The sequence below is a fragment of the Psammomys obesus genome, unplaced genomic scaffold (genome assembly GCF_907164565.1).
Source record: "Psammomys obesus unplaced genomic scaffold, mPsaObe1.curated_primary_1811, whole genome shotgun sequence".
In the NCBI taxonomy this organism is placed as follows: Eukaryota; Metazoa; Chordata; class Mammalia; order Rodentia; family Muridae; genus Psammomys; species Psammomys obesus.
Window position 1 is genome coordinate 224,549 of NW_026596109.1, and position 144,179 is coordinate 368,727.

Consider the following 144,179-nt stretch of genomic DNA (forward strand, 5'->3'; position numbering starts at 1 on the left):
GAGCCTAAACTATTCTTACTTTCAATTTATCTCAAGAATTTTATACAATTAAAAACAATTAGCTCGGGCTCCTACTTTTCACTTGGGGTACTGACATGTCTCTTGATGGTTTTTCAGTTCTATTTTTTGACTTGTTCCAAGTAGTTGTAAGTTAGGCTGGGATTTCCAAACCTAACCTCTTGGGGCCACAGTGAGGCATCTCCTTCTCCTGCCACAATGACTTCAATGGAATTGGTGCACACACAACACAGATTTATTGATGTGCCCGTGCGACAATACTCATAAGCCATGTACGGTCCGGAATGCGCAAACAGCACCTACAAATCCTATGTTAACTCTATATTTAGACCTTATATTTTCCCACTTTCAATGAGAGGAAGGTTGCTGTGTGTAATTTTGAAATTTGTAGGTCAACACTCTTCTACTTTCAGCCTGCTTGTGTACCTCACTTTAACAATTATTGTGACATTATTATTACGATTACTACTGTTGTTATGGTTAGTGTATATTATGTATACTATCGCGTGTACTTAGAAGTGTGGGTGGGTTTGTGGAAGCCACTCTATCACTTTCCACTTAACTTTTTGAAATAGGTTCTGCCACTGACTCTGATTGATTTGGCCCATCAATCAGGCCAGTAAGCTCCAGGGATTCTCCTATCTCCATTTCCTCCACACCAGGAACACAGATGCATGCCGCTGCATCTGCTTTTTCTAGAAATGCTAGAGGTTCAAACTCATGTCTTCGTGTTTATTTAGTATACACCTTACCAACCGAGCCACGCTCCCTGTCTTGCAATTATTATCCAAAGCTTTTCAACATCCCAGCAGACAGTCTTGGTACACTATTGGCGTAAATGCAAATCTACCTAGGAATCTAATGATTAAAGGAACAGAAACAAAGCTCTCCAAGCTTCAAAGGTTGACCCATTCTTCCCTTCCACCCTGCCTCTGAGTATTGTGTCCCTGTTTTGACACAGTTGGTCTCAGGCTTCTGGGATGAATTGTGGATCCATGGAGGTACACTCAGTTTTCTATTTCTGTGCCCTTGCATTCGCCTGGGATGTTCTTGAACAACTTTTCCTGAGTTGTACTCACAAATGAGTTCCCGACTGACTGCATTTTTATTTTTAAAAAAGTAAATTATTGTTTTCTCTCTGCACCCTGCATGCATTACCATATCGTGTGTGTAGAGGTCAAAGGACAAATATTATTAGAAGGTTTTTCTTTCCTCTATGGATTCAGTAGATAAAACTCAATGCAAGCTCTTTTACCCTCTGAATCATCTTAGTGGGTGGACTCCAAAATATTTCTGGGAAACCCATGTTGACCCCATTCTTTGGACTGGAGCAAATTCAGTTATCATGGGAAATATCCAAAGTATCGGCCTTGCCTTACTAGTCACCATAGCACCACCCCCTGAGTGGTCCTTAGTGTGACCACATTGGTTAACTTCTGTTCATTAACTTAGTATGATAGCTTGGCTCTCCATCATTTTGGATTGTGTCTCTTCCTCTGCTTCTTTTCACTGCCTTCCAAACCATGAAAGTGACCACTCCATTATGCTCCCAGTCTAAAGATAAGCCATGTCTGTTTTTTTTTTTTTTTTCTTTTTCACCAGTGATTATGCAAGACAAGGCCTGGGAACTACCGTGCAGCTTAACCTAACTAATACTATTTTCCAGGATTGCCCTGGAAGCTGACACGTGTCTGACAGATTGACAGAGAACTATTGCTGAGGACCAAGAGCCCCAGGCATCTAGTTCTGGTAACTGGAAAATTACTGACGCCTGGGTATATAATCAACTTCAACCACCTGGAGGGGACTTCCGAGAAGTTGCTAAACCACACCCGCCCTGACTGATTTTATTGATCCCAGGAAGAGCCAAGGAATGTGCCACTTATGCAAGAGATAATTTGCCCCCTTTTCATGCTTGGGAGGGTAGTCGCTTCCTTATTTCAAAAATATAAAAGTATAGCTCCAGCGAGCAATAAACAGACCTCCACAACTCATTGCCTGGTCTCGTTTCTTGTCTCTTTTCTTTCAGGCTTCGTTCTTCTCGGACCCCACGAATTACTAAGTCCCGCGGGTCGGGGCAAACTATAATGAACTTCTGTAGGGGCTCTCTTTGTGCCTGTGAGGAGCACAAAGACAGACTGTTTCAGAGGGTCTTCTCCTGAGCCAATCAACAGAGTAATCCCAAGGGAAGCCTGCCTCACATCACCATAATGAACCCCGAGTCACCAGGGCCAACTGGTTGCCAATTCTCTATGCATATGGTGCTCTTTCTTGATAAACTTCCCTAGAGCTCCTCAGCTTATTTAACTTTCCCTAATCACCAGCAGATGGCTTCTGTCTGGGCAGTCATCAGCTGGTGCTTAGCAATGGCAGATTCAAGAGGAGGCATGGGGCTTGTTAGGGGTGGGGATCCAGATGCTGACATGTAGAATGCCAGGTGAAGTTATCATGCAACGTCTAATTGGTGATGGAGGCAGTGAGGACCACTGAGAGTGGAGGACTCCTTCCTGGAAGCGGGCGACTACTGCTCTGCAAACCAGCAAAGATAAAGATCATGGGACACGGGAAAGGCTGTAGAAGAGGGTCTGGTTATTTTCTGAGTCCTCAGCATTACACATGATGTCTTAGGAATATGGGGATTTCATTAATGTGGAGCGAATATAAACTGGGAACTGTCATTTATTCATTTACAAATACCCAAAACATTTGTTTGGCCTTTGCACTACATAGGTTAAATCTAGTATACTCAGTACTTGGGATCTAGTGGTAGACAATAAATGGGATTCTCTTTTTTAAAATGATGCTTAATCATTAATTTTCATTACATTTTAAAATTTGTATCATTATTATGTTTGACTGGCAAGTTATAATTGTATATTGTACATATTACACGTTATTGTACACACAACACATGAGTTAGTGTATCCAAAAAGTAGAACCAGCAGATAAATAGCCTATGTAGCTTTAGTGGGAGTGGCTGAGTGGCTTAAGGATGATCATGAATGAAGTAGATACTGAGCATAAAGAAGACAGTGAAACTCAGGCTGATGCAACTGAGGGTTGAGGAGAATAAACAAGGGTAGAGTCAGAGCAAATCTGAGACCATCCATGAACACTATCCTCTTGCCTGCCAATGGGCTTTCCATATAAAGACTTCAAGATGTGATAGACAAAGGAGTATGCATGAGTTCTTCACATGATTGCTAAGTTATCCCCTCTCTAAAGGAGTTCCATTGTCTAGTATTGACTGCGGAAAGTACCAAGGCTGCATCTAACAGGTCTTTCTTGAGCTCTTTCCTCATGCTAGAGGTTGTTCTACAGGCTGAGTCTCTCTGACAAATTGCAGATCATGAAAGAACACTGTCTTAATAAATGATGCAGAGAGGAGGGTTGTCCACAGTCTTTAACATTTCTGATGCTTTGAAAGTAAAAGAAATACTGGGAACATATTTTAGTTTAAGGAAAATTAAAAAGATATCACATGGAAATTGCTATTAAGCACATAAAAGCTAAAGACTTTTCTGAAAAAAAAGTCATATGGTAACCTACTACTGATAAATATTTTTAGAGTACATTTAGATACATATATAAAAGGAATAAAAATAGATTTACCCCATAATGGGGCCACAGTGTCCTTACTAGACTGTACAGGCTACAAAAAAAAAAGTCTATTGCCATCAATGGATTACTTCTTTTGGAATTGTTGGTCAGTGACGTTCCACAGACACCTAAATATCACAGTTTGTTGCCAGTGCTCATGGTTGCCTTCTAGAACTTGATGGTAAACTTTTATTGCCAGAATCCACATTCTTGAAGCTGGTACTGACTTGGAAGCTTCATTCATACTGGCTGGCTTTCAACACTCTTGGAAGGTGACATGCAATCTACTGGAGGAGAAAAACAATCAGCAATCATACCCAGCAACCTGCAATAACTTTCTGGAAGACAGTCAGTAGTGGACTGAATATCAAGAAAAATCACCCATTTTTAATTGGATTAAAGGCAGACTTCAGAAGATGAATTACCTACACTATTATCAGGCAGAGAACCCATGTCTAGACAGAAAATAGGGGGAGGATCCAAGATGGTGGCTCCGGGAGGACACTGTGTCTGATTTTTGACAAAGATGCCAAAACCATACAATGGAAAAAAGATAGTATCTTCAACAAATGGGGCTGGTCTAACTGGATGTCTACATGTAGAAAAATGCAAATAGACCCATATTTATCACCCTGCACAAAACTAAAATCGTGTGGATCAAAGACCTCAATATAAAAACGGTAAACCTAAACGGCACACTAAACCTGTTAAAAGAAAAAGCATGGAAGAACCTTGAACTCATTGGCACAGGAGACAACTTCCTGAACAGAACATCAACAGCATAGTCTCTAAGACAAAAAAAAAATCAATGAATGGTGCCTCATGAAACTGAAAACTTCTGTAAAGCAAAGGACACTGTCATCAGAACAAAATGACAGCCTACAGATTTGGAAAAGATCTTCACCAACCTTATATCTGACAGAGGGCTAAATATCCAGAATATATAAAGAACTTAAGTTAAACAACAACAAATCAAGCAATCCAATTAAAAAAATGGGGTACAGAGCTAAACAGAATTCTCAGTAGAGAAACATCGAATGGCAGAAAACACTTAAAGAAATGCTCAACATCTTTAGCCATCACCCCCTTGGATTTCACCTTACACCCATCAAAATGGGTAAGATCAAAAGCTTAAGTGACAACACATGCCGGAGAGGAAGTGGAGAAAGAGGAACCCTACTCCATCGCTGGTGGGAATGTAAACATGAACAACCACTTTGGAAATTTATCTTGTGCTTTCTCAGAATAGTACTACCTCAAGATCCAACTATACTACTCCTAGGCATATATCCAAAAGATGCTCAAGTATACAACAAGGACATTTGCTCAGCCATGTTCATAGCAGCTTTATTTGTAATAGCCAGAAGCTGAAAACAACCCAGATGTCCCTCAGTTGAGGAATGGATACAGAAATTGTGATACATTTACACAATGGAATACTACTCAACAATTAAAAACAAGGAAATCATGAAATGTGTAGGCAAATAGTGGGATCTAGAAATGTTTATCCTGAGTGAGGTATCCCAGAGGCAGAAAGCACACATGGTATATACTCACTTATAGGTGGATATTAGACATAAAATATAGGATAATAATACTAAAACCTGTACACCTAAGGAAGCTAATCAAGGAGGACCCTGGTAAGAAGCCCAATCTTCATTCAAAAAGACAAAGGAGATGGACATCAGAAGAGGGAGAAAACAGGAAACAGGACAGGAGCCTATCACAGAAGGCCTCTGAAAGACTCTACCCAGCAGGGTATCAAAATATAGGCTGTGATTCATAGTCAAACTTCTTGCACAGTGCAGGGAATCTTATGAAAGAAGAGGGAGATAGAAAGACCTGGAGGGAACTGAAGCTCCACAAGGAGAGCAACAGAACCCAAAAATCTGGGCACAGGAGTCTTTTTGAGACTGATACTCCAAACATGGACCATGCATGGAGATAACTTAGAACCCCTGTCCAGAAGTAGCCCATGGCAGCTCAGTGTCCATTAGGGCTCCAAATAATAGGAACAGGGACTGTCTGTGACATGAACTCATGGGCTGGCTCTTTAATCATCTCCCCCCGAGGGGCAAGCAGCCTTACCAGTCCACAGAGGAAGACAAAGAAGCCAGTCCTGATGAGACCTGATAGACAAGGGTCAGATGGAAGGGGAGGAGGACCTACCCAGTGGGAGAGGGGCATAGAAGAAGAGGGAGGGAGGGTGGGATTGGGAGTGGGTGGAGGAGGGGGCTACAGCTGGGATACAAAGTGAATAAATTGTAATTAATAAAAGTAAAAATAAAAAATAATTTCCTACAAAACAAAACAAAAAACAAAAAAACAACAAACAAAAAGAAAATAGGCCTAAGGGAGAAAACATCACTACTATTTTACTAAATGGACATACTATTAAATCAATAGCTAATAGCATATTATAATACCCACAGACCAGTGTACCTCTCATCTGAGAAATTTGTTTGTCATAGATGATAACCCATATAGAGGCTTACAGATGGCCACGGTGTAGATAACAAAAGAATCACTGATATTCACCCTTAAAGGGAACATATATACTTAACCACGTCTTCCAAAGCTCAGGGCTCATTGAAGAAGCATGTAGGAGCCAGAGGTGGTGGATGACTTTAAAGATAGCGTCTTCTGGATACAGCAGGTCAATTGCACATATGAACTCATAGCAATTGTAAAAGCATGCACAAGACATGGCTAGCTTCAGGCAGACCAAATCTCAGCATGAAGGAGAGAATGGGCCATGAAGTTTCACCCCTAGCTGAAGAGCTATTGGCATTTGTTAGCTGCTGAGAAAGGATGGGTCAATTTTCTCTAAGAGTACAACTCCTAGTAAGTCAACCTTGCACCAAGTGCAAGCCTATCTGGACAGTATAGATTAACCTTGATGGAGGAAAAAAAACAAAAATCAAAAAACAGAGGTGGGTGGGAATAAAATTGAAAAGAACATTGATTTGGGAAGGGTTTCATACAGTAGGATAAATATGACCAAAATTCATTATACAAAATTCTTAATGACTTGAAATAAAATGTGTTTTCTGAAGCATTTGGTGGTAAAGAGGTACTCACAGTGGTTTTGTACAACTTTATTCTCACATGATTTAGAAAAATATGCATTTTCACAGGTGTATGAATTCATCGAGTTATGACATATACATATTATCTCTGTATACACATGAAGGGAGGGGGAAATAAAGTACTCAGGGGAAGAGACAAATGGCAAATTGATTAAAATGTTGCTAGCCAAGAAAACAAGAAGTGGTCTATGTAATTTGTCAAGTTAAACAATACCAGGCAGAGTAGAATTCGAGGAAAAGTCACTATGCTAAAGCTAGGAGTGGAGAAGTGTAAAGTCCTCTGTTGTATCCTGCTTATGCACACACATTACAGTAAATTTTCAGTGTAAACATAATGGATAAAGAAAAAAGCTTTATTAGAAACACACACACACACACACACACGAAGGATGATAAAATTAGAACCAGTTCATCAGTTTCTTCTACCAGACCACCAGAATCATTTCTATGCTGAAAAGGTGCCAGAGTTCCAGATTTAATATCTTTACACAATATTTACATCTGTTTTTGAACACTTTTGTGTATTCATTGATTTGACAAAACTAACTCCACCTTAGAACACAATCTTTCTTAATTTGTTGTCAACAGTCATCATGTCCCTAGCCTCTTGTTTGAATGTTTATTCCACTTTCTTGTTCTGGAGAATCTGGAATCAGATTCTCCCAGGAGCCACCACATCCTCCGCAGTCATTTCACACAGTGTGTATGCGTGCATGCGTGTGTGTGTGTGTGTGTGTGTGTGTTTGTATTCTTTATTTCCATTCACACCGTGACTCACAGAATCACAATAGCATCTAGCCCATGCCTCTTTGCACACCGGATCTCTCTGATTTACAGTGTCAAAGTAGTTGTGAAGCATGCTCTTCTTAACCTCACTGTCCAGCCAGTTAATGCCTGTCAGCCTTGTTCATTGGCACCCTGCTTCCTTTCTTCATTCCCACACCATCTACTCCTTCATTTTTCTCAACGCTACAAATATTGTGACTTCCCCATACAACACTTAGTACCATGGTCTCCTTCCCTTCAGCAACTTCCTCTTCACCGTGGCCATACTTTTCCATACAATTACTTTTATGTGAGCTACTGGCAAAGACTGCGATTTTTATCCAGGATTCCTAATGTTTTCTTTGAACTTATTGTTAGTAAAAATTATTTTTCAGGGGATTTGTTATGCCCTCTCCCTTGCTCTTAAATAACTATTTGGGTTTTCTACCTCACTTCAGATCGTTTAATTGTTGAATAAAAGACACAGAGACATTTTAGGTTTATGATAAGCTTTAAAGAACTAAGTCTGTGTAGATACCAATCCTCTAAGCTATTTTGCTATTTCCCAGCTACACACCCCAAGTTACCTGACATAATTGTTCCTGCTTGGACAGTTTTGTTCTATCAGGCCTGCCCTCATGGCCACATGCTCATGGTCCATACAGTCGCATGCCAACTTCTTTCTTCTCCAGCTTCTTCTCCTCTGTCTCTCTCACAACTCATTGTCCTCATCTGACCTCAATCCTAGGAACCTAAGCTCCACCTACTACTCTTCTGCCTAGCTACAGGGTTCTAGTTATTTTATTAACCAACCAACTTTAAATCTGGGAAAAAGGTAGGCACATCATTTGGTGTGTGTGAGAATGTGCTCATCTGGACTGAAAACGAAACTTGCTGACCAGTATTTAGCATCTGAATACATAGCACTAGACCAACCCTACTACTCACTATCCATTCAAAGTTTCACTGCCTTAGAGGATCACCTTTTACCAGTGTTGATTTTTATGAACCTTATTCTGATAGGTGTCTTTCCTCCTATCTACTGGGTACTGTTTCTAAAGCCATTGCTCCCTTTTGTGTGTGTCTCTCATGCCTTCTCAAGGATTTCTCTCTGAAGTAAGGCACCTCCTCATTACATCATTAATATCTCTAAAACTGCTGAAATGTTTTCACAAGTTTGTAAGCATGCCTAATATTATCAAGTGTGAAAAACACTCAACTCCACTTTTCTCTGTTATCTTCCCCACTTAGGAAAAATTCTCCAAAGGATTAGATTTTATGGCCCTACCTTCTCCAACAATATACACAAGTTGAAGTCAGAAATGTTTTAGTTCAGATGCTTCCCAAAACAAACCTGGAGACAAGGAGCCTCCAGATAAGGATTTGTGGGAAATAGTTCATTTAGAAATTGTAGAAAACAATACCATAAAGATGTAAAGGTGATAGAAAGGAAAAAGGCCAATAAATTGTAGCGTTGGCAGAGCTACCATTACTGTGGATAACTAGAGGTAATTTTCACAACTCTGAGAAACAATCTAAAGCAAATGCTCTGCTATTAGCTGACCCAAGAGGAGAACAATGAGGGGAATAGTTTTATGAGTCAACTGCTCTTAGTTGTTTCTTTTTGTTTGTTTTGTTTTGGTCTGGTTTTGGCGTGGTGTATTATAGGATGGTCATAATTTCAAGGTACATTCAGACATAAATATGCAGTAAGAAGTATTCTGGGCACACCAAGACGCTGAGGTTGAAAGCTCTGGCTCTCACTGAAATATCATATCATCTTTTCCACCACAGCATGTTCTGACAATTTTTAGGATAAGGTTGTTACTAGTCATACCTGAATTCTCTAGCCTGTCTGGAGAAAAATTCCAGCCATTTTTTTTTCCAGTGGGGATGAGCTAGTATAGTCTTCTCTGTCCCAAGGAGAGGCCAGGAAAATAATGGGACTTTTACACTCCCCCATGGCTTAGTTCCTGACTGTCCTGATTTCCTCCCCTCAGTTCCTGTCTTAGATTCCTTTTGAAGAAAGGATGGACACCTATGTAACTGACATCAATCAAGGTTGATAAGTAATGTAGGCATTGGAGAAAGGTGATCTTTATTGCAGGTACACTTTGCTGACAAACTTGTTTGTATTTCCTTTATGGGTTGAAGACCATCAAAAATTTTGCTGCTCTTATATCCATGATACATGTTAACTGCGTTTTAAGTACTTTTAGACTTTCTTTGTGACCTCTAAACACCTATTTCTACCATCCTACACTTTTCTCTAACCAAGACCTATCTGCCCATGACAGCATTTAACTTGCAACTTAGGACTTCCAGATTCTGTGCTCTGAGATACCAAGGCAGATACCAGAAAATGAGCAGCTTAATACATATTTTAACATCAACTCAGGACTTTAAAGAGGTATTGAGATATCAGTCCCTGGACCCACTAATACCAGCCGAGAAAATGGTTATACCTTTGTTTTGGTCCTGCAGGAAAGTGAGCTTGCCCTGGAAAAACACTTCCCAGGTCTGAGCTGCTCATTTTCTTCTCTGTTCTGATGCAAAAGTTTACTTTCAAGACCCCAGCCAATGAGAAGCTGAGCACAAAGTCCAGAATTGACCTCATGCTTCTCCCAATGGGCCATTGGGTCTATGCTGTCCTTAGACTGTGATGTCTAAGGAAGAAAAAGGAAGGAGAACACAAGGGAGAGAACAGGATGAAGGAAACAAAAGATGAAGAGATATCCTCTAAGAAAATTAGATACAGTTTCTAGACAACTATTATCTCCATGCTGTCCCGGGGCAAATCACTCATGTGCTTGGTGACCCATCTTCCCATCTCAAAGGTGCAGAGAATGATGGTTCTTCACATAAACAAAGGACTTACATGAGTCAGAGTCGGGGGGAAGTGGTGGAATAAAAATTATCTAAACCATAAATAACATCATAGAAGCTGTATCTTTGATCTCTTTCTATTATGCTGTACACTTGCTTCTGGCCTGTTAACATGGTTTATCTGGATATGGCAAAAGAGTGAATAAGAGGTAGAACTAGCCCCTGGCAGATCCCTAGTGGCTGATAATAAGGGCTCTCCTAACAGGCAGGTCTGGGGCTGTCTCATTTTGCTGTACCTGAATGATCCTCCTAGAAATAAGCAAAGCAAAGTTGGCCACATCTACAAGTGTGCCACCATTGCCCTAGTATATTTGCAGGCAAAATACATTGTAGGTCAAAGGTCTTGTGGCTGGGTTGGTTTCCACGTTTCTTTTGTGGTAACCTGCAGAGTATGTTCCTTCACCAAAGAGACCAGAATGTAGGGATGAAGGCTACATGGTAGGTACTCCATGTAGGCACAGTAGAACTGCTCCAGATTTATTGAGTTGTGTAGGTGTTATACTGGGCAATGGGCTCCACTGTCAGTTTGTAGAGATCAACCCTTTGTCTTGGCCACAGCCTGGATTGTTTGAGGATTTCCATGGGGTCACCCTTGGCCAATAACTCACTTGCATATAGCCCTGTCCCACCAGTGGAAGTCTCACCTGGTGATAAGAGATAAGCTGGTCAAGTAGGAGAACAGGCAACACAAAACCATCACCCTTTCTGAAGATCCAAAGTGAAAACAGAAAGCCAAGGGAAAATAAAAACACCCACCTGAAAAGATGAATCCAGAAATCAGCACTTAGACTTATAATCATCCTAAACCCAAATGCCTAGACCCCAGCATAAAAACACAGTAACAGCCAGGGCACTATATTCTCACTAGAGCTCAGCTGTTTTACCGCAGCATGTCCTGCATATGTCATCATAGTTAAAACAAGAGGAAAAGACCTTAAACCAACTACAGGAAAATGAAAAAGGTCCTCCCTCAAAGAAGAAATGCATTTTCATTTCTTAACAAAATCCAGGGGAAAACACACACACACACACACACACACACACACACACACACACACACATACACACACGTGCACACATGTGCTCGTGTGCTCCTGGGGTGGGTGGGGAGAAGGAGAGAGAGACATATTGACATACCATCACTACTAGCAGCAGGGCCACAGTCAGCACAAGCAACAAAATAACAGGACTTTACAATCGTTGGCCATTGATATCTCATGATATCAATGCTCTCAATTTTCCAATAAAAAGACAGGGACTAAAAGGATGGGTGTTAAAACGGTATCCATCCTTCTACTGCATTTAAAAACTACACCTCAACATTAAGAATATACATTACTTCAGGGTAACAGGTTGGGAAAAAGGTATTTCAAGGAAATGGACCTAAGAAGCAAGCTGGTGTAGCTACCGTATTATCTAACAAATAGAGTTCAAAGCAAAGCTAATCAAAAGAGATAGGAAAGGACACTACTATTCACCAAAGAAAAAATTCACCAAGATGACATTTCAATTCTTAACATCTATGACCCAAATACAAGGGCACCCAAGTTTGTCATCATTTATTTTTATTGAGTTTAAAACTACATGCCATTTGGCTGCGGTGTGTTTAAACAGACCACTTTCCTCACATAGCTGAGAACAGTGCATTACAGTTCTTTGAAGCCAGTCTGTTTCTCAACATAAGTATCTTTCTCATCAACAGGTAAATAGCTCCAGTGAGTGAGAACTGATAAGAGTCACATCTTATTCTACATTTCATAGTTTTAGCAATCATTCTATTCAGGTAGATGTAACTAAGTTGCTGAAATTCAAGGTCACCCTAAACTACCTACAAAGTTCAAGGCCAGCCAGTTATACATGAAACCTTGTTCAGAAAGAGAGAGACAGAAGAGGCGGGAAAAGAGAGATGAAGGAAGGAAGGAAAGAAAGAAGGAAGGAAAGAAGAAAGAGAGAGAAAGAAAGAAGAAAGAAAGAGAGAGAGAAAGGAAGAAGAAAGAAAGAAAGAAAGAAAGAAAGAAAGAAAGAAAGAAAGAAAGAAAGAAAGAAAGAAAGAAAGAAAGAAAGAAAATTCTCTGTTTATTTCGCTCAACGAACCTGGTCATTCCTTGCTTGTATCCTTTTCTGGAGCTGCATTTGCAAAGCTTGATCTATTCCAGAAAAACTAAATATGTGTGTTGCCCTGTTTAACTGAATTATCACCGCAGTCCTATGCTGTAGATATTTCTTATTTTACTGCTTCTGGTTTGCAGATGTAGAACCTGCAGATCAAGGAGATCTGTAGTTTTTGATCGCAGAACTAGGACCAAATCAGTTTAGCTCTAACACTGATGTTTTTTTTCTGCTCTATTGCACTGCTTCTGTCAAATGCCATATGGAATTTAACACATTAGCTGGAAATGTGACAAAACTGCTAGGTGTGTTTTGGTAGGATTTTCTGGAAATAGTGCAGATGGGACTGATTAAAAGTCTAAATGGGCTGAACATCTTTAGTAGAAACATCTTTACAGAAAGATGAGTGGTAATAAAAGATGAAGGCTCTTCACTGTCTTCACCTATCAATCAATTTGTCTAAGTTCAGATTAGAGAGAAGAATGTAGGAAGCATGCACTTATGTCCCTCTCACCTAGCCAAGCACCTTTGGCTGCTTTCTTACTACTTTTTTAATTGCGCAGGTGGGTGGCACTTACTTATCATGTCATCATAGCCTTTATGCCTCAAGCTATATAGATTTAGAAAATCCTCGGCCTTTGGGTGAAATTCTTCCACACACCTATCAAAATCTTCCCCTTTTTATTCTTCCCTTGACACACGACCTTGACCCCCATCTCTGAATAAGTCAGCCTGTGGGAAGATGCAGTTTAAGGTTCAGGTTGAGAAATCCTGATTCAAAAGTCTACAAGAGCTTTAAGGATAAGCTGAGATAAACATGAAAAAGAGAGCTCCGGCTGAAGACACCACAAAGCCAGGACTGGAGGAGAGAGCAGGCAGTCAATGCGAACGTCCCAAAGGAGGCTTGCACAAATTACATTCAACTTTCTCTTCAAAAAAGGAGCTGTTTCTACCCAGTAAGCTTAGCAAAGTATGAGGCCAAAGGCTGAAAGAAGATGGGCTTTTACAGACCAGACTATTTGTTAAGAAGAAACTAATCCATAAGCTGCCTGCCCTCAAGCAACAGGAAAAGGGATTCTGTGACCCAGTGCGTTTAGGTGGCCTGTGGACACAGGCTTTGCTCACTTGCACCTGCCTTATTATCTGCCTCCCGCAGATGATTCTTGCTTTGTGTCTGAAGTCTCTGAGTGTGTATCCATTGGCAGTTCTGGGTTGTCTAGAATCTAACCTTAAATAGGATGAAAAATATACTCACTAAAGTACCCGCCTTCTGTGTCTAAGTCTTGGAGATAGCTCCTTTCACATTTCCATCACATGAGAACAGAGAGTTTGCAGTGGGTGTAGACATAATGGAATTATAGCATTTTAAGCAACGAATAGTGGGCTTTTGAATAAAACTGAAAAATATTTCTATACATCTACAATTTTGTCATTTTATCATAAGATAATGTACAGAATATTCAATATACAAAAAGTCAACATAATTTTGATATGTAAAAAATTCAATATATACAAAATCAATATTCAAAAAATTAACATACAAAATATTAAATATACAGAAAGTCAAGGTACTTGGCAGGACATCCACCAGGCTAGCTAGGTCAGTCTAGATCTCTGAATAAGTCCTTGAATTGTGTTATCTTAATCTCTTATACAAGATCTTTCTTCTTCTTCTAGTTCTTCTTCTTCTTCTTCTTCTTCTTCTTCTTCTTCTTCTTCTTCTTCTTCTTCTTTTTCATCTTCTTCTTCTTCTTCTTCTTCTTCATCTTCTTCTTCTTTTATTTTTTTTTTTTTACTGGACAAAATGGGATATGATCTGAAAGGCATGCAGGCCATTCCACATTGTATCTTCATCTACTATGATGTGTTAAAGGTAACAGAAATAAAATAGAAATCGTTTATTTGAAGTGGATATTACAACTCTCAATAGAAAGTTTGTGGTTACTAACCATTTTTATTCCTCAAAAAAGTTTTTTCTTCAATGAAGATTCCAAAATTATCAAACTTAAGATGGAATTATCGCCTTTAAAACAAATTAAAATATTTAAAATTATTATGACATTGTGTTTTCTACGTTTCCCTTGACTCTCCTCTTTCTTGTTGCTGGTCTCCATGTCTTGTTCTTCCATTTGTTTGGTGGCCCCTGTTTCACTATCTTACCCCTTCTTGGTCTGCTTTCCTTCACTACTTGCAACTGGAACCTCCGAGGAGAGGCCAGCTACTGGAGAGCTTGTAGGAAGGAGCTGGGGTTCCAGGGAGGAGAGATGGAGAAGGGCTACAGCTTGAACGTGGAAGGCAGTCGTTAGCTTTGATTCTAGGGCATCCCTCCATGGGGAGTCCTCGCAGAGGCACTGGCATCCCAGGTCACTGTCATTATGGTGCAGTGTCCTGTGGGTTGTAGAGCTGTACCAGCAGTGACATCAGGTGGGTATGAAAGACTAGGGGGATACAGCTTGAGGATTACTAAGACACGTGATGGCAGCAGAAGTAACTCCATGGTTTGCTGTATCTTCATATGGTATGTTGAAAACTGGCTGGTTACCACAAAAGAGCCAAGCCGTGGTGTCAATACCATGTGTATGGGGGACAGTAGTTGATGAACAATCTTGCCTGCTTTCCAATTCTGCTGTAAAAGTTTAGCAGTCTCATGAGTCTCTCAAGATTTGGTTTTGGCTGGAATGCTCCTGATGACAATTTAATGTTAGCACTCACGGCGGAGAGACACTCTTATAGTATCTTGCCCTGTGACTCCCAGTGAGTTAAACAACAATAACAACAACCAAACTAAACTAAACCAAACCAAACCAAACCAAACCAAACCAAACCAAACCAAACCAAACCAAACCAAACCAAACCAAACCAAAACAACTCCCAGACAATTTTTGCCTAAGCAGGAGTGCATTTGTGAATTTCTCCAATACTGAAGTGACTCAAGTTGCTTTCTGGCCTCGAGCTATATCTTTCCTTGCTCCCATGTGGTTGCTCATTGATTCAGTTTCAGAACTCTATGTGGCCGAGGTGGTAGGAAACATTACACTCTTTAGAATCTTGAACCTGGGACTTACATCCTTAGGGCAGTTGGGTGAACGCTGGGTCTGGACTGGGCTGTTGGTGAGAATTCCCTAACGGCAGGGCAGGGGTCTTAGGAGCCAAATGCATTGTCTTTGGTTGGCACAAGACATAGAGACGGTAGTCAGGACGTTCCTGCTTGCTTCGGGACCACCTCACACCAAACTGGAAAGAGATGCAAGCAGTAGCTGTGCCTTGGGGAGTTATTTTTCTTTGTTAATGGGGAGTTCTCTCTTTAGTCCTCTTAAATGATTGTCTTTTTCATAGATTTCTCTCCCTGTCCACTTGAGGGCGCTGGAACCCACGTTACTGAGCCTCGTTGGCGATAGTATCCAGGGATGCTCAGAAGCCATCCAAAGGGGCATGCGCCAGATGGTGGCACCAAACCCGCCACCCTCCTATGTGTGAGCCTCTAAATGTGCTGAGTCGCTGAAAGGGAAGCCCCAACTCCCACTCAGCAATCCTACAGAGCAAGTTTGAGTCCATTTTAAAAGCGACATTCACCAAGGTGGAGGGGGGCTTGTGGGAAATAATTAGAGGAGGGGACGCCTGCCCAGGCACTTGGCACCGATTGGTCAGAACAGACTCAGATTCAAGGCAGCGGGAGCTGGCTCTGCCTTTCTGAAGGGCTTTTGTTTGGAAGCAGAAATAGCTTCATTTTATGGCTCCTGCGGCTGACGTGGGGCCTATAAATAGTATTTCCTTCTCAGTAGTGAAGAGCAAGGCAGGAGAGCCAGCGCCACGGTTGAAGCAGCAAGCTCAGCCTGCTAACGCCACCTCCTTAAGGCTCCTACAAGACAGTAAACCTTTAACCATCTCCTAAACTCAGTCTTCATACGAAACAGTTATCAGCCGTGTTTTCCAAGGATGGCTATGGCGATCCAGGCATTTGAATAAGGCGCGCGGCATAGTGCCTAGGAATTTTATCTCTCTGTTTTTGAGAGCACAACTAAAAAGAAAATCGTATAGCTGACCCCAAAGGCTTATTATGCTGGGCTCCCATAAAAACCGGGTTCCCTTTAAGTACCCAAGTGGCTGTAATAGCTGTAACTGATAAATACTCCTACTCCCGTTTTTTTCTAAAGGGGCAAAAGCTGGGCTCAGAGAGCCGAAGAGATTTGTTAGAGTCTCCAGGCTCTGAAGTAGCCATGCTGAAAACCCAAGCCTGGTTTGTGTCTTCCTGTGGCCCTTTGCCAGGACACGCCACTGCCTGACTATGTCAACGCTAGGTCTGCACCCAGAGGCCCCTAGGTCTGGTGAGCTTTTGGCGGGTTTATTCATCATACACAATGGCGCAGGGGCACATATGTTGCGCTGGCAAGGCCGGGCATATTTTCCAATGTCGGGGGAAGCAGTGGATGAATGAATAATATAGGGAGAGGGATCAACAGAAGGGGCCAAAGGAGGCCAGAGCCGTATCAGCTCCCCTGCCCCCAGCAGGGCAGCAGAAGGCACAGCTGGCTAGCTGCAGACTGGTGCTCCAGTCCAATCATCTTGCAGCTGGATTTTTGCACAGCTTTCCTTCCCCATTCTTTCTCGGTTTTGACACTTGTGATTATTACCAATACTGGTGGCGCTGACGCACGGAGTGTAATGGTTACCATGGCATGCTTAATAGCGAGAGCAGATGTTTGGCAGGGGAACACCATGCCTTCTAAATACACAAGGCGAAAGTCGGTGGAGGGCGTAATTGATTTGCTGACTGCAGTGGGAAGCCAGCCCATGCTCGCTCAGGGCCAGGGCACCCTACCACATCCTCGCGTTAACACTGCACAGTCTCATCAGCAGCTGACCTCTGGTGGGCCCCTGGCTTTCCATCCTATCAGTTCCCACCTGCTCGCTTGTCTTCTGCAGTACTTAACACCTGCAACCTCCCAAACAAGCTGGGTCTGGTCTGTCTCCCGTCTGGGCTTGGCACAAGCTGTTCCTACAACTCAGGACTAGATTCCTTTGTCTGGTGAGCAACACCATGCAGCGCCGGGTTCTCAACTCCATCCTCAGTGTGCCTTGGTTATATTTGAGTGGCTGAAGCCCTGCTTACTCTTTTCGTACAACTTATTGCTGCGTTACAGCTTGCTTGACTTCTCTCTAAGGAGAACAGTAGTTTCTTGAGTACAGGAACCCTGATACCTGTAAGAAAAACCCTGATACTAATTGATAGGGGAAATTAAAACCTTCATTCATTACCATCAGGATCACATTTCTTATAAAACACTATATAACCAGTAGCAACACCAAGTGGCCACGCCCTCGCTCTACACAGGACAGCTATCTGCATGCACAGAACCATTTCCTATTCCCCAGCTTTCCTTTAGAAATCTGCAATCTTTCTCTCATCCATCTCTACTTTTCAAATATCATCTGACAGTCAGGATGCCTTTCAAATGCTAGGAGGTTTCTCTGGCATGTCCTCCCAAACGTGTGATTTCTTCGTGCTACTGCTTCCCTAACACCCCACACCAATTGATTTCTCATTGCTACAACAAAATACCCAGGCAGATGCAACTTAAGAGAGAAAGGGCTCATCTTTGCTTGCAGTCCAAGAAGGATACAGTCCATCACAACAGAGAGGCATGGTAGTGGGCAGAAAAAGCTGGATGGCATGAACAAAAGGATGGCTAGTCACATTGCATTCAGGCTTACAAAAGCCAGTGTGAGCAGGAAAGTGGAGCCAGCCTTAAGTCCCACTCCAATGATCCACTTTCTCTGTCAATGCTTTACAATCTTATCAAACATCAGCACCAGATGAGGACCAAATATTTGAAACATGAGCCTAGAGGGGACATTTCACATTCAAATCATAAGTTTCATCCTAGAATCCCGTTCAGTCCAACTTCAAAGGTCCCTATAGTCTTTAACAATCCCAACTCTGTTCATAAGTCCAAATTTTCTTTTAGACTCAAGGCAGTCTCTTAACCATGGCCCTCCTGTGCAGTTAATATAAAAAATACATACCTCCAACATACATTAGCAGAGTATACAGTCTTACTCTAAAAGGAAGGACTGGAACATAGCAAGGAAAGCGAGACCCAAACCCAGCAGTTCTATATCCAGCATTTGGAATCATCTTGGGGGCATGGAGAGATGCCTCTTGTAAGACAAAAAAATAAATAAATAAATAAATAAATAAATAAATAAATAAATAAATAAGTAAATAAATAAATAAATACATTTTTATACCTGGCCCCTCCTGTCAGCAGAAAAGAAACATAATGTTTAGTGGGCCTATTTGAATTTAGGAGCAAACACATTTCTTATATAGGTGTCTTTCTCTGTCTTAAAGACTAAGGGCCTTGGAAAACTCCTTGTTTTTGAGTAGGCCCAGAACACAAGAAGGCTCTTTAATAGACTCAGGAAACTGTATAAGTTGTTCCACCACTGGAGTCCTCTGATCCACAAGACCAGACGGTACAGAAAGGGATGGTGGTAGGTAGGGATGCTTCTCGGAGACTTTCTTGGGCCCCAAAACGAAAATTATAATGGAGGCACTTTAGATTTTTGCAGCAGGGCTCTACTATCACCTGCAGACAATTTTTTTACCTTTGTGAGACAGTTCTTGATTTGGTTTTGGGCCTTCTGTGGAAACTGAGTGTTTGGCATCTGGTCATCAGGCAACCCAAGCTGACATCATGAGGTGGATATTGTTGGACCCACCAAGTGATGATGTTCAAAGGGCACAGAAGAAGTGGAAGATATACACACGCACACACACACATGCCAATGTCCAATGGGACCATAGACAAATAGCCATGGAAGCAGAGATGGATGTTGTGCTTGGTTCAACGCAATGTTCTTCCACTCCCCAAAACTGACCTAGCTTTGGCTGCTGTTGAGTGTGAAATCTGCCAGCAGTAGAGACCCTGATATGGGAATTTGCCCAGGGATAGTCAATCCAGGAACCTGGTGATATGTTGGCCACATTGGACCAGTTGCATCAGGTAACAGGCAATGGTTATCGTTATTAGAATAAGCACTTAAAAAAACCTGGTCATTGATTTTCTTTTCTTTCACATAGTACTTTTTCCCAAAGCCATCTGTGACTTACAGAGTGCCTGATGCACCTTATTATTCCACAGAGTCCCACTTCTAATTGAGGAACTCACTTCATAGCCAAAGAAGTGTGGCAGTGAGCTCACGTTCATAAAATCTACTGGTCTTACCATGTCTCCCATCAACCTGAAGTGGCTGGCTTGATTGAACAGTGGAATGCCCTTTGAAAGACACACAGTACCAATTAGGTGGTGGTATCTTGAAGGGCAAAGATGGGGGCTGTCTAAAAGGCTTTCTGTACTCCCAGTCAGCACCCAATATATAGTACTGTTTGCCCCTGCTCCCTGTGGCCAGGAGACACAAGTCCAGGAATCAGAGAGTAAAACTGGGAATAGTAGCTCTATCCATTAATCCCAAACCCATTTGAACTTTTTTTTTCCTCCTGTTCCCACAACCTTATGTTTTGTTGGCCTGAGGTTTTATTTCCAGAAGAGCAAATGTTTCTGCCAGGAGGTCACAACAGATATTCCAATGGACTGGAAGCTCAGACACCCCCTGGCCATTTTGGACTCCTCATAATCTTGATTTAACAGGCTAAGAAAGGGAAAAAAAGTACACAAATTGTAGTACATTTACACAATGGAATACTACTCAGCAATTAAAAACAAGGAAATTGTGAAAATTGCAGGCAAATGGTGGGACCTAGAAAAAAAATCATCCTGAGTGAGGTATCCCAGAAGCAGAAAGACACACTTGGTATATTCTCACTCATAAGTGGATATTAGACATATAATATAGGCTAAACCTACTAAAATCTGTACACCTAAGAAGCTAATCAAGAAGGAGGACTCTGGGTAAGATGCTCAATCCTCATTTAGAAAAACAAAGAAGATGGACATCAGAAGAGGGGGAAAATAGGGAACAGGATAAGAGCCTAACACAGAGGACTCTGAAAGACTCTACCCTGCAGGGTATCAAAGCTGAAACTTATAGCCAAACTTTGGGCAGAGGACATGGAATCTTATGAAAGAAGGGGGAGGGCTGGATAAAAAGACCTGGAGGAGACAAGAGCTCCACAAGGAGAGCAACAGAACAAAAAAAATCTGGACAAGAGGTGTTTTCTGAGACTCCAACCATGGACCATTCATGGAGATAACCTAGAACCCCTACACAGATGTAGCCCATGGCATCTCAGTGTCTAAAGTGGGTTCTATAGTACTGTCTCTGACATGAACTGATTGGCCTGCTCTTTGATCACCTCACTCTCAGGGGGTTACAGCTTTACCAGGTCACAGAGGAAGACAATGCAGCCAGTCCTGATGATACCTGATAGGTGAGGGTGAGAGGGAACAGGAGGAGGACCTATCAGTGGACTGGGGGAGGGGCATAGGTGGAGAAGAGGGAAGGAGGGTGAGAACAGGAGGGAAAGAGGAAGGGAACTGCAGGTGGGATACAAAGGGTATAAACTGTAATTAATAAAAATAAAATATTATAATATAAAAAGATAAATTAAAAAAGGGAAAACAGTATTAATGGAGGTAATTGATCCAGATTATTTGGGCAAAACTGGACTGCTTCTGAACAAAGGGGGTGAGAAAGAAGAGCGCACCAAGTATGAAGGAGCTCCTTCATGGCATATCATGGTGACAGGATGCCCTGTGAACAAGATCAATGGCAAACTACAACAACCAGATCCAGATGGGGTGATGAATTGACCAAACGCTTCAGCAATGAAGGTCTGAGTGACTCTTCTGAGTAAAGAACTAACATCAGAGGCTTGATGAGAGTAAATACTTGGCTTAGTTAGTAGAGGAAGGCCATTGTCAATACCAGCCAAGACCACATGACTGGTTGCAGAAATAAGGAGTGTAATTGCCATGAGTGTTTTCATTCTATTTTGTTAGGGACATGTTTGTGAATTATGCACATATATTAAGCTGATATTTGTATGTTCTTTCCTTTATTTCTGTCTTGTGTAATACCACACTGGTAATCAGATGATGTCAATAGTGTACTGTAAGTCTATACTATCATATTTAAGTTATGGGACTCTGAAAGACTTAATATTCCTGAAAGGACTTTGCTAGCTGTCCTAGGGGAAAATGCTGGGTTTGCAGTTTTGCATAGGATAGCTATATCATGTTGGGTTGAATTATGAAAGTGTTATTATTTTGATTTGGAATAAAACATGGCATAATGAGGTAAGTGGGTATCCAGATGTTAAGGAGTGGACTTGTGATAGTTAATCTTGGTTGTCAATTTCACTGGATCTGTACTCAACTAAGAGACAGGATTTTGGGCACACCTTTGACCAGGTTATTTGAAGTGAGAAGATCCACTCTAACTGTGGGTGGTACCTTCTGTGGGCAGCCCAGATAAAAGGAAAAATGGTTCTTTTGGTTTTCTTGTTCATTTGCCTTCATGTCTTTCTGGAGAGTTTATCTGTCTGTTTGAAAGCTTATCCTTCCACTCCTTCCCACCACTGTTGCTGATGCCATTGCCACGGCATTCCTTTTCGGATATCAGAACCCGGATTCTTCAGCCTTCCAATGTGGATGGAAGAGCAGTGGTTCTCCAGGAATCCTCTAGGCCTTCATTGTAGGACTAAGGTGACTACAGCCTCCAGAGTGCTGTAATGAGCAACTATTGGGTTCTCAATATATACAGTGTTAAGGCAGCCATTGTCATATTACCTGATCTAATACACCTCCTTTTAAATGTATATCGGTCCTGTTCCTCTAGAGAATCATAGCACGCATCCACACTCTCCCTACACATCACTTCCACGACATCTGAAACATATCTTTTAAAGAACCTTTTTTTACAAGATGTAGAAAAGTCTTCTTTGATGAGCCCAGAGTTTGACTACAAGACTAAGCTCATACCTGAACTCTGCCAGTGACTGGTAATATATCTCTTTGGTCATGTTAAATGACCGTTACCAGCTTTATCTTTTATTTGTTTGTTAAAAAACTTATTTTTAATGAAGTGTATGTGTGTACGCTCTGGGTGGGTATGTGGAGGTGAGAGGAAGTGTTGGATCCCTTGGAGCTGGATTGAAAACTGGCTGTGAGCTGTCGGTTATAGGCACTGGGAACTGAACTTAAATCGTCTGCAAGAGCTCCTTTAACAGCTAAGTCATCTCTCCATCTCTTCATATTTTAATGAAACGGGGAAGATTGCACTCTAAGAAATGACTGTGGGTTAAGTGAGATTGTATTAGTTAATTTTGATTGCCCCATCTGTTAGATAAAGGAACACCTAGAACACCTCTAAAGCACTTCTCTACTTGCCTGTGAGCACATTTCCTGAGGGAATAAGCAAAGGGGTCAATGTAAACCTGATGTGGCACAATTCCCAAAGCCGTGGTACCCAGGGAACAAAAAGGAAAGATGGAAGCATCCTATGACACAACCCCTATTTCTCCCTGCTTCCAGGCTGCCATAATGTGAGTTATTTTGCTCTTTCATTCTCCTCTACCATAATGAATTGAAATGTCTGAGACTTGCAAGACATTTTTCTCAAATAAATTGTTTCTTGTAAATGTTTTCTCAAGTAAATTGTTTCTCTCAGATATTTGTCCCATCAACAAAAATCCAACTAACACAGATGATGAGAATGGACATAGGAAGATCTCATTAAATAGTTGCAATTAACAAATGATTGTTTACATAGTTTCCCGATGCTACCAATCAGACTGATCCTTTTGAGGGATGCTGTAATACCTATGCATACTTTATAGGATGGTCTAAGTTCATGGCTACTGACACATACAGCTGGGTGTGGCAGAAACTTACCTCATTCATTGAGATCTATTACCTTGTCTATAAATTAGATGTATGAGATGGAGCATTAAATATGAATACTCTTAAAATCATAAATAGTAAAACCAATGTTAGTAGACTTAACAGGCGACAATAAAAGAAGAAATGCACAGAGACATGTCTTGAGCAATTTTTGCTTCACTTTTAAGTTGCTGCGTCTAAGACTGGTTTGCAGTTGATTATTGTCATAGAGATAAAAGTGAGTTTAAATCTACTCTATCAAGGCATTCTGAACTCAGAAAAGGGAGAGTAGTTTCTTTCTCTCTGTGTTGTAATCTTTTGGGGCACTGTGTAGAGGTTGTCTCTGTATTATTCAATTTTTGATTCTCTATGGACAGATAGTTGAGTACTGTCCAGACTTTAGTATTGTTATTCTTATGGCTTATTACCTGCTATAGTATTTTTGTAAACATACACCTTTCTCACTTGTTGATTAGTTAAATAAAGATTGGACAGCAAATAGCTGAAGCACGAAGGGAGGGTGGAACTTCTTGATAAAGATAGGGACTCTGGGAGAAGAATTGAGAGATGAGAGGACTCACCAGCAGGACATGGAAGAGATCAGATGTACTGGGATTGAGAGAGAGAGGTAACGGGCCACATGGTGGAATGTGGACTGAAATAATTGGTTTAATTAAGTTAGATAAGCTAGCCAGGAGGTAGCCCAAGCTAAGGCCTAAGCCATAATAAAAATTGATATGTCTCTGTGCCATTATTCACCATTGGCAGGTCAAGGACACCCTGCTTTCTCTCTCTCTCTCTCTCTCTCTCTCTCTCTCTCTCAGTCTGTGTGTGTGTGTGTGTGTGTGTGTGTGTGTGTGTGTGTGTTTAGTGGAAGGTGTCAGATTTTTTAGGAATGGAACTAATGAAAATTTATCTGAAGAGCAAAAAAAGACACTTAGATTTTGGTAATGTTTTCAATAGTCACAACTAAGAGTTAATAAGTTATCACTTTGGTGATTGTGACCAAAGTATCAAATGACTAGTGTGGAATAAGAATAGAAGTATTAAATAGCTGTGTGAGACCTTGTGAGCAGAGGACCTGTGTTGTTGCCTCTCTATACTTAAGAACTTCTGTGGATTTCCATAAGAAGTCTGTGTGTGGCCTTACACACAGTTCTGTGCTCCAAAGAGATGGATTCAATATTAATTATTATTATTATTATTAGTTTATGGCACTGATAATATCAACTCTTTCATATTCTCATTAAATGAACTCCAGCATTAGATTCCACAGTTCATGGAGACTTCTTTTTGGTTAGCTTATTAGCATTGTAATTTTATTGTTTGACTTTTGAGGTTGAACCAGGCTGTACCCCTAGCACAGTCTCACTTGGTTTTATGCATTGCCAGATTTGATTTGGTAACATTTTGCAAAGAGTTTAGAGTGCTAGTCATAAGAGATATTAGCATGCTAATTTCTTTGTAATGTCTTCATTTTGAAAGCCATAAAAATATATGTGGTCTGTGCTACTTACTCCCTCTTCTATATACTAGAAAAATCTGTATAGAATTTTTTTCTTAAATATTGGTTAGAATTTTCCAACATACAGCATCATTTTGAAGATTTTTTTTATATTCTAGGGAGCCCCAGATGACCCAAAGTGCTTCTTGAATGACCAAAGTGTCCTCCTGGGAAGGAAGAGAAAGATGACCCACCCATGGTCCTTGAGAATCTCCATGGCAACAATGCATCTTGGGGCCAGGGAACATTATCCTTGAAGAACCTCTTATCTAACCATTTCTGATATTCTCCCTCCCATTTCAGCCCAGTATTTCCATAAAGAGAGTCTCAGTCTTTGGAGATAGTGTGGTATGAGGCTTGAGTTTTATCTAGCATTCTTGAAAGTCCTTCTGTATCTAGGCATAAGATCCTTAGCTCACTATGTTGGGAGGCTGGAATGAGGGATTACTTACAAAATGTCTGCCAGAGTAGTCACAAATTATATATATATATATATATATATATATATATATATATATATATATACACATATATACATATATATGTATATATATATATGTATATATATGTTCGTGTGTGATGCATTTTTAAAAAATTTATTTACACAATTGTATCACGGCTAAATCACTTGAACATTTATCTTTGTGTGTGTGTATATGTGCATTTGAACGTCTCTCTACTCTCTTCCTTCAAATACAATGCCTATACAACTCAGTGACAGCTGCTGGGGACCCTGAGAACTTACTCTGCCTATTTTACTGCACCCCTGTCCTCTGGCATCATAGGCTTTCAATAACCTCTACTTCCTTTCTCAGGACATGGAGCCATTTTACTTAGTCCATGAGACCCACGAAAGGCTATTTGTCTACCTCTGAATCTGAGAAGAACTTCCCAAAGGCAGTCCAAGACATAAATAAAGCCCCTCTCCAGTCCATTTCCTCTCTGCTCCTTATTTCTCTTTTCCCTTCCTCTCTCTCTTCACTCTCCCAAGACCAATGTTTTAACCTTGAAAACAGCCACATTACACGTTACAACGCGGAAATGATTTATAGATGGAAACAGTCTGTTCTAGCGTTTCATCTCTAGCTTTTTGCCAGATGCAGAGAAGACTCTCTTTGTTCCTGGGCCTCCTGAGCTTTTCTGATGTGAGTGGAGTAAAGGCAGAGATCCCAATTCTAACTCCAGTCTAGAAGGATCGTTGTTTTTGATTGAGAAAACCATGAGTCAGCTGCTTAGGAAAATGCATCACTGATGATATTAGTACATCAGAGCAATTTCATCAGTCTAGGAAGCACATTTTCAGGAGGCAAGACTGGCAGGGCACGAAGGACAGAATATTAATAAAGCTGTCAGAGGGTGCTGTTTCGGTTCTGGGCAGCAGAGGGAGCAGTTAGCTCCTAATCCTTAAATTCAAGTTTGGCAGGAAGGCAACCAACATAGCGTCTAAAATAATAAACTCGGTCCTTTCTTGGCAAAGTGAATTTGGTTCTCTTCACCAGTAAAAACTGGAAGGGAAACACGTGGTTAGTTACAGTGAGAGCAGGTACAATACATAAAACTTGCCTTGAGACAGACACTGACCTTCATGCACTTTATTACTTTTAACATATTAAATTTTCACAATAGCAGCATGAAGAGGTAATACTAAGTGTTGTCTTTCTGGGAATGATGAAACTGAGGCTTGGTGATATTAAATGACTTTTCTAAGGTCCCACAGTACTTGGCAGAGATGGGATATGAACTGAAGTCCCTGGCTCCAAAGCCCGAACTCTTAATTAGGAATGACAGTTTACCTATACATGCTTGGTGTCATTTAATTTTGCAATCAGATGATTTGTGGTACGTATTTTTTCTTACCATTGTTTCACACACACACACACACCCCACACAGTGGCGGGGGATGATGAGGAAGAAGCAGAGGAGAGGACAGGGGAGGAGTGGAAAGGACAGAAAACTTTAGACTGAAAGAATGAATAACTTGTTTTAGATCTTCTGGTGATGCAGTGTCCTAAAGACATTTCACTGCTAGCATGTACCATCTTATAGTTCTATGCTCTTTGTCACGCAGCCAGCAAGCTTGATCCAGGCCCAAGTCTTTATCTCTAAGGGTAGTGCTATTATTTTGTTGCACCCTACAGCCCTTCCTCTATGCTAGATTTTGTTGTGGGTGGTCATGAGATTTAGAGCATGGAGACTATATCACCCTAACCTCAACTTTTCTTGACCTTTGGTTACTGAGTCAGAAACATAAGAAAAACTATTGGTTTCATGCACTACAACCCTATTGTGTCCAGAAGATAACATTTCATTCTACTTCTTTTCTCTCCCTCTTCTGAGATGTTCCCTGAGTTTGTGGCAGGGGATGTTAATACAGATATCTTATTTATGGCTGAGTACTCACAATGTCTTACTACCTGGAAAATGTTCTCTCACCAATATTAAAAAAGCACAGACCTGTGCTTATAAACATAAATACTTAGAAAGTAGTTTAGTGCTATTACTACTTAAAAAAACAACAGTAGTATGTCCTTCCATAATACTTATGACCTCCTGAACAGTAACAGCCATGAGTTCCCTGGTCTCAAATCTAACCTGAAAATTTATTCTTATCCCCATAACTTTCATGCCACTATTACCACAGTGGGTACAACTTGCCAGCCAGAACAGTATTGTGGCAGTCAGCCTTTGCAGATCTTTGGTAGCTTCTTCCAAATATCACACTCCAATAGAAGCAGACCTCAGGCAGTGAAGTAATTTGTCCTGGCTATTGAAATAATACATTGGGAATACAGACATAAGTCCAATTTCTCCAGTTCCTTTTCCTATAAAATTCTCTTTTACCAATATGATCTCACCTAGAAGTGATTCTCTTCCACTGTTTAGCATCAGGGCAGTGTCAGAGGACTATACAAGAAATTATCCTGTGATAATCATCCACCATTTTAAAAGACACAAAAATCACAATTTCTAGATCAGTGACTTCACCATTTGAAGAACACTTGAATAGTTGATGTTCTGAAAAGAGTCGGTGTTTGGCAAATAGTCTTAGCTCTTTCACATATAAACTGTGTGACCTTAGTGAAATCCTCAGTCTTTTCATCTGTCAAGTGGGCATCTCGTACTCATTGGTTTGCTGCAATTGTGCAATAACACACATGCTATGTCAACATGGCTTAGAGGATTATCAAGCTCATGCAAAACCCAAGTCAATGTGACTCTTTCATCCTTCCTTCTGTCTAGCAAATATTTTTCCATCCACTCTCATTACAGAGTAACTAATAACAATGGGCAGTCTTTATCACTGATGTGAAATCCATCTGGGAGAATCCTTCCTTCTCCCTACATCAGGACTAATCAACAGGGCCTCATGACCCAGCTCTGTCCTGCTATGAGCTCATAGGAACAGATGGAAAATGGGCTGGGCAGTTGGAAAAACTCCATTTTCTGACAGGAATTATTTATTTGTGAAGTTGGAAGCACTTGGAGTGACTATTTTGTATTAAGAGGATGAAATATTGTCAGATTTGCAATGGGGCCATGGAATTAACTAATGTACTGCAGCTACTAGTGTCCCTGTGAGTCAAGGAGAAGGAATAATAATGGGGCTCTTAAAAGTCGTCCAAACACATAAATTATTTACTCAGTGTGTGTCAACAATTCCCTTGAAGCTATTTCTGCCAGTGGTATTATCCTTCATGCCCTTCTTATGAAAGACGCTGCTGTCTGTGACTGAGTTTTTGCAAAACATGAGCATCGCAAAACACACATAGCTACCATTAGGAGACTTATTTAACGTTAGCTGCTATGTGTGTTGCTTTCTCTGTCTTATTTCCAACTTTTATGGTAGTTGTGCAAAGCAGGCACTTTAGAGCTGACTTTCTGGATGAAGAATACAAAATACAGTGACATTGATCTCTCCAGGTCACGCAAATAGTATGAAACAAGCTTTTCCTCTCCTTTGGTTTTGCATACCTGACCTGTTACCCCAAGTGGCAATCAAAACCTTAATCTAGCCACATGATACCCCTGTGCCCTTTATGTGGCATCTTAAACAATATTTACAGATTATTGAGGTCTGATCCTGGCTCCTTTGCTTTGTATCTTTGTCTTTCACCTGGATCATCATTTTTGTTTGCAAATAATTTAGTTTCTAGAACAGAGAGTGGAGCCCTGACTTGGAAACTTTACTCATCTTACTTACTCTGCAGAGATTTATTCAGCTCTGCTATCCATGGGCCTCTACTAATCCACTCTGGCCAGTTGCTTTCCTTTGTCTAGGCTTGATGGGTCATTCTCTGAGAGTAGCCATGCTCCTGTTTCTGTGCCCAACACTATAGTTGATCTTCCTGACATTCTTTCACATATTGTGGACATAACATACTGTTGTGTTAAACATGTCACTGTTCAATTTCACCAAAGCCTGTAAGCTCTGTCTTATTCATTACTGTGTGGAAGGATTCCAGCATGACACAAATTGTATTTTCTAAACTGATGAATGGATGGATGGACACATAGATGGACAACAGTGACTAGCCCTTTCTTCTAAAACATTCACAAAAGTATGTCTGTAGTAGTCTTGATGGCCTTAGATTAAAAAATAAAAAACCTAATATATTTTGATAAAAAGGTAGTTACTAATGCCTCACTGAAAGCCTAAAAAAATGTTGAGGGAAACTGTGATCTTGGGTGAGTGGTACTATTAGACTGAGGACGATTATGCTAGGAGAGAGGCAGTAGGAGTGGACACATAAATTTTATTCCCTAAGTACTGGAGGGCAAAGTTAACAACAGGCTAATTTCAGATGAGGGTCAGCACTGGTTAAGTGTCCAAGGTAGTCCAAGGCATTTGGGGAAGACCATTATGAAAGAAGTCTGAATACAACTTTGGAAACTCACTGAAACTTTCACTGATGCCTGGTTCATAGTAGGCAATCATCAAGGAGTTACTAAATTGTAAAATGTGAAATATACAGGCTGAGCTCATCTTTTCCAAACCCTGACAGAAGAGGTAGATGCTTCAAAAGGCATCAGATGCCTTTAGGGCTTTTTGATCACTCCAGAGCAGCCCAGCCTGGGAGTGACCACATGGTTCCATAGCTGAGAATATTTGTATGTCATCCATGGCTAGTGAACTTTTTTATTAGAACCTTACTATGTAATTTATAAAATAGAGATTATACCACCTCCTAGGCCCACAACATGTATCCAATCTCGAGTGTCCTTCTTTTATCCTTAGATTCAGTGAGCCCTGGTGTGAAGTAAATAACAAGAAACAAGTCTCAAAAGCTGAATGTTGTATAGGACCAGCATTCCTTGTATCCTGTCAGGGAGGTTTTGCCTAACCTAGGATGCTGGCTAATAGGCTTTAATAGAAATATCATGTCTAATGAGGATGACAACAACAACAACAAAAAATCATCTAGAAATGGAAAAAAAAAGAATTTATAGAAAAGGAAGCTGAGGATCATCTCTGTGTCTAACTACTCTGATGCCTTTAGCAAAGTCATAAAACTATTCTGATTGTCGTTATCCTCAGTGGCACATGGTCACAATTACTCTTGTGTCTAACCTGCTTTGGGCTATTTTCATGTATTGTTCCAAGGTCAAAGACACATTTACATACATACAGTGGATGGTGCATAGATTACCACACAGTCTGGTTGGAAAGCAATCTTTCTGAGTATATGGGAGGATAACAAGGCTAAATCTCTCTTTTCAGGGTGCAATGTGATGTTTCAGGTTCTAAGAGCTCCCAGTGTGCACAATGTGAAATTTAAATTCTAAGAGCTCCCAGTGTGCACTGGGCTTTGTTGGAATTTAACTGAGAAATAGCAGAGTCCCATTTAGACGAGGTCTTTTGAACTGCAGATCACTCGGGGAAGACTTTGGTGTGTTTCCAAGTGTGACAGTGACTGTAATAGACCGTCATAGTCTAGAGGCAGTGCTGTTCCTCTTCCCCATTCTGCCTTGGTGCTAAGGTGGACAGAACTTGACAACCACACTGAGTCTTCATTACCCAATCGTCTGCCATCCATAATACCTAATATTTAGAAGCAACCACCTCCACTTCTCTACAGACAGTTTTTCAGACATGTGCTTCTGAGGGCAGCAAGCTACTGAATGTATTAGCAGTCAGGTTCGTTCATACAACAGTGTTGATTCTTAGTATATTTTCTTTAAGTTGAATCAAAACTGGTCTCTCCACGACTTCTTCTACCTCCCACCCCACAATATGTCTAGTCCTTAAAGAGCAGAGTCTTTTCCCCACTTGCCTTTTTGTTTTGTTTTTCTTTTTTTAACTTTTATTAGTTACACTTTATTCACTTTGTATCCCCCCACAAACCCCTTCCTCCTCCCCTCCTAATCCCACCTTCCTTCCTTCTTCTTCATGCATGCCCCTCCCCAAGTCCACTGATAGGGGAGGTCCCCCTCTCCTTCCTTCTGATCTTAGTTATCAAATCTCATCAGGAGTGGCTGCATTGTCATCTTCTGTGGCCTGGTAAGGCTCCTCCCCCCTCAGGAGGAGGTGATCAAAGAACAGGCCAATCAGATTATGTCAGAGACAGTCCCTCTTTCCATTACTATGGAACCCACTTGGACACTAAATTGCCATGGGCTACATCTGTACAGGGGTTCTAGGTTATCTCCATGCATGGTCCTTGGTTGGAGTATGAGTCTCTGGAAAGACCACTGTGTTCAAAATTTCTGGTTCTGTTGCTCTTCTTGTGGAGTTACTGTCCTCTCCAAGTCTTACTATTTTCTTATTGTTATTTCATCCTTTCTCCTAGATGCTGAAGTAAGGGGGGGTGGCGCCATGCTGAGTAAAGGGCAGGTGTTGTCAACCAAGCCAGCCCTGATGAGAAATCGAAATGAATGAAAAGCTGGGCTGGTTTATATCAACCTCATACATATAGAGGTTATAAATGGAGGCCAGCATCTGGGTTGGAGAAATTTTTTGTAAAGATAATAAACATGTGATTTAAATGCTGCAAGGTAAATAAAAATCCAGCTCTTTAACCAAAGAGAGAAAAAGATATTGCAAGATATGACAGGAACAAAAGCATCCACAAAAGTATATAATAATCTCTTTAGGAATCAGGTTTGTGTTCATGTGTCTAGACGTGAGCCCAGGTTGACACTCATAGATGAAGCAGGAGTAGAAGAACCCAAGGAAGTGTTGATTTATACAAGATGTTCCCAAGCAGAAGGCACTTACACGTGGTACTGCCTTTAAACAGAGTTTGTGATACTTATTTTCATTTACTCAGTAATGTTTATTTAGTATATATCACCCAGGACACAGACCTATTCTGGACCTGGACATCTTACCACAAATGAATTGGCGTGCATATTAGGGAACTTAGAAGACCAGGAGTCTTCTAATGCTTGAATAGGATTTCCTATAGTGCCTTGCATAATTCCTAGAGATGGTTTAGGTGTTATTTGGAAATAAAATGTACTTTTACTGACTATGTTTACAGTAAAATAAAAGCTGAGAATTTTTCTTTTTTGTTTTCTTGATTGATCTCATTTTAATTGTACTGTGCCTTACACTTTGAGACTTACCTTACTGATGATAGTATGAGGTTGAGTTAAGCAGATGGAGTTGATGTTTCTCTTGCTGAGGAGAAAGACATGGATCATAATCCAAATCTGATATCAATAAGGGAAGAAAGTATTATGCCCCAGGGAAAGGAAATAAAATTTGAATAATAGTTATTTTGAAAATCAGTGTAATATTTTGAAGAGTGACCCAGATTTTTTATCCTGTGGCACTAGGATATCAGAAAGTCCAGAGGGACTGCTCACCAGCTCAGGAAAGGTCATGCCATCAACCATTAGCATAATTTTTCTTATACAAGTTCATAAATGTCTGAGGCCAAATGCCATTCTTCAGGGGTTATGAGCACCCAAGCCTGTGTCAGTTGTCTCTCGAGCATAGTATTCACAATGAAAAACAGATTTCCCAATTCATTCCTGGGGCACAGAGGAAGATGTGCCATGTATAGTGTCTGTGTGTGTTAGGGGAAATAGGCAGAGTGTCTTGACAGACATCAGAAGGGAGAGCATATATACTATTTATTTATTTATTTATTTATTTATTTATTTATTTATTTATTTACTTACTTATTTATTTATTTGTGAGATTAATATAATTACAACATTTCTCCTTTTCCTTTCCTCCTTCCAAATTCTCCCATATTCATTTCCCTGCTCTCCTTCAAGTCCGTGGCTTCTTTTTGTCATTGATTGTTATTACATGCACATATGTAGATACACATATATTTCTAAACATAACCTGGTTATTCCATATGTTACTTGTGTGTGCAGGTTTTTAGGGATGACCATTTGTCCCTGGACAACTGGTTGTGTCCTATTCTCTAGGGATATCCTGCTTCCAGCTTTTCTCAGTTGCCTACTGTTCTTTGAGTGGGGTTAAAGCCTCATGGCCTTCTCTCTATCCATGCCTATTGGTGTCATCTTGTTCAGCTCACCTTTGAGCAGTGAAGTTGGTGAGACTTATGGATGTAGCTGCTGATGTTACTGGGAGATACAATCTCACAGAAACCCCTGATCAACTGCCTTTTCCTATTGTTCTGCCTCTTCTTCCCGAACGTTTCCCGAGCCATGGGTGTGGGAGTGTTTTGTAGACATATCCAGTATGACTGAGTTCAACTGCACTTTGATCAATTGTGGTTGTAGTAGTCACAGTTTGTTACATAGAGAAGTTTCCTTGATGAGAGCTAAAGACTACACTTATCTGTGGATATAAGGACCAGTGTTTATAGAATATTGGAATTATGCTTGTTTAGGAAAGTAGAGGTTATATACTCTCTTCTAATAACTGCTGTTTCATCAGCTTTTGTCTTTTTATACATGCTTTTTACACATGAAGGCCATCTCCACTTGCTTGGCAAAATCCAACTGAATCAGCATTTCAGTTGAGTATAAGTGCCTTTTCTCCTCAGGAAATACCCACTGATCCATTCTATTGGAGAAGTTCCTTCTTTCTATTAGGCCTGCTTTTCCCAGGGTAAGCCTAAGAAAGGGCTTATCTCATCTACACAGTCAGTTATGCTCCTGTCAAAATTTCAGTCATGTACAGCATTAAAGAGCTGCTGGAGTTCAAATATCTAGACATTTATTTAATGTGACAGTGTGCTTAGGAAAGGGGATGCTTGGACAAGGAGATGGCCACACAAACTAGTAAAACACCATGGGAAATTAAAGTCAGAGACCAAGGTCTTGCTCCTAAAATCCAAGGACTGCCAAGGAATCTTAGAACACTAGGCAAAGCTAGGGAAGTGACATAGAACAAACCCCTTCCAGGCTTCAAAAAGAACTAGCCCTGCCAAACCCCAGTTCTAGCATTCTAGGGCTTTTAGCCTCCAAAGCTCAGTTTGGAACTTTTAACCTCCAGTCTGAGTAGTAGTACATTTTTTGCTTAAATTTCCCAGCTTGTAGTATTTAGTTTAAAAAGGCCTAGCAACAAGCTAGGAAGATGGCTTAGTGGTTAAAAGTGTCAGTTGTTCCTCCAAGAACACCCACATTGGACAGTTCATGACCACTTGTAGCTCCAGAGGATCCAAGGCCCTCTTTTCACCTTCACAGACATGTTCACACAGTACATAGTCTCACAGATGAAACAAACACAGACACACATACAAAAACAAAAAATATCAAAGATAAATCTTTTTTTAATTGTTTTTATTTTTATTTTTGAAATTATAATATAATTACATCACTTCTCCCATCTTTTCCTCTTTCCTTCTTCTCACTCCTTTCCTCCCTTCAATATCCCCCCTCTTCCTTACTCTTTTTCAAACTCATGGTCTCATTTTTCATCAATAGTTCACACACACACACACACACACACACACACACAAACACACACATTCCTAAATACAACGTTTTCAGTCTGTTTAATGTTACTTGTTCCTAAATAGATAAACACAAGTTTTTCAGTCTGTGTAAGGAATAATTATCATGTTGTATATATTGTACTACACAATGAACGATGTATAGTTACTTGTTTATATGTTTTCACGGCTGACCCTTTGACACTGGCTAGCCAACTAGTGTACTCTTCCCTAGGGCAGACTATTTATCCCTCTTGCAGGATGCCTTACTTGCCTATAGTTCTTTGTATAACCTTGGAGCCTCCTGGGCTTTTCTCAGGCCACATGACCATGCCTACTGTTCCTGCCCTTGTTAGCTCACGTTTGGGCAGTCATGTTGGTAAAACCTCATGGCTGTAGCTCTGATGTTCCTAGGAGACACAGTGTCACAGCAAACCTGCTGATGCTCTGGCTCTTACAATCGTTCTGCCTGCTCTTCTCCAGTGATCTCTCAGCCATAAGTGTGGCAGTTGTGCTGTACATGCACACACGGGATGGAGCTCCATAACTCTGCATTTTGAGAGTAGTCTTTTTTAATGGTCATTGTCTGTTGCAAAGAGACACTTCTTTGATGAGGTCCAAGGACTAGAGATACTTTTTCTTTGAGTGCAAGGATAAGTATTTAGAGTGTACTTGGAGATTATGCTGTTTTGATGAAGTGGTAGTTATAGGTTCTCTTACAAGTTTCATGACTTCACATGTTTAGGATCCTGGTGCCAGGAACTATTTCTCTCTTGAATGGGTTGAATGGGTCTTAATTTTTCCAATCAAAAGACATACACTGACTAAATGGACCAAGAAGAAATACTTCTATCTGTATTGTATAGAGAAATACATCTTTACTTTATAGACGTACGTGGCCTTAGAAAGAAAGCATGGACAAAAGTATTCCAATCAAATGGAACCAAGGAAGCAAGCAGGGCATCACTATCCTAATATCTGTCAAAACAGACTTCAAACTAAAACTAATCAGAGAAAATAAAGATGGCTATTTCATCCTAGTCAAGGAAATAGTTAACAAAAAAGATGTTATTATCTAAAGGCATATGCACCAAATTCTGGTGCACATAATTTCATAAAAACATACTACTGGATTTAAAATGCAGATTAATATAAACTCATTAATAGTAGATCATTTCAGTACTCCTCTTCGTCATCTAGACAAAAAAATAAGGAGCAAAATATCTTCTATATATGGCAGAGAAGCTGTACACAAAAAAAACCTCACATAAAATGTGATTGTTTTTTTAAGTTTTATTTATTCATTTTACATCTTGGTTGTAACCACCCTCTCTCTCTCCTCCTAGCTCCACCCTCATTTCCTGTTTATCCTGTTTCCTTCCCCTACTCCTCAGAGAAGAGGAGCCCCCCTCCCCCATATCAAGTTGTGTTAGGACTCAACACATTAGATCCTCTTCTCTGCAGCATGGTAAGGTATCCCCACAGGAGAAAGTGATTGAAAAGCAGGCAATAGAGTTAATGTCAGATTCAACACCCATTTTCCTTTCTAGGAAATCTATATAAGGATTGAGCTGCCCATCAACTACATCTGTGTAGGCGTAGGTCCAGTCATGCACGGTCCTTGGTTGGTGCTTCAGTCTCCACACCCACCCCCAACACTAGACCCTGGTTAGTTGGCTCTGTTGGTCTTCTTGTGAAGTTCCTGTTCCTTCTAGGTCCTTCTATCCTTCCCCCCACTCGTCCACAAGGCTCCATGCACTCCACTCAAGATTGGTTGTGGGTCTCTGCATCTGTTTCCATCAGCTGGTGGGTAGAGCATCTCAGAGGATAGTTATGCTAGGCTTCTGTTTGTAAGCAAAGTATCATTAATCGTGTCAGGGGTTGGCTGTCTCCCATGGGGTGAGTCTCAAGTTGGGCCAGTCATTGGTTGGACAATCCCTCAATCTCTGCTCTATTATTGTCCCCACACATCTTATAGGCAAGGTAAATTTTGGGTCGAAGTTTTGCAGGTGGTTGGTGTTCCCCTCCCTCTACTAGCAATCATGTCTAGGTAGCGGGTGGCCTTCCCAATCTCCATGACTCCTGTTACTAGGAGTCTCATCTATAGTCACCCTCATTTCCCCCAGGAGCCTACCTTGTTGTAGGTGTCCAGCTTGCCAGCTTGGGTGGGGCTTCTCTGTGTAATTATTTAAGAAAGACCTGTATAATGACCACACCAATCAAGAAGGATAAAAGTTTACAAGGTCCAACCCCTCAATAAAGTGCTACAAGCAATTAATAGCTGCTGAGAGAGAATAGCTTTTCTCAAGAAATAAGCTCCTGACAGGTTATCCAATTCTAAATAGTTACCCTTAAGCACATGTAATAAAAGCAACAGCACTAAATCGAATCAGGTTCTATGTGTGTTCATACACACGTGCACATATACATATGTATGTTTGTTTGTATGTATGTAGGTATGTATGCATGTTTGTTTGAATGCTTACATAAAAATAATAGAGGTCATGAATTTGAAAGGGATTGAGGGGGATGAGAAGAATTGGAGGGAAAAGGGAAGTGTGTGGAAAGCATGTAAATAGTATTCATGTATGAAATTCTCAACCAAATTAAAAATTTAAACTGGAAGCTCTAGTAACCTAATGCATTTATTTGCACACAAGCTTCTCAAGCTCCCTTTGATTCTGACCCTCCTGAACCTGAGTCAGTACTGTAGGGGAGAAGCAAAATTCCCATATCCCTTCCCTGCACCCCTTCATCGTTTACTTCTGCCAATAAAGACTAGGCACTTGTTAGCACAGTCATCAGTCTACCTTCTCTGTGTCCACAGGGAGTTTAGGGATGGCTTTTGGAAGAACAAGTCAGACTTGTCTGAGGGGACAAGTAGTGAGGGGCACATTCTACAAGGTGTCCAAGCACAGGGAACCTCAAGGAATCTGCTCAGAGCTGTCTCTGTGAAAGCATTGGCTAACTAGCCAGTACTTTGGAATTCTGATGAGACAAAATCTCAGTTTGAATCTCCCTGATGGAAGAACAGAAAGCTGCATGGGATGGCAGTGTGTGTGCTTTAAGGGCTCGGTACCAAGTGCCCAATTGCTGTTCGCAAGATAAATCTCCTTTCGCTTTTGTCAGAGCTCAGTCTGCCTGTGAATATGTCTGGACTCTATCCCCAGAAGCACCATCTGCTTGTGATTTTCCTACCATCTGACCGTTTACCCTTTGTCAACCATCTTCCTCTGGGCAGCTCCACTACCAGCTGGAGTCTACCCATTGCTCAATTTGGAAAAACTGAGTCTGAAGAGCAACAAAACAGAAGAGAGGGAGGAGGGAAACAGTGCCGTGTGCAAGTACCTGAGGCCAAGGTGTGATGTGGGAAGGTCCAGAGTATTTGCTCAGAACCTGGGGAGGGAGCATGTGGCCAAGCCAAGGCCATATTGCGTCCCAGGCAGCCTGATGGCTCTGCAAATAATATTGATGCCTTTTGTTTGGAAACTTTTGTGGTGGCTTCCCACTTTCCAACAAGCCATGGTAAATGCTGGGCCTCCCCCAAACCACTTTGCCTTTTGCATGGTTCCTGGCCAACTGTGCAGGCAGATGAGGCCCCTCGATGCTAATGAGGGGAAGGGCTGGCATTCCTGAAGCACCCAGCTCTGGTAAGCCAGCCTTTGTTGCTAAGGAACATTAGAACTGTAGCTGAAAGGCTCATAGAGACAGGCCGGAATGGGAGAGAAGAAAGGCACTGCTTGTTTCCAGAGCTTCACAGTTCTCTAGACAGCACCAAAGCCTCCCAGTTTCTGATCCCAATTAGAATATCACTCCCTCCTTATTGTTCCTCTTGATGATCTTGGGACATTCCTTGGAAGACTTAGAGAGCACTTAGCAAACTCTGAACCATACTATCTCTTCTGTTAGGCTTTTGCTCCCGTGAGCATGCCACCCCCAGGTGGCTGGAGAATGTTCTTTGTTTCTGGCTCAGAGGGGTAATGGCCCTGAAAAAAAGCAGCTGGGGTTTGCTAATGTTCACAGGCGGGCTCCATTCAATAGGTGCTAACCAGTGGCCCACTTTCTGAAGGATCTGGGCTCCGTAGTGCTGACAGAGATGAGGCTTTACTCCAGCATGGATTTGACGCCAGGCTTGCTGGAGACTAAGGTCATTCATACTGGTATGTTCTGCAAGCCGTTTGCTGCCAGGGTGGCCTGCATGGCATTTTTGCACTTGCAGCTTACACTTGGGGTTTTCCATTCCTGCCTCATTCACTCTTACTAGGCCTGTTAGGATCAAGGTTGAGTATAGTAATACCCCGAGTCTCAGTTTCTCAACTGTAAGATGGGCATAACAATGCCAACCTACTATGTGTACTATGAAAAGCAATTACAGGCAGGAGAGTAATGTAAAAGACAGCTTCTGCTGACTAGGAAGTCATTGTGAATGAGCCAAGTTGCTACTTCAGTATCTGGAAAAGACTAATGATTAGGCCTCTTGTAAAGGGAAATATTGTATAAAAATAAAAGTCATTTGTCTCTTCTGTGGCACTTCTCTGTGGCTTGCAAGACACAATGCTAAGCCACTGATGCTGCATTTCATTTAATAAGAACGGAATGGCGTTGCTCTAGTGAATAGGGAATTGCTTAAGGCTACTTGGTGTGAGAGAGTCTACTCTTCATGAGATACTGCCTCTGTCCTCTACTCTCTCTGTCTTTAAAGCTTGTGGTTCTTGGAAACTTAGGACACACACACACACACACACACACACACACACACATGCACACTGGATTTCCTTCAAGAAGCTTACTGCTTACCGTCACCCACTTAGTAATGTTCTGCTATAGGAAACTAATCAGTCGCCTGACACTGGCTTTATTTCTCCATGTTTATTAGAATTCAACAATGACACACAATGAATATGCCACATCCACTATCTGAGAATAACAGAAAATAACAGAAGCCACAATGACATGCTGAAGCACAGCGACCTCATATTGCTACTTCTGCCCATTTGTTGGCTTCATAGCAGACCTCATATAACTTCTACTGTCACATTGTTACCTTGATAAACAAGCTTCTGATGTTAAATTTTGTTTAATTTCTACTCAGAAAAAGTGATGATATACATACATTATACAGACACACTCACAGAAATGTACACACACACACACACACACACACACACACACACACAAATATTGACTTCTTGCCAAAACTCTAAGCATCCTGTGTTCATGTAGCCTGACTTCATGGGGCTGACTTTAATTAGAATCCCCATCCACACCAATGATGCCTTTTGGAATTTTACATGTATTCACCTCTCTGCCTTGTTGATCATTCGCTGTAAGTTCCCATTTTCCCTTGTAATATTAGAGTTGACCCCAATATCTCTCCCCTCAGACACAATTCCCTTGAAGTAGTCCCTAAGCCACCATGATAGTTCTAAATAAAGTGTATATCATTGTTCTTTTACAAATAATCTGTACTCTATTTGAGAAATTCATATATTTTGATCATATCTACCTCATTTCTCCCTATAACTTCTCACAGATTCAAATTTTCCCCCTACTTTCTCACTTCCTGTCTGTTTCAAAACAAGTAAAACACACACCCACTCACCCACACACATACACACACAAAATTGAGAGTAAAGCAGTGAAGAATTCTAGACTGAAGAAGATTCAAAAGCAATTGTTACTTGTTTTGGTATGGCACTGGTTTGATTCCCTTCTGTTTATCCACATAGAACATTTGTTCATTTTTTCCTTTTTCTGAGGTTCCCTGCGAGTTCATGTCTCTTGCTTGTAAAGAGTTGTAAAAATGGCATTGCTTCCAGTGTTTATCACACTCTTACAAAGTCCAATCCCTTTCTTCTTGTGGGTGAAGAAACTGAAGTTCTTGGAGACTAAGCCACTGTGAAGTCTACTGCATATTGAAGGGATTTTAGCTGTTTTAGAGCCTGTTCCTCTTCTATTATTGGTATAATCTGGATGATGAGGGTGGAAACTCTGAGTTACGATCTGGCCATGGCTTCCCTCCATAAAGAAATATCCATGTAGCCAAAACTCTGGGAGCACTGCTTAGACTCCACACGCAGTCACAAAGCTCCGGGAGGGAGCACATGTCACACTGCAGTCTCTGTAAACACACCCTGGCCATTTACATCTGTTTGTTACTAAGTCCACCAATCAAGAAAGCTATTGGATGTTGGATAGAAAAGCCTGAGCAAGACAAAATCCTTGCTGTTGAGGATTAGGATTTAGTTTCTGAATCTCCAGTCAGGTTTACAGTTCCATCTATTCTAGCTGCCTGTCTGCCTACCTGCCCAAAGAAAAAGAGTATAATAGGGTCCAGGGCTTCCCACTAAGCCACCTCTCCCTGGCAAATGACTAGCACAACCCAGAGATTCCTTGCTCTCTACATATATGATCCTGCTTTCTCATCACTGAAATGGACCTATGAGACATCTTACTGAGATGTCAAAGTTCGGCAAACAAAGGGCCAAGCTTTTGGTTTAGTAGTTATTAAACAATTAAATCTAAAGGCCTCATTTTCTTTACTTGACACATTTTCAGAATGAGAAAGCCATGCCTATCTTTACTGTGTTGACTGGCAAGACAGGGCTAGGAGTTCCAAAAGTTCAGTTGGCAAAAACCAAAGAGTTTATTTTCATGGGTCTAGGTGCTTTTGTTCTTGAGATATGGGTCATGAGACAAAACATGACCAAATAGACAATATGACATGCTTTGAAGCCATTTTGTTTGATGTTCCCTGACATGACCTAAGTCATTCATCTTATCTCCCATACCATTCAATCTCAGCAGCCAGGTGGGGTTGCATTAGTGAAGGTCCTGGAAACATCTTATCTCTGAATCTTCAAGGCTATATTCCTTAAGTGAACCTGTAGCTATCTCCGTGTTGCTTAGGAAGGGAAGAGATGAAAAAAATGGAGAAGATGGTCAAGACAGAACTGTGTGGTTGGTGAAACTACTGGGTTTCTCTGCCCTGAGAGAACAGAGCATGTCCAGAACTCTAGTCCCAGGTTTCGTTCCTTAAACCTTTTCGTGGGAACCCTGGGAAATAGCCCTGAAGACACTGCTCACATTGCCTACTTTTGCCCTGGAGAAGATGCTGAACTTACGTAGAAAACTCAAACTTGAAATTGTTGCCCTGCTTACTGTTAATACAGAGTGAATACTTATTTTGCTTTATATAGTATTTTTTTTGAGACAGGGTCTTTCTGTGTATCCTTGGATGTCCTGGCACTCTCTCTGTAGACCAGGCTATTCTCAAACTCAGAGATACACATGCCTCTGCTGTATGGGGGCTGAGGTTAGAGGCGTGTGTCACCACCATCTGGCTATTGTTTTTCTTATAGTGGAAATCCTTCCTAGAATAATGATTAGAGTAATGGTGTATTTACCTACATAGGGAATTATGTAATGAAGCTCTCAGGAAGCTGAGACAGTAAAATGACAAATTGAAGGCACATTTGGAAATATATATTTAGACTTTGTCTCAAAACTTAACCCACCAAAAAGATCTGTTGAGGTCTGCTCTGTACCAGGAATTCTGGTGAGACAGCAACATTTTGCATGCTTTTTGACACATGGACTCATGCTTCCCCCCCCCCCCCCAAAACAGTTTGTTAGTGATGTAGAAAAAATATCAAACACATTGATAATAAGGACTGTAAGTACAAAAGAGCATTTTAAGGATTTGGACTCTTGTTATATCAGAAGACAAAGCTAGGTCTCTCTAACTGTTGGGAACTGCTCCTGATCATAGCCATCAAAAGTGGCTAGAACAGTTACATCTGTCCCAGCTCTGCCCAGGACTCAGACTGAGGAGAAGCACAGGCCCCTTTAAGAGGGGGATGAGAGAAAGTCTGCTCTCACTCCCTGCACTTGTTTTCACAGCTCCTTTAAGTACTGAAGTACTGGACCCAAGATTATGTTTCCTCCTGAATGGAATCTTCGCAAGGCTTGTTCAATTCTCTGAGGACTCAGGGACAAGTTGTAAATAAGATTGTAGTTGTAAATGTGGTGTCTTGCTCGCTCCTTCTCCAGAACTCCTGTGATGACATGGGGAGGAGGAGGATTAAGTTTATTATATTATTTTAAAGAGGAATGATAGATCAAGGAAAGATATGTGTTAGTTTGAATGAGTTGTAGGTAAATGCTAAACACTAATGTTTTATGACTTTAAGATTATTAAAATTGACCTAAGATATTTAGAGTCTTGGATATGGCTTATAGACCCTAGGAGATGACTTTGGAGTAGAACAAAACAGATGCATCCGGGAACACCACACATATGCTCTAAAGAATTTATGTTTTTTCCTTGTATCCATGCAAAACGTCAAAACGTCAAAAAGTAGGTGTGTTTGCTAAAAGTGTTCCTAAATATTCTTTTTTTTTTAAAAAAAAAATAAAGTACCTATGAATGTTGCCAAACAGTTCATCTGCTCCTTCCTGACACGTTTCCTGTGACTGTCTCCAAGTAACCTATGTGATAGATGTGTGGTTGCACAGCATGCATTCTGTCACCTGTACATCATATGCCTCCAGGACGACAACGTCAGCATGCTTTCTGCATGAAGGTTAGGTGCTGATAGCGGCAGAAAGGACTGTGCATCCTCTCTGTGAATGTGTGGATCAGAGCATCACTAATGACCACAAACTGATTCATAAGCCTGAATTGTGAGCTGAGACATGTTATGTGCTACCCTTGGGAATGCAGAGAAATAATCCATTGCCTGTGGAAGTTTTCCAACCAGTGGAGAAGATAAGTTAGGCAAAAGTTTAACTGACATGGAATAATCATTACAATAATGAATGCTTACCTTCGAAATAGGTTGTGTCTCATGCTCCATTCCAAGCATTTTATAGTCTTGATTCTTTTGGCCCTTACCATCACCCATTTCACAAAGGGAGAATTGAATACTAGAGTTGTTCAATCACAAGCTTAATGGTTCTCAATGTTAACTACTATATCACATTATAAAATGAGGATAAGAGATTAAATGTGGATTATATTGTATAATTTTCTTCTTTGAACTCTGCAGATCTATGTCAAAAAGAAGCTTCCCAACCTCTTTAGGAGTGAAAGATGCTTCTCTTATGTCCTGTTTAATTACTGTCAACATGACACAACATGGGATCATGTTAGAAGAGTCTTAGGAATTATTCAGATCAAGTTTTTCCATGGGCACGTTGTTGGGGATTGACGGGATTGATAGCTGATGCTGGACAGTCTTAATAGTGGTGAAGTTAACTAATAGAGTATGGGCTTGACTCTGTATCTTCTGACCACAAATAAACAAAACCTCATCCTCTACCGTGTCTTGAGCACTAGCTGTAGTAAGAAGTCAAGGAGATCTAGGTTTAAATTATGAATCAAATTCCTACTGACCACTATGTCATCATTTTGAGCTTGAGGTCTTCCTCTGCAAAGCGGGTACTGAGTTTTCAGTCTGACTGATGTGAGAATTTAGAAATGAAAGGCATACTATCAACAGGCACATGGAAAGGATGTCCTTTAAGGCATTCTGCCTCTTTGCATTTTATATATATTTTTTTTTATTTAGACTTTGGTTTACTTGGTGAATTCTGATTATAACATTTATTCAGTCATTTATTTCAGACACCTTTCTTTCTTTAGAATGTTTGTCATTCTTTGTTCCTTCTCTTTGAGGCTTTTTCTTTTTTACAACCCCCATTAGAGAATAAGCCCAGTAGGTTCCCAGAAACACTGATGTGATGATGGATGGTCTGTTGGATCCTGGATGGGGAATGCACTGGCCTACTTAGATGCTTGCACATAATAAAGAACAGTGAGTCATCTGTGGGCAGAGCAGGTGTTGTCAGCTCCACATCTAGAAAAGGCCTTCATGGTCTGTGAAACACTGTGGCTAATGAACCAACACCGTGACCTTAACTAATCCTCTTTCCCATTAAAGGCAGTTGTAGATGTTCCCAGATCTGGCTGATACATTCTTTGGCTGTTGAGCAACTAGCAAACTTCATAGAAACGCAGAAAACAGGCATAAACAGAAAAGGAGGCATGAAAAAGGCCTCTCAAAGCCACCAGAATCTGTCCCCAAAGTCAACAATACTACATTTTTCCTCAGACTGTTTAATTTCTATTAGAAAGGTCCAAATCTTTGGGGAGTTTTTCAGTGACTAAGTTTAGGATATGGTGTACATTATCATGACCTAACAGTTTATTTAAGAATGACTTTTCTTTCGACCCACTGTATAGCTAGGCTGAGGATGACTTCAATAACCTTCTAATCTTGCTTCTTTCCTATAGAAATCATCCCTAAATGATCCATCTCAGCTTTCATGATGACCTTCTCTGGTGGATTCTGCTGGAGAAGGATGTCTCCTCATCCTAGCTCCCAAGATTCACAATAGAGGCTCAACTTCACCATGCATCTAATACACCATGACCTCATGTATACTTCCACGCCTCTCTTGTTCATCCTTCCACTCTGTTTTGAGTTCAACTCCTAACATTTGGAAAAGATGTTTTCAACTTAAAATGTCTTGTTCAATTCACTAAGACATTCCTTACATCTTGTTTCTGGTCCAGCTCTGTCTTCCCAGTACTGTCTGTGGTACTTCAGTTCACATTACATGCTAAGCTTCCTTTCATATCTTGGCTCTTTCCTTTTTTTACATTAGCAATTTTAATTGATACATACTTATAGAATAATATGTGATGTTGTAATACAAATAAACTTCTTATAATTTAATGAGAATAAACAAATTTATCTCCTCAAATATTTATCATTTTAATAAAAGTATACATAATTCCTTTTCAGATTTTTTGAAATGTATAGTACATTAGAACTCCTTTCTCCTATGTAATAGTAACTGAGCACTTGATGTCTTTCCTTTGGACTACTTAGTTCTCAATTCTTCCTTTAATCATAAAATTTTTTTATGTGTTATCTTTTTACTTTTCTGTTGTAATGCTGTTAACTACTGCCAGTTTCTGTGCCTTGCCTTAACTACTGCCAGTTTCTGTGCCTTGCCTTAACTACTGCCAGTTTCTGTGCCTTTCCTATCTTTGAAACCAGAAGCCAGGGCTTGGTTCACTCTTTCTGGATTTCTTTCTGGTCTAGCCTCTAACACAGCACTGTAGTCAGTAACACAGTTTAAATAAATATTTTATTATTCAGCTAGCTGAATCTTGTATTTAAAGTTTTCAGTTCTTTCTAAATATCTTTTTCTTCCTTCCTTTCACACAATTAATAAAAATCTTGGGATATTATGCTAGTATGTTTTATGACGTACAAAATTGTATTAGAAATTCCAAACAGAAGAAAAGGAGCACAAAGAGAATGAAGACATTATCATCTTCATAGGAGTGCTTTTACAGGGCATACCAGCCTTCAACCTTAAGTGATCATTTTGAATTAATGAAGGTGTTGCTGCTCCCACAAAAGGATTCTTCTCTCATTAAATGCTCACATGCCACAATCAAAGAGAACTCGTCACCTTGTATGTTGTACTGAGTTATTTATACACAAGAAATAATTTATGTGCTCCAATATTAATGAGTTAGCAATGAACCCTCAAATAAAAAATACATGACATCAAATAATATGGTAGATATTAAAGAAGTTGGCAAGGCTAGATGAAGTCTGACCTAGATCTGTCTGAAGCCCCAGAAACCATGATTAGATTCCAATAAAAATAAGATTGAAGAGAAGTAGACCGGGAAGACAGGAGACTTAAACAAGTGGGAGATTAAGGCATGATGTAGGAAAAGCAAGTGACAATTATGATTGTGTGAGGAATACTAAAAATGAAAGAGAGAAAAAGAGACAGCTCAGATGGGCAGGCCCAAGCTTCGAACTGCCATGTGGTTTGGTGTTAATCTTGGGAGCAGAAGGGAGTTAGAAGAATTACAAGAATGAAGTGTGTGTTAGACTGGTGGAAGAATGGAGGTAGAGACAGGCAACACAATAACTTCGCCATTCATCTCATGGGGAATTCTCCTTTAGCTCCTCTTTATGATTTCTAATTCTGTCAGGCACCTGTTTCATAGATAACAGGTATTATTTACTCATGAAATGAAACCAAGCCAGACATTCATGTGTAGGTTAGAACAAAAATAGAGATAGGCTGGTGGGCTTTGGAACTCATACTTTACCTGTGTTGCTCAGGTCACACAGGTAAAGGGCCTTTTCCAGCTTTCTGAATCTATCTATCCACAGCTCAGGTTCTTCATCCTCCTTCCTCACAGGCTGGCAGACTGACCTGTTCTTCAAGGATTGCACAGGCTCTTGTCGAGCTGAAGTCACAGGATGTTCTGGCCACAGATTCTTCTTTGGAGTTTTCTACCGAAACAACATAAACATCATACTGGCACACATTCGCTGCTCAGAGCTTCTTCAGACTCTTGGCAAAAGACGAGGCCACACAACTAGATTTATTGCAAGGTCTGGCTTTGGGAAACCAGGAAGAGTCTCACATATTTGGCAGCAGAAGGCTCTACCTACCAAGTTTTTGCTGAGTGCAAACATGGCAAGTTTTCCTTTCTTTGAAAAGGGTGACATTATCACTTTTATCTAGTTTGTTTTTGTTGCTGTTGTTGTTTTGTTTTGTTTTGTAACAGGCAAAGGACTTGAGACCTGGGTGACAGATCTGATGTCCTTCTCTAAGGATGTTAGAAGAATCTATAGGAAATGGGCTCTTGGAAAAACCACCACCTTCTACAGTTTGTGTTGAAAGATTGACTGGCACAAAAATAATGCTTGTGGGCCCAGTTTAAAGACTACCTCAGTGTCTCTTTAACTGTAACCTAATGAAGAAAATAGAAGTTCAGAAAGAACCAGAGACTTATAAGATAGGGCAAAATTATAAGCAAGGCATAGAGGTGAGGCTTAGCTCAATTCAATATCCTTGTCTCATGCGTACTACAGAACGAAGAGGTGCTTTTACAATAAAATAGACAAATGAGACCAAGTGGTGCCAAGTAAGGCATCCTGAGGCCTCTGTGTAGAAGGGCTGAATGTCAATGCTCTGATCTTTTGGGAAATTTGCCTTCCGCCTGTCCAGTCTCCATGGTTATAGAAAGAAGTACCATGTTCTGTTTGCTTTGTTTGGGACTGGGCAGCCAACGCAAAACAAGTAGTGTACCTATTGTCTAACAGAGAGGGTACTAGGAACATGAAACTCATAGTAAAGATAGGAAAACTTGCCCATGCTTGGCTCCTTAGTTTAGCTCATGATGCATTTCTGTCCATAAATAACAATAAAATTTCCCATTTTTCCAGTTAACTAAGCTAGTAGAGTTGGTTCTGTTCGTTGCAATCTAAAATGTTCATAACGCACCATAAAACGATCTGTACCATTTGCAACCTCCCAACTTTCAAATGTCTGAAACTTTGCAGTCATTTTCCTAATGCCGAACTTCTCACATGTAAATGATGAACACCCCAAACTCCTGCTGAAGAGCAGCTGTAACACGAAGCTTGTCTATGATCTGGGTAACAAACATGGATGAGGTTGCTCCTGGGAATGTGAAGATTTTTTTATTTTTTATTTTTTTTGCTTGAAACACTAGAACACTGCATGAAATTGCACTGACATAGTTGACCAGCAACTAGTAGATTTTTCAGGATGAGTATAAAATAATTCCTCTTTGATAAGATTAATTTGGGGACACAGAAAAAGTTTTCATATAGAAAACCAGAAAGATTATTCCTATGCATTTTTAGAGTTTGAATAACTTTAGAAATGGGGAAAGCTTTAGAAAAATCTGTTCATCTAATGAACTTGAATACATGGATACTTTCATTAAAAGCACCGTTTTGTTTTGTTTTGTTTTTAATTTTTTTGGATACTTTCTCACTCTGATAATTAAAGACAAAGGGAAGAGAGGCTTTGTGTGAACTCAACTTAGGCTCAATAAAGGAGCAAGTAACTGACATGTCCTATACCACTTTTCCCTACCAGGAGAAGTCCAAATTCCTTGGTTGGCCCAGAGAACATTAATGCAATTTTTGCTTATTTCTCCAGTTTATCCTTTTCAATCTTATATTATTTTTTTCTAGGCACATAGAGCTGAGGATGCTCTTTGCCTTCATAATGTTATTCCCTTTGTTACAGAAGCCCCCTTTTGATGCTTGTGCCTGGAATGATAGGGCTCCTGTTCAATTTTCAAGACCCATCTTATATCTTACTTCTTTTACTGCCTTGCTGAAAGGCTCAGCATGGGCAAGAATTTGGTCTCTCTCAACCCTTTGTCTAACAAGACACTCACCACTGCATACTATTTTTGTCTAAGTATCTCTTGCTCTAGAGATAGTTATTGAGATATCATCAAGGTCATATGAAATAGTTATTGAAAAATCTCCAAGGTCTAGCTAGTGGCTGACTGAGATTCTCAACACATTCTTGTTGAATAAATATGTCAATAGATGAATGAATGAATGGACATATGGATGGATTATTTTCACTGGTATAATAGAAAAGCTGTTCTATCAACACCCTGCTTCATCTTCTTTTTAAAAAGTGGGGCAATGAGGACTGCGTATACAAAGATGCGAGAAGAGTCAATTATCACAGAAATGCAAAAAAAAAAAAAAAAATTCAACAAGAGGCAAAATAAAAGAGCAAAATGTATTTTTTTAAAATCTTCTTCACAACAGACTTTACACTCGAAAAAAAGTGTTTGTGGTTGTTTTTTTGCATGGCAAGATGCTTGCCAAAATGGATAGTGTTTTCTAAAATATTTCCATGTATGAAGTGCATGAAGAGGCCTCACATCATCCTAAAATGAATTATGTTCTAACCCAGACATTTCAAAACAACAATAGAGACATTCATGCTACTTTTAAATTCTTCAGTATCTCCTGGTTAAATCCTGATTATATTAATATGACTTTTTAACCATTTGCTGCGCATTTATCTCTTCTTTGTTTTTCTTTCTTCTGCCTTTAAGAAAACTCAGAATATTAAAAAGCGATCCCTTGGAGAAAGGTCTCTCTCAGGTTCTGGATGCTGGAGATAAGATAGTAAAATAGTCTTCTGGTCACCTTTTAGTCTGATGACAATTGGTGGTCGCAGCTTTGGAAGCTCAACTCTGCATGTGCCAGAACAATTGCTTGGGACATATGGCAAGTCTGTCACTGAGCAAGGGCAAGGGGCTTCCAAACAGTCACTAGGTTAGGAGCTAACTGATATTCTAGGAGTTAATCTGCCTCCTTTTCTGTGTGAGGTCCTAAATTCAGTCTGACACTAAGCTGTAGAGTAGAAAGAAAGAGCTTGAAGGTGAATGCCCAGACCAGCAAGAGGTGACAGGATGGGGTCAAGGGACCTCAAGCCCACCCACCCCCAGTAGCTCCTCATGTCCAGCTGCATACCACATGCTCTGCCTTGCTTTGGGGTCTCTCAGGGACTTCAGCCAAGTCAGCAGGGCATTTCTTTTCACTCTTTCCTAAACAAGAGAAGGAGATGGAAGAAGGGTTGGACCAGGTATACACATTTAGCATAAACATATGTATGAGGCAAAGGCAATACCCTGGGCTCTGCTGTAGCAGGGTGAGTGGGTAGGAGGGCTCCTTTGTGTTAGGCACTGGGGAACCCTGGTAGATAAAAGGCCAGGTTCTTAACCTTGTGGATTTGAGAATGTGAGAGGGAGTGATAAATAATCTCCCAAATGTATTATTTAAATACATTACATTATTTAGATACATTACTCAGGAAGGAAATGTATAGAAAAAGGAAAACAGTGAAATTTATTCAGGAGCAGTGGAAGCAGTGGGAAGTGATTATTTTTAAAGGAAATTCAACAACTGGTGATTAGAAGGATGAGCAGGAGTCATCTGGACAAAGGCATGGCAATAGTGCCCATGAAGCAGAGGTGTGGATCAGCCAGAGTACAACCTGTGGAAGAATGGACCACAAAGGCCCAAGCAGCTTAGTGAGGTGGACACTGTGGCTCTGTCTCCTGTGAAGCAAGCGCCGATACCCCTTTGACCCTCAGGTGTGTGAGCACCTCACATTCCCAGGCTGCCTTCATGGATAAAAGCAACCTGCTTTAGATGCAGAGCCACCTTCTGCTTTGTCCTCCGAAGCCTAGGGAGGACTTCACTGATTCTAAACCCCCGTGACTATGCCGTAGTACCAGGTGAAATTTAAATATGTCACTGAAAAAAAAAAGCATTAGTTCTCAGTTGCTCCACACTATTTTCAATAAAAGGGAACCCAAAACTTTTACCCAATGTTGGGAGGAGGCATTGTAACACAGTGGGTGATATTATCAGTTCTGAGGCTAGAAGTCTTGGGTTTAAATCCTGGCTGTTTTGTAAGAGCCCTGATCTTTTGGTGCCTACTCATTTCTCTATTCCTTAGGCCTGCTGCTGACAGAAAGAGTAGACCTTGGGTGATGGTTAGGACTAAATGGAATTACCTAGAGCACAGCAAGTGTACAGTGTGTTAAAACAGTTTAGAGTGTTTCCTAAAGTTCCACATCAGGCTTAAGTCCCCTTTGTAATAGACTATTAGCATTCCGTCTCTGGATCATTATAAACTCCCTTCAATTTTTGTATGTTTGTGAGGTTTCACATACAGAGGACACACGGGTGTACATGTTTGTGTGTGTGTGTGTACAGATGCACTGCGAACATGAGTGTGTTGTGTGTGAAGGCCAGAAGCATCTTTCTCAGTTACTCCCTGCCTTATATTTGAGACAGGATCTCCCCCGGTTTCCAGAATTCCCCAGTTGGGTAGACTGACTTCTTATCTTCACTCCCAGCCCAGTAGTTACAGCCCAGTGGCACCCTGCTTTGCCAGGCTTTTTTAAAAAACAAACAAACAAACAAACAAACAAAAAACATTGGTGTTGAGAACGAAATTCATGTGCTCATGTTTATGCAACAAGCAATTTACCAAATGAGACATCTCCCTAGCACTTCCTCAGTTTTTTTTTTATATTTTATATTTTTAATTTATTTTTTATTACTTACAATTTAGTTAATTGGTATACCAGCTGTAGCCTCTTCCCTCATTCCCTCCTAAACACATCCTCCCTCCCTCTTCTCCTCCTATGCCTTTTTCCAAGTCCATTGATAGGTGAGGTCCTCCTCCCCTTCCATCTGACCTTAGCCTACTAGGTCTCATCAGGACTGATTACATTGTCTTCGTCTGTGGCCTGGTAAGGCTGCTTCCCCCTCAAGGGGGGAAAGAGCCAGCCACTGAGTTTATGACAGAGACAGCCCCTGTTCCCCTTACTAGGGTACCCACTTGGAGACCGAGCTGCCATGGGCTACATCTGTGCAGGGGTTCTAGGTTCTAGGTCCTTGGTTGGAGTATCAGTCTCAGAAAAGACCCCTGGGCCCAGGTTTTTTGGTTCTGTTGCTCTCCTTTTGGAGCTCCTGTCCATTCCAATTCTTTTATCTCCCCTTCTTTCATAAGATTCCCTGCACTCTGCCAAAGTCTGGCTATAAGTCTCAGCATCTGCTTTGATACCTTGCTGAGCAGAGTCTTTCAGGGGCCCTCTGTGGTAGGCTCCTCTTCTGTTTCCTGTTTTCTTCTTCTTCCGATGTCTATCTTATTTGCCTTTCTGAGTGAGGATTAAACATCTTATCCAGGGTACTCCTTGCTGAGCTTCTTTAAGTGTATAGATTTTAGTATGTTTATCCTATATTATATGTCTAATATCCACTTACGAGTGAGTATATACCATGTGTGTCTTTCTGCTTCTGGGATAACTCACTCAGGATGATCTTGCAGGAAATGATGGGAACTAGAAAATATGTTCTTAAGTTTTTTGATGGAAAAGATAGTGTGATTTCGTGTTCACCTGAAGCCTCATCACCCAGTGTGAGAACAGTCCTCAGTGCTTTCCGACAGTGAATGGCTAGGTGTTTTTATGGGGCATTTGGAAGATAAAGTTATTAAATATGTAGCTCCTTTCTCCAACTCCTTTTCCAGTCCTTTCTCCAACTCCTTTTCCAGTCCTCTGAGAACAGAGATGTGTTCTCTTTATTTCTTTATCTCTCATAACCTACTCAGATACCATAGAATAAATCTACATTGATGCTGACTGATGATCATGATGGCAGTCCCTTCAAGACAAGTCTGAACAGGTCTGTGGACAATTTAAGTTATCATGGGAACCCATGAAAACCTACTTGCACTGAGATCTGCTCACTGCACCATTTATGAAAGAAAATGTTTGCTCTTTATTGCAAAAGAAAATGCTTCAGATTACTCTTAATCACACATTCACATCTCCCTCCCACACACACACAGAGAGAGAGAGAGAGAGAGAGAGAGAGAGAGAGAGAGGAGAGAGAGAGAGAGAGATTTAGAGTTAAAGGGACTCTAGAAGCTCTGTATGACATAAAGGTAGGGATGTTGACTTATGGTCAGACAGACCTAAACACTAACCCTGCATTTTTTCTTATAACAACTGTGAGCTTCTCGATGTGTCCTTTTATTTGTGAACTTCCAGGAACTTGCCATACTATCACTAGGTGAAAATTAGGTATATAAAATATTCAACAAGGGAAGGTGCTCAATCTTAGGCACACCTCATTTTCTCACAGGAGAGATTTACCATACAACATGCCAACTATTTTTCCTGGGCACCAGTTAATGCATGACACGTTTTAGAATAAGATCTAGAACCTAGATTTGTCTCTGTTTAGGTCTTTCTTGCTGTCTGAACTTTTCAATGCTCTCTTAGGAAAATATATGAAACTCTATTTGGTTTCTATTATGTTTTACTCTTTTTCTTCATCATTGCTGATGGTATATACTAAGGTAATTGCTTGCATATGTAAACGTTGTTTGAAAGACCTGTGCTGGATAGCTCTCTTTATTTCTTCTTCTCCCTAACGCAGCAGGAAGGGTAAATGAGAACCATCTGTGTAGTCAGCCAATAGAAAGATTGCACTGAAGAAAATAAACCCCACTACCTTCTAGAAGTTTCCAAGTCTGAGATGGATGAGGATTTATTAGGTGGCCAGGGGACTGTAATATTCACTGTAATGTCCATCCCTTTTGTTTGTTTTCCCCATTACTGAAATCAGTGCTGTTTGTTGCTGGTTGTACCTTAGCTCAACTCAGAGAGCTTTAAAAAAAGACCAATGCTCAAGTGTCTCACTAGACCAATTAAATTCTGATTTCAGCCAAGGAGAAACTAGCACAACACTTTTTAAGTGTATTCTCTAGGTGATGCTAAAATGAAACAAGGTTGAAGGCTTTTGACTGAAATAAAAGCTTCTGGATTCATGGGTCCTAAAGAGTGAACCTTGTGTGATCAGCAAACTAACCCATTGAGTGTTTATCGATGGGAGGCATTTACCAAAATTTAAAGGATAACTATACAAGGTAGAAATTACCTATATTCAACAGGTTAACTAAGATGATAAATTTTCACTTGTTTGCTTAATAGCTGAGGTAACTGTAAATATATTTCCAATTCATTCACTCATAGAGGACAAACTAGTTAAGTGCTCACTAGAAGTCAACACAACAGTGACCAAGACAAGCTCTTATTTTTCCTCATGAAGTGTGCATTCTAGTTTTGAAGCCAGAAAAGAGACACACACCGACATCAGGTATGATATGTGTTATCAACAGAACTAGACCCAAGTTCAAGAGTGAGAACCACTAGAATCATCAAGGAGTTCACTCCAGGACTCTGAAGAAATCACAATTAGGTAGAATACTAAGTAGACAAGAAACGAGAGTGCAAGCCAGGCAAGTACCTGGGGAAGGAGCACTGGGAAAGTTAAGGAAAGGCAAAGGCTCTAAAAAGCAATGTTTAGCGTATTCAACAATGATGGCAAGGGGAGAGCTAAGATAGCACAAGGCAAAGGTGGAAAAACAAATTCTCAGTTATAAGACTCCTGGTAGAGCCTTGGCACTGATGCAGGTTTCTGACTATTTAGCTTCTAGCCCACACTCTTTCCCTGCTGAGTCTCCTCTTCCTTTTTTTTTTTTTCTTTTGGAGACAGAAACTATATTTTGCTTTGTAGGACCACTCAACTACTATTCCAGTGTACTATGATTTGGTAGGTTTGATCTCCAGTTCCATTTCTGAGAATGTTCTAGTTAATCTAGACAATATCCTAATCTAACCACAGTCTTTTTTTGTCTCAAATCTGGACATCAAATTGAAGTTGAGCATCTGATAGGAGAGGAAATATTCTCTAATTCTCTCTCTCTCTCTCTCTCTGTGTGTGTGTGTGTGTGTGTGTGTGTCTGTGTATAAGCACTCATGTAGGTGTCCATGCAAACTGCAAAAGGGCATAAGATCTTCTATGGCTGGAGTTATGGGTGGGAGGATGGGAGTTGCCCTACATTGGTGATTGGAACCAAAGAGTAGTTCTCTATAAGAGCAGCAGGCTCTCTTCACTCCTGAGACAGCTCTCCAGCCTTTCCTGTACATTTCGTGCATAATTTTGACTAGTATGCTCAATTACTTTTAATTTTTATCTATGCTTCAATCTGTGTATTTTCTATTAAACTACAGTCAATCTCACAAATCCTTTCTTCATTTTATACAGACATCTCCTATTATACATATCTATTAAAATTACATCTACTTTGTGTATTTTTCAGTTTATGTCTTCTGTTGAGTCCTTATTACAGACTGAAATTCCTTGCTACCGTCCTCGATTTTGCTACTATTGTCTCACTCAAAACTTGAGAATATTTCATCATCCCTCATCATCATAGATCAAGTGATCTAGAAATGGAAAAAAAGAAAACCTATCACATTAAAAATCAGTAAGCATGAGGCCGTAACACATTGCAACAACAGCAATACTACTCTGCCAACTCTGTTGCTCTACAGTGACTAATGTTCTCTGCTCTGTTGTCAGACTCACGGTGACTATAAAGACCTAATAGAATCTTTGTCTCTAGCATGTGCACTCACTTCTCTCACTTTATTTTAATGATGATAAAGACACACCAGCTTCAAAACTAATACTTCAGCTATGACGTGTGCTACTGGATGAATTGTGTTTCTGTAGCATTTGTATCCTGATACTCTAATGCCAGAGAGCTTGGAGTATAACTGTATTTTAAGGTAGTGCCTAAAGAAACTGAGGCAGTTTAGATACATACCAACACAATCTAACCAGTGGCCTTCAAAGAGAAGGAAGCATGGACATAGAAAGGTGTCAGGATGCATGCATGCAGAGGAAAACCAAATGAATATGTAGTGAGCATTTACCTGGCGCTAAGGAGGGGCTGAGCTGCTATGCTGTTCATCATTCTCAACAGCAGTCATGTGTGAACATACGGCACATGACACCCATTTATTGGTCTCAGTACTATAACATAGTGTTCTGTGTGAGATACAAGGACAGAGGTGCTCTGTGGTAGGCTGCTGTCTTGTTCCTTGTTTTCACCCTCTTGCAATGTCTATCCCATCTGTCTTTCTGAATGAGGATTGATCATCTTACCCAGGGTCCTCCTTCTTGTTTAGTTTGTTTAGGTGTAGAGATTTTAATATGATTATCCTATATTATATGTCTAATATCCATTTATAAGTGAGTATAAAAATATATCTACTGTACATTCACTCTATACCATTCATCCTTATTTCAAAATTATCAAAATATGAAGAAAAAAATTAAAGCATACCTGACATTGTTAGAACACATCCCAGAAACCCAAGTTTATTGCTTTTACAAGTATGCTAGATATTACAAAGTTGTTAATCCAAGATATGTAGGGAAGGAGCCAATACGATCTTTGGACAGTTTATTTTCAGATTTGCTTACTGTTACTAAGGGCTAAGAATACAACAGTGGTTGTGCTATCCCTTCTTAAATGAGAGAGTTGCTTTGTCTTTCAAAGTTGAGAAAGATCTCATATTGAACCAAGCCTGTGATAATTCTGTGATCTGTTAACAACATCTGTCACAGAAATAAATATGGCTCACAAAATAAATCAATCATTTCTAGCTCAAAGAAAAAAGAAATACAAGAACAGTAATCTTACAAACTATGTGGCACGTTAATACCCAGCAAGTCTGGGGAATACTTTCTAGAGTTCCTTGATTTTTCCTTAGAGATACCTGATTAGGTGTGTAAGAACACTGCATTCTAGACTGTTCACATAGCATGCCAATCTGTATTATGCTTTCTCCAGCCCCAAGAATTAGAAATGTTTCTTAGTCACTCGGGTCCTGGTTGTTCATATTTCTCCCAAGTGATATTTTCAACTTCTCCCCTGGGTATCTGTGAGTTTGTCTTATTGGAAGGAATTATAGACATAATCAAGTTTAGAACAGTTAGACCTTCATAAGAGGAAGGAGAAGGTATTTGGGCACATAGATCCAGAGGAAAGAGAAGAAGGCCAAGAGCAGAGAATGGAGCCATATGTAACAGGCTAAGGGAAGCTTAAAGATACTAGAAGCTGAAAGAGGCAGACATGCTTCTCTAGAGACTTGACACTCATATTTAGTAGTTTGAAACTTCAGAACTACGACTGAATCATTCCTTACTGTTTTAAGTCCCAAGGTTGTGAGATTTTATTATAGAAGTTGGGAACCTGAATACATTCTTCATACTCTTATTTGAACTTTTTCAGACTCTGATTTATATATGACTAATGCCCTGTTCCTGATTCCATGTTTGAAATAAATCTTGGGTTATTTTTTCTTACTTGGATATAGACATATATATTCATCCCAAATCAAAACACACCATACACACTTAGTACCTTGCGCTGTCATTCACAGGAGTTTCTGGATATTTAGGCAGCGAAATCCTAGCAATAGATTAATATAAATGCTTATTTTTACCTGTCATATTTAAGCTTGCTAATTGCTAAATATTTTTCCTTATTCATCTTTATAATCTTATTAAATAATATGTCATGAAAATTGTTCTGTAGCAGCCCAGTCATGTTGTTTTACAACTCCACAATTTAATCAACTGGTTTTACTTTAATTTAATCAAATGGTCTCTAAAGGCTCTTTTTATTGCTTCCTATTTTAAGACACTTATAAAAGTTGTTGCACTAAACATATATCTATATACACATGTATATTTGATAGCTATGTATTTATATGTTTGGTAATTTGCCAGCCAAATAAATATCTACTTGAAGGATTGATAGATCAAAGACATTGCTCCTAAATTTTAAGACAATAATATCAACTTCCTATGTTAGTATGCTAGATTCATGGCAGTCACCTCAACAGCCAAAATACACAGCTTGGAGAATCATGCTTTTTATTACCAATTATACTAAAAGAATAGTTTTTTTAGTATTAGACTGAAAAGGTAATTTTCAGTCCTACCTTTTTCTTCACTGACTATTTTTGGGAAGAATGACATAAAACACAGCTACATTTGCTGAGGAGCAAAAAGACCAGGACTCACCTGTTGGCACATCATGTAACAAATCGGAAGATGCCCACTTCAGCCACTTAACAAAGTTCTGCCACCTGTGTAAGAGATGGAGACGAGATTTGAGTGATGAGATGTAATGCTCCCACTACTTTGGAAGCATGCACATTGAAGCTGAGTTTTCCTGGTTGGTAGCAATACTGAAAAGAGTCTTGAAATCAGTGTAGAAAACAGAGATTACTTTAGGTACATCTGTTAGAAATGACTTTGGTACAAGAAATTAGATGCTCTCAGAGCTATGGCAGGAGCTGAGTGTGGTGGCTAGTCATCCATCCCAGAATACCAGGGATAGGATCAAGAGGTTGCAGCCAGCCTCGGTGGTGCAGGGACTCACTATCTAACAAACACACACACAATAGTGGACCCTGGGTTAGAAACCCACCATCCCCAAAACAAACAAATTATTGCCAAGGCCAGCAAACTAGAGACTGGAGTCTATTGCTAAGCTCGGGGCATTCAGAGACCGGGGGACTATGAAAAAATCTGGCTAATACCACAGTTACCTCCAGCCTTGAAATCAGTGACTATTATGACATTAGTAAAAACTAGCCAGTTTTTTGCATTGTTACTGCTACAGCAAAAAGAGTAAGTCCATGACCTGTCTGTGGTCACCATTCTGCCCACGTTTCTACCTCAAAATCTTACACATTTACCTCTCAACGACAAGTTAAATCAGTCATGACATCTTCAGGGCAAGTGGTTATTAGAAACATACCTTTTTGCTGTCACAACTGTGGAAAGAATTGCAATACTGAACAAACATAGAAGATGGAAGAGTTACATGTGCTGGACTTAGACAATATTTAATAAATTGCCCAAGAAGAAATTGTGTTGGGGAATAATATATCACAACTGAAATCAGTCATCTAAAACTTGAAATGATCTAGCAAAGCTTTGGTAGTGGAAATAATTTATGTTTGCTTGCTTACCACCCATTTATATGTTATATAAATACATTTTTTTCTATGGCAGTAAGAGATGCCTGGTTTCCTTTCATACTTTTATATAGTGTGGTTAGGACTACAGTCAAATATCCATATCCTTCTCAGCTAAGGCTGCGACCCACCTACCTGTATTTTTTTTTAAATTCATTCTTCTCACTTCTCTCCCACCCTGTGTCTCTCTTTTAATCTCTGTCATCAAATTTGTTTCTGGCCCTTACTGATTGTTTATTTTCTCCTATTATTATAAGTCATTTCATGTTATTAACACAAAGACTCAAAACTGGTCAAGGTATAGAGAATAAAAGACTGCCAAATGTACAGCTCTAAATGATATGTCTGTTACACCTCCTCCTCCCAAGTTTCAGTCTTCACTGAGAAAGAGGGGTTGGGAAGATTATAAGAGCCAGAGGAAGTAGCTGAGTAAAAGGGAATAAAATAGAGCAGTTTCACGTATAAATTCACAGCAGCCGAGAGAGTGTGTGTACAAGATCTACACAAGTTCAAGCCAGGCAACATCCTAGCATGGGAGAGGAGGAGGGATGAAATCTGACCCTGGTGGTTTGGCCAAACTCCAGTGAAGGCTACCCACTCAAGAGTATACAGGCAGCCCAAGTTAGACTTTATGCAGGGAAAGACAGGGCACAGTCGGGTGGGTGGGATGTGGGAATGAATCTAGTAGGAGATAGGGAATGAAGTGATTATGATGAAAATACATTGAGTGAAGTTCTCAAGGAACTAGTAAAATGATGAAAAAATTTATATTTGTTCATGGTGGTGATAGACAGCTTCTGCTGCTGGAAAACAAACTGCAAATGGAGAGAAGTTTTGTTGCTGTCTCACCCAGCCAACTGAGATGGAGAGGAAGTTGGCAAACATGTGTCTTAGGTTTGCTAACGTTATATGATTTTATTCTACGTAAGTAGAAGTGATATGTTAAATATGAAACCAGTTTGTTTTGTTTAGACCTCATAAACCTTTTCCTGTACATGGGTTGCATGTCAGAAACCTTCTTTGATCAACATGTGTATTCTGATAGGAGCTTTGAACATGTGGCCTCCAGAGCTCATGTGAGGAAGAGATAAGCCATGATTTGCAATACTGCAACCTGAACATCTGGTGACTACAGGCCTGAGAAAGTAAAAGCTGGAGGATATAAGCTCCTGTGAGGAGTGATAATAATCATACAAGCATCAGGCATTAGCTTAGATCTGGAAACAGACTGCAGTGGATTTGTTTTTTTTTTTTAATATAATTTATTTATTACAATTTATTCACTTTGTATCCCAGCTGTAGCCCCCACCCACATCCCCTCCCAATACTGCTATCCCACCTTCCCTCTACTCCTTCCATGCCCCTCCCCCAGCCCACTGATAGCGGAGGACCTCCTCCCCTTCCATCTGACCCTAGTCTTTCAGGTCTCATTAGGACTGTCTTTCATAGTCTTCCTCTGTGGCCTGGTAAGGCTGCTCCCCCATCAACCAATAAATGGATTTGTTTTTGAAATTTTCTTCACTGCAGCTGTTTAGACACTTCAGAAGTGCAGACATATGCATCTTCCAATCTTCTAAAAATAAAGCATAATAACAAAGAGCCTAGATAGTCACAGACTGGATTTCATTTGTTCTTCAGAGCTGTCAGAAAATGTTAGACCATGTTCTTTCAGATATCAAGAAGAGAAGGGCCAGAGAGATGGTTCAGTCAATAAAGGACTTTGCTGTATAAGACCAGTAATTTGAACTTGATATCAAGAACCCACAGTGGAAGGAGAGAACTGATTTCCAAAAGTTTCCCTCTGATGTCTACAGGAACACATGCACACCTGATCCAGAAGTGGAGTCTTACAACTTTGAAGACCTTTGTTTTTCACTTTGAAATTATGGACATTATTTCAGTGTCTACTAACATTTACTCCGTAGAAGTCTGAGGTCAGTGTGACTTTTATTCATTTATAATTAATTTTTTATTTTATTTTGTTTTTAGTAAAGATCTTTGTAAAATTTTGCTTGTCTTTATAATGCAAATTCTCATTGCTATATACAAACTCATAGATACATTTTTTCTTAATTTAGATTAGATCATAGGTAGATCCTATAATTTGTATACATGTGGCTCTTTCTTGCCAGCTCTGCAAAGTTTCTTTAGTTGGTGCTATCCCTTGGCTATGGCTTGTGTGAGTCATCTAAGGTTTACGTACTTGATTTTTATTCTGCAGCATGACAATGTTGAGGCAATAAAATCCTTGAGAGATGAAACCTAAAGGAAAGTTATTAGGCACCAAGACTGTTGTCTTTAGAAAATATTAATATAGTTCTATTAATATAGGGGATCCTGGTAAATTCCTTGACAATTAGTTGTTATGAAATTAACAATATTGCTCTTCCAACTCAATGGCTTTATGTCCTGCTATGCAATCTCTCTTTCTTGAGTGCATTTCTGCCACAATGCCATCTTTCATGTTATGTTACAGAAATAGAAGGAGGCCTTCCAGGGGCCCTGCTGATGAAGGCACCTGGTTTTGCATTTTCAGTCTCCAGTGCTTTCACCAAAATTCACTTAAAAAATAGCAGAGAAATTCAGAGTCTTTTGTTGTATCACCGCAAAATGGGCTACCATAATCAGGACTTCGGTTTTTAGTTTTTTTAATCTGTCTTTAATTTCCCATAATGCCAAGTCAATTTAGGTTGAGCATTTGTTCTAATCTTGTTTCTACTATTCTCTGTCTATTTTTTTCCTAGTAATTTTTAGTAGGTTCTGCAGAAGCCCTGTAAGTTTGACATTGCAAATTAGATTTTTCTCATATAGATGTTGCTTTTTTTTTAAAATTGATTCCTAGTGACCCTTAATTCTCCTTGAGAGGTGTGGTTTCCATGAAATCAGCCATACTTCTCCATGTTCTTCATGATTTTATCCAATAATCTTTAATTCTTTTTAAGTTACGATTTTTCATTTGTTTGACTCACAATGCTTATTTGCTTTCCAATTAATATCAACAGAATTCATGGTTTTTGCATCTTCAAAAGAACAGCAAAAATTTCTTAATCTTTTCTAGCTTTTAGAGTCGAAAAATTTTCAAAGTGTTGTTGAAATTTACAGCTCATATGGTTACACGTCCTTTCCCATGTTCTGCAGTGGATTTTTTATTTTAGCATTTAAAATTTTCTTTTAAAATTTATTTGTAATAGCCAGAAGCTGGAAATAGCCTAGATGCCCCTCAACTGAAGAATGGATGCAGAAATTGTGGTACATCTATACAATGGAGTATTACTCAGCAATGTAAAATAAGGAAATCATGAAATTTGCAGGTAAATGGTGGGACCTGGAAAGGATCATCCTGAGTGAGTTGTCCCAGAAGCAAAAAGACACTCATGGTATATACTCACTCATATAAACATACAACATAGGATAAACCCACTAAAATCGGTACATCTAAACAAACTAAGCAAAAGAGAGGACCCTAACTAAAACGCTCAATCCCAATCCTGAAAGGCAAAGAGGATGGACATCAGAAGAAGAAGAAAACAGGAAACAACCTCGGAACCTGCTACAGAGGGCCTCTGAAAGCTGGAAGAAGAAAACAGGAAACAACCTAGGAAACCTGCCACAGAGGGCATCTGAAAGCCTGTGCCCTGCAGACTATCAAAACAGATGCTGAGCCTGATGGCCAACTGGCAGGCAGAGTGAATGGAATTTTATGTAAGAAGTGGGAAATAGCAAGAGCTGGAGAGGACAGGAACTCCACAAGGAGAGCAACAGAACAAGAAAATTTGAACACAGGGAACTTCCCAGAGACTTATACTCCAACCAAGGACTATTCATGGAGATAACCTAGAACCCCTGCACAGATGTAGCCCATGGCAATTTAGTGTCCAAGTGGCTTACATAGTGATGGGAAGAGGGACTGCCTCTGACATAAACTGATTGGCCTGCTCTTTGATCACATCCCCCTGAGGGGGGAGCAGCCTTACCAGGCCACAGAAGAAGACAATGCAGCCATTCCTGATGTGATCTGATAGACTAAGATCAGAAGGAAGGAGAGGAGGACCTCCGCTATCAGTGGACGTGGGGAGGAGCATGCATGAAGAAAGGGGAGGTAGGGTGGGATCGGGAGGGAAGGAGGGAGGGGCTTATGGGGGGATACAAAATGAATAAAGTGTAATTAATAATAATAAAAGAAAATTAAATTATTAAATTAAATTAATAATAATAATAAAAGGAAAAAAATATTTGTAGTGTAACCTAACAGATACAATCTGTCGAAAGCACCTGGCCCAACCACATACAAGCTTTTCAGAACTGCTGGACTTGAAGGAAGATGACTAACGTATGTTGGCTACAGCCTAAAACTGGAGCTGGGGAGCCTGCATCAACTCAGCGTTACTGGTGAATTTGTTTATCAGGTGCATGGTGGTTTTGGTGTCTCCATGCCTCCTCAGTTTCCTCATTTGGAAAATAAAATAGAACCTACCCTTAATTCCTAGCTGTTATGGGAATTAAAATTTAAGAAAGCACTGGAAATATTGCTTGGAATTTATTAAGTTCTATGCATTTTCTCTATAGAGAAACACTATCCACTTTATCAGCAGTCTCATCATTATTAAACTGTGGACTGGAAGCTGGGTTTGCAATCTAACACTGAGCCAAAGGCATACCACAGCAAATCTCTAATAGTTTTTTGCTTAACACTTTTCCTGTTCTCCTTAAGCAGCAGTTGCTGAATAAAACACCTCATGTTTCCTTTATCTCCTCAAATCCTCTGCTTGTCCCCAGGATTGGCAAAAACAGTCCTTTCCAACCTAACTCCATTTTCAATAATGGGCCAGATGTGTGTGGTAAGTCCTACTTGTGGCTATGTCAATTGTGCTTGTCTATTCAGGAAGCCGCCATTGCAGCTTTATTATTTATCTCCTCCCCCAACACAATTTGGCTCTTGTATGCGTGTTCTAAACTGCTTTGAAGCATTTAATTTTGCCAATATAATTTTAGAGTATTAGATTGCCTCCTGTTCTTTCTCTGCCCTCCTTAATTACCATTTATTACAAAGTCACATAGAAATATTAAATGTGAATTCTGACTTCCATTTCCCTGGCCAAGAACAAGGATAATAATTTCCATCCAACACAACCTGAGCTCATTTTACATAAGGGTGATTCAGAGTGGAGATTAGAAATTGTAATCAAGTCTTCCTCACAATCGCCTTATCTTGGCAGTCATTCACTAATGTCTCTGCTAATTGTTAGGAAAATGGAAAGATAAAAACAAAATCTCAGAGCTTAAAAAATTTATTTAAAAATCAAAAACAGAAAGACTATTTTTGTTACAGGGCTGGCAAATTTGCTCTTCTTGTCAGCTCTTGCTACATGCTAGTTTAAGAAGGGAACACAGCTCATTTTATTTGGCTGGATGGGGCTAATCCCACATCACCACAATCCCTCCTGATGTTTTATTGATTCTAGAGGACATTTAATCAGGAAGCAGCTCAGCAGTAGAATCCTGCTAATTAGCAGACAACCACATTCCGAATGGCTTCCCAATTGAACGCAGATTAATGGACAATATGTACTAAGATAATGATTTGAGCATTCAGCTCCTAAAATGTGTGCCTAAATTACATCTTTAATCTCTTAAGGATACAGGTTTGCATACACAGCCCATAATGGAATGGGTTTAATTCACAGAAGAAGCTTTAGCCAATGACTGTTTAGAGATGAAATAGGCTTATCTCTTATAAACACATTTTTCTTTGATTCTCATAGTGGTGATGTCCTAGAATATTCTAAGGTCTGAGATAGCAATCTCTGCTATCTATCTATATTCCAGATCCCTGCAGTGTGGGTTCTGCCTTAGTTGTGAATCCACAATATCAATGGAGTCTTTCCTATGTCCTATCTATAATGTGAACTTTGTTGTTTGATTTTTCTTCTTTTAGAGTAAACCCACTTTGAAAATCTCCTTTTGGTTTCTACTCTGCTTCTAAATCATCTTTCTGCCTTTGCAGCTTAACCATCTCTAAGGAAATGTTCATGTCCAAAACCGGCCATAGAAGTTCATGCACTAGGTTGGACTCTTAAACTCATTCACTTATTCATTGCTCTTCACATATTGTTCCTTATTTCTCCTTGTAACCTTGTGATATGCCAGAATATTTTAACATTGATTTCTCAGTCCATCTGGAAGATATATTTCTGTCAAAGGGGCTTTGTTTTCCTCATAGCTGCACTTCCAGTGTCTAGAAGTAATAGTATGTTGCTGGCTCATCACAAATGTTTGTTAAATGAATCAACAAGGTTCTCAGATATGTACTGTGTGTCTACCTTGTGCCACATTGTAGGTTAATGCTGTCATCATTTAGTGTGAGAAAAGCATCTATGTTTCTTGTCAGAGGGGGATCATTGCATAGACATAAATAAAGAAGCCATACAAATAAAGCCATGATTCTAAAGAGTGCTAGGAAATAAAAGGACTAGGTGCTGTTAGAGTGTTTAGTACAGTGAACTTGATTTTGTTGAGATGGTTAGGAAAAACATCCTTCAGTTTCACCATGCACTGAGGGCTAGAAATATTTTGAGATAACTTCTCTCCTAACTCAGTTCAAGTACATAGATATTTATTAGCATAATCATTATTGCTTTAGACATTTGGGATACAGAACTGAAATAAATAATGAATCTGCTTGCCCTATGGCACTGTAGTTTACTGTTTACTACAATATGGCAATGAGCATAACACAAAAAAGTAAGTTATTTTACATATTAGGAGTAGATGGGGCTCGGGGTGACATTGCACTCAGGATGGAATATATATATATATATATATATATATATATATATATATATATGCACACACACACACACATGGGACATTGAAAATATAATTTGGGAGTTTTGTAGAGCAAATAAAAGGAAAGCAGGTAAAGGGGAGAGAGTGCGAGATTAAAATTCTTAACAAAGTAATAGTATAGCCCACATAAATTGAGTCCTAAGACGTTTTCTGTCCTTTTCTTCCCAGTGCTATGAGCAGTTTCCTAAATCTATACATCAGCCAGTACCTATAAGAAACCTTGAAAGTGACTCTTTAAAAGCTCCAGAAGTCCCTGGGAATTTGTGCTCCATATTCTTGGTAGTGTGTGCTACACCTCTCTTGTTCTTCCTAACCTTAAACTCACTCTTATTTGCTCACTGAAAATTCCAGCCTTAGCTTTTCCTTTTCCTATGCATCAAGCTAAGTCAATTTCATTGTTTTCCTTTTAAAAATAATCATTGTCTGATGATGATGCTTGACTCTCAACCTTTGCAACACTGTCTCATCTCTTTGAGCTTATCATTTAGCTGTTATGTGGCATGTCAAATAAAGGCTGCAGTGGTTCCTAAGGGCTGAAAGAAGAAATTTCCTACTTCATGTTTTTACAACTGCTGAGAAAATTTTGTCATGTGTTTATTATATATATATCCAATATCTATGTGCACACACATGCGTGGAGGACAGATGACAGTTTTTGAGACCTGGTTTTCTCATTCTATCATGTGGGATCCAGGGTCTGAAGTCAGGTTATCAAGCTGGCAGTAAAGGCCTTTACTGTCTGAGCCATTTTCCCAGCCCATTTTGGTGTTAGTAAAACGATCACTTTTTGATCCAGCGGTCAAATGGTAGAAATTGATTGCCTCCCACAGGAAACTTGTTCTCCAAAGGCATATCTCTGTACTTGGCATCCTCATAGAAGACCATGGGGATAAGAAGTTGTTATAGCTTCACAAACAGCACACACCACAGTAGCCAAAGTGTCCAACATCTAACACTGGTTTTCTCATGCTTCTGAGATGACAAAAAGCTTTCTTTCTGCCTTGTAGATGGCTCCCACTTTCTATTTGTGTTTTTGTATGGTAGAGAGCAGAGGAAGCTTTTTTTCTTATTTTCTTGGAAATATACAATTTCTTCCAGGGTGGTCCAACTTCATTTAAATTTAGTGACCTTCTAGGGCCTTAGACCCTAGAATCAACATATTGAGAATTAGGACTTTACCATATTTTCATTTTGATGGGACACAAACATAAAAATTCAACTTACTTTATTTCACATTGGTAACCCAAGTCTGGGTGGTCAGTCAACATTTCCAGCAGAGTCAAGGTTAGGTACAATCCATGTTTGCCACATACAGCCCTGACCTATTAATAAGAATGGAAGCTTCAGTAAGATGGAATTAGTGTTTTAATTTTTTCCCCACTATTATAGCCAATATGATCGTATCATAGAATTATTGCTCAGGTGTATAGTCTGACATTGAGGTATCATTCTAGAAAAGACTTTCCAGATCAGTGCTTATAGGTAACAAACATATTCACTGGACAGATGTGTGTAGTTTATTTTCCAGAAGCCACTAGTCTTTCTATTACTGATCTTATTTTTTTGTCAACCCATGTGTGGTTAAAGCCTAGAAATAATTTGCCCTTCTTTCTGCTGATGAATTGTAAAACATTTTTATCACTTACTTTGATTTGTAGAAGCAAGTGTGTTGTATTCATGGTTAATGTCATTGTTTTATTTTTTCTGTTGTTGTGAGACATTACCCTGACAAAAGCAATTTAAGGGATAATGGGTTTAAACTGAAACAAAGTTTCACAAAGTTCAGTCCTTCACATCATAGCAGGAGCATACAACAGCTTATCACAATGCATTTGTAGTCAATCTCAATAGACTGTAGGCTTTACTACACTTACAACTAACATAATAACCATTACAATCACTATCTTGCCCTTAAGTTAGCTAAATACCAGAGAAAGTAGAAGTCAGTTGATTGTGAGCAATTTAGTTATGCAATCTAAGTGTATACAGGACTCTACTACTTCTTTGACCTATCATCCTGGCATAAGGGACCAGGAAACCATCCTCCAAAGTTCCGGAGTTCAAGGGAGTTATTCAAACTAGTTAATCTTCTTGCTTACCATGCTTTGTTCATTCATTCAACAAGAAGCATAGTAAAAGCTCATGACCACCCTCCACATTTTGTTCTGAATCTGTGAAGCCCTATATTTTGTGTTATCTTTTTTACAATAACAATTGTCTACAACTCTGTTAATATCAGCATTGCTAAACAATATTGGAGTCTACATTTTAAAACAGTAACAGGGCTTAGCTCTGTGTAACATTTTCTTAGCATATGCAAGGTCTTGGGTTAATTCTTACTGCTTAGTAAGCAAGCAAGCAATCAGAGAGCAAAAGTTCATGTTTTCTTTTCTTTATATAGATTTTAAAGACTATCCTGTTGCTTTCTAGGTGTGAAGTAATTAAGTCAGAGAGGCCTGTAGAAGAAAAATAAAAGATTCTTCTAAAACACAAAAACAAACAAAGTTTACCAAAAGTTTAAGTTGTTGAGGAGGATGCTGGGTTGAGTAAAAGAAAATATCAATAATATGTGAAAAAAGGTCCAGTGATGTTTAGAATGGTAAGAATTTTGGTGTTACCCATTTTGCCATATTTTTCTGTCTTTTCCTGTGGAGCAGCAATCCTCTTGTTTTTTGAGCTATCTTGCAAGACAGTATCTTTTCCAGGGTGGAATGGTGCTTTAGTCATTTATTTTATCACTATTGTGTATTGAGAATTTTAGTTTCTTTATAAATGAAATGTTATGTGAATATGGTTTTTTGGTCTTAATCCAAGGTGTGGGATATGGGGCTGCTTCAGAATGACCACAGCAGCTATGATTTATCTTGTTTTCTGGCAGGGACATAATTTTTCCAGCTGAAAATAGTTTATGTTTGGAATTCTGGGGACTCTTCAGAGGGTGTAAATGGAAGAGCCTTGAGAGGGCCTGTGGAGGCTGCTGCTCCACCTACTGCTGCTGCCCCTGTTTGCTCCTGCTGCTGCTGCTGCTGCTTGCTGGTTGCTGGTTAGAGATATCCTGATGATAAAGATCAAACTTGCCCCAAGAACCTCAGCACCCCTAATCAGCACGAAGTAGTAAAAAAAGACCAATGCCCCTTTCCCTTTTATCCTTCTTTCTCTCCTACCTAGTGTTGGGAGGTAAGAAAACAAACAAACAAACAAACAAACAAACAATAAAGTAGCCAAAAATCTAGTTACAAGTGGCACCTAGCATGGGCTAAGCAGAATGGGAAATCTGATTTCTAATTCCATGGAGAAAACAACAGGGAAGAAGGGATGAATATTCTGTTTCAGGATGTCAGCAAATAGGTTGTTTGCAGCTGCTGCCACTGGGTTCTCCCAGAGGGATTGTCTATTTCTTCTTCTTCTTTTTATAGTCTGTCTCAAAAAAAGGTTCAGAGAATGGCTGAGAAGTTTGAAAAGTTGCGAGTGGAAATGAAGAATCCAAGAAACCAAAAATTGGATGAAATGGGAAAGCCAAAGGGTCACTCTATTCTCTTATTTTTGAAAAGTTTGCAGAGTTGAATATGCAACTGAAAAACAAACACCAAAAAAACTGTGGGTAGAGATGGAAGCTCTTGGGAAGTGAGAACTGCCTGAAAAGGGAAAACAAAAGAGCTCATACTTGGTGACTAAGCAAGAGAACTGGAGATTCTCACAGGATGAAAAAGAGAAGCAAAAGCAAACCAGACTAGAAGGCAGATCATCACCCTGTGCTGGTAATGAGAAACCCCTGAACAAGGCAGAGATCAGGGGTGGTGGGGCAGAGTACAGGGTGACAGGGTTAATGAAAACCAGTCTGTTTCATGAAAAAGGGTTAATCTTGAGCCAGTTGTGCTGCAAGAGTTTGGGTAGTCTGGACATACAAAAATAATATTGGTTTTCTCATAGTGCTGATCATGATTGTACAAGATAATATGGATTCCTATAGAAATGACAGATTTGAGGTGTTTTAAGGAGGCTATGATTTCCTACAGAAAGCATTTTCCTATTGTAAAACATATACTAAGTTACTGGGCTACCCAAAATAGAGTTATTTCCCAGGACTGAAAGGTCTGGTAACAGCTATGCTAAAAGCTGGATAGCAGATAACAATGTTTAACATGGTGGATAGGGGAGGCCAGGAATATTGAACAATGACATAGAGCAAGGGAAATGGATATTGTTTTAAATCAATTGCTCGGTGGAGGGCGGTTCTCTGATTTACAGACTCTATTTGATGATGTCATTCTAGGACAACATTGTTTGGTGGCTTAAAGAGATCGGGACAAGGTTGAGCAGCCCAGGAAAAAGTGCACCTCATTTATTAATATTCTCAACGCCTCTGGGAAGCCTTCACAGATTTCTTGCAAGAGTGGTTTTTGTTGTAAACAAAGCCATATCAGACCCTGGATGAGAGACAGGTGTTGACAGAGAAATTGACATTTGAGAATTAGAATATCAAATGTAAAAAGTTATTAGACCATGAACGTCTTAAGCCATGACAATGGACAAGTGCATAAGAGACACAACTGATACTGGCTTTCATGGGTACCATGCTAATAGGATAAGCTATTGCTAAGGGTCTCCAATATAGAAATGCCCTGTGCTTTAATTGTGGTAAATTTGGCCATTTACAAAGAAACTGTGACCAACCTGCCAAAAGCCTCAGTTCTCAATATGTCCAGTACATTAACTATGAGAAATATGGTACTTTCTGCCAGAGAAGTAAACAAGCCATTTCTCAAAGCAATGGTTTTTCTAAAAGAACTCTTAGGCTTCCCGGGGTTTGCAGACTGTGTGGCATGGGACACCATTGTACCAATGAGTGCAGGTCCAAGAGGTATAACCAAGGCAACTTCTTTTTTTTAATTTAATTTAATTTTTATTTTAAAAGACTAATTAAATTATTTCTTACAATTTATTCATTTTCTATCCCGGCTGTAGGCCCCTCACTTGTCTCCTCCCAGTCCCACCCACCCTCTTCTCCCCCGCCGACCTGTCCAATGATAGGGGAGGTCCTCCTCCACTTCTATCTGACCCTAGCCTATCAGGTATCATCAGAACTGGTTGCTTCATCTTAAAACCTTTTTGCTCTTGGGAAACAAAGGGAGTCTGGTAGCTCAGGGCCCCTCAGCAGAAACTACAATCCATTTCCCTTTGGTCATCCAGGAAATAACAAGCAATCCAAAAAAGAAAAAGAGAAAAAAACAAAACAAACAAACAAAAAAAAAAACAAAACAAAACTATTGTAGGCAGTACTGCTATAGATATGGATACAGGTGAACCTCTCTACCTATCTCCCAAAATTCAGTGTTATAAAATAACTACTGATGGGGATTTCAAAGGAAAAATTAAAATTATGGCCAATGTAAAAAAAAATAGAGGTGTAAATTAATGCAGGTGATAAGATTACTCAGCTATTAACTGTTTTCCTACACTAAAGGCAACCTGTTTCACTGGAAAGAACAGGAGGGTTTAGAAATACTGAAAAATTTGTATTCTGTCAAGCAGTGGTTGATTAGAGGTCAAAAATAAAATTGCAAATAAATAGGTTAAAATAGGTTTCATGGGTACAGGAGATGATGTGACTATCATTTCCCCCCAAATCTTGGAATTCAGAATGGCCACTTCAGAAGGTTTATACACAATTTATAGGAATTAGAAAATTATCTCAAATAAAACAAAGTATCTGATAGGTTAAATGAATGGAACCAGAAGTTCAAAAGGGAAAGTTAAGATCTTATGTGGTTGACGTAACCATAAGTTTATGGGTGAGGGGTCTTTTAAAATAATGGAATACTCAAATTAATATTCCTGCAACCCCAGAGACAGCTCATGATGAAATTAGGGATAAAATGATAGATGCTTCGGGGGAAGGTATTGATATATGTCAAAAATAATCCAAGGCTGTGCCAATTGTCCAAATACAGGACATTCCAGAGACTGAGTTTCCAGATATACAAGAGGGGGCCACTGCTGAAATAGCGATGGCCCTACCCTAAAATTGTTGACTACAAGCCTGTATGGATAGGTCAATGGCCCTACACTAAGAAAAAAACTACAGAAACTCAAGCAAGGCTGGAACTTAGAGGCAGGAGCAGATATATAGGCCATGGAGGATGCTGCTTCCTGGCCTGTTGTTGCTGGTAGCTGTTTTCTTGATTACTGTTTGCTGGTTGGAAAAATACTAAGGTTGAAGGACCTCGACACCACTAGTAAGTAGGAAGGAATCTAACAAAATCAACACCCCCTTTCTCTGCTATCATTCCTTCCCTCCTACCGAGTGCTATAGGGTTTGTAGGGATTGAGGTGGAGAAGGGAGGTGGAAAAATGAATGCAGTGAAGTAGCCAACACCTTGGCTACACCATTATTTAGCAGTCTTGGAAAAGTAATAAATCTATGTAAAATAAAGGATGAATGTAAATGAAATGTGTGCAAGGAAGGATCAGCAAAAATCCAGGGGATATAGAAATTTATCACACGTTCTGCCATTTTTATGTGATAATAACTGATTTTCCTCATGGTTAGAGCATACTGATGTGTCTTTGAGCACCTATACTGAAATCCTATTCTCAAAATAGATAACTGTCAATAGTTAGTTTTGCTGTGGGCCAAAATGAGTAGCAGATTAGAAAGAATGCATCATGGCACCTAGTCTCAGACTGACTGATAGCTGCTCAACATTGACTGACAGTCATGAGGAGCCATGGAAACATCTACCAGAAAAGCTATTTAAAACCCTCTTCACCTGGATTACCTTTAAGATCTTCCAAAGCATAACTATTCATACCGGTGACCCTTAGTAAGAAAATTTTAATATTCTTTTCTCAATAAAAAAATATTTTCAATTAGATGTAAATAAACTTCCTAAAAGTAAGTCAATAATCTATACTATTTAGCAGGTGACACACAAAATGATTATTTATGCTAATGATGTCACATGAAAGTTAACAAACTATCACAGGTGTTTCTTTTCCCATGATTGTGCTTTACACTCTCACTTGACTCAATCATCAAGGAACCTCTATGCTCTATGGTTTCCCAGTTAAAAGATTTGGTCCTATTTAAAGATGATGATTTTTTTTTTTTTCGACATGGGATGAGATGACCATGACCTGGTCTTCCAAACTTTCTTTCATTGCTTTCTTGAGTATTCCCACATCTCCTTTGATGATGTTTAATCCTTTTCATTTGCTTCTCTTGGCTACCTACTCCAAAATGAGTTCCTTCTTTAACCTGATTACTGCCCTACTCCCCTCTGTTCTGCAGTGAGCTAAACTACTCCTGTGATGTCTGCTCCATCTTGAAGAATCTCAAATTATTACATAATTTCAATCTTACTACCCAGATCAACAAGCTCAAAGCTTAGCCCATCAGCCATTACTCTTCAACTTCAAATTACTTTTGTTTGGCTTCTTTTATTTGTTGGTTTGTTTTGTTTTGCTGGTTACATGTTCCTTGATTTATTATATAAAATCATCTTCTGAAGGCAACACACATTCATATAGACACTTTAAAAATATAAAACTGTAAACAAAGAAAGTCAGGTTCCATGTGCTCCCCCCCAACAAGGCTAATCAGCATTAACAGTAAGTATTCTTTTCCAGATATTTACATTTTGTGTAAGAAAGCCTGTCTACAGCTTTTATAATCAGACACTACACAGAATGGCGAGTAAAGGAGGAACACCCGTTGTTGCTCCTAACTCCCTTTGAACTAAACGCTCCAAGACAGTGAGGCAGCAGGATATTCTGTCTCTGTCTTTTTATTCTCAGAACACAACGGAGGGAAATGCCCTCAGTGACGCCGACAATCTGTGCATTAAACACTGCAGTTCCCTCGGGCATTTTTTGGACATTTGTTTATGACAAATAGCAGGCACAGTGGCCAATGAGAGACACTTTTGTGAAGATAAAATATACTTCCTGCAAGAGGGATTCCCAGCGAGAAATCCATGGAACAACCCCCTCCCCCCCTTTGCTGTCCTTGTGGCACCTGCCACTGCTCTGCCGGAACAGTTAAACAGGCCTGGTCTCCTGTGCCTGGGGTGCTGGCTGTGAACCTAAATTGATGGTGCCACGTGAAATCTGATGAATAAGCAGGTTCTTCCCCCACTTTAGATCTTTCTTATTCCCCTCCAGTCAGGCATGCTGCATGCAGAACACAGCTGGAGTTGTGATCACCAAGCAGACCCAGGGGCCTGAGCACCTTGAGGGGCCTGAATGAAAGAGAATGGAAATGTCCTCTTTCCACACACTCATGGAAATATGTCAGTAGGACCAGGGGGTGACACGGCCCCTCCTGCCAGGCCAAGCACCTGGCATAGGATACCAGACAGAATGAGGGTGAATGCTCTCACCTGGTAAAATAAAATAAAAATAAAAAAAGATCAAACACACACACACACACACACACACACACACACACACACACACTTTTTATCAAGGTCACATAGTCTTCAACCCCAATGTGGATGTACCACTGAGTCTGGAGGAAAGCAGAGAAAAGTGGAAATTGGTTCCAACTGAACAGGTGACAGGCCACTTGGGGAAAGTTGTGCTCTTCCTGGGTCAAGCCTGGTTTCCAGACATGTCAACTGGGCTTGTGAGTCTGAACACACAGGGGCCGTGGAGTGACTTTTCATGGCAGGCATGAGTTATCTGCAACAACAATGGTGTGCTCTGTTTTTGTTGAAAACCAATCAGGAGCTTGGGGAGTAAACTGAAGGGGCTATGATCACACAGCTGGACCATGGCTTCCCATGCATGGCGCCACTGGCCATCAAATCTATGAAGACGCTGTCTCCTCATTTCTTCTGCGGTGAGACGGAACCCATATGGTGCTGGACCATTTCTGGTATTTCCTTGGTCCTGGAGGCTGTCTCTCAGTGTTCTTTCCAGCTGTTCCTCCTCGCTTAGTCCTGCTGTGTAGACATCATAGTTCCTATGAGTTTCTCCATAGGCCCCTGCTTTGCCATCTCGGTAGTGATTCTGATATCCAGAGGGGCCTGCACCGTTAAAATGGTATTGCTGTCTTGGATACTCAACACTGGAGGGAAAAAATGCCTGCACGTTTCCATTATTTTCTTCAGAGGCCCCCATGTGTACATCAGTCCAACGAGAATGCCGGCCAGATGCCCAGCAAAGGAAGTCCCTGGAGTGCAGAAGTGAATGGCCACCAGCTCTGCCCAACAAGCAATCTTTTGGGGACAGGAAAGCCCAAAATGTTGACAAAGCCTCCGGGACAGTAATGGTTGTTAAGAACTTTCAAGACTAACAAAACTCCTGAGAAACCAACAGCACAGTTCCTTCTGAGGTCAGGCTGATTCATGAATTCAGGAACGGCGAACTGGAGGAGTAAATACACCACCCCCGTGAGTAGGGAGAATGTAGGGATGAGGTAGGCAAACCATCTACTTTCCAATCTTCTCTCCAGCTTTATTCCTTTCCAGAGCACGGACACCATGTTGAAATACAAATACCAGTCATCTGCATGGTGCCAGTCATTTTGGTGGTAACAGTTTTCCACAATGAGGCAGGAATGGTACAGGGACGTCAAAGGATTCAGGAAGAACCAGACGTTGACAGCCAAGGTTGCCAGGGTAACGGGGGTAATATTGTTGATCCCAACATGGAAGACTTGAGAGAGGAGCATCAGGAGCCCCGCGTTGACCCCTCTTGACCTCCGCTGCATGGCTGGATATCAGGAGCCCAGATGGGGAACTGTGGCCAAGGAACGCCAAGAGCCACACTCTCACTAAGACCAACGTGCGTCCTCATGTATCCCCGCACACGTGTGTCATCCCGCCCGTATGCCAAACCCGGAGGCTCAACTTCCTGCTCAGAAACCAATTCCGAAGGCTTCTTATCTCAGTGAATGGCATTGTCTTCTAACAAGTTGGTGAATTTAGAGTTAGTTTTGGCTCACATCCAGGGACATATAAAACCCCACTTTATCTTTCCTAATGTCTCTATTTGTCCTGTTAGTGGGTTACTTGAGCATCTTCATTGTTTGCTACATCAATGGACCAGCTTTATACAGGGCTTTCATTCCCTCAAGTTTTGCTTGTTTTAAAAACAAATTCTCCAAATTATATTAAAATGTCTCTCTAAAAGTTCAAACACGATCATATCATTTTCACATCTAAAAAACTTTGGTGGTTAAAATTGTTTCATTAGATAAAATATAAACTACTTGAAAAGACCTTTCATACATAGGCTTTACTTTTCATTCAGACAGTTGGCAAGATGCCATTCCCTGAACTGGTCATGATCCCCTTCAGTCCTTATTATTATTCCTGATCACCTGTCCCATCATTTTATCTTCTTTTCATCTGTTCTTTGTCAAACCTATATGCTGACCAAGGTGAAATACTTATATAATCTCCCTGGACCACTTTTAAAATAAGTTGCACTGATGTCTAATTCTATGTTCAAGTCCAAGGATACAACTTATTTTGTCATAGAATACCAATGGCATTTAACTCTCCCTAACCTTCTGGTGAACAAGAAAATTAGGAAAGTGTTATTAGTGCCTAGAGCCGACTAAGTAATTAATCATACATGAAAGTAAGTTAAATATACCACATTACTCATAAATATGGCTCTTGCATTGAAGATAAAGAACAATTCAGAATTAGTAGAAATATTGGTACTGTTTTATTACAAAGTTATAGAAACAATTAAATATGAAAATGGTCCCTGAGAAGTTACAGAAGGTGGTTGGAGAATCTGTTGTCCTAACACATGTTCAAAGAAGAAACTTGGAAGTTGTTTAAAAGTGTTAAACTGAGGCTGCATGTTCAAGAACTCAGTTTCTACAGCCCTGTTGAATGTTATAACTTGCTCTGGAAATGGGCAGGTGTGATGGATAATTTCAACTGTCAACTTGATAAGATCTAGAATAACCTTATAGATGTGTCTCTGAACATGAGGGGAGAGATTATTTTCTTTAGACTAACTGAAGTAGGAATACCTGCCCATTGTGGGTAGCACCATTCCCTAGGATGTGATTCTTGGATCTAACAAAAAAGAAAGATTTGAGCTGAAAACAATCATTAATCATGATTTTCTACTTCTTGATCTTGGAAGTAAGGTTACCAGGTGCCTTAAGCTCTTGTTGCTGTAACTTCCTTTCCATGATGGTCTATAACCTCTAACTGTGAGTCCACCCTTCCTTGATTTTGCTAGGGCATTTTGTCACAGCAACAATAATACAGTGGTAGAGTTAATAAAGAAATATATGTGGATCCTCATTGCTTTTGCTGTCCTCATTGCACTGAAGATGTGCAAGATAACAAAATGAAGGAGTCCATAGGTGAAGATGACTGATATTATATTTATCACTAGACTCTTGTTTTGTAATTGGTCAAGTTTAAATTGATGTGGGTGACAAGATCTGTAGGTTGTTATTTTTGACAATGTTTATTTTTCTTGGAAGCCACAAGTTGTCTGCAAACACCTTGCATTGATGGCTCTTTGGGTGTTCTTATTTCCACTTTATCCTTATTTTTGATTTCCTGGCAGCAAGCAGTATATAGCTGTCATGGACTACCCAAGAAAGTTCATGATTTTTATCTCTTGCACTTTAAGAAATTTATAGGTCCAAAATATCAATGTTTCTAGTTCTAGAATGGCCTTTCCAGTCTGCTCTCAACTCTGGGTCCAGGAGCAAGGAAGCTGTGGTGTGGCTTCCTGTATCAAATATCCTGTAGGCCATAATTTGCTTCACATTCTGAAAAATCAGAATTCTATTTAGCATGCCTCCCAGAACTGTATTATACTTTGAGCAAGTTCCAGATGTTTTAAGAGATGCCAGATGGCTCACGAAAGGCAGACCAGCTTTAAGGAAAATACACCCCATTTCGTTGGATCTGAACCACAAAGTTAAGCTTTCAAGGCCAGCTGTAGACATGAACATTTAAGGATTCCATAAAAGCCGATATTTAATGTTTTATCTGACCACAGGACAGAAATCTCTCAGAAAACTGGTAAAACTTGTGTGTGTGTGTGTGTGTGTGTGTGTGTGTGTGAAAGAGAGAGAGAGAGAGAGATTTAAGGACTTGTATTCTATACAAACACTTTCATATACTTGTCACAGTTAATCTTCAAAATAGTCAAAGGAGATGGTAATTTGGAACCTAGTTTTTCCAGATGAAAATCTGAGACCAAAAGAGTAAGTGAATGTACTTTAAATTTCAAGTTATTTGTGTTTGAGCCTATAAATAACATCTGAAAACACAAGGCTTCACCAGTGGCATTACATGGTTTCTGTCCTACCAAGAACTGCTGCTTCTTAACCTATTTTTTAATCTCATGAACACAGAAAAGGCAAGGTATAAGATCCAGACTGGCCTACAGTATTCTCTTCCCACTGAAACATGTTTGCATGTACAATACACATGCACACAGGGCACCTACAGACTTTAGCATAAGCCTTGTTTTGAGTGTTGACTGCGTAAGTGCAGTACTGGAGAAAGGCAGCTTTCGTTTGAGAACAAGAACCCACCTGTACTGTTTTGTATCCTCACTTTCTTAGTAAATATAAGAAACAACTATCACTTCTTCAGTTTTAACCCCAGAATGTCCAGAATAGAGAATATGTTGCAATGCTTCTGATAGGACCCTTCCCCCTATAGTTCTCAACCTTCCTTAATGCTCTGGTTTTTATCTTTTGAGTATTGTTTTCTGCAACAGTTGCAGGATATCAGCTCTTAAATGAGTTCACTCTGCTCATCAATTTCCAGCCTTTTCTATACTTGGAATCTTGATTCTGCCCTTTGTTACTTGTGGCCCAAGAATTAGTTCAATTGTCTTCTTCAAAATTTATTTCACTTACGAAAGCACAATAACAACACCTACATACATTTCCTGATATTGTGTAAGGAGTTAACTTTGTTGATGTTATATGAGATCACGTCAGTTAAGCATTTAGCACAGTGCACAAAACCCTGTAAAAATTAAGCAGTATAAGGCTGTGGTATAATCAATGTCATTGTAGTAATAGCAGTAATCATTATTCTACCTCTATCCTGCATAGCTTTGAGACATTAGATTATTTGGCTACAGAAGATTCATGAATTAATATTGTTCTGGGTCCTCTTCCATGAAACACATCTGCACTGGTAATTACTGTCTCAAATCAGCATGCTGAGCTCTATCCGCAATAAATTACATCACTCCTAAAATATGGTGTACCAAAGGCATGAGACACCACATGCTGACCCCAGTAGAAGCTGGGAGAGGATGTAAGAAATAAGTTTGGCCTTGAAAAAGTACTTGTTTCCATTGTTAAATATTATTTAGATATTATCATATTTTCTATTAGCAACATTAAAAATAGGCCAATGTAATTGCTGGACCAATTTTGCATATTTCATAAATCTCTTGTCTATTTTGTTTTCTCAAGCGCACAAACACAAAACAAACAGTTGTGTAATGTAATCCACAGGAAGAACAAAGATTATAGCTGTGGCTTATTGTTAATATAGACTCAATGTTCTGCAGGAGCCTATTAACTCTTAACAAATCTAAACTCTAATTTTAGTTACCTTGGCAACAGGGAGGCAGCCAGATAGTGAGCGATCTTCATTTTGAAGGCTCAGGTTGAGGCTGTCTGTGTTGACTCTGCCTTGGCAGGTTCTTAGAGCGATCTTCAGAATTTCCAGCAGGCTCTTGTTCACTTCAGACAGTAAACCGTAATCTTGAGGTGAGGTGCTGATTAGACAGGCAAAGAGAGGCTATGAAAATGGCAGCCTGCTAAATGTCTCTGCATGCTTTCCTGTTGAGTTTCTCAGTTCAGCTATTCCCTGGGATATGCCTAAATCTTAGCAACTGGGACATGGGCTGCATGTGCAATTTTCATCGCTCAACACACTTCTTTTTTCACTGTGATGAGATCTACAATTTCTTCTCAGGAGCACAGACCAGCTGGGTTATTATATAGACCTAGAGGGCTAATCTGTTTTGTAGCTCTCTTTTATTACTTGAGAAGAAACTAGCAACAAACATTAAGCCATTTTCTTGATCTACTTAATCTTGCTGTTTTTAAATTCAGTTAATTTCTAATAGCAAGTAAAATCTCTAAACCACTCATTGCCACAAACAAAGCCAAACAAACATGCTACAGTATTGAAATGTGGATTTACAGTTGAAACCCTCTATTGGACAGACATATTACATACTTTCTTAACCTCCTATTTATGTATGGAAGACATGGTGTTTGGAGAATGATATTTACTTATAGTCTGACATGAAAATATGTAAGTATTGAGACAGTCATGTCTGACTATTTCCTCTTTGAATAATAGATGAATGATAACAGGGTACTAAGATGTTATTCATATTTGTTTCATGAACACTCTGCATCCAAATCCATGTGTTTCCCAGATCCATCTGAATCACACCTCCACTGTGGTGTTCAACAAGACTTGCACTTATGAAGTGACATGCTACTTCCTCAGAAGGAAGCTGTGGTGTCTACATTCCACACCCACATACGTCGGGCTCCTTTCCGTGGTATGCAGATAAATGATTAAAACTACTTCTTCAAGTAAAGCCTTCATCCTCAGTACCACCAGCTTTCTTCACGTACAGCCTCCTCCATCACTGACTTCAAGCTAAACTGTGACTTCTGATTGAATGCTTAAGGAGTGTACAAAAATCAGGTCTCCCTGCTGCAGCCCTTCCCTCTTTGATACACTTGCATAATTATGTGTTCTCTTCACCCAAAGGCTTCCCACAAATCCTATCTCTGTTTCTTCATGTCTTGAGTCTTTCTTCACTAGTAGATTGGGCCACAAGGTCAAGACTTTCTTACTTGTTGCTGTTTCCCACTGCTCTAAAGCATGACCAAAAACTGATTTGCTTAAGATGTCTAGAAGGTGACTTCCAAAATAAACAATTCTCAACTACTTAATAATATATAATACTTTCTGAAAGATCCATTTAGGAGGGGCTATCCTGCTTGTGCTCCTGTAAGCGATTGCTGCCCATTCTGCCTCCCAATTCTAGCAGAGGAAAACCCTGGCATTATCAACCTCTCTGTGCTGCTAAGGCAGACTCTGCCAATCAGATACCAGGGTTAACAATTTGAATTACAAGTTTTCCTCTCTCCTTTCTTTCCACATCAGTTACTAAGTGTCAGGATTGATCAGGCTTTGGCCCTTGCTCAGTTTGCTGATATGGTAGCTGGCAGGACGTCTGGAAAGGCTCTTCCAGGACTGGATTTCATCTGGCACACTTTAGGAGATGAGAGCTGTAGCCTTCCAGTCCCAGAGCTACCCCACCCAGCAGATGATAAGGAGGACTTCCTCCTGAGCTGCAGGCTCAGTCCTATGTTTCCGCAAATACACTGTCTGGTTTTAACAAAGCAATGCCTTCTTTCATGCAATCAGAATAATCTCTTTATGTAGTTTTGTAAAATAGAGATTTTCTATTTTCTATTTTCTCCCTGCAAGTCACATGATGTAACATCTTTGGATAACTGGAGATGTCTTTTTTTTTTTTTTTTTTTCATTACATATGTATTGAACACCTCAGATAGGCCAGTAACTATGGGAGGGCTAAGTGAGACACAATGTTGGCTAGGACAGACAGCATTTCTAGCCTCAAATACCAAATAAGTAATTCCAAATTCAATGCCTGTTTTAAAGAGCTTTGTACTTGGTCGTTTGATTATTTTTATTTAGTTGTTTGTTTAAATTCACAACATAATTTCGCTCTGTACCTCTGCCTGCCTTGAACTTCCTGTGTAAAAAGGGAAGTCAGAGTTATCCTCCTCTCTCTTATTTACTTACTTTTAAAATTAAATTTATGTGTTAGGATATAATACAAAGCATTTCACTATGACATTTTTACACACATGTCTCATTATACTTTGCTCTCAATCATCCCAAGATGAGAGAGTGGTATAAAGAGAATGAGAGAAAAAGAGAGAGAACAAAATGCAAGTGTTTGCAAACTGGGTAAGTAACTCTAATAAAAACCTCCACTATCCTAAAGGCTCTAAAAGTCTAGTGCAATGGAATATGTTTGTTTCTCAAATTCAAACTGGGGAACCTTAGGTCATGAGAGTGGAGACCTTATGAAAGAGATTAATGTTGTTTTAGGAGAGGTTACAGAGTTTCTTTCTTCCCCCTGTCTATTATGTAAGGATGAGAACATCTGAAAACCCAAACCCAGGCTGGCACTTTCATTTTAACCTTTGAACGTCCCAAACTAGCCAACAACAGTACTTCAATTCACTATATATTACCTAAGCAGTATGACCTAAAATATGTAGGAACAATATGACTACAAAAAGGGAGAGGGTACCTTTGTTGATGGTGGCCGGGACTTGGAGTTATCTTTGGGTTTCTGTATATATTTGTTCCTTTTTGCTGTAAATTATCTTTTGTTGCTTCTTTTAAAAAACAAAGTAGCTCTCCATAATTCACCTGAAAATTAAATATAGAGTAGAACATCTTCATTTAATTTACACCGAGAAGAAAGAGGCCTGTTGGCATCAAATGTATTTGGAAAATATTTATCACTGATAGTTTTTAAAAATCCTATTTTAAAAATTTAGGCCAGTAATTATCAGTGGTATTGTCTAAGTGGTCTTATCTGGACAAATGTCAAAATAGTACCTCCTCATTGCTGCCTTGTGGCTGGTAGAGCTCAGTTACTTAAATTCTAGGCTGTGACACTATAGAACAGTAAACGGGTTTTGAATGTGTAACAACCACATATTAATTCAAAATTCAACACACAATATATCCCTGGCTCTTTTATCTCCATAGGTTCACTTTACTTCCCTGTAGCCTTGTCTGAGCACACAACATATGCACTTACATTGCATTTGCAAAATTCACATAGTACAATACCAGTGAGCCCTGCCTAAAACACCTTGCCTTAGATTCCAGACGACTGTGTGTTGGGGATGACAAGGTTCAAGGGGATGACAAGGAAACTGTTCAGTTTCCATCCCAAACAGATATACAGTGGCTTAATAAAAGACAGCCTTTTAATATTTTATACAGTCATTCTTCAGCATATTAGCATGAACTTACTGTATCTTTTGATTGTATTGTTAGAATGATTAGGTTTTAAAGCTGTTGTTTGAGTTTCTCACTTGAGTTTCCTGAAAGTCCATTGAGTTACTTTTGGATTGGGATTAGGATAGAATCTTCACCTTCAGAAGTAGAGTTATTTTTCTTTTCTTTTTGTCCCTAGATAAAGAGCTACAGGCAGTCAGTGACTGCTAAAAGAGGGAGAATTACCCTCTCTTAGAAATGGGATGCCCAATTGGTTATTCCATGCAAAGTGGTCAACTGTAGTGAGAATTTTGAGGTGTTTTTTTTTTAACATAGATATGTTACATGAATAAGTTTTGTTTTAATCCCAGGTGTGGGATATTTGGCTATTTCAGATGCCCACCACAGCTGACTACGAGTGGCCTCATACTCTCACAGGGACATGATCTTGCCAGCTGAAGAGAGTTTATCTTTAGAATTCTGGGGAATGACTCTTCAGAGGGCATTTAAACACCAGAGCTCCAAGATAGACTGGCGGATGTTTGCTCCTGCTGCTTTGCTGTTTGCTGGATTGCTGGTTGGAGATATCCTGATAACAAAGATCAAATTCGCCCCAAGAAACTCAGCTCTCCTAATCAGTAGGAAGTAGGCACCCCCTTTCCCCCTCTAACCTTATTTCTCTCCTACCTGATGTTGAGGGGTTGAATAAGACAGGGTTGGTGTAGGGAGGTAGGAAAAGGAACCTAATATAGCAGCTGAAAAAGTCTGGCCACAATCAACCCTAAAATTAATCATGTACCTCAAGCAACAAAAACTGGCTTAGTAGTTGTATGCATATTTATGTATGTAATAACAATTACCATCCAAAAAGAGTCCATCAGTTTGAGTTGGAAGTGAAGGAGAGGTATTAGATGTAGAAAAAAAAGAAGGGGTAGCAATATAATTTTGTTTTAGTTTAAAAAATAAGTAAGGGACTAGTGAGATGACTCAGTGGCTAACAGCACTTGTTACTCTTACAAAAGACTTGAGTTTGGTTCTCAGAATCCATATGGTGGTTTAGAACCACCTGGAACTCAAGCTCTATGGCATTTGATACTGTATTCTGACCTTCGCGGGTACCAGGCATGGCATACATACATGTAGGCAAAACACTCAAACAAATAGAATAAATAAATTTTAAAAAACCAATTAAATAAGCACATTCATCTCATTAGCTTACAATTGTGCTTTCATTTTTTATAAACAATAAACTTGTATGTACACCAAAGAATTATTTTTGACAGTTCTTTGTGATCCTTTATCAGTAAATGTTTGATTTGTATACCTATTCTATATATCTATATACAGAGGTCACATAAAAGTTCTTTGCCAAGAAAGTGTCAGGACTGAAAAAGTTTATAGAACCTTGGGAGAGCCATGTGGCTAATTCTGGCTAAAGTGCTATGGACAAATAAAAGGAGAACCATTGAGCATTAAAGATTAAATTTCTGGCATAAGGGCCTTGGATGTCCCCCTTTTGCCCCTCCAGTATCACTTGTAAAAGCATTCCTGAGCAGCTGTTTCATCAAGATAGTCCTGCAGCTCAGACAGCACTGGTGCCTGTAAATGACAATTTAGAAACTAACAACTCGGGAACGTAGTTCAGTTGGTAAAGTGTCTGCTGCACCATAGTTCCTGGTTTTGATCCCCAGCGTGAAATATAATTAGTCATGGTGGCACATTCCTATAATCACAGCCTTTGGAAGGTGGAGGCAGGGAGATCAGAAACTCAGGTCATCTTCAGCTACATAGGTGCCTTAATGTAATAGTCTGGGTTGTATCAGACCCTGCTTCTAAACATAAATGACGTTTGTTTTAGTTTTTGTTTTTTAAGCCACTGAGAATTTGGGGTTGTTATTGCTGTATCACATAATGTCTAGCCTTTTTTCTCCCTCTCACATCTCAGAAGTGCTTAGTATATGTAATATATGCTTATAAGCTTAGATGCATTCATATTTTCTAAAGACAACAATTATTAGGCTAATTGAAAGAAAAAAAGTCATGATTGTTTTCCAATGTAGTAAGAGATTGAGGGTGGTAGAAGCCATCAAGAGGCTCTGGATAGCAGAACCTGCAGAGAATCAGAGGAACAGCATGGAGAGAAGTTAGGGTGAGTCTCATATTAGGTAGGTCTTGGGCTATAAAATTGTACTGAACTGAAGTTTTACATAGTTTGTTTCCTTCATTTTCTGCATACTGCTAAATAATTCTCATAAAGCTAGAACAGAATTAATTATGACAGCCTAGGGGAGAGAGAATATTTATTTGACCACCTACTAAGAACTAGATAAAGCATCAATATTTTTATTTGCTATATCACTAAATCCTGAGATGATGTCTGTGATATTGGTTTTGACTTGCTAGCCTAGACAAGATCATTGAGAACAGTCAGTCGCAGGTAACAGATTTGCAGCTGCTGGAGTTTGTGTTAGTGCCCTGGCCTTCCTTTGTGATATCTGCTCTGTCTAAGGCCTTCCCTGTCAATGATACTCACAGTTTCTCATTACTATCATGCCCATTTTAGGATATTTTCTGTGGCTCTGTAATTTGTCTATATTTGGACCATACTACAGTCAAGTGCAAGTGAGTTTTAGGCCAGTGCCCAAATATGGACTGCATACAAACCCACTTATTATTGGTGATTCATGTCTTAGCTCTGGGTCTGCCATTAATTCCTTGGTTTCTTCAACCGTTTTCTTGACAACCTCGGCCTCAGTTTTCAAAACTATAGTGGTAAATAATATTACAAAGATACCCCTGACCTCTAAGACACTGTCACAACAAACTTGCCTTAGTAAGTCCAATGTAGTAAGGGATTAAAGGACAGTTACTGATTTCCACTGCTAACATAAGAGACAGTCCAGAGGCTTCTTGAGGCTTATAAACAAAATCTCAGGAAACTCGAGGCAGCCCATTGCTTTGAATCAGTATCGGGCTTCATATGTTTAGAACAGCCAGTGAAAGTTGAGATAAAAAGTCTTAAGGGGAAATTGAATAAACCTAAGAGCCTTAACTCTATTTTCTGTTCCACTGTTTTCTGATGAAAACTTGGCCACTCATGAATATGAATAAGCTGAGAGCTCTATAGAAAAGGCCATGGTCACGGAGGAAACTAACTTCTTAATTTTATTACCCTGTTGGGTTAAAGTCAGAGACATAAAAATAACCCACAAGATGGCCATACCATTTCTGGAGAACCCTTTTTGGAAAATCTTTGGCAGAGGAGCTTCACTGTTTATAAGTGCAGAGGGACTTCATTCCTTAGGAACTGGTGGCTCAGCTTTGACTGGAGGACAAACCCTGAGGAGAGGGGTCCAGAATCTTCAGCTCTTTTTGAAGTTTGTCCAACAGGCTGGAGCTCAATGGGCGTGACTTTGGTTCTCTTCTGACCATAGTGATTAGAAAATAATCTTCTCTTGTCATTATAGATGGCTTTTGGACAATTTCCTAACAAAACAAGGGACAGAAGTGTGAATAGAGCTCTGAGATGGGACAGGTAAAGCAGAAGCAGACACAGCTGGAAAAAGTGTTAGAGCTTACCTTTGCAGGCCTGGCCCAGGCTAAGACAAGATGGTACTACCTGAGGAAAGTATTCATTCTGGCTAGTTTAGTTAGTTTATGGGACCTTGGATCTTTTCCTTAGGAGGGAAGAAAGCAACTCTTCTTAGAGGATATACATAAATTCTTTAACAACCATCATCAGTCTTGCACAATGAAAGCAGAAACATTTTATCTTGGCAGCCTTACCAGGCCACAGAAGAGGACAATGCAGCCACTTTTGATGAGAACTGATAGACTAAGATCAGAAAGGAGAGGAGAACCTCCCCTATCAGTGGACTTGGGGAGGGGCATGCATTCAGAAAGGGGAGGGAGGGTGGGATCGGGAGGGGAGGAGGGAGGGGCTTATGGGGGGATACAAAATGGATAAAATGTAATTAATAAAAAATAAAAAAAGTTAAAAAAAAGAATTTAGAATAACATATCTGAAAGATTTCTCAGATTGGGGACTTTAGTGCTGAGACTGAAACAAAAACAAACAAACAAACAAACAAACAAAAAAACGATGAGAGCTGAATCCAGACTGGATTAACTAGGATTGCAGGGGCCCTTCTGGGCAATTTGGAGTGAAGGAAGTTGAGCTCTGCAGGTTTGTCTGAAAAGTCCCCAAGGAAGAGTCCTGAAAATTGGCTGAACATGTGCTGTATGATATCTGTCAATCCATTCTCAGATTTTCTAATCAGTATTTCACATGAAAATACATGGTCAGTGACTAATTCCCATCATCTACAGAGCTATAGAAAACATTCAGTATACACACCACAGCTTGACCAGGACTGTCCTTTGCTTTAAATTCCAAGGACCTGTCTGTAGACTTTCTTCTCTGGAGACAATGTTTATAGGAGAGAGACTGGTCTCCAGTTGGTGCAGAATAGCAGTGGGCATTTGCTTCATGGGAAATCTTGAAGAAACAAAGACAAATGAAAGCAACAAGCTGAATTGAGAAAGGGAAGAGAAAACAGAAAGGGAGAATTGAGTGAGGCAAGTGGCTTCTTCCAGAAAATTCCAATCCTAAGTTAGCTTCAACCCATGCAGTCATCAAGTAACTCAATTCCCAGTGAAGAACACTTGCTCCACACCAACTTCATCATTAGACAATTAACACATGTTGAACGAAAATGTTAAGAATTAAATACTGTCTTATTTGTGTAAAAGAAAAAAATGGTGTCTCTGACAGATACACATAAGAAAATAGGTAGAGCATAAGGTGTTTGTAGACAGATGCGTGTTCCTATCAGAAATAGTAGTCTTTGTAGGATGTTTTAATTAGCAAGTTCATAAATGGTGGTCAAGGCAATTATGAGCTTTGGCAAGAATAAAAGAAATTTAAAATGTAACTCTCCAAAATTTTTGTTAAAGTTTATAACATAATAATAATGGTGCTAGGGTCAAGGTTAAAACCTCATGTCATTGTGCCATAGAATATGATATATTATCAATACTTTAACATTTTTATGATGATTTCTCATGTTAGTGTACCTCTGGATATACCTAGAACTAGCTAGCTACTGGCAATAGGAAATGGCTTGCTTGTAATACACTTTACTTAAGCTAACTAGCTGTTCCCTACATAACTTTCATACTTAAAATTCTTGACTAGCTAGTACCAGGATTCAGATGCCCAGACACAACCCTTCTGTCTCAGTTTGCAGGTGGAATTCTTCTGCATAACTGCTGGTAAGCTGTTTGTACTGTCCCTCCCTGATGATCCCAAGGAAACTTCACAAACTTTGTGCCTTTTGCTTCAGTCTTTTTCAGGCTCTTGAGCAAAGTTGGTATTTTCTCACATGCCCTGAATGTAACAACATATTTTCTTCTCTCTTGGAGAAAAACAACCATTCTTTCCAAGATGTTTGCATTCATCACTTTACAGTTTGGGCTCATAGAGTTGATTTCATCTAAATTTTGGGTAAAAATCCAGATCCATGATTAGTTTTAGTTCCAGGTAAACAAAAAATAGTATCAAAGTGATTGTGACAACTTGCAGTCTTCAGTCAGCTAAGAGTTTTGGCAAGTAACCATGAATATGACAGCAACTTACAGGTTCTGTGTAGTCACGAAATATTTTAAGACAAAATCAAGAAACTCTACAGAGTAGGCAAGAATATTAGTTATGGAATATACATGAGAAGAACAGTTGGTTATATGATGTACTCTGAAAAAGGCATCATATGGGGATATATATCAATTAATTTTACTCTTACAAAAAATGTGCAATGTAGGTGGCACCAGCTCCCTTCTACAGTTATAAAGCAAAGGTTTGCAGAAAACACACACACATATATGTATGTATGTATGTATGCATACTGAATTATTTCCATAAGTTTCCTCAGGAACTGTGATAGGCTCTAGAATGAACGGAGCTCTCACAACTTGCAGACGTAGTAAGACGTAGTAAGGAACCATGACAGTAGTACAATATAGGATAGAAAAAGCCCTACAACAACAGCTCATATATCCAACTAATGTGGACGTAGGAGTCCAGGCCAACAGGCAATGTCACTTATGTCTAAAGTTGAAAAAGAAGTTAGATTTTGGCAGTCTAATAACTGGATAAGGAGGGGAATGGAAAAAAAATGACAGAAAAAGAAAAGTGAATACAGAAAATATCAATGGAGTATATAGTGTGCTAGCCAGAGGGAGAGAGCTTTTCAGAATCTAACTTTTGGAAAACACCAAAGATAAATTTGCAGAGGGAGTCCAGAGGGAGGTCATGAATTCCCTTTAGGACTTGCTATGGTCTGTGCTTTATCTGAGGACAATCACAAAATCCTGTTTTTAGATGACAAAAATATCTGCAGTAACTTCAGTCAATGATAGTTTTGTGACATTTGCCTGTAAGAATTATTAAAAATAAAGCATGAGAATTTCACACATGTTTATTTTTGTCCTGAGGATATTAGAAATTTTAGAAGCCAAACATGTCTTAAATATTGACCAATATCAGTCTAATTTCATTCTTCTGTATGTGGATTTTCCTTGCACCATTTGTTGAAGATGCTCCCTGTCTTCTCCAGTGTTGGTTTTTGGCATCTGTGTCAAGTTTCAAAGGGCTGTAGTTACACTCACTTACATTTTGTTCATTTTGTTCATTTCCCTACCTGCCTGGTGTGTGTGTGTGTGTGTGTGTGTGTGTGTGTGTGTGTGTGAATACCCTAGTGTTTGTATTCCTAAGGCTCTGTAAATAATTCTGAAATTTGGACTTCCGCTACCTTCACAAGTGTTCTTTTGACTTAGAATTGCTTTGGCTAGCCTGGGTCTTTTGTAGTTCTGTATGAGTTTTAAGACGATTTTCCTATAACTGTGAAGAATGTTGTGCTGATATCAAGTAAGTTTGCATTGATACTATAAATTGCTTTTGATAGAATAATCACTTTTGTAATATTAATTCTACTAACTTATGAGTATGGAGGGTTTTTTTTTTTCTATTTCCTACTGTTTTCCTCAATCCCTTTCTTCAAAGATGTAACATTTATTAAATTTCTCTGGATGTCTTTTGTAGCATTCTTCTTTGTTAGGTTTATTCCTGTATTATTTTTGAGACTGTTGTGAATGAGAGTGTTTAATTACAGAAGAGGTCTTGAAGTTTGGAGGAGGGAACATGGAGGTAGTTAGAGGGAAGGTGAGATGGAATAGAAGTGATGAAATAATACATGAAGTTCTCAAAAATGAATAACACAAGAAAAACTATGGAAAGATAAGAAAATTTTGCTATGGGGTGGAATTTATTTTAGTGAAGAGAAATAGAGTAGATTGAATTGGGTGAAGGAGTTTGACTTTTATATCAGGGCAATCGGGATTAACAGTATAGTTTAAATGTCTGAAGTAGAGGCTAAAGCTGATAGGTTGTGAAGATCTTTCTAAAAGATGTAACACACCCATGTACTCTTTTATTACCATTCATTTCATGTGTATTCATAGGGTCATCAAAAATTTTAACTACTTCCTTTATTTTTGAGATTATAATATAACTACATCATTTACCCTTTCTCTTTCCTCCTTCCAAACCTTGTCATAGATAGCTCCTTGCTCCCTTTTAAACTCAGGGCATTTTTTAAAAGATTAATTGTTATTTGTATATAGGCAAATACAGAAACACATAGTGCTTAAAAATATATATATATATATATATATATATAACTTGTAAACAATATTTAAATATTCATTTATTTATATTTATAATACAAATCATAAATATATATCAAAATAAGAGAAAACATAATAAAGACAAAAAATAAGAAAAATAACACCTGAAACAAATTTAAAGTTTTGAGATATTCCAGCCAAATCCAACTGGGGTCAACAAAGACTGACCCAGTTCACACCTGTATATGTGGGTGCATAGGGTGATTGTCATAAAACACCAAGTACTGGGTGTTACGTGGCAAAATATTCTTGTAATTGCTGGCTAGTACAAACAGGAGAATTTACAAACAGAAAAATCCAGTGGTGTGAAGATGATTAAAATCTCTCCAGTAAGACAGAACAGGACTCTGACTGGATTAACAACAGAAAAAGACAAAAAAAAAAAAAGACACCAAAAAAGCAATAATGTAAAAAAACTCAGTGACAATTGGACATGAGAGTTATGGAGTGAGGGGAGGAAAGGATTGTTGCTGAAGCGACTAACTGGACGAGCACAACTGAGACCATTCTGAATCAGGTCACAGGACGGTGAGCATGAGCAAAGACTCCGCATTGACCATGTGAACTGAGCTGCAAGGACACATCCAGAGGGGAAAGGCCCTCCTATCTGTCTATTCATTTGTCCAGGGAAGGCAAAATGATAGGGTTCTGCTGCATAGCCAAACGCCATCTATGCAGAAAGGCTTTGAAGCACACTTACCAATTGCCTGTGATAGTTATTAAAGTGAAAAACTCATACTTTGATTCTCATGCTGCCAGATGTCCTTATAAGGACACTCTGTATTTTTAAATTGCGTTACTGTCTTTGATGTTAGTCACACATTTAAAAAAAATTATCAGAGAAGTCAGAACTAATGTTCATGAGAAACTATATGTATATATATATATGCATACATACATATACATGTGTGAGAATATTTCTCTCTCTCACACACACACACACACACACATTTTCAAAGGTTTATCTTGCTGAAGAAAAATGCTAGTGACAAAATAGTCCATTTCTTATCTTAGGAGACTGTAGACAGCTCCTTTAAGCTCGCTGAGCCTCATTCATGCATGAAATTAAGGCTTGTCCTACTCATTTCTAGATGTCTTACTACTGTTCTTAAATATATAAACGTGCTCCTCTAACATGCTAAGCCTTACCTCCTATTAAGGATATTCTTTGAACATCATCTGCTATCTGATGCTTGCCTCCCTGCCCCCACCTTCATGCTGTCTCAGTCTTGATCACTAACGTCTCCTTTGGAGCAAATTAATCTGTCCAGACTGTGGGACATATCCCAGGCTTGTTTTTATCTGCTTGTGAGTGATAGAGATCTAGAAGTCGTTTTGATTGGTGTGCTTCTGTAACTATAGCAGGATTCCACTTACCACTTAGTCAAGGTGGTAATGAGGGTTTCTGTACCAGGCAACTGTGGCTGCCATCTGGCAAGGCAGCATTACATGCCTGCCTGGCAGACATAACCAATTAGTCAGTCCCCACACCTCCCAGGAGGCCTTCCTGTGTTTGGTAGCTGGTGTCCCACACTGAGCTGCTCACAGGTGGGAAGAAGAAAGTCATTTTCCTTGAGTATTACAGAGCCTGCTAGGACTCCCAAGCAAAAAACGTCCATAAGCTGAACTGCTGATACAGCAAATTTCTTACTGGTGGTCACAGTAAATGCGTGGTCCATGTCGGAAGTGAGGAGCTGAACGCAGGTAGTTGAACATCGAGATTCGAATTAGTTTATTGTTAGCATAGCTTTAGCAAAGGGGTGAATTCCATCCGGAAACAATAGTGCCTAGAATCTGAGCTTGAATCCTTAGATTGATACACCTCAGCCTTGTGATACTGGCAAAGCAACTTGCCTCATCTCTTAGTCTCCTTACCCATGAACTAAAGTTGTGTTTTTTGCATCCCTGGGGTGATTTGAGGTAGAAATTAGTTAATACATATGAAGAGTTTAGACTAGTCCTTGAAAGGTGGCAAATAACATATGGAGCTCTAAAATGAGAGTTAAAGAGCTACAAAAGTTATATTCTTGAAAGTACCGTTTTTATGTGCTGAAGGAAGAACCTTTGATGTTGAATGAATTGAGTAAGAGGGAAAATAATATCCTCACTCTATATCAATAGATAGATGGTAGAAGAATATGGAAGCCGCTAGTTTCCTATTTTTAGTTTCCTATTTTATTTAAATTTCAATGTTTTCCAGCAACTGTGTGATATTTTATGATTAGGGACATCCTTTAACATTAAAGCAGAAGGCTGAACGCGTAGCTTTTTAACTGGTTAAGTGCTTATCTAGCACACACAAGCCGTGAGCTATATCCTCAGCACCATGAAAACCAAGCATGGTGGCACGTGCCTGTAATCCTAGCACTCAAAGGGGAAAGAAAAGAGGATATGAGGTCAAAGGTAGTCCTTGGCTACATGGAGAGTTTGAAACCAACTTGGGATACACTGGACCTTGTGTGCTGGAAAAGGGGGAGGAAGAGCAGGAGGAGGAGCAGCAGGAGGGAAAAGAAACAGAGGGAGGAGGAGGAAAGAGGAGGAAGAGAAAAAGGAGGAGCAGGAAGAGGAAGAGGAGAAGGAGCAAGAAGGAGGAGAAGCAGAGGGAGGAGGTAGAAAACAGCAGCGGCAAAAGTGGGTCAAGCATCTGCCTCTTCTCTGCACACTTAGGAGTCACTTTAACGTTAGCTTTTCGGGTTGTCCTCTATATCACAGTAAGAGAAAAAACAGCGCACCTGTATCAGGTAATGCAATACAGAAAATACAAATAAGATGTATCTGGAAGCACCTGGTCACGATAAAGAGGGTTAAAAAAAGAAAACAAAACAAAACAGTAGTATTATTACAGCTCTTGGGAGTCATTCTTGGGAGCGACAAAACAGCAGAAAGGCATCAATGCCAGAGTCAAAATTAGAGAAAAACTCAGAGACTTTTATACGTTCACATGATACTGTTTTAGTCTTGCTAATTCAGCCTGGCCTGCTCTAAACAGACCTTACCTTCAAGGACTCATCACGGGAAAGACAACTGAACATTCTAAACAGAGGCCAGAAGGCCTGAGTTTCACCCTTAGTTAACCCTTAGTTCCACCACTAACTTACTGGCCTGGTTGCTTTCATAAATGGACCTCAGTCTTCAACTAGAATCTCCGGAGTACAGTCTGAAATATCTGTGGTAGGTTGTCACGCGTTCACTCATACGTAGTCTTTTGCCTGGTCCTTAGGCGTAGAAAGTTAAAATCTATAGGGCCTTCATTTCCTCACATGGATAAAATCTAGCCAGCACCCCAGTGAGTTTTTAATGTGCTATTAAAATTATAAGCTAAAAATATTTCTGTTTGAGGTTTGTGCAGACTTTAATCAGTATTCTACTAAAATATCTGGCTGTCACTTAACGTTTGGCAGCATGGCGAAACGCCCACACTACGTATCCATTTAATTGAAATTTCAATAATTTTCGGAAATGTCATTTTGTTATGAATGAATCATTAGTTTGGTCTTGATTTGGACCCAGTTTTCATTTGGTGCTATACTTGGCTTTTAATTTCAAATTACTAATCATTTAGGTTTTTCCTTCTCAGGATGGCTTTTATGGGTTGCCTGGATGGTGTCTAGCAGAGTCCTGGTGATATGTATTTCCATCAAGAAAGTTTGGGGCCCATAAGTTTTTTGATATTTAAATATGGTTGCATGGAGATTTAAAAATTAATACTCTTCTCTTCCTGTAATGTAAAAGCAGACAGACTTTCCCGCTCTAATAGACTGGAATCCTACATGGCGTGCCAGTTAGATTCTTGTCCACCTGAGAAAATGGAGTCATCTGGGAAGAGGAAGCTTCAACTGAGAGGATATCCCCTTCAGATTGGCCTATAGGCAAGTCTCTGAGGCATTTTGGTGATTAATGACTGATGTCAGATTGCCCTGCCCATTTGTGGTGACACTGCCCTCTATCCTGCATCATATAAGAAACCGCAGAGCAAGCCAATAAACACCATCTCTCAGTGTTCATTGCTTCAGTTCAAGGCTCCAGGTTCTTGCCTTTAGTAATATTCCTGATTTCCCTTCAAGATGGATTATAAGCTGTAAGACAAAATAAACCCTTTCCTCCTCCCCTAAGTTGCTTTTGGACATGGTGTTTACTAAAGCAATAGAAAGCAAACTAAGACGCATGGCCACTGACACTCATTGACTCTATTGATCCCTGAGTATCAGTGAGTTTGCCACAGGCAAGCCAGGTTGACCAACTCAATTCATTGTAGACAAGATGAAATATGTTGAGATCCCCTTGAAATTTATTTTCAAGTTGAAAACGAATGTTTATAATTTCTAGTCTATGAAAAAAGGTATGAATTTTAGTTGTGTATGTTTGAACGAATTTATGCTTCTCTCTGCACTGTTCTAATGAATTACCAAGAAAAGCTTGGGCATTTCTTGTTACTCACACTGTTACCCAGGAATCTGTCACTGAGGACTCCCACTAAGAACTTTTGATTCCTCTCTCTTTCTGGCTGCTGCTTGGGTGTTTGCTTTCTTCCTTACCAGCCAGGTTAACAGTGATTTGCTGAACAGAAGAGTTGGTGGGTCCTAGCAGCTCTCTGCTCACCTGTCTTGCAGAATCAGCCCTGGGTTTCTGGAATGTAGTTTGGGGCTCTGTCTTCAACTTCTCATTCTCCTTTCTGTGAAGAGAGTTTGCACCTTGTCAGTCACAAGGAACACCCATCATGCACAACGCTGGTATGAGAAGCAGAAGGTGTTAGCCTGGAAGCGTGAACAGCAGTAACAGCCCTGTGGGATGTAGCAGCAAACTTGGCTGTCTGTATGAGCATTGTGTACCAGAGAGCACCCATGCTACTGTGTGTCCTCCCAACCCCTTCCCTACTTGCTTCCTAATAATCTGAGTGTCTACTCCAGAACACTTGCGTATAAGAAGTGAATAGAGTCAAATGTGAATGGCAACCCACTAGCACATTGCTCTCTTATGAATCAAACATGTATTTTCCAGCTTTTGCGTCTAGAAATGAAAGAAAGTCAGAATGTTCTGCCAGGTCCAACTCTGCTCTGTCTCTCCTTGGTCGTTTTACCCCGAGACTTCTTTCTCTCTCAATGGTCCTCCACCCACTTGGTTTTAAAGTGAATCAGAAAAAAAAAAAACCCAAAAAACAACAACTTATAGGAATGATTTAAATATAACTATGAAACAAAAAGTCAGCCTTGATTAATAAGTAATGACTTATGACTAAAAATAACAAGGTATGACTTTATATGTAGAAAATCTCTTTACAAATAAATTGAGAGCTGGAAAATGGTTTAGCTCTGATAACTTGAGTTCAGTCTCCAGGGCTCAGATGGCAGAAGAAAATTAGTTCTTGCATGTTGTTCTTTTACCTTCATAGAGTACCTGCCCCCACCACAGAAACGCAAGTAAATAAATGTAATAATAAAAAGTTAAAAATAAAAATATATCAATAACCACAGAAACAAATGTAGGTTTTAAGGTGTTGTCTGGTTGAGCATACAAAGATCAAATGGCTGAAACTTTCTGGTAACATAGACACTATATGTGTGTGTGTGTGTGTGTGTGTGTGTGTGTGTGTGTGTGTGTGTATGTATGTATGTATATATACATGTGCTAAGAAAAATGCAAAAGAAGTTTATACCTTGTTTAAAGTATACTTTGTTTAAACACTTTGTTTAGTATATGCCAATATACTGATTATTTCTTGTGTTTTATGACTGAACACATGAAGCCGTTAAAATAGTTGTGACATAAATGTCCAACTATAAAAATAAATGAAAAATAAGCAGTTCAACTATGTAAAGTATATGCACACAATGTAAAAGCGTAGTAAGTCAAAAAGTCTTCCAGAAGTTAATAGTCAGTACCTCTGGGTAAAAAACCTGGGCTGTTTTGTTAACTCTATGAAATCACATCCTGTCATATTCTATTGTTATTCTATGTTTTCTATATGAGAAAATGTTATTTATCATCAGAAATAATTATTTTGAAGCAGTTATGCCTTGTGTCAAAAAAGCATTCTAGGAACTTTAATTAATGATGAAGATGATGTTTTAAATTTTGACTTATGTCTGAGCATGAAACAGATGCTCCATATTTGTTTATCCAATCTAAGTTAAGCAATGAGCAGTCCTTGGAATACATGTGTAGATTTTACAGTCATCTTTTTTATAAAAGCAGCATGAAATGAAAAAGAACACTTATAGAGAACTCAGATTAACATCTATGTGAATAACAGGAGACGGATTCCTAAAAGATGAGTAGAGAGAAATTTCTGGTGAGGGAAGAACCCAGGAGCATGGAGTAAAACAAAAAAGGATATTTCTGAAGGAGGCCCAAACAACAGTTTCAAACGCCAGTGTGTTCTACAATTCGTCTCTAGTTTAGCCATATGGAAACTGCCAGGAATCTTAGCAAGGGGTGGGGAAGTCAGTTTCCATGAGCTAGTGGAAATGGACACTAGAATGAAGTGGGTGATGGGAAGCAGAGAGGAACCACAGACAGAAAGTGTATATATGAAGAAGTCTAGCTGCATGAGGGAAGAGGAGTGGCAACAGGCACAGAACCTGTGTTATTAGACAGCTCTTTCCCACTGTTATGTTTAGAGATGGCAAAGTTTTTCCCACATTGCAACACTAATGTGAAGGAGAAGAAGTGGAGTGAACCACCTTTAAAAAAAATGTTGTCAGAGAGGCCCAGTGCATGAAAAAAACAAAACAAAACAAAACAGGAAAGATTCAGTCAGGGACATGTGCAGTCAAATTTGCGTGCTTGGTGAGTAACTGCTAACCGCTTAATTTTTTTTTCTATGATAAAATACTTACTTGATAGGTCTTACTGGGAAGGTATGCGATGGAAATTCTGAATTAAGGAGGAAATTATTTAAATTATCGGGTATGAAGAGAGGAAGAGAGACCTGGTGGCTGAATGGGAAAGGAGGACAGTTTGCCAGCCAGCTAAGATGGAGAACACAGGCTTTTGTGACATCAGTTTGGAAGTATGGATGTTCTCCTCTGAGAGTGCTCAGTATCCTTCATGGAGATGCACAGAAAGGAAACAGTGAGGCTCACCCAGAACTATGCCTTTGCCAGACTGGTGAAGTTCTGTCACGCGCAGCCCTCGCCGATAAGGACGACGCAGCAACAACGGATTTGTCCAGCAGCAACTTTATTGTGAGGCTCTTAACAGCAGATGGAGAAGGACCCCGAACCCTGTGTGCGTTCTGCTTAAGTAGCCAGCAGGGTGACTTGTTCGTCTGTAATTGGTGCTCCACACAAAACCCAATTAGCATGTGGTCTCCAAATGGAGGACCACACAAGCCTACATTAGCATAAGGCGGCGCATGCGCAGATCGCAAAACAATGCTGGCAAGAAGAACCAGGAAGCAGGAAACCGGCGCCATCTTGTAATGGCGGGAGTGGCTCCCGACAAAGTTCAAAGACAAAAGAGAAAGGCAGAATGCTAGAAAGAGAGTGTGTATTTGGCAAATACTTCTTCTAGTGAGAAAAAAGACATTAATTTTTTTATTATTGTTCAGGGTACTTAAATCTTCATTAAAAGAAACACAAACTAAAGTTTAGAATTTTGTAGTTTAGAACTGATGTAAACTTGATTCTGGAAGCCAGGATAATGGTTACCCATGAGGGTTTGTGGGACCGTAATGGTCCAGGGTTAATGAGGAAAAGTTGAGGAAGCTTCAACCCTGGATATGTCAAAACCTGAGGACAGCAGGAGGCAGGAGTTGGCTATTCCACTCTTCACAGAGAGTGGCATTACAAAGCCGGCTCCCCTACCATCAACCCTAGTAAGAATTTACTACCCTGCTAGTTATCAGGCTTCACTCCTTGTTTAACCTTGTAAGACAACCCCCCCCCCCCCAGATCCTACAGCCCCTGATAATGCAGATGAAGCATCTTTTAACATCTGTCATGGGCAATGATACACCGCTATACAAACCTTGCTCTAGAAACTCTCCACACCTTCTCAGGGGCATACATACCCCTTTCCCCCCAATAAATTGAACCAGTTCTCTGAAGCTGTTCCCAGGTAGGTTTTTCATCTGTATACTACCTATCCTGAGACCCTAAATGGCACTCACCCACATTGGGCTAAGCTTCCCTCTCTCTAGCCCAGTTCGGTGCTAGGTCCTACCTGGAGGTGGGGGTGGGACAGCAAACACAGAGTGTCAGGGGTTAATATACAGTACAGAAAAGTGGGGGAGGGGCCTTTGCAAGTACTGGCATGTTCCCCTTTCTTGAATTCAGTATTTGCTACATGGCTGTATGTTTGTGAAAAATCTAGTGAGTAGTATAGACAGAATATGTGCTTTTATGCCAATGCAGACATTTTTCTCTAAAATGTCCAGAGAAATTGGCATAAAACTTACAAATATGCCTGCCCAACTTATACATGCCTAGTGAACACTGCAAAGAATTGGTACTATTTGGTATTCAAAGGAGAGAGACACACCTAGGTCTGAGATGACTACTAAAATAATTGTATTACTGATGGTTTACTTTCGTGATTCCTACTCTTTAGCCCTTTACATCCCTTAATTAATGTAGCCCTCAAATCAATTCCAAGAAAAGACACAGTCTCCTCATTTTAGCATGAGCAAATTAAGGCTCAGAGATTTTAAGTGACTACATGGCTCTTCAATGGTAGATTCTGATTTAAATAATATACAAGAACTCCCAGCTTTACATCGTGTAGTCAGTAGGCTCATAGAGAAAGCACGATTGTTTGTCATTGTATAAGGATCCCAAACTAAAGGAGCAGACACCCAAAGCAGACTTTGAAGGCCACAGAGCAGATATAATGCTCCTGAACGGAGTTTATATACCTATAAAATTCTTCTCTTAGTAGATTCAAGACAAAAATGTCTAAGAAATTCAGTGTATTTTCGTGTCTTTTAAAACCACCACAGTAGATGTGAAACCAAAAATAACCTGTTAGGTCTGTTTCAAGTAAATCTGTCTTAAAAAAAAAATACATAGCACTTTAAAAATTAACATGAAATAGACTCTCCAGCTGAGAAACGACATGTGTCTCTGCTTAACACAAACAATTCCTCAGAACACACTTCTTGTTATGCTGTTCACAAACTCACAGTTCTTTCTTCTAGGCGGTGTGTTAGCTATCTACTTTACTGAAAATAGAAGTTTGCCATTTCAGAAGAAAGCAAGAGCACGCCCAGTAGTGCGTGGAGACCAAGCAGTTCATCATCCCCACCACATGTACTTCCGGCCCCAGCTTCTGATGCTAGGGGTACTGTGAAGAATTCAGTGGCATCCTGGGCTAGGGCAGTTAGGGATGGTTACAGCGCTGCTGAGTGATCAGTAAGCGAGAGGAAGCTGTCCGACTATTCCCTCTTCCACACTGGAGACTTGCTACCCACTGCTGAAGCACAGAGTCCTGGGGTTAGAGAGCAATACTGCAGGGTGAGAGGCAGCATCCTCTCCCCTGGATGGTAGACGGCCCCTGATGGCTCTCCCATGTAACTCCATCTCACCAGATAACACATTTCATTCAGATTACATAAAACCTCAAATAGAGGACCCAGGGGGCTCAGCGAAAGGTCACCAGATGCCATCCTAAAGGTCTGCCAGCCTTGGCAGCCAATCAGTGCCTCCAATTTCCAGCCATGTGCCAACTATCCTCCAGAGTAGACAGCCTGGAGTGTGACAGCACAGGGACTGGTGATCTAATTTTAATTTTAGTAAAATGTTCTTATTTAAAGTCATATGAGATCATCAGCACAAACAGGGTCCTGCTTCCCTTCTCATTTTATTAGAAAGATGTTAAATGTAAATTAGCAATTGGGGAGAGAATACACCTGAAATATCACTGTAACTAAAATATCATGGTAACCGAAGGACAAAGTCTGTGATAAAGCATGCTGAAAATGTTATGGTGAGAAACTGTGAGGATTTGGATTTTCTTTTTCTTATTTTTAAGTTATGGAGATCTGACAAAAGAAATTTAGTCTGCAGAAAGTTGTTAAAATTATGTTAATTCTAGTCCTGTACCTATGCCCAAATCAAATCACTTCTCCATCACTACTGAAGTCATAAACATATACATAACCATACATAAAGTCACACACTTCAAACTGAATTCATGGTCTGCAAAGTAGGTATTGTTATCATGGTGAAAACTGATGACCAAAGAGAGTAAGTGATTTGCTCAATGCCAGTCATTAGAGAGTTATGTCTCTAACCCAGACTCATCCAGCTCCAAAGCCTGTGCACCTCAATTCCACACCTATGATGTACAAACCATGTCAACTTTAAAATGTTAACACAAATCTTAGTGAAAAGGAATCTAGAGTAGTATGAATCTAGAGTAGTATCTCTTCTATGTTCTATGCTAGTGTTTTTCTAGAACATCAAAGTGCACATTCAGCCTGTGTCTGTTCTTTCCCAGGTAGAAATGCTACAATCCCAAAGCAGCTTAACTGTATAGCACTGAGCTAAGTTCTGGCATTAACTCAAATAATCAGTTTATGCTTTCAACCAATTTTTACCTTATTTTTGGATAATAAAAACAGATTTCTTAACTTAGTGTGATTACACAGAGGGTATAAAATTAACCCAACCAGCAATTGTTCTTTGCTGTGATTTACATTTAAAGTGTAAATAATGATATCTCAATAGCTCTGCTCTCCTGAAATTTCTTTTCGTTAAATGCATTTGGGTTAAATGTGTTAAATGCACTACAGACCTTGTCATCTGTTTATCCTTTGGGTATGTTTTATTACTTCCTCATTCTGATGGCGACACATATCCAATCTAGCCATTGCATTTAGACTGTGTTATCTTTTTTTTTTATTATTATTTTTTTTTTATTTATCTTTTTAGTTACATTTTGTTAACTCTGTGTCCCAGCTGTATCCCACTCCCTCATTCCCTCCCCAACCCCACACTCCCTCCCTGGTCTCCTCCCTGCCCCTTTCCAAGTCCACTGATAGGGGAGGACCTCCTCCCCTTTCATCTGACCCTGTTTTATCAGGTATCTTCAGGGCTGGCTGCAAAGTGGCCTAACAGACTGCTCCTCCCCTGGGGGGGGGGGTCAAACAGCCTGCCCTTGAGATCCTGTTAGAAATAGTCCGTGTTCCCCTTACTTTGGAAAACTACTTGGTTACTGAGCTACCACGGGCCACATCCGAGCAGAAGTTCTAGGTTATATCCATAGATGGTCCTTGGTTGAGTGTCAGTCTCAGAAAAGACCCTGTGCCCAGATATATTTGGTCCTTGTAGAGCTCCTATCCTTTCCATATCATACTAACTTCCCTTCTTTCATATGATGTGTTATCTTAAAGCTCCCACTAAGTAAAGAAAGTACATATTTAAATAGAGACTTTCAATAGCATAATTGAAGATAAATCTAAATTATAAAAAAAATATGAATCTATAAAGGAGATTCAAAATGTATATAACCCATTTAAGAAAGATAAAGTGGCATTGTGGAAGAATTACATATAAGTAATTACATATAATTAAAAGAGAAAATAAGAGAGAAAAAATATTCCAGTAAAAATGGATCAACTGACTCTTGGGAAAAGTGATAGTGTTTCCCAACCTATGAACCAGGTTCATATTCAATGTATCATAGGGTTCAAAGTCATCACTAGCAACTTCATGAGACCTTCTGTTAACATGGAAAAGGCTAAGAACGGCAACAAAAAGCCTATAGATATTGCTCAGTTGGAGAGCACTTGTCAAAAAAAAAAAGTGTGAGGCCCTATGTTCATTTCCTTCTAGTATAGGAAGAGATGACACCACAGCACTTCACCTAGTTCTCAGTGGCCCTGATAAATGGTGATTTAACATTGCTTGTTATGATACTCACCATCATAAATAACCCACTTATCACTCAGCCCTATAACAGATCCCTTTTCTTTTCTCTTGCCTTTTAGAGCTAACAAAGAACCCAAAGTTCAAGTGCACAGGATGTGCTATGTTGCAACAAAGGGAACTCATCCCAGGTGGGAAAATAATGTATCCTGACACTGTTACTTGATAATCACAATAAATACAAGCTCAAGGAACTTCCAACTTGAAAAAAAAAATCAGAGTGATTGCTACTAAAATCAGCTTCTCAAAAATAGAATTCTTTGATTTTATAGAAAATCCCTAAACAACATTGCATCAGAGTGTTCGCAGGTGCATTATTTTCAGACTGCAACTTTGGCCACTTTGAAATAAATAACAGTTAGAGGCTTGAAGTTTTGTGTCCTTTTGACTTGCTTTCTTTCCCATTTGGGTAGTGAAAATTGAAGCAGAGCACGTAACTACACAACTCTTCAGCAATTATCTCTTCACTTTAGGGCACTGTTTGTGAGTGAGGTCTTCTATCTACACTGAAAGGATACTGATAGCATTAAACTTCTTTTTGTAGCATAGCTAGATAAGTGGTTCTCAACCTGTGGGTCATGACAGGAAGAACATATCAGGTATCCCGCACGTCAGATACTGACCTTATGATCCATAACAGTAACAAAATTACAGTCATGAAATAATTTTATGGTGAGTGTCACCATTACATGAGGAACTATATCAAAAGGTTGTAGCATTAGGAATGGTGAGAACCCCTAACCTAAATGCCATACACCTCGGTTTTATGGAGTGGGAATGGTGATTATTGCCGCATTATTTTGTTTGATTGAATTAAGCTAAATCAAGGTTATATAAGAAATCATGGATTTAATAGTATACTGTGCAAATATAAACTTACTTATCTTGAATTTTTAACTGAATGTATGATATCTTCATGCAAAGTTTTCATATTACCGCACAGATACTTTTGTCCCATTTAGATTTTAAACAAAAGAAAGACAAAATAGCATAGTGATTATTTTAAATTTGTGATTGACAATACAATATGCCTAAACTTATACATGAATATTTCTGTAATATTTTAAATATTTAATAGTTTTCTATAGTTTCAATACACAAGGGTATATTGAACCTGTACTGGTGAGATTTGTCACAATTAAAAAAAATAATTTAAATATTCTATTCTCTGAAATATATTCAGTGGTGCTTAGATCCATGCCATTCTCTTGCCTAAGAAACTGGCCATTGGACTTTTAGCAGCTCCCATGTCTTCTGCCTCGGCCTGGGGAGCTTTAGCAGTTAGATGGTTTTCACCCTGCAAAGTGGCTCAGTCTTCCTGTGCTTCTGTGCTAAAGGCCCTTCATTATGGTGTCCTGGGCTACAGAATACTCCTCTTAGTTTCAGTGACATTCTTCTGGGGATCTTTTTAGACCTAACGCTAATGAGGAGAACCCACCTCGCAGATGCTGACCAACCCTCCCTGCACACTGCAGTTTTTGTAGTCTAATTCTGTATCTCTGTCACTCTTTCCGTCCTTAATAAAGCTTCAGGGTTGTGGAGAGTAAATGTGTAAATCTCTTTCCTATTGGAATACAGGCTTACAGTTTGTGGAAGTACATGAAATTCACCACAATGTTCAACAATGACTGTTCCCGCAAGACTGAACATAAATATAGCACTTAAACAAAAGTTATTTATTCTGTCATTCGTCATTTTGAGGCATGGTGTTTATTGGGCTCACATCAGGAGTCCATTGGTCTTGAGGACCTCTGTGAACTTGCTGATCTTCTCCACATTCTTTGCTGCCTGCTTCTGTAGCCTCATGAGCTGCTTCTTCTAACAGTGGATCTTGGCTTTTTCCCTGTTTCTCTTCCAGAGTGGCTGTCACTGCCTGATACTTTTACCTGACCTCATGAACCTAATGCCTCAGATAAGGGAAGTTTCAGGTAGGTTTCAGCCGCATAGCCTTCTTGTAATAGGGTGCAGTGGTACCGCTGAGGTATTCCAAGGCAGCCTGGCCTCGCTTGGGCTTGTGGGGCAGCATGCCTTAGAGAGTAAGCCAAAATAGACGGCCCCAAGTTCTGAAGTGGTAGGTAGGGGCCTCAAGAAGGGTTGGTGTTCATCTGCTTTCACACAGAGGCCAGGTACTTTAACCTGTTTCTGTGGAAATTTCCAGAAATGTTGGTGCCCTCACAGAGCATAACCACTACCTTACAGCTGAGCAGTACCTGTGTGGTGACGATGGCTACCAGGTAGTTCAAAAGATGGCCTCAGCCACTCAGTACTAGAACCTGCCCCTCTGCCATCTTCAGCAGCTGCCTGGAAACATTACATGTGTTAGCATTTTTCTAGTGCTGGTGATCTGTCCTAGTTAGCTTGATACAAGCTATAGTCATTTGGAAGAAGGAACTACAGTTGATAAAATGTCCCTACTAGGCCCGTGGGCAAGTCTGAGGTGCATTTTTACTGTTTATTGGTGATCTATAAGGAAAGAACAGTGCCAGCCCTGGCCTAGTGGTCCTGGGTCTTGTTAAGGAAACGGGCTGAGAAAGCCACAAGGAGTGAGCAATTAAGCAGGCCTCTGTTTCACCTTCTGCCTGCAGGTTCCTGCCTATTTGAGTTCCTGCCCTGCCTTCTCACAGTGATGGAGTGTGACCTGGAAACTGTATGATGAAATAAACTCTTTTCTTCCCAACCTGTCTGTGGTTTTGGTGTTTTAGCAAAACAATAAAAAACCCTAAGTAGAATCTGACCCCATGCTTTGATTATACGTGTGTGTGTGTGTGTGTGTGTGTGTGTGGTTTTTTTTTTATGAGAGAATCCTTTTTAAAGACCTGCATATTCTAAGCCATTGTCAGATCTGTATACTTTTTAAAAAGCGTTTCTCATTTGATTTGTGAAAATAATATCTCATTGCTATGTAAATTTCTTCTAATATCATGCAGGATGAAATTTCCCCATATTACCAGTTGCTCATTTCTTCTTTTGTGAACTGCCTGTCTGGGTCTGTTGTCAAGTTTTGAAGTAGGACTGCTCATATTTTTCTTATTTGCTTGCAGAGCTCTGTGCACATTAGAAGGGTTATTTTGTGAAGGCTGTGAGTTACATGCTTCTCAAATAGTGCTCTGGATATGAGTTTAAATTTTTCTCTATTTTGAAAAAAAATAGAGCTATAAATGATAAATTGACAAGTTTTAACAAATGTCTCAATATCTGGGATCTGTAGATAAAAATTTTTCTTGTTATTCCACAGGATGTCATAAACTGAAGATTTATGCCTGTGCCTTATACTAAGTGCCTGCATTCACTACAGCAGTATCGTATGTGTCATTGTGCTTCTTGCAATACCTCACATAAGCACGGAGCCATACAGATGGACTCAGCACAACCCATTGTGACAGTTAATACTGTCAACCTGGCAGGATCTAGAATCAACTAAAGGACGAACTGCTGTGCATGTCTATGAGAGAGTGCCAGGATTAGATGAACTGAGGAAGGAAGACCCAGCATAACTGTCTGGACTGGAGTTATAAGATGAGTGAGGGAGAAGCAAGCTAAGCCCCAGCATGCTCTGTGTTCTTGACTGTGGCTACCGTGTGACAGGGTGCCTTATGTTTCTACTGTAAACCTTCTTTCTGGCTGAGAAACAAAGCAAGCCCTTCCTTCTCTAAGCTCCTTCTTGTCATGTATTTTGTCAATGCAAAGAGAAAATTAACTAACGTCACCACATTAGTTATAAAAAAACTATAAAAAACCTCACCTCCACCTGAGGAGGGAACAGCTTTACCAGGCCACAGAAGAAGACAATGAACTTGATAGACTAGGGTCAGATAGAAGGGATGGAGGACCTCCCCTATCATTGGACTAGGAAAGGGGCATAGCAAAAGAAGAGGGAGGGAGAGTGGGGTTGGGAGAGGATGGGGGAAGGGGCTACAGCTGGGATACAAAGCGAATAAAGTGCAATTAATAAAAATAAAATAAAAATAAAAAGAAGCAGCTAAGAAGAGTGTAAAAGCTTAGGAAAGAATGATTTTAGCATATTCACTATTTTGAACTTGTGACAATGGACATAATAGCATTTTCTCTAATGTTGAGTTGTTTTTTTAACGATTTATTTATTTCTAGTATGTATGTTTTGAGTGTTTGACATGTATGTATATGGTGTGCCACCTGTGTGCCTGGTGCCCTTGGAGGCCAGCAGAGAATGCCAGGTCCCCTGGAGTTACAGCTCTGAACTGCCATTGGGGGTTCTGACTCCTGTGCAGAAGCACCAAGTGCTCATAATAACTGAGCCATCTGTCCAGTCCCCAGTTGTATATTTTTAGAGGATTAGAGCGCGATATTTATTCTCCCCCATACTACCATCCTCTCTTTATGTTTTCTTCTTCCCCATTGTTTAAAATTGAACCCTGAGTCTGGCATACTCTAGGCGGCTATTCCACCATTGAGTTTTATTCTCAATGCTGTAGTACTTGAACCCATCCATGCACCACGCACTGATGCCAGTTTTCTACATCACGAAGTTTATTCGGGGTTTATTTAGAAGCTATGATTCCTCTCTCCTAGATTACCATTACGGCGCCCTAAAATGGTCTTTATTTCTCCTCTGTCCCTCCCAGTTTGTCTATCAGTCGGCAGCCAGAAGCATGTTTTGGAAAGTGTAAACATGATATATTATCCAGCGCTCGCAACTTTCCAACAGTCTCTCATCATACCTGTACATACAGCAGCGTTCCCACCACGGCCCACACGGCACCTGGTCTGAGGCTGCTGCTCTTGCCGATCTCACGCATGTGTTGCTGTTTTACTCTGTGCGTTCAACTTAGTGGCCCTCTGTCTGCTGCAGAGGAAGTCCAGTTGTGTGATAGCTGAACTTTGACCTGTGGAAAATTGCAACCTCTTCCTCTCAAACAGAGGAAGAAGGAAGACGCATGTATCTTTACAGTAAGTTATAGTCTAGTAGGACCATGGCTGCTGGAACACTGGCTAGATCAGCTCCAGCCTCTTACTGCTGGCTAACCCGGAACTGCTCTCACGCATGACCCTACTGTGTGTTTCCACAGACAGGCAGGCGAAATTTGTCTGTTCAGAGAGGCCTTTTGAGAATTCTCTTTGTGTCACTGTGATCCTTTTCTCTTCCTTTGATTGTACTGTGGCCATTTGAGTGGTCACTGCTTGCTTTGTCTGCTGCTAGCATTCTAGGTACCCTACTGATTCCCCAAGGCTCAGTCATCAGCCGGTGCTCATTCATGTCTGTGGAGAGGGTGGTGATGGTATGCCCCATATTACACTGATTTCTGAATCTTATTACTCTAAACAGTTTGAAAAAATACAAACTTTATTATTGAGGATGATGCCAAGGGACAAAAAGTGACAACATTTTGTGCTCTAAGAGAGTTCTGTGAAAAAACAAAACAAAACAAAACAAAACAAAAAACTGAGAAAACAAGGGCTTATATTACCAAAGGAAACTGTTACAAGTGTTTACAAGCTTTCCTGTTAAAACTTTACACACAGCCTTTCTGGTGTCTAGTACTGCTGTCCTGATAACATTGTATCTACAGAACAAAGGGCCTAGTCTCTGACATTTGACATTGGAAGCAAACACAGAGGTCAACTTTGTTTAGGGGAAAAAAATTCTGGGAATACACACATTTCTGTTATATTCAATCTAATACCCAGATTCTCTTAATGTTCCACTCCAGTCACGTTTCACTCATTATAGCTCTGCCGTAGTGCGGATCTTATACTCTGTAACCTTCACCTTTAGTGTGATGGGGGTTCCTTGTACACTGTATCTAGAATTTAGCATAGTCCTCCCTTGAGTACTGAGTATAGAGGAAGAACATATCTCTCTGTGTCTTAAAGCATGCTCAGCACTAACACAGACAAAACCTTAGCATTACCACACACATTTACCCAAGGATAGACTTTTTGATTGCTAGCATGGTAGAATGATAGAATGTTTTGATTGTTAGCATCTTTTCCCGTGAAGGTCCCTCAGCATTTGCTAACTGCATATTTACTATGATGAGTACCTGGTTTCCGTTGATTGTATGTTAGAATGTGTCACACACAAATCCCCCCCCACACACACACTTCCAGGAGATAGAACTATCAATCATTCCATCACCTAACAGCAATTATTTTGATGTGCACTATAGTTTTAATAGTTTGTGCCCTCCAAATCTCATGTTGAAGTTTACTCCCCATTGTGAGATACTGAGTGTGAAAAATATAAGCAAGCTATTATTCTTAGAGTGGGAACTTTAAGAAGTGATTTGGATTAAATAAAAGACTAGAATAGCATCCTGGGATGTGAAAAATAGAATGGAAGGATTGGATAAAATAACATGACTGCACTCTTTTTTTAAAAGATTCTGCCATGAAGGCCATCGGACATATCCCCTGACCCTAGACTACTAGAAGCAGGGCCCAAATAAACTTTGTATGTGGGACTGTGCTGTTAGCAACAGCAAGGGTGCAGCCAGATATCACCTATCTCAAAAGGATGCCTTGTGTCAGGCCATTGTAAGAGAAATGAATCATTAGAATTGATAGCACCACTTCTTTTCATCCCCTTCATTTGGGCTGCAGTCTCATCAGGAAGGGGATGGACTGCATAATCGAATCTGCTTTTTGTCAACATGTGGTGAGCCTCGGAGATTATTGCTTTCATGTTTTATTCTTATACTGATACACACACACACACACACACACACACACACACACACACACACACACGATTGTTTAGCTAAAATTGGTTCCAGTGTTGTTCACAAGCCTCTGGATTTCATTCCCTATTCTTACCTACTCTTTTTTTTGGGGGGGAGATAAGATGAAGGCATATCTTCCTTTCAATGAGCTATCAAAGACTACTGAGGAATCCTGAGTAACATCTGGATGCCATTTGAAAACTTAGGATCTCAGGCCTGAAATCCTTTAAAACAGCTAAACATCGTCTTTTAGATCTTTTCTTTTCTTGGCAAATGCATTGCTCTACTTCACTTACTTAGCTTTCAACATGTACAGGATTTTGTACTTTGTGCCCAGGTAACAGTTTCGCACATAGAACCTCACAGTTGAAGAGAAGAGACAGGCATACAGGAAGTATCAACACAATAAATACGTAGGGGTGTTATGAGAGTTATCAGGTACAGAATATCTGTATTTTAGGAAGATCCTGCTGGCCACACTGAAGAATGGGGATTCTCAAAATAGACCATGTAGGAATCACTTAGGATTTGATTTAAAAAGCAATTCTGGCTTAGTCCATCTGCAGAGGGAGCTAGAGATCGGCTCAGGTTTTCAAGTGGGATGGGTGCTGGCAGTTCATGTGTGACACCTTGAGAGCAAGGCTTCATACAGACCACTAGGGGACAAGAAAGTCAGACAGAGGGTTGATTTGGAAGGCTTGGATGGAACCTTAGAGGGAATGATGCTAGTAAAGCCACAGAAAATTTGCTTCATCCTTCAAAGCTCATAAATTGATCTTCTTGTGAAAAGTATTTATATTAAATAGGTGGTGAGTATTTTTTAATCTAATAACAGCAGTGCAATTTGAATGTAGAAAAAAGGAGTGATGATATATATTTCAATCTTAATTATAACGGCTGCCCTCAGTTATCTTATTTGTGTCACAGACAGCCGTTATTACGGGGTTATTGTGAGGTCAATTGTGTCACCGTTAAGATTACTATGTTTAAGTCCCAATCTTATACCTCAGAATATGATCTCCTTTACATACATATGATATTCAATTTATGTATGGTATTCAATATGTCTATATGAATATAATATATATATGAATATAGTGTTCTCTTGATAAAAAGGGAGATTTGTATACACGTGCAAACATGGAAAAGTCACACAGTATCAAAAGCCAAAAGATAAATGGGTGCACAGGACACGGAAAGCCTTTTCTGGCACCTCTGGAAGAGACTCAGTTGGATGCTCACCTGAGTATTGAATCTCTAGCATCCACAAGTGTGAAAAAATTAATTCCATGGTTTCTGGCACATTGACAGTATCAAGCTCTTACACAGGTCTTGATCTGCCTTACTGTTTCATCTTTAACAATCTTCTACAGAATAATCTCTGCTAAATGTGTCTCTGCTTCTTTTCATTATTCTGTTGTGACTGTCTTTAATTCAGACTTCCCTTTTGATGACACCCCGTTTGTTAGTTTCTTATGCAGATTTTCACTAATTGGTTCAACTCAAAGACAGAAACTTTTCAGATTCAGCAACCTAGCATTAAGGCGTTCCGGAACTTGTGGGACTTGATGGCTGATGTTACCTCAGCAACAAGTAAGCTTTGGACAACTGTTTACTCTAGAACCATGGAAGATTATTCTAGCAAAGCATGTTCACAGCCTTGTGGCAGTCCAGCAACAACAGCATTAAGTTCACAGAAAATCTGTCTGACTATAAAATAATACCACATTTATAGTGTCTTAGGAGCAAGAACTATGGCTTTTATTTTACAATTTACTTTCTGTAGTTTTTTTTAAAATTTTATTTTTCTTTTTAGTTACATTTTGTTAACTCTGTGTCCCAGCTGTATCCCGCTCCCTCATTCCCTCCCCAACCCCACACTCCCTCCCTGGTCTCCTCCCTGCCCCTTTCCAAGTCCACTGATAGGGGAGGACCTCCTCCCCTTTCATCTGACCCTGTTTTATCAGGTATCTTCAGGGCTGGCTGCAAAGTCCTCCTCTGTGGCCTAACAGACTGCTCCTCCCCGCGGGGGGGGGAGGGGGGGTCAAACAGCCTGCCCTTGAGATCCTGTTGGAAATAGTCTGTGTTCCCCTTACTTTGGAAAACTACTTGGTTACTGAGCTACCACGGGCCACATCCAAGCAGAAGTTCTAGGTTATATCCATAGATGGTCCTTGGTTGAGTGTCAGTCTCAGAAAAGACCCTGTGCCCGGATATATTTGGTCCTTGTAGAGCTCCTATCCTTTCCATATCATACTAACTTCCCTTCTTTCATATGATTCCCTGCACTCTGCCGAGGGTTTGGTTATGAGTCTTAGTGTCTGCTTTGAAACACTGCTAGGTAGAGTCTTTCAGATGCCTTTTGTGGTAGACTCCTGTCATACGTTCAATGCACATCCCATTTGTCTTTCTAAATGAGGATTAATCACCTTTGCCTGTGTCTACTTTCTTGATTATCTTCTTTAGGTGTGTAGATTTCATTATGTTTATCATATCTTGTAGGTCTATATAAGTGAGTATATACCATGTTTGTCTTTCTCCTTCTGGGATACTTCATTCAGAATGATCTTTTCTAGATCCCACCACTTGCCTGCAAATTTCATGATTTCCTCTTTTTTGATTGCTGAGTAGTATTCCATTGTGTAAAAATACCACAATTTCTGTATCCATTCCTCCGTTGATGGACATCTGGGTTGTTTCCAAGTTCTGGCTATTACAAATAAAGCTGCTACGAACATGGTTGAACAAATGTCCTTGTTGTGTACTTGAGCAAATTTTGGGTATATACCTAGGAGTGGTATAGCTGGGTCTTGAGGTAGCACTACTCCTAGTTGTCTGAGAAAGCGCCAGATTGACTTTCAAAGTGGTTGAACCAGTTTACATTCCCACCAGCAATGGAGGAGGGTTCCCTTTTCTCCACAACCTCTCCAGCATGTGTTGTCACTTGAGTTTTTCATCTTGGCCATTCTGATGGGTCTTACTGTAGTTTTTAAATCCTTTATCATTTAAATCAATCAAGGGTTCCTCCTCCCTTTGCTTTTAGAAACAAACTGCACTTGGCATCCTTAAAACTTTGAAAGGGATGGGGTTAATCTGCCTTAGGAAGAATAGAAACTAGAGGCGTGATGATGTCTTCCTGGTATATGTGAGCTCAGTGCCTATGTTTCTTTGCTTTTTTCACAGTGACAGCGAATTGGTAAAAAATCTTGAAATGGTCACTTACCTTTCTTCATCTATAAAACTGAACATATCCTGCATAGAATATAAATGCAATGGCAAATATTTCATAGGGTGGTGTTTGTTTTTCATTAAACATTCTACACCTTGAAAGGATATACTTTAGTAACAATAACAGAAACATTTATCAGGTACATGAGATATCCTGGGAGCTGCAAAATGCCCCACATATATTTTTCTTCTTAATCCCCTTGACAACCTACTATACAGGAGTCACTAAATTCCTGCTTTATAGATATAGAATAGAATGCCAGACATATCACCACACTTTGCAATGTCAACAAGCCAGAAAAGAAAAAAAAAAGAGTAGAATTAAAATTCCCATTTCTCTGCCCTGCAGAAATCTCAAAATCATGGACCCCATTCTGCCATGACCACTTCCTAGTCCACTCATGTATGACTAATGACAACATTCATATTGGAATTGCTATTGGGTGACAATACCAGTCACCAAAAACAATTGGTGTTGCTAATCCATTTTGGTGACATTGGTCGTGAGACATTCATACAGAGGTTCTGAGTCAGTTTGTCTTGAGATGAACTCCAGATGTTGTTTTCTAAGTGTGCTTTGGGTGATTGTCTTGACTTTGGAAAGTATTATTCCCTGCAGCTATGTTCAATGGCAGAACAGTGAAAAGAACCAAAGAAGTCATTTTGGGGAAGGCAACTAACTACAGACTTGCTTAAAGAAAATAGGTCTAATTGGAATTCTTTTAAAACCACCAAAACTCTAGATACTGTCATGTTATTTTGTGACAAATATCCAGTTAACTTTAAAGATGTGTGAATGACTCTCCTCAAATATGTTTCATTAACGGAAGGGAAGAAAGACGTGTTGGCTGAGCTCTGAGAAGTTTGCTTAGAGAAGGAGCAAATGCGAAAAGAGTAAGTGAAAACCTTACAAGATGTGATTCGTTATTAATCCCAGTTCTGTAATTCACAACAAACTGACAAATAGCCTGCCTCCTTGTTTCCCTCCCAACACCAAATTACTGCACGTGGTGTATTACAAACTTGACTAGGAGAAGCAGCAATATTCCATTAATATTTATAAGTGTCATGATGCTCATATTTCCCATCTATTTGGAAAACCAGCCCAAGTAATTAAAGAGAACTGGGGAATTATAAAGATAAAAATATCAGAAAAATTGCTCATAGAGTTATCAACACTGTTTTATTTCTACTTTTGCATCTTAATGACTTAATCTAGCAAATATGGCACCTTTAAAATTTCTTAGTTAAAAAAAAAAACAATTTCATTATTATCCAAGAAACACAGTAATTATTCAGAGAAGAAACTTACATCTTTGGCTTTTCCACCAAGTATCGAAAATGTTTACTTCCAATAATTTTCACTATGGTCTCCGGCATTGGCTGTAATCTGTACTGGGTCTTACACGCTGAAGACATGGTCCCTTTCCAAATCTTGTCAGCTTCTTAGAGGTATAAAATAATCAAGTCCTTTCTCTTGATTTCCCACCAGGTAGTTACGGATTTCTTATCAATAACATAAAAAATAACATCAGGACTCACTGGTATTTATCCTGTGAAGGGATTATACAGACAACTCCAGGATGGTGACTAAGTTAAATGTACATGAAAACATCAAGAACAGAAAGATTATTACATTCTGTGATTTTTTTTTTCTAAAAGCAGATGAAATTCTTATGTGAAGGGTATAGTATCTTTGACCTTTGAGAAGTCAAGACTACAAGTCTGAAAAAAATCTTGTTAAAATAGCCCTCTTCAAGCCTCCCCAAATTCAGTTGCTTTATTACAACTATTCCTTATCCTGTGCAGACATGAGCAACTTATTCTAAATGCTCTTTGAAGAGGTCTCACTTCCTTACTGGGGACTTCCATGCTATGTACAACTTGTATTAGATAATGCGTATGCTGTGTGTGTGTGTGTGTGTGTGTGTGTGTGAGAGAGAGAGAGAGAGAGAGAGAGAGAGAGAGAGAGAAAGAGAGAGAGAGAGAGAGAGAGAGAGAGAGAGAGAGAGAGGAACCTGCTGCAATCCTGCGATCTGTTTTCCTCTGCTACAATGTGCGTCCTAGGAAGTGAACTCGCGTTGAAAGCTCAGCCCTCTCAGTCAGGGTAGGAGGTACTCTTAATAGCCCTGACCATCAAAGGAAGAGGAATGGGTAGCTAGAGCTGGCCATCCCAGAAGGACTGCAAAGCAAGCGAGCTTACTGAGTCATTAGGAGACTCCATCCAGCCCACCACAGGCTCTTTGAAGCTGTGGGTGTGGAAAACCAAACAGGGATTTGAGACTATTTGGTTTACTTGCTCCGCAGGTGGACATCAGCCTCGAGACCACCCGCAGGAGGGATCAGTGGGGCAGGCAGTCTTACCGCCAAAGTGAAGCTTCCTACACAGGAAGATCAGAGGTGCGAACGCTTCTCTCTAAAAAGCAACCTGGAATGTAGGCATGGAGCTCGAGCTAGGAATCCAGCCAATCACAGGGCCTGGTTCACCGTGGGGGGGGGGGGGAGGGCTTGCAACCCGGTCGCTAAGGACGCAGAGGCTGTTGCTGGGCTGAAACCAGATTTCTACTCACCAGTCCTTGGGGGATGGGAGTAGGGAACCAGGTGTCCCAGGGTGTGGTTGCTGGCAGGAAGGAGCTGTTATGTTTTGAAGTCTGTGCTGAAGGATCCCTGAGCGTTTCCAGAAGCCCATCTTGCTCTTCTGTGGACTGATGCTGCCCTGCCCTTCCACTTAGACACTGAAACTTGCACAGAGCCAGAATTTTAGACTAACCCAAGCTGAGGGTGGCATGGTTTGCATATTTTATTCTCAAGGTAGATCTCTCAACTCCAGCTTAAACCCTGCAATGTCTCTGTGAAGGAACCTGTAGTTCAATGGTTGTCAATGAACCTTCCAATTCTGTAACCCTTTAATACAGTCCCACATGTTTCTGTGGTGATCCCCAACAACAAAATTACTGTTTTCCTACTTCATAACTCTAATTTTGCTGTCATGAATCCTAATGCAAACATCTTATATGGGACCCCTATGAGAGGGCTCTTTGACCTCCAAGGAGGTCACAACCCACAGGTTGAGAACCACTGCTCTAGCGACTAGCACGCCCAGTGGAGTTTGATTTACAAAGCTTCTCACTATACGTCGGTGTATCTAATCCTCCTGGATAACTTGTTCATCCAACTTAGCTTTCTAGGTTCTTTGTACTGAGTTTAAAGACTGTAAATGTGGATAGTGACACTTTAAGTTGACTCCAAAATGGTATCCTGGTTGTTTCAGTTCCAAAATCCAAGGATCCATCTGCAGCTCCTAGTTTTGCTGAACTTGCAGTTTCAATGAAGTCTCTTCTGCCAGTTGCAGCCAGAGAAGGATGGCCTTACCTCAGAGCCTCACTCTGGAGAGAAAGAGACTTAGGCTTATGTCATGATCCAAAGTGCCATGGGAATCAGAGAGAAGGGCAACTCCCTCTCCCATCTGCAGCCCTGTTTTCACATTGCTAAGCTCTAACGTGGCCTGTGTTCTATGCCTGTCTCAGAGATCATCAGTTCTAGAGACACATGTTTTTCATATTCTGTTCTCAAGGTAGATCTTCCACTCCAGACCCTGAAGTTTCTGTTTGAACAAACCTCTAAGGAACAGAGCACTCACTGGAGTTTGCGTTACTCAGTATAACTTTCCATCTTCCTGGATAACTTTTCCATCCAACCGTTTCTTTGGAATGCTTCTCCCCTTCCAAGTAATTTTTGTGAGGTTGTCACTTAAATTGATCCTTCAACACTACATCTTCCTAGGACTGATCAAACTATTGATCAACAGCCTTTGGAAAGCAAGGAGGCAACTGGTGGAGCTAGCAATGAGAATGGGACTCGAGATTTTTGGTGCATGTTTGTATTAACATATTCTGTCAGGAAACCTGGTCAGCAGAGGGAAGCAGAGCTAAAAATGAAACAAGTGGAAAGGAGAGGGCAGCAGAGAGCCTGTATCCAGATGTGCCTAAAATGGGACTTAGCCATCTCAGACACAGGTACAAGTAAGCTTCACTTTTGCTGAAGATAGTTTGAGATGGACCTTCATTAATATTTTCCTTATCTAAAATCACCCTTGATTTGCTTGAAAGTTCAGATTTGCTTTAAAATCTATATGCGGGCATAGTTAATTCGTTGGATTTAAACGCTAAACTGATGCAAAACTGAAAGGGGCAGTCAATTATGTCCTTTGGCTTTTTATTGACTTTATAGCTTGTACAATGACCAATTTCAATTGATGACCTTGGCAGGATCTCTTTGGCTCTTTAATTAACTTGGTTGTTTTCAGATGAAATTTGACATATATATATGATTCAAAGGAACTTCTGCTTTGACACTTCTGAACCCATGAGCATGAGCTGTCATTTAATTATTTTGTCTGTAAGGTGGAGACAAACAATGACTCAGTATCACATACCAAGCACTTGAAAGCATCCTTAAGCGTGATAGGCTGACAATAGACTAAGTGTTTACCTGTAACAATGAAAAAAAAAAAAAAAAAAAAAAGCACAGTGAATATGTATTTTGTGCTAGAAACTGTGTTAAGACTTTTGCCATCAACACTCCATGTAATAGTCATAACAACTTTGTGAGGACTATTCAGTCTCCCAATTTAGAGAAGAGGAAGCCAAGCTTAACAAAGACACCTTCCTGGAGGGAATATAACTGGGAAGTCAGAAGTGTAAGGAAAGTCAAGGTGTGCCTGACTCCAGGAATATCAGCTCTTCTCCCAGAACTTTCTCATGGGCTCTGGTTGTTGTCATTATAATCATTAGTGTTAGTGTTCCTGTTGTCTTTAGAATCATTAGTGTTTTGTTGGTGGTATTTTGCTGCTGAGATCTACTGCAGTATTGAACAGGATACGGCTATTCTGAAGCAAGACTAGGGATTTTCATCTCTCACTCTGCTTCACGAAATGACATGACCAAGAAAAACCTCTCTTGTGGTTTATATTAAACAAGGCAAAACAAGAGGCTCTGCAGTAAATGTCTCCCTAAGATTAAATACTGTGGTTAAAACTGCCTTCCCTGGATTCAGCAGCTTTAGATTACGAGTCACCAGAGAAAGATTCCACTGAAATGTCTCCATCCAATACTCAGCTTTCTCTTTTTCCCCCAAAGAAAGATGAATTGCTGTAATAAGAGAACCAAAGAATGCCCCCTCCCCAAATGTCAGGATTTTCCATTTACCATCAAACAGAAGTGGGAAGAGAAGAATGGGGTCCAATGCTTTGCTTTGGTCCATATAAGTCAAAGTAGAATGAGTATATAAATAGGAATCAATGAAAACTGTTTTTTTGAACAGCTTAATCATAGATCCATAAAAATGAAACATTTTGTAGTGAAGTCCTTGACCAACAGAGAAGACATCCATACTGAGCTTTATTGCAAAAAATAAAAAATAATGATGTGGATTGCGCTATTTCATTCCTTCCTTCTCCCTTCCCTGCTTTCTCCCTTTTTCTTTCCCTTCCTCCCTCCTCCTCCTTCCTGCCCTCCTTTCCTTTTTCTCTTCCTCTTTTTCCCCATCCCTTCCTTTCCCCCAGGAGATAATGGTCTTATTACTAATGGAGACCTCAGATTACAGGACAAAGGAGACACCCTGGTTCTAGAACTGAACAGAGATTAGTTAACCCCTTCCTCCTCTAAGTGCTCACACATATCTGAAAGGAGACTGTAGCATGCTAACTGGATGGGCAGCCTTTGCATATGCAGTACCAAAATGCAGAAAAATGAGTAAATTCACTAACAGAAATATGTCCTTTCCCAACTCTGGAGGTCAGCAGTTCATGTTGGCAGCGCTGGTTCTGTCAGAGTATAAAGTGCCTCTTTGCTTAGCTATGGGCGGTGTGCAGGTCATTCTGGCATTTCTTTCTTGACTTGTAGATAAACTCAGTGCTCACAACATGTTATTCTCTTGTGTATTCATGAATCCACATTTTTTTCTCTTTACAAGGACACAAATAATAGTGGATTAGGTTCTCATCGTTGTGTGACTTTTTCTCGGTTACTATCCTATATCTATACAGTATTACAGTGGGAGACATTGAGGTTTTGGTTAGGACTTGTGTTGATAGATGCATGAACACACAAATCAACCTTTAACAAGCTCAGAAGCTTGATTTGCACTAAGCATAGTTCTGGTACTACTTCACACAAACTACCTTGCTTTTCTGTGGTCTGATTTTTTTTTTCTTGGATAATACTAATTACATACATAAACATGAGAACAACATATTCTTAAAAGACGTTAAGAAAAATATTTGGTACCTGCGCAAGATTGCTGCTATTACTTTTGCCTCCTTCATGTTCTTTATTGAGGCCTTTCTGTTTGTCCCCTAAGCCCTTACATCTATATCCAGCATTTGTCTTCTTAGGCAATTACCTGCACATACAGTCACTTGTTACCAGTGATGCCTGCATGCCTTTGTGGACTCTTTTTTTTTTTTTTTTAGCTGAGAAACAGCAAAGCTTCTTCATGCATCAGCCCATGACTTGTAAGATTAGCTCAGCTTTGATTATGTTTGTGAAGCCATGTGACAATGTCTCATCGACTGACTCACACTTTTCAGAAAACCAGCAGTCTTAATGAAACTACCTTTTCCATCTAATTACTGCTTTAGTAATTCACCCCTGCTCATCAGCTTTTACTTTGTAAAATATAAATTTATTGAGCTTGTTCTTTAACACCTTCATCCATGCATAAGATCACTTTGTGATTATTCTCTTTTCCCACTGTTTCTTGTGAGGATCAGGAAGTTGGGAAAGAAGGCTAAATGGTTATGGAGCCCAGGAAGAATCCTGGGAATCGGAGTCCAAAGACCAAACTCAAAATGCAGATTTAAATTTACTGTCTGGTATAAAGGCCTTTAAATGATTGAAAGCCAATCAGACCATCCCATGTTAACCTCAATCACAATAACAATCAATTAGGTTGTTGCAACTATAAGGGAATCTCTGTGTGTGTGGGGGGGCACACCATAGAAGGCTTCTGTAAAAAGAGGTGGAAGCAGTCACTGCTCTAACCTTGGATCCATTTTGAGACTTCACTAGTGTTCTAGGAGCCCTAGAAGATCAACACTGTTTGCAGTGGATCAAGATCCTTTGAGGAGCCAGAGGAGTCTCTGACGCTTCACTTGCCTTTCCCTAGGAGCCTCCAAAAGGCTTATCTTGACATTCCCCACATTTTCTTATCTCCTTCCCATCTCAATCAAACCCCACCAATAACCAATCCATTTCGCAGATTCACAAATAAACCAGTATACCTAGTTATATAAATGACATTTTAAGATTGGTTACACAAGATACTGGGTGTCCATCTTATTTTTTATATAGTCTTTGTTTTGGTTAGCCCTCCCCTTACCTCATCATTGCCTTGCTCCCTTTCTGCTTAATCCTTTTTACACTCAGTGTTCCATTGTTTTTGCTAATGATAAATTCTGTGTCCTATTAACATCACTCATTCGATGTAGAGTACTGGAACATAGCATATGATCACATATGCATATTAAATTCCTGAAAATAATCATGATAGGTTGTTTGCAATATAACATGATGATAAGTAAACACATGTATAAAAGAATCAAAGTCAAGGTTTTCTTTGTGTGAGTTACTGGGAAAGACATTTTTATGTGGTACCTCATTTGATTTTAGTAATGCATGGAATTACTTTCCCTATTATTGTGACAGAGCAAGACCATGCAGAGGTTCCTCTATCTTGTATTCTTGCCTAGGCCATTTTAGGTTTGACTAGAATTTGATTTCCTTGATAGAGTATCTTATGGGAAATTACCCAACTCCATTCTAGGAATGTCAAGTCAAGATGCCCCAACTAACTTATCTTGGCTTTTGTTAAACTTCCTGCAGAGCCTCCAGGTAACTGCTTATCTTAGCTCTACCAAAACTGCTTGCTTGTGCAAAAACTTCTACTGCAGTGGCCCAGTGAAACAACAGGGTTTGGGTTTTGCCTTTAAAAATCCCCTTTCTCTAAATACTCTGTGCTATACTTGGGTCCCAAATACCTGAGCATATTCCCAGCCAGCTGCAATAAAGAATTTCAATTGGCTACAGTCTATATCTGAGTGGTCTTCTTTGGTGGGCTCCCAATAACATTGTGATGACAAGGAAGCTGTTCTCAGAATGGATTAACCAAGAAGTCTCATTTTTGTAGTGAGCAAACCACTAGAGCCAAATAAAAGTTCTCATAGAATGCAAGTCAGGGACTTAAAGAAGAATTTCGCTTTTCTGAGTAAGATCAGCTCATCTCTGTGAATCAGCTGTACTTATTTTTGTCTCATATTAATTGGTGTTTTTCATGTCTCAGACAATAGGAAAGAAAATCACCAATTATAGTTCATGGGTTTATAGCATTTCCATTAAAGAGACTCCAAACCTAGAACTTTTTAGTTTGCCCCAGTAAAGCATAAATTAGTACAGGTCTTATAACATCAAAACCAGTCAACTTTTGTATTAGCAGTAGATATACAGTGCAGAATCAAATAAAATTGTCGCTTATAGCCCCTATTCAGAGGATCTAAAATACAGTAGCCCCAGTTAAATGAACCTGTCAAGAAGTTGAATAACTTGCCTAAGGTTTTGCCAACAGTAAGTGGTACAACTGCGACTCATAGTCATGTCTGTTGAGCTGGTTTGATTATACTTCCTCCTTAGAACATTATGTTTATAAACCCCAGAGTGTGATGAAAGAGGCAGAGGAAAGGTTAACAACAACAACAACAACAACAACAACAACAACAACAACAGATCCAGAGAATTAACTGTACAGCAGAAAGCTTCCTCTTCTCGAGTTTTTCAGAAAAGTTATTTGCTTCTATATTTTAAAATATTTAAATAGAATCAGCACTTTAGACTGAACATAACCCTCTACAACTTCAGATGTTGAAATGCTAACCCAGTGGTGATAGTCTTAGGAACCGCGACTCTGGCGAAAGGGTTGGTGGTTCTGAAGGTCTCTAAAAGGTTGTTTGTAGGATTTTTTCCATCTGTTCCTTTTACCACTTTCAAAAGAAGGAAATGTTGTTTAGTGCTTTTATCTACTCACAGCACATATTAAAAGGAAGTTACCTTCTTATTTTTGTAATCTGCCTATTATTTCTAGAGGGGTCTAAATTGGTGTGCATTGTGTGTGATGTGGGCTTTGCCAACATACAACTGGCATCTCCTTTGGACTCAGCTGCAAGCTTCAGCCTTATCCACGATCTTACAGCTTCCTTGACACAACATGATGAGAGAGAATATGGTGCTCAGAGAAGAAAGCACATGCATACAATATAAACTTTCATTGCTATGTACATAGCCTCTGATGTGTGATATTTTGTTATATTACCCCAAGAGACTTTTGTTTTGTATGTGATAAAATGTAGAGTTTACATGCTTTAATCAAAAGTGCCTGGACTCTGGAGTCAAAAAAGATAATCTAGGAATCTATTTCTATGAACTAATTGCCTAGTGACCCTGAGTCTCAGTTTCTCTATTTTTAAGTTGTCCTTAATAACAGTGGCAGTGTTGCATAACTTGTTAGCTAAAATTGAGAATCTGGTGCGCCCAACTACTTTACAAACCTTTCACTTTCTTGCTTACATGCTCCACTCTTTCTCTCTCTCTTTTTCTCCCACCGTCCTCCTTCCTCCCCTCCCTGTTAGTGGTGGTAGGAGCTTGGGTTCTTGACCTCTTATTCAAAGAGGTCAAGAATGACTTGGCATAATGACTTACACATATTTGCAAAAGTAGTAAGAACAGTTTATGTAAGAGAAAATCAATAGTATAGGTGAGAACTACATTGCCAAGATTGACAGTGGGTTACATATGTGAAGATCCTCAAGAATCTTGATTATTGTTTACAATTTCTTTTAATGGAATTCAAGAGGAGGAGTTTGGTTCATAGATGAGATCAGATTATCATATTCCATAGTGCATGTTCTTCCCATAATGCATCAGATTATATTCATATGCATGTCTAATTATTGGTAAGTGTAAGATGGTAAATGGGCGGGGTCTTCTCAGAAGTTCCCATGAGAACTGAGTTTTGCCTTACTGTGCATTTACCCAAAATCAGTTCAGGCTGATTGGCTTTGGATACTTTGGGAATAAATTGGAGAAGAAACTACCTAAGTTTGATTTTTTGATAAGGGAGAAAAAGCCCATTATATTACACTAAGTGGAATGTACTTGTAATCTAATACATGTAAGGTATGGGGTGATTAGTTGAGTTGTTTGGAGATGGACATGTGTGCAGAGTACAGGCAGGTAAAGGAGTTTGGCATCAAGTGCATGATTAGAAGATGGGGTGTTTATAAGACAGTTGAAATAGAGTCGCTTGTTAGTAAACTATGCCTGTGCCCTATGCTTGTCTACCTAGCTTTCATCCCTTTTCACCCATCTACCTACCTTCTATTCCTACATGCCATCTATTAATCTGTCAGTTGCCAATCTATATAAAGAAATCCTAGTTGGTGTAGTTCAGAAGTAGCAGGAGAAATACTAGTATGATTAGAACCTGGGATGTACATATACCTGCTGGACTAAACTGATATGTAACATTTAATGAGTGAATTTGGGAGAGGGTTTATTCTTTCCCCTCACAGGTGGCGAAAAGTTGCTGGAGAAAAAGAGCACAGTAATTTTATGTGAGTAGGACTGAGGTAGAAGTAGGATAAAAAAATAATGTTTATCCAAAATCTATGTCTCAGGGTATAATTATGAAAAATATGTGGAGACTGTGAGGTACAGTGACGTATGCAATACTTGTTTGGAGAATAGGTGATGAAGTGTCACTCAACAGGGAAGTGAGGGCATGTTCTTTGGTATGAGGTCCAGTGTGACCTCCACACTGGGGACGTTCATAAGGAAAGCAGCCTGTGGTCATTTCCCAAAGGTTTGGTACTAGGAGCACTTTGGACAATAGCATGCTTGGCAGGTAACCAATACTCTCCTTGAAATCTCCCTCATCTGAGACTGGCAAAACAGTGCTATCCTCAGATGGTTTTCTTGAAAACCTCAAGAAATGCAGTGAAAATCTACAAAGGTACAGCAGTAATGTGTTGGTGAGAATGTGTCCAATACCCAGTAGGGCACAGTGGATTTAAAAAATAAGATGTCCCCGCTATGAGATACATCTATTCTAATTGAGGTCTTGCTCTGAGGGCCTTCAGAAAATTTGGCTAGGGAAGGAAAGAGGCATAGTTGTCTTCTCTGTTGTCCGGGTAAGGCATTTTTTATTTCAGTTGATACACTACTGGCATTCTTCAATTTGATGGACTGTCCAGAGCACTGTAAGCCACTTAGAATCCCTAGCTCCTAAGGACTAGCTTCCAGAAGTGTGAACCATTTGTTGTAGTACTTCAATTACTGATCAAAGGGCTCCCAGCATTGCTGTGTTGGCTGAGGGCCAGTGCTTCTACGGGGACCCATGCAGCTACAGCAGCACAGACCATTCTGTTTGTGTGCTCAGCACATGTGACTAAGTCTCCTCTCTTTCTCTCTCTGTCTTTCAGAGGTTAGTGCCCTTGGCATCTTCCAGGCAGGGGATCCACTTAACAACCCAGTATTCTTGCTAGGACAGTATGTCTCACCAAGAGGATTTCTGTATTCTTTTGAGAAATGGGACTTTGATTTTCAACACCACCAGTGTCTTGGAATACCACCAGTGTCTTGGTCCCTGTTCCACAAATAGCATCCTTCTTTTCTCCCTAAAACTAAGTTCATACCTAGGGTATGGTCAGCTCTAAAGAGCGGACTTCTTTGTGATACAGTTTTATGCAAACGGAGATGTAAACTTATGCAGTATATAGTACTGAAAGGGGATGTTACCTTTAAGATTGTGCATTGTCCTCTCAGCCATACAGGGCCTGGTATTTGTCAGATGTAGATGCTACTTTTTGTGTTGCTATGACAAAATGCCTGACAGAATCAACTTAAGGAAGGAAGAAAGGTTTTCTCAGTTTGAGGATAGTGCTCATTATAGAAGAAATGATATGGTCACAAGAGTTCAGGCAGATGGTCACATTATATCGGCAGTCAGTAAACAGAGATACACATGCTGGTCACAGTGGTTTCTGTCTGTTTTTCAGTGGTGTTCTCAAGCCCACATATAAGGTTGACCTTCTCATCTCTAATAACCTAATCTAAAAACTCTCCAATAGACATGGCGATAGGTTTATTTCTAATGTGGTTGTTGATTCTGTCTTTTGTGGAGAGGCAGTATTAATTATAATAGCACATTTGCTGATAAGCATTAATTATTCTTCCTTGGGGGACTGTGACTATGCAATGTTTAGAAAAGGATAGAGAGGGAGGAGCTTTCTCTCCATGGTCTGAGAAACAAGTATGGGTTAAAAACAAAAAGAGTTACCTCTGCCAGACTTGGTGGCACATGCCTTTAATCCCAGCACTTGGGGAGACAGAGGCAGGCAGATCACTGTGAGTTCAAGGCCAGCCTAGTCTACAAAGTAAGTTCAGGACAGCCAAGGTTACACAGAGAAACCTTTCTTGGAAACAAACAACAACAACAAAAAAGTGCTACCCTTTTAATGCTTTATATATTGCTTCACTGACCATCATTATTGGTTATTCTCTAATTTATCATAAAATAAAGTCAGGTGATCTTATAAAAGTGGGTATCTTACCTAGGCCATCCTACTTGTATGTGATGTAACCTGAATTTGAACTTGACTTGGCTTTAGTCTCAGGTCTGTTGTATATATGTGCTGCATATGAATGTGACTGTGTGTTTGCTTATGCACACATGTAAGTATGAATATGAGGTACATTACATGTAAATGTAGACATGAATGTCCACGAATATAGACACATAACTGAAGCTTTTAGTCTTCAATTTCCTTCAGGTTTTGCCTCTTTGCATTAGAGATTCAGACAATTTCATGTCACCAACTCTTTAATAAATTATCAGTTGTGTAATTCTAAATACACACTTCATATATCATTTGACATTTGTTTATATCATATTAAAAGGGATGCCATAACAGTGTTCTATAAACCATGTGGCATAAATAGAGATTTTTTACTGTGGTTCTGGAAGCTGGAAGTCCAAGATATAAACAGACTTGATTTTTTCCTTTTCCGTCTTACATTTTAGCCACCTTATTGTGTGCTCAATGCATCTTTGCATTGGAGATTCAGACAATTTAATGTCACAAACTCTTTTTTTAATATTATTGTTATTTATTAACTTTTAATTTTTATTCACTTTATACCCCTGTTGTAGCCCTATCTCTCCTCATTTCCTAGTGCCAGCCTCCCACCCTCTGCCCCAGCCTCCATCCTCTTTTCTTTAGGAAAGCAGATCTCCCTTTCCCATCCACCCCAGCTCACCAACTTGCATCAAGACTGAATGTGTCCTCTTCTCCTGTGGCCTGGCAAAGCAGTCCTGTCAGGAGGAAGTGATCAAAAAGCTGGCAAGTGAGTCTGTATCCAATGCAGTCTCCACCTCCCTTACTAGAGGATCCTCATGAAGCCTAAGCTGCCCATCTGCTACATCTTTGTAGGGGCCTAGGTCCAGGTCATGCATGGTCCTTGGCTGATGCTTCAGTCTCAGGAAGCCCCTCTGGGCCCTGGTTAGTTGACCCTGTTGGTCTCCTTGTGGAGCTCCTGTCACCTCCGTAGAGACTGAAGAGGATACTCTCTAACTAGATTAGTTCCCTAGTAAGGGGATAGAAACACAAACCCACCCACAAAACTTTGACCCAAAATTTATCATGCCTACAAGATGTGCAGGGATAAAGATAGAACAGATAGAGCAGAGACTGAGGGAATGCCAAGCCAATGCCTGGATTAACCAAAGACCCACCTTATTGGAGATTACCAATCCCTGTCAATTTAAGCTTGTAGACAGGAGCCTGTCAGAGTTGTCCTCTGAGAGGCTCTACCCAGCAGTGGTTCAAAACAGATATTGAGACTCATAGCCAAACATTGGGTGATGTAGAGGGAGTCTTGTGAAAAAGTGGGAGGAAAGAGAAAGGGACCTGAAGGTGACAGGAACTACCAAAGAACACAAGATCTTTCATAAGATACCAGTTGCACAATTATAAATACACGTTTCATAGAGCATTTGGCATTTGTTTATATAATATTAACATGAATGCCATAACAATGGCCCACATACCATGTGGCTTAAATTAAGATTTTTGCTTCAGTTCTGGAAGCTGGAAGTCCAAGTTCAACTTGGACTTGTAAATCAAGTAAACTTGATTTCTCTTTCTCTGTCCTGCATATGGCCACCTTCTTATTGTGGGCTCATGTCGCTAGTGTGTCTCAGTTCAAATGTTCTCTTCTTCAAGAATGCTCATCATAATGGATGAGAGTCTAGTTACTGTGTTGGCCTTACATTAACTAAACTTTCCTTCTTAAGTCTCCTCATCTGGCCTACCTAGATTTTGAGATTCTTTGGGCTATGCTTTTAATATATAAATATTTTGAAAATATAGTTTTACTTCTAATATATAGTCATGTTAAAATACCAAGAGTGTCATCTAAGGATTGGACAGACAAGATTCACTGAAACAAAGAGGACTAACATTTTCAGTAAGCCTCCTTTACAGATTGGTAAACTGAGGGAAGAATGTAGAATGTGGAGTCAACTTGGGCCACAGCAGGAAAAGACTGTCTCAAAAGCAGAAGCAAAAGAAAAACAGACAGAAGAAAACAGAAACAAAATGTCCTTTACCAAAACTGAAAGAAAGTCAGAATTACTCAAAGACAGCATGCCCACTTGATGTTATAGGTGATCATTCATATACTGGCCTAACATAGTCAAATGGGTCTATGTTCTATGTACGCGTGTGCGTATGTATTTGCATGCATGCGCCTATGCTTTTTGTGTTGGGGAGAAAGGTGATCAGGTGAGGCTCACAGGATGAACTTGGCAGGAAAGGGAACTTCCTCTCAACATTGCTTATTTGCATCCAACAATTAAAAAGAGAAACATTCTCTTTTCCTCTGTTTAAATCACCAGCAACGATGCTGCCAATTCTAATCTAGACCACTCGGTGGCGCTAAAACTGAAAAGTCTACAGGCAAAGTCGAAATCCCTTTAGCATCGCAATACATTTTATAGACCAAGACAACTGCTGTTGTAAAACATTATTGTGTATCAATTGGCATATTTTCTGATCAAATCTTTATAAGGCTCAAATAGGCTTATAAACACTGAGCTCTCTAGTTTGGCTTGCTCATGCTTCACGCTTCCGCTTAAGATATTTTGGAGGGATGGAAATCTAGCAAATGGTTGAAATACCAAAGCAATATGCCACTGCCAATTTGTTTTCCTGCAATCGAGGGAAAATATATGTGTCTCGATTAGAAACACGACCCAAACAAGAAGAATCTGCTACATTTGAAGCAGAGCTCATTTCACATGCAAAGCACAGCCGAGGCTGGAGTAAACCAAGAGCTAAATCATTTTGCTACTTGATTTTTGTAAGTAAGCTCCAATTTCTATTTCCACAGGGTATCATTTTGCAGGAGATTTTATTTCATAAATAGTTATTGCCTGATGAGAAAATCAGCCTTGATGATAAACACTTAAAATCAGATGGCAGAAAGTGTCAGCAAAGCAAGCTTTCGTTAAAACCTTAATCACGTATTTTTGGTTGAAAAGAAGACTAGGAAAATGTGGTATATGTACACAATGGAGTTTTATTCAACCATAAAGAAGAATGAAATCACTCTATTTCCATGGAAGTGGATCAAACTAGCGATCGTCATGTTAAATGAAATAAATTTGACTCAGAATGGCAAACATCACATTTTCTTTCACATGCAGAATCTAAATTTCAAAACCTGACATGAGAGTGGAAAATAGACCACTTGGGAAAGGAGAGGGGACTAGTGGGAGAGAAGAGGTAATGAGGAGGATGTGAACAATGGAGATAATGGGCATCCATGAAAATGGCACTCTGAAACCCATGTTTTCATGCCAATTAAAAATTAAGAAAAAAAGAAAGAGAGAGAGTGAGTCGGTTTATGACTGCCCCAAAACAACAGTGGTGAAACCAAGGCCTGGGTATTCAGTGACCTGCAATGAAACACCACTGTTGAACGGTTTGTCAGATGGATGGTGAAGTCAGACTTCCCAGGAAACTGTTAGGCTGTGGAATCCATTCATTTGGACGCATTCAGCAGTGTTTCTCTCTGAGGCCTGGGAGTGACTGAGCCTTCTTTGCTTTAATTTTGAGCCTGTGGACACTGACTTCTTAGAAAAGGAGACTGCTATTGAGAGAGTTTTACCTTCACCACGTGGGCTGTTTTATCTTATATCAGAACCTTCAACACAGGGCTCCTCATGTTATGTTATCAGGTGAGGATTTTATCTCCTGTGGTCTGTGGCCTAGTCTTACCTTTCATCTTCAGTGATCTGCTGCCTTAATGCTGTCTTCTGCCTTCTCATCTTGGCAAAAGTTTTTTTGAGTCTAAGTTGGGTGGAGTCTGTTGTATGTTTCCAAAATGCCTTGTCTAGGTACCTTCCCAATGGAGGAGCAGTCCTTTGCTTTTCATTATGTTCAGGGCAGAGACTATGCCTGTTACATTACTGAGTGTTACACAAATGACCCCTCTTGTGTGACACAAGAGAATGGTCCTATCTCTTCCCTTCACAGAGTGTCTCTCATTTTAAAGTAGGGAAATTTATTCTAGAAGCCTAAATAGAACACAGTATATAACATTTGAGGCACATTATATATTCTGCACTTGTATTTACATTTAAGCACTATTCTCTTAATTATAGTCGTATATATCATAATTGCATGTATTATCTATATATTTTAATCTTTAATATATATATATATATATACATAATTGCTTATTTTGCTTTAATAACAATTACTGACATCCTGGTATGCACCAACTGATACATAAGGTCTTTTCATGTATTGGCATTATTTATAAATCTTTAAATATAATCTCTTCCAGTTATGTAATAAGCACACAGAAAATTAACCTTGTGCTTTGATATTGTTCACACTTATCTGTGTTCTCCTTAGAATCCATTGTTTTTCAACTCGGCAGAGCTAATGAGGCTCTGAGAGGGAATGTGATTTTCTAAACTGAGACAGTGGCATAGCTGAGTGGTAGAATCTGGGGCTTCAAAATTTACCCAAATTCTCTCCTTTCAGTCTCACAGATACTCTAGTGCACAATGAGAAGAGGAGGTAAGCGCTTGTTTTCGTGCATCTGGATGCCACAGATTTCAAGATTCCATGAGGCCTGGGCTCTCCATTGGTTCTCTTTACACTGACAAGTACATGAATTTGGCAGCTGCCTGCCATGTGAACAGATGCTAACTTGTGGAGTTAGCTAGTTCACAGAGCCCATCATCCTGATGACTTTAGCTACTGCAAAAGTTTAGAGTTAGGAAATGAGGATTTTATAATTCATTTGTTTGCATGCGAAAAAAAATGTATTTTCCAGCTTTCTGGCTCTTGAATGGCTTTCTGCCTAAGCCATCTTGCTGTGCATTTGTCAAGGAAGTTTGTCATTTCCAATTTGGATAAAGCCAGTCTTGTCAGAGAAAGCTGGGTACCAGGATTCACTGAAAAATGAATTTGAAAGAGCTTAAAAATAGGAATGACTATATTTGTTCATAACAAGCAGAACATTTTTTTTAAAAATAATCAATAATAAGAGCAACAACTAATGGTGATAATGTCTTCCCTGACTCACAGGGATATTTAAAAGTAAAATGATGTAATTGTTGGGAAACACTTCGAAAAATAAAAGCACCATGCAGCCCAAGATATGATTACCATACAATTGTCTCTAAGCACAGATAATGTGAGCCTTTATCTCTTCAAGGACCCAATGTCATCCTTGATAAGTAACGTGCATAACTCCCAGAGTTTAAATGGTGTTTGTGGGGCTCCAGGCTCTCCTACTTGTTACAGTCTCTACATTGATGAGTTTAAATATGTGCCCAAAGTCAAGCTGCAACCTCTCTGTGCCAATGTTCTCAAAGCTGAGAGATGTGGATTAGTATAATTAATAATTGCTACTATTTATAGAGCATTTCTAAGCATCTTGGGAGTTCTTCATCTATTTGATTACAACAGCCAAGTGAGTACTTTATTTAATAGATGAAGAAAATGAAGCACAGAATATAGAAATATTTAGACCAAATGACACAGCTAGATTCAGTGAACTATCTGTAAAAATCATGTACTTTCATTAGTCCAGGCCAGCCAGGCACAATAAGCCCTTCATTCTAATCTTATTAAATGACTTTGTCGTGGGTCCAGGGTAAAACACTTACCATTAGAATCAGTGGAATTCATATGAACAAAAGAGAGAGAGAGAGAGAGAGAGAGAGAGAGAGAGAGAGAGAGAGGAACTTCAGTCTGGAGGTTCGTTGTCCAGAATGGTTTATAGAAGAGAAGAATGAAATCAACAAAAGAGCAAAAGCAAGACATGAGAATCACTGTGATGCATTCGTTAATCTCAACAACTCATTAGACTAGACTTTCAAAGTAGGTAGAGTCAGTATTTAGGCTTTCTTCAGGCAATCCTATCTTAGAGATTTCGTTGGTGTGTATTTCCTGTCATATACAAAATACACTGTTTTCAAACAGATGCCCGGGTCCCCTGGCTCTTCAAATCACTCCTCCTTCTTGGCCTTAAGGGCTACACAGTAGGAGGGTATTCAAGCCTGGTACTGTAAATTTAGCCAATTATCCTTGGCTGGTAAGTTTAGCAAACCTGGGGTGGTGTGGCACCTACAACTCCCATTTGATGTTAGTCCTCTTTGCCTCTACTTCATTCTGAATCTAGAATGTTGCATCTAGGACTATAATTATTTGATTTGTGGGTTTTTACAAACAGAATTCCTAACTATTACACTGTAAAGACAAATGAATGGCTTAATCATCCTAATTCTTTCATCTGAGAGGGGTTGGTTCTTTGGCTAATTCACTGACTCATGCTATTATCAAATCAACAGATTATCTTGACTTCTCTGAAATATTCTGAGCTTTGTTTTTATGATGTTTACAGAGTTCGGCATTGCATTTTGCTTACACAATACTGAGGAATGAAAGTACAATGCTCTATACAAGAGTGCACAATCTGCTTTTCTAGAGGGCTCTTTTTGCCAAAGATTTCACCGTGTGCTTGACTTTGCCCTGAAATTAGTCACATACCCATGCCCAAGCCATATTCTGCCAGAGGAAATATTTGGCTTACACAGTGGTCAGGAATAACCTCTTAGATGCGGAAGGATATCTTTTACCTGATCATGTAGTTATGGTGAGAATGAACATCTAAAATTTGGCTTTATGAACAAAGAGGGAAAGACAGGTAAATGCCATCTGGGTTGATAGCTGTCTCTTCCTAACAGAAATCCTCTGAGAAGCATAGTCCAGTCATCTATTGAGTTTTCAGTTACAGGAAAGTCTAATATTTGAGGAGTTTAAATGCCTAGCACAAGGTCAAATATACAGTATACAGAATCATGTCTGTAGTCGCTGTTCAAATAAATCTCTGATTCTGTGTTTTGAGCTCTTGCATTCTGTCATGTTCTGACTTGAATATGATTTTCTCTCATTTGAGCTCTTATTTATAACCATTCCTACATTATCTTCATCCATATAAACTAAGATGAGCTTAACAATTGTTTCCCTATCTGTCCAAGCTTTACTAGAAGCATCAAAAATGTTCAGGTAAGGTGTAAAAAAAGTGAAGCACAATATAGATCAAGGGTTACCTAAAGCTTTAGTGTGTGTGTGTGTGTGTGTGTGTGTGTGTGTGTGTGTGTGTGTGTAGAAGCTCAAGGGAGTAGGTGGATATATGCTGTGGACATTGCCCAGACATGTCAAGGACCCTAGTCTCAGGCCTAGAGAGAAATGGCAAAAAAAGGCCATTCTGGCCCATATTTGGATGTTGACAGTATGTGCAGAAAACGTACACCATAGCTATCTTCCTGCAAGTATTTGCAACCTGAAAACTCTTCTGCGGATAATATTCCTAACAAGATTAGGTATTTTTTTCTTCCTTGATCCAGCTGTATACCATAAATCTCCATCTTTGTTTAACTGTATACCCCAAACTTTGTCTTTTCATTTAGCTGTGTGCAGTAACTCTTATACAATAAACATGTCGAATTTCTAGGGTGCTGTGGTTTCTCCATTAGAGGACCCAGTCCATCTGATTGCAACTTTTTGTCTGTGTGTCCATCTATCTGTCTTTTCTTCATTCTTCACTTCAGGTCTGTTCCTGGATCTGTGCTGGATGGTCCATAGGTATCTTAGTGGCCATCCCTCAATATTTAGTGGTCACAAACCATCCAGAGTTGAAGCATAATAAGGAGTTGGTATGCAAGCTGGAAACACAAGGGACTAATTAGATTTTTTCACTTCCATTAGCAAATATGATTTGTGTCCATTCCTCCCTGTCGTTCATAATTCTGAATTTCTTGCTACTTCAAATACTCTCTCTCTCAGTTTCAGCTGGGTAATTTTTTTTTATTTTTTTGGTCTCTATGAGAAGCACCCGTAAGTGATTGATTAGCTTCCCTTGCAGCATTTGCTAAGCCTGGAGAACATTAGCCATTTCCATTTCTCTCTGCCCTTCAGAGTGGAGTCAGGCAGATAAGGATCCCTGCAGTCCAGGGAGGAGGAAAGGATAAATCTATGACAAAGCAGCTGGTACCAAGACAATCACAGCCCTGAGAGCAGCTCACGCTATGGGGTCAGGGAGCAGCATTTTATGTTCTTTTGTAGAATAAACTGAATATTTTTATAAGAAACAAATCCTCCCTCTACGATCCTGTTCCCATTAGTAGGTCAGGGCAAGAGCAAACCAGAGCAGCTTAATTTACTTAGTAGACATTCAGTATAAATACTGTATTCCCTTGTGTGATGTTCTTGTTCTGTTAGCCTTAATAATGTGCAAGCAAAGATGACTTAAAGTTTTGTTATGCCCAGAGGCCACTCTTCTTATAACATGGTTCATCTTTTAGGCTGGGTGTCAAGAAGATTCAGAAAGTCAACATCAACACAGAATGTATTTTCACTCCCCTAAACTATGCTACAATCTGTAACTGCTAACCCCACAAGTTTGAACATTTACCTTAACATTTGTGGGAAGCAGATGGTTTTCATATACTGCCAACCTGTTGTTACCAAAGCATTTTCTAAGAATTGTTTTCCAACCACAGTCATAAGCATAATTAACCTTTCTGTACTTTGAATAAATAAAAAAAAGTGAACACTAGTCTGCAAGGAAGTTAAATATGCTATTCAAGCCTGCCTCAGGGCAAGCCCCAGGACAAACACAAAACCACACACATTGCAATCGCTGATCCACATTTGATATGGTTTCTCTGGATGCTGTTCTGACTTCTCCCCCATTCATTTCATAATACACCATCTCTTTATTGTTACGTGCTGCTATATGCCAGGTTCTCTTTGTAGTCATTGGTTCAACTTTGTTCTGTGATATTTGTTCTCAATAGAGTAGAAACCAGAAAAGGAGTTTTTAGGCTGTAAGAGATGATAGCTGATTCCACATGGGCTCCATTTCACTGTCTTTGAACGCCTGTTAGTTCCTTCTTGCATCTTTGCCTTCTTGTCTTCTTACTATCCTCTTGGCCTTGGTTTCTGATCTAGCGTCTTTATGAACTTTGTATCTTCGTTTGGTTTATGTTCAGTGTTTCTCATGATTTTCCTTCTAAAAGTTGTACTTTTTGAAGCAAGCGTAGACAGAGACTTGTAGAGTCACATAAAATTCTCTCCCTTCGCAGACACAGTTAGAGATAGGTAGATTGTCTGTATGTATCTTTTTGATTTCTAGTTCTTGCATAAGTATATTAAGACATGTCAGTAATAAAGCAGCATTGTTACAATCTGCGGAGTTAGTCCATGTTTTTTATCAGTGTGTGTGTGTGTGTGTGTGTGTGTGTGTGTGTGTGTGTGTGTGTTGCATATGGCCTTGTCTTTGTGACAGGGTCTCATGTATCCCATGATGATTTTAAGCCTTCTGTGTGTCTGAAGTCTTGAATTTCTGATCTTCCATCATTTCTGGTGGCTTTGGCAGTGCTGGGGAGCAAAGCCAGGGCTTTGTGAATGGCAGACAAGCATTGCACTACATTCCTGCCCTCTCCCTAAGTTTGAAGAAGACTCTTCAGTGGTTTGCTTAGCATTAGCATGACATGGCACCATGTTCAATAAGCAGTCATTAAATATGTGTGCCAGCATTGTTAGATGACGCACACAAAGTCGTTCAGTTGCTTTCTTCCCCAAAACATTGAAACCAGAGATCGGATGGCCCAGAGGCCTAGAATAGAGCCAAACACACCTGACTAAAAACAAAATAAATTAATCCCAATATTCTGCAATACTATTAGACAGGAGCCTGGCATAATCATCATCAGAGAGGCCTCATCCAGCAATTGATGAAAGCAAATGCAGAGACCCATAGCCAAACATTGGGTAGAACCCAGTGAATCCCTCCAAAGAAGGGTAGGAAGAATTATAGGAGTCAGAAGGGTCAAAGACACCACAAGAAAACCCACACAATGAACAAACCTGGACTCAAAGGGACTCACTGAGCATGAAGTGACAATCAGGGAACCTGGATGGGTCTAACCCAGGCCTTCTGCATATCTGTTATAGTTACGTAGCTTGGTGTTTTTGTAAGACTCCTACCAAAGGGCATGGGAGCTGTTTCTGATATTTTTGCTTGCTTTGGAGACCCTTGGGATTCAACCAGTTGCCTGTTCCAACCTTAATATGAAAGGGGCTGCCTAGTCTTTTTGCAATTGTGTATGCCAGTTGCAAATCCTTAGGAGGCCTGCTCTTTCTGAAGGAAAATGGAGGAGGAGTGACTGGGCAGGGGAAGGTGCTGGAAGAAGGAGAGAGTAAGAGGAGAGAAAGAAGGGGGGACCTGTGGTTGGGATGTAACAGATAAGAGGATAAATTAATAACAAAAAATAAATTTTGAAACATTTACCAATAACTGAAAACTGTCAGAGTGCACACACAAATATGAATAACCAGCTTTCCATAATACTTTAACACAACTGGCCATTGCTATGTGGCTGAGCCTGTGATTTCAGGTTTGCTACTACTTCCCATCAACCTATTCATTATGGCCCATAATGCCCTGCAGACCTACAAATGTTTGTGTCTCCTAAGAGAGACTATCAGAGGAAAGGTATTTGGGGTCAAAATCGTGGATTAAAAAAAAAAATCATAATTGCAACTTTTCTTGCGAACCTCTAGAGGGTTTCAGGATGAAGCTTCGGCTTTCTCTTGTGTGTTTGTGATGGATTTGACCAACATAATATGTGATTTTCTAGGCTGTAAACGTTGTACAGTTTGTATCTTGTTCCCAGGGACACTCCTTAGGAGATTATCTACTCGTCATTCTGGAAAGGCTGTGGAGAGTTGGCTCTGGTCAAAAATCCCAGCTGAGCCCAGCTTTCCAGCTCTCCTAGCCAAGGAAGCAGACATAGTAAAGCTGACTTTCAGTACTGTGAAGGAGTCTGCCTGCTGGATGAATACAGAGATCCTCGTGGTACCTAGCACCCAAAAGCAATACAGTGGAGTTCTGGTCAAATGTTATTGGCATATCATGGGATAACATTATGCTTTTTTTTGTTGTTCTTTTTAGTTCAAGCTAAGTTTGTTTCAGCAAGAAATTGTACAAAGTACTTAAAACCCTGTTCCCCTGCATAATTATATTTAAAACAGAGTTAAGAATAATATGCACGCTGACTTCTTTACACTGGTAAAAGTAGAGAGAACAAAGGAAGTAGTTAATTAAACCACATGATACATTATCAGGTGATAGCCACATGGCAGCTCAGTCTTCAAGTGGGTTCTCTAGTAAGGGGAACAGGGACTGTCTCTGACATGAACTGATTGGCCTGCTCTTTGATCACCTCCTCCTGAGGGGGAAGCAGCCTTATCAGGCCACAGAGGGAGACAATGCAGTCAGTCCTGATGAGACCTGATAGACTAGGATCAGATGGAGGGGAGGAGGACCTCCTTTATCAGTGGACTTGGGGAGGGGCAGGAGAAGAGATGAGGGAGAGAGAGAGGGACTGGAAGTGGATGAAGAAGGGGGCTATAGCTGGGATACAAAGTGAACAAACTGTAATCAATAAAAAATAAATCAATTTTAAAATTGTTTATTATGAATGATAGAAGGCTAATGGTTTGTGGTAATTTTCAATGTTTAAAATTATTCTTTAAAACCTTTTTGTGTATGTAATCCATTCTGTCCACTCTCTTTCTTTATCTCTCTCTTAATCCTTCTCCCACCCTGATTTCTACTTGTCTTCACTCCAGTAAGTCCCCATCCCACTGCAATGTATATTGCCCTGACTTTACCTTCACAACTGCCGAGTTTAACTAAGGCCACTTACACAGGCAAGGGTGAAAAGCTATGTGACAGAGCACAAGTGACTCCTCAGTGGTGGCATCAATAAAGACAATGACTTTCTTGCCTCTAGCAGCTCCTGACTGCCATATACTTCTGTGGGTTGGGCAGGACCTCATAATCCCCGACAGGATCTAAGCCCTATGTTGTTCACTGCAGATGTTTTGAGTTTATAGTTTTCTAGGCTGTCTCATGAAAAACAAAACAAAACAAAACAAAACAAACAACAACAACAAAAAAATGAACCTGTGTTTTAAAGCCTTTTCCCTGTCATTGAGTTCTCTTACTCTTAGTTCCATCTTTTGAATGTCTTCTGAATTTAAAACAAATGATATGGGTCTCCTGTTCAATGCTGAGTCATTTGTTCTCAGCATCTTGACTAGCTGTGAATCTGCAGTAGCCACTGCCCCAATTCTCAGTTTCTCTGTCTCTATAATGGAGACATTAACAATGATTACTGACTTTGAATAAATCATTAGGGTAGTGTCAAACATAAGGCGTTCACATTTCTTTGTTTTTAATTCCTTCTGGTTATTAAGTTCTTTGAAGGTAAATTACGGCATTGCAGATCCTGGACTCTTGGCTCTAATTACCAGTCTTTCCCTTTTTCCCACCAAAATTTAAGAATACAGCTCTGTGAATCTAGCACCCAGCTTAACAGTCATTTTCTGGGCTGGAGAAAGTGACATGTTCATTCTCTGGAGATCAGCATGCTGAAACAAAAGGTCTTAAAATCAGAATGCAGTACATTCAGATATCACGCCTGCATCTCCATCAAGGAAGCATGGGAAAGCAAGCCAGGAAAGTACTTAAGCTTTCAAGAAGAAAATGCATGAAGAAGCAATGGAAATGTAGGCTGCTGCCTTTGGCTCTAAGTCAAATTAACTTACAGAGCTCAGAAAAGGATGTTCCTTGATCTATTCAATAGTTAGCTTTTTGTGCTAATTTCAACAAATAAACAAACACACAAAACAACAACAACAACAAACTTATCCCAAAGGTTTCAGGTTTGCTGGTGGGGGATTTGAGATTGCAGATAAAGCTTGAAGATGCCCTTCTCAGTCCCTACCTGTCTTCCTGTTACAAGATATGCTTACTTGTTCCTGCACATGCTTCTGGTTGTCTGCTCTGAAGATCTCAGCTTCCAGAACCGCAACCTGAATAAAGTCCTTTATAAAGTTGGCTTGACTCAGGTGTTTGATTATGGCCACAAAAACAGATTAATTCAGATGTGAATGTAATGATAGCTTCTGGGTTTCGTAATTGCAAACGCCACCCTGGACAATCAAATCCACACAACCTTGGTTAACTTTCACCCATCTTTCAAGACCTGTTTTTTGATTCTTTACTAAAAGGCTTTTCTTAAGCCAGATAAACAATGTTCTGTTCTTCTCATAGCCAAGTTGAGTGGTGGGGTGGCTATGTAGCATTTGTTTGTTGAAAGTCCCTTCTAGAAGCAAGTGGAAAAATTGTGCCTTGTTCACATGTTAGACATAATATAAACCACCATGTTTCAGTACATAATTAGATAAATTTGATATATAAATATATCTGAAACAAAAACCATCATCACTACCATGTCAGTCCCTAAAGTTGCCTTGTGTCCTTTGTACAACCTTGAGAAGAAAGCTCAACAGAAGTAAAACAGATGTCCTTGACATCTTTCTCATTTTCAGAGAAAGCGATAGTGTCAGACATGAACTCAGTTACCTGCTCCTTGATTACTTCTCCCTGGTGGAGTGACCTAGCCAGTACATAGAGGAAGAGGATTCACACAGTCCTGATAGAACCTGACAGGCTAGGATCAGAAAGTAGGGAAGAGGACTTCCCTTATAAGGGGAGGAAGATGAAGGAAGGGTGGGAATGGAACCGGAGCAGATAAGGGAGGGAGCTACAACTGATATACAAAGTGAATAAATTAAAAAAAAAGTGCTGCTAACTGGGTTTGCTTGAAGAATACTTTTCTAGTAGAAACAAAACCAGTTTTGCCTACAAGAAGTGTGGGGATTAAGATGGAACTGAGATTAATGGAATGGCAAACCAATGACCAGCCCAACTTGAGACCCACTCCATGGGAGAGAGCCGATCCCTGTCACTATTAATGATACTCTGCTATGCTTGCAGACAGAAGTCTAACATAACTGTCTTCTGAGAGGCTTCATCCAGTAGCTGATGAAAAGAGAGACAGAGACCCACAGCCAAACAATAGTCCGAGTTTGAGGACTTTTTTGGACGAGTGGGAGGAAATATAGAGGGAGTCCAAGGGATCAGGCCACCACAAGAAGACATACCAAAGAAATTAACCTAGGCCCCTGGGGACTCACAGAGACTGAACCATCGTCCAAAGAGCATGCATGAGCTGTACCTAGACCCCCTAAACATATGTAGCAGATTTGCAGCATGGTCAACATGTGGGTCCCTTAACAATGGGTATGGGGCTCTTTCTGACTCTGTTGTCTGCCTCTGGATCCCTTTTCCCAAGTTGGGCTGCTTAGTCAGGCCCCAGTGTGAGAGGATGCACTTAGTACTGCTAAGAGTTGAGGTGCCAAAGTGGATTGGTATGCCTTGGGGCCTCTCTTTCTGTGAGAAGAAGAAGAGGGGAGAATGGGGGCAGGGACCTGGGATCAGACAGTAAAGAGATTAAATAAATGAATGAATGAGATCAGACAGTAAAGAGATTAAGTAAATGAATGAATGAGTTAATAAATAAATAAACAAGAAAAAAACTGAGTTAAATGTTGGGAATTTTAGGAACATATTTTTTGAGATATAAACAGATTTTCTGTTATTTTGTTAACATAATGAATTATGTTATCAAAACATTAACTTTTATTTTAATTAGTTATTTAATCAGTTTGAGATAGGGTCTCATATAGCCCAAGCTGGCTTATGTAACTGCCTATGATCTTGAACTTTTGATCTTCTTGCCTCTACCTCTTCTGGAGGATTATAGGTATGCATGACTATGCTAAGTATCTATTTTACTTAAGGCTCTACAACTATATTATTTGAATGATAGAATTTGTCTTGGTCAAATTCTAAGTCAATGTAAATCCAAGTGCTAGAAAATAAACATGTAAATGAAGCACAGGTATCATAGGGAATCTATTGCTGTAAGGTGCCTAAGTAAAGCCATTCCCTATCATGTGGCCTTTGGCAACTGTTTTGTGTAAAAACTGTGCTACTCAGCAATTAAAAACAAGGAAATCATGAAATTTGCAGGCAAATGGTGGGATCTAGAAAAGATCATCCTGTGTGAGGTATCCAAGAAGCAGAAAGACACATATGGTATATACTCATAAGTGGACATTAGACCTATAAGATAGGATAAACATACTTAAATCTGTACATCTAAAAAAGCTAAACAAGAAGGAGGACCCAGGTAAGATGATCAATCCTCACTTAAAAAGACAAATGGGATGGACATTGGAAGTAGGAGAAAACAAGAAACGAGACAGGAGCCTACCACAGAGGGCCTCTGAAAAACTCTACCTAGCAGTTTTCCAAAGCAGATGCTGAGACTCAACCAAACCTTGGGCAGAGTACAGGGAATCATATGAAAGAAGGGGGAGTTGGTAAGGCCTGGAGATGACAGGAGCTCCACAAGGACCAAATATATCTGGGCACAGGGGTCTTTTCTGAGACTGTTTCTCCAACCAAGGACCATGCATGGATATAACCTAGAACCCCTGCTCAGATGTAGCCCATGGCAGCTCAGTATCCAAGTGGGTTTCCCTAGTAAGGGGAACAGGGACTGTCTCTGACATGAACTCAATAGCTGGCTCTTTGACCTCCCTGCCTCCCCCGAGGGAGGAGCAGCCTTGCTAGGCCACAGAGGAGGACATTGTAGCCAGTCCTGAAGAGACCTGATAAGTGAGGGTCAGATGGAAGGGGAGGAGGACCTCCCTATCAGTGGACTTAGAGAGGGGCAGGGAGGAGATGAAGGAGGGAGGGTGCTACTGGGAGGAAATGAGGGAGGGGGCAACAGCTGGGATACAAAGTAAATAAACTGTAATTAATATAAAAATAAAAATTTAATTAATAACTGTTCCTGGTTATGCAATTTAGTCAGTTTTGAAAACATCCATACAGTTTTTCACTAAAAACTTAAAAATTAAACAAAACAGAAAAAAAAAATGAACCACCCCCCCCCGAAAAAAAAACAACAAAAAAACATAAAGCAAAAAGAAACTAGATTGAGTAGTTTAATTCTCTCTACTAATACTCTTTCTTTCTTGGCAAGTTTGTTTCTTCCAACCCTAACAGCCAATGGCTTGTTCTATATCCCTGTATTAGAAATAAAGGTTTATTTCTTAGCTATCAACAGTGTTGCCTTTTATTGACTACTTTGATACTCTGAATATTTTTTCTCTATGGATGTATACAACATGAAATCCCTTAAGATTGGGATTGGCTTTACCCTCCTCACTTTTTTTTTTTTTGTCTCTCTAGTTAAACTTCATTGGTCTTGAACTCACTATGTAGCCCTGGCTGGCCATGCAGAGAGATTGTCCTATCTCAGCCTCCCAAGTGCTGGAACTACAGATGTGTACTACCACACCTGGGTCAAAATGGCATCTTTAGCTAATAAATTTGTTCATGATTTTTTGACATCATAATTTGGATAACAAACTCAGAGGTTTTTTTTTTTTTTTTACCAATTACTTGAAAGAAAAGGACATGGAACTATTGTGAATGTAATATATTTAACAACTCAAAGTACATCAAGTAGCTGAGTGTGTTTTTCTATAGTTACAAACCCACAATTTCCTATCCCATCAGCATGTAAAAAAAGCAAAGAGTGAACTGAGAAACAACAGGTGATAATATTTTCATAGAATCACAAGTGACCTTCCCCAGGGCCACATCCTTGCTGCCTCTATCCATTTTCTCTTCGTACTTTCAAACTGTTTTGTAAGTTCAGGAGCGTTTCACTAAATTACTGCTCTATACAATATGGCTGAGGTGTACAGTATCAGTGTGGGGTTCATACACAGTAAGAGTAAGAATGAAGTAGTCATGCAGAAATAGAGTCAATAGACTCAGATTCAATAAATAATTACTGCTTTTCTCTACAGTGATGGTAATTTTCAGTTCTGGTCTCATTGGTCAGATGCTCTGACAAAACAGACATCAAACAATCAGGGGACCCAGAAGCTGAGAATCCAGAACAGAAAAAAAAAAAAAAAAAGCTTAGTCATAATACAAGAGATGAAAGCAACCTAATTTTAAGCAATTATTTTCAAGGTTTTCACTAACTTTATTACTCTGGTGATATAGAAAATAATGCTGTTTTATCATGCATGGTATAGGTAGTTGAATATCTATTATGTGTTAGTTATGCCTACCATTAACTCTGTCATTATTCCATAAAGGAGAGATAGCTCATGCCATCCTGGCCTTCCTGGCCTTCCTAAGGTCTCGAGGAAAAGAGAAGTTTCTCTATATGGTTTTGAACACTTATGGGTATATCTGAGAAGAAATGTTCTACAGCCACAGAATGGGAAAAAGCATGAAAGCCTTCAGAATCCTGTGGAGAAGCTCTGGGGTGTTTTGGAGAACTGGCATTGACATTGTGAAAGACAGCTTGAAGTAGAATAAGGTAGAAAAGGCCAGTTATTAGATACTGATTTACTTAGTGAAAGCAGTGCTGGTACTGCTTATTGGCATACACGTCTTCACCTTGTAACCTGAAACAGAACAACCTGGACAAGGCCAAAGAAACTGAAAGGGCCCAACCTCAAGGTGGTTATCGCCCTTAGCAATCTGACCACAAAAGCTTACACCCACCAACTGTAACACAGGCCTTTGAAAGCCAAAAGCAAACCCTACAAAATACCTGCCCTGGAGAGTTCTGCTTGTTTGCTTGCTCACCCGGCTTTGCAATTTTAGAGTATAGAAGGGGAGTGCAAATTGGACTGCAACTGAAGCTTTTTAGGATTTACCCTGACTTCCTTCCACCAGTGGATACATCTCTCTTCCAGTCTCGTTGATACTGGAATGCTAATTCTAGAGAGATTCCTGTGACAGTGAAAAGTAAAGTTCCATACCCCCAAGGCAGCAAGGAGCAAACTGCTAGGCTAAAGCAGCTGAAACTTACAACAAAAACTGTCAGGCACTCATTCACAGCAAATGTCAGACTCCAGACACCAACTGCTAACGTGTTAGATAATGTTGATTAGGGATTACGGAAGCTGCCTATAAACTTTATGTTAGCATTATTTAAGAACATCAAGAGTGAGTTGATTCTAATTCTACTAGCATCTTATGTTTGTCTTGTAGGTTTTCAAATCTGAGAAAGTCAGCATTTAAATTTAGATGGAAGATGTACTTATCCTGAATACATTATTAAAGTAACAATTTTTAAATTCATATAAACATCAACTTTGTTCACAGGTACTGTATTGATTTGAAAGTGATTTCTATCATGTGCATAATTAAAGTTGCTCCTCTGTTCTGGTTAGTTTTTGTTAACTTGACACCAAATAGAGTCACCTGGGAAGAAGAAACCTTAGTTGAGGGATTCCTTCCGTAAGACTAGAGGGGACAAGACTTTGGGGGCATTCTCTTGATTAAATAATTGATGTGAGGGGCTCATCCCACTGTGTGTGGTGCCATTCTTGGGCAGGTGGTCATGAGTCATATAAGAAAATAGGTGGAGAAAGTCATGGAGCAAGCCAATACATAGCATTCTTCCATGGCCTCTGCTTTATTTAGTTCCTGCCTCTAGATAGTAATAATTAATGCCTTGAGTTCCTTGTTTGGATTATGATCCTTTTAACATGAAGTAAACTTTTCTCATCAAATGATGATGGATCATGGTGTTTACCACAGCAATAGAGAGCACACTAGGACAGTCTTCAAACGGGATAAGTCCTACATGGGTGGACTCTCATTGCTCTCTTTGTAAATTGATGTATACCAAGTCTGCAATGGTTGGTGCCTTAGTTAGGGTTTCCATTGCTGTGAAGAGAGACCATGACCACACCAACTCCTATAAAGGAAAACAATTAATTGGGGTGGGTTTACAGTTCAGAGGTTTAGTCCATTATCTTCATGTTGGGAAGCATAGCGGCATGAAGGCAGACATGGTGTTGGATAGGTAGCTGAGAGTTCTACATCTGGATCCACTGGCAGCAGGAAAAGAACAGAGACACACTGAGACTTCAAAGCTCGCCCGTTAGTGACCAAACGAGACCTATTCCTACCATGCCACACTTCCTAATAGTGCCACTCCCTATAGGCCTGGGGGATATTTTAATTCAAACCATCACAGTTGGACAAGAAATCCATTTCTAATGTTTCTATATTACAAAGCAAAAAATAAATTTGTACTTTGTTGAAT

The 144,179-nt window shown here is 39.8% G+C and overlaps 2 protein-coding genes and 1 pseudogene across 2 annotated transcripts; all 3 read right to left on the bottom strand.

Annotated features, from left to right (window-relative positions):
- Positions 1-42,571: 42,571 nt before the first annotated feature.
- Positions 42,572-113,831, bottom strand: CUNH1orf87 (chromosome unknown C1orf87 homolog). Its single transcript, XM_055629043.1, is given in 13 exon segments — positions 42,572-42,732; positions 46,824-47,010; positions 50,041-50,114; positions 58,033-58,097; positions 67,065-67,162; positions 79,412-79,577; positions 82,176-82,297; positions 86,100-86,224; positions 86,227-86,362; positions 87,234-87,374; positions 95,058-95,116; positions 95,119-95,291; positions 113,725-113,831. Coding segments are annotated over 13 exon segments (1,614 nt in total).
- On the bottom strand, positions 74,433-75,555 carry LOC129692518 (rhomboid-related protein 4-like). Its single transcript, XM_055628982.1, is given in 3 exon segments — positions 74,433-74,929; positions 74,932-75,060; positions 75,063-75,555. Coding segments are annotated over 3 exon segments (1,119 nt in total).
- LOC129692556 (60S ribosomal protein L13a-like) lies at positions 104,206-104,774 on the bottom strand (annotated as a pseudogene).
- Positions 113,832-144,179: the final 30,348 nt, after the last annotated feature.